At 43.3% G+C, this 144,179-nt stretch overlaps 2 protein-coding genes across 4 annotated transcripts; both read left to right on the top strand.

Moving 5' to 3' along the window:
• Nucleotides 1–25,078: 25,078 nt before the first annotated feature.
• On the top strand, nucleotides 25,079–51,640 carry C2H9orf152 (chromosome 2 C9orf152 homolog). Its single transcript, XM_075587907.1, has 2 exons — nucleotides 25,079–25,565; nucleotides 49,518–51,640. The coding sequence occupies exons 1-2, from the start codon at nucleotides 25,343–25,345 to the stop codon at nucleotides 50,012–50,014; spliced, it is 720 nt and encodes a 239-aa protein (XP_075444022.1). The 5' UTR covers nucleotides 25,079–25,342; the 3' UTR covers nucleotides 50,015–51,640.
• A 20,417-nt stretch (nucleotides 51,641–72,057) lies between these two features.
• Nucleotides 72,058–136,647, top strand: NUB1 (negative regulator of ubiquitin like proteins 1). Of its 3 annotated transcripts, none has more exons than XM_075587906.1 (15): nucleotides 72,058–72,204; nucleotides 73,893–74,010; nucleotides 82,283–82,450; nucleotides 83,015–83,073; nucleotides 84,725–84,795; nucleotides 93,955–94,149; nucleotides 95,666–95,754; nucleotides 101,303–101,409; nucleotides 105,123–105,309; nucleotides 121,570–121,677; nucleotides 122,478–122,630; nucleotides 124,455–124,601; nucleotides 125,740–125,829; nucleotides 134,003–134,186; nucleotides 134,826–136,647. In XM_075587906.1, the coding sequence occupies exons 2-15, from the start codon at nucleotides 73,894–73,896 to the stop codon at nucleotides 134,978–134,980; spliced, it is 1,830 nt and encodes a 609-aa protein (XP_075444021.1). In that variant the 5' UTR covers nucleotides 72,058–72,204; nucleotide 73,893; the 3' UTR covers nucleotides 134,981–136,647. The 3 variants fall into 3 exon arrangements, with proteins under 3 accessions (XP_075444021.1, XP_075444019.1, XP_075444020.1); XM_075587904.1 differs by lacking the exon at nucleotides 72,058–72,204 and adding an exon at nucleotides 72,253–72,450; XM_075587905.1 differs by lacking the exon at nucleotides 72,058–72,204 and adding an exon at nucleotides 73,588–73,735.
• The last annotated feature ends 7,532 nt before the right edge of the window (nucleotides 136,648–144,179 follow it).

Raw genomic sequence — 144,179 nt, 5'->3', positions numbered from 1 at the left:
CTTGCAAACTATATATCTTCCAATATTGGGGTGATTTTCAAGCACCCGAGGCAGCTGATCTAATCCAGTGAGTGCACCTATACTTTTCTACTAAAAGCCAATAGCGAACATCACAAGCATAAACACAATTAAAAACACAAAACCGTTTTAAAACACTTAAAATAGCCAGTTTATTCACTAATGGGAGTAACAGGGGTCTTATAACTCTCTGGGTGCTGGGCTCTACATAAGCCAGCTTACCCAGGTCGTCTCACGCAAATCAAGCCTCGTCCATGGCTACAAAGTTCCAGAATAACCACTGGCTTGTATTTCCAGGCAGTCTCCGATTACCGAGACTACCCATAAGCAACTGTGGAACTCTGTGATGGCCAAGCATTTGTAATTTCCCACCTCCATTTCGAATGCATGGATGAACACAACCCAGTCAATCAGAGAGCGACGGGAAGGACAAATGGGCCACCCACAAGTGATGGTGTGTGGCTGCAAGTCTGGTCGTTTGCTCATCGTGACATCAGATCAAGCGAGAGATAAGGATCGGCCAATGAGAAGAGCGCCTATGGCCACCATTACCAGCCGAGGTCATCTGACTCAGAGTTCCCCGAGGGTGAATGAGATGGTGCTGACTTGGCAGTCCTGAAATCAGCTCTGCTTTCGGTCCGTGTGCAAAATCAGCGGGGGCTCTGTGAGCTCAAACGTCTCTGGACACTGGCCCAGTGTTCTGGAAAATATTCTGGAAATGTGAGCCTACGTGCCCACACATGGGCATTCTTCCCCACCCCCAAAGCTTAGGAAAATGGATATCCAGTAGGGGAGTGACTCTGAGGTTGAAAGGGATCTGGCCCCCCTATGTCCAGCAAGGTGGTACACCAGCCCCAGGTGTGTTAAAGCACTACATACACGGGACCACTACTTTCAAATACAATAATAGCAGTAATAACTTGAAGTAATTGTTTTCTGTATGACTTTATCAGTCTCTCACATCGTTGTGGAGGAATTTTGGCCCACTCTTCTTTACAACGTTGCTTCAGTTCATTGAGGTTTGTGGGCATTTGTTTATGCACAGCTCTCTAAAGGTCCCGCCACAGCATTTCAATCGGGTTGAGGTCTGGACTTTGACTGGGTGGAAGAGACGTGTTCAGAGGTATGCAATGGACATTTATATATACATAAAGACATAGATAACAGTCTTATAAGAAAAGTCTTATCTGTTTTCTTGTAGAGGAAGGCTTCTTTGTTCTCCTGGTGTCCACACCTTTGTGCGATAAGGCAATGTCAGGATCCAGGTTTAGAAGAACTTTCCCCTGTGTTTTGCTGGCAGCGTGCAGTCTCTTCTTACAGGCTCAAGACGTCTGTCTCCTTGTTCAGCTCACATGTGTGCTCAGGAGTCTCCCTTCCTATCTCAGAGGCAGGCTTTTTCTAACACCTGTAATCAGCCAGGTGGTGTTAGTTAATTGCCTACCAGCAGTTAACCACCACACTGCTGGATTAGAGGCACATTTGTGAACAGGGATAAGTCCCCTGTTACATACCTCCCCTGTTTGTGGGAAGCTCGGGCTTGCCACGCCCGAAGCCCATCCTTCCACTCTCATTCGAGATATCTCTGTGACTTGAATGAGAGTGGATGGAGGAAGAGAACCCTCAGTCCCACTGGGATTGGAGCCCTTTCTCCAGTTTATTCGTGTCTCCTCCCGAAAGTGCTTGAGATCAGCACTCCTCAGTCGCTCGAGGAGGACTTTTTGCAAGAAGAGTCTTTTTACTGCATGCGCAGTCATGAGATTTCTCTTGCCTCGGGTGCTCCTCTTATTGTAGGCAGACTGTATGGCAACAGTTGCAGAGCGTTTAAGAATAGCCCTTTGAGTTTTCCGCTCTTGAAGCTGTCTCCCTGCACGTGTTCCACTCAAGGAGTAGCTAGTTCAGCTTCTTTGGGATTGAGTTGCAATTCCACATCCTCTTCCAGAGAATGTCCCATCTTTTCAGCTTCATCAGCTAAGGATTCTTCTGGTTTTGATTCTGCACGTATACCTTTTTTTGTTGCCTGTTCGGTGGCTGAAGGTTTAGCTAGTGCTTGTTTAGGTGGTTCAGACTTTGCAACCTTATTTTTAGGCGAGTGATGCTCCCAGCTCTCACTGTACCCTTTTTCCTTTGGGTTTTTGTGGCTGTGGGATACTGATGCTTGGTCAGAGTCAATACTTGTCCTGGTAGTACTGTAATCTCATCCGCGAGAGATCCCTGTTTTTTGAGTGCGTCTTGCAAGTCTATTTTCAGGGAATTTATCTGCGCATTTTGCTTTCTCTAAGCTTGCTTCCGCATTTTCATTGTATTGTGAAGCACTGTGTATTTCTTTGCTCGGGCCACAGTTACTTGTCTCAGTTTCTGGACCTTCTTCTGCTCCCTCTTGTGCCGAGTCACCTGGGCTCTAAGCTTGGCCTCTAGCGATGCTTTGGTGATGCTCAGGGTAGCCTTAAGTTTCTCATGCTGCTTTGCGGAGACATACTGGGTAATAAGACGTTCCTGCAGCACTTTTATTTCTTTTTCAGCCTGCAGATTGTCTTCCTGCAGAGTTTGCTGCTTCTCCTCGGCATTCTGTAGGTGCGTACGCAGACCTTGCAGTTGGTTCTGCAGTCGGTGCTCTGCTTCAAACTTTTCCTCTTCCAAAAGTTTATTTATTTCTTTAAGCTCGTGCAGCTTTTCATTTTTTTCCATGACGTCGTCTGTCAAATGAGAATTCTCTTCTTTCAGTCTTAATTTTTCTCTTTTTGCAGTCTCTGTAATTTTCAGGGCTTCTTTGCAGTCCTCCTTCCATTTACACACATCTGCTTTGAGAATGACAGTCTCCTGGCGTGAGATTTCCTTCTCTAGGTTGAGGGTCTGAAGCTCCTTCTGAGAGACTTTGAGATCTGTATTAAGATTGACAATAGTTTCTTTAGAATTGTCCAGCTCCTCAGCGAGACTGTGTAGTTCCTTTCTGGAGACTTCCAGTTTTGTGTGGCCGCTGTTGATCTCATGCTGTGAGGCATCCAGTGCTGCGCGAAGATTGTGAACATCTTGCTGAAAGACTGTAATCTCCTTCAATGTCTCCTCATACTTCCGCTTCAGTTTAGCCATCATTTTATCCGATTGGCTAAGTTTTTCAACCATGGCGGTAATAGTAGCGTTTGCAGTATCTAGCTCGGTCTTGAGATCGTCCAATTCTGTCTTGGCCAAAGAGTACATTGTGAGCACATTCTTCTGTAGCTCCACATAATTTTTCAGTAGCTCTGCATAAACATCTTTCTTCAGTTTCAATTGTTCCCGAAGCAGATCACAGTCACACCTGGCAATTTTCAGGGCATCTTCAGGGCTGGTCAAGGGATCGTCACTCACCGGTTCCGTCTCCGCTTCCCTGGAATGGTTGATTGAGGGTTCTTCACTGTTGGCACCAGACAGACACTTCTTTGGGTCACCCGACTTCTGCCTTGGGCCCTCTGGATATTTGGTCATTCGCAAGACGAATCCTCCATTTTCTCTAGGCTGCAGGGCATCTCGGTCCCCCTTTTTCTCCGCGGGATCTGCGGACATGTCTGTTCCTTCCACGGTACGTGAAGAACCGCTTTTCTTTTTTCGCCTTTTTGTTTTGGATGACTCCGTCCCCTCAGGGATACTGGGGTCTCCATCTTCATTTGAAATTTTAGCAGCTTCACTGGATCCACCTGGCTTTTCTTGCAACTGTATTAGCTGACGGAAATATTCGGAGATCCGCTGCTCCCGCTCTTTCTCATTAGGTACACTGGATGTGCAGTTGCTAAGTAAAAACTTCTATTTGCTTTACACCAGGGCTGCACAACATACGGCCCGCGGGCCGCATGCGGCCCGACGGGGCACCCCGTGCGGCCCGCGACGGCCCCCTTCAATCCCCCTTCCCCCCTTGCCCCCTTGCCCCCTTCCCTGATAAATGCTCGCGGCCGCATGCTGTCTGTGCCCTCTAGGAGCGCGCACCAGCAAACCAGCAAACGCGCGCTCCCCCTAACCCCCCTTCCCGGCTCCAGCAGGGGGACGCGCTCCAGCAGTAGCACGACCCGGAACTTACGGGTCTGTTACTAGAGCGTGCTTCCCCCTGCTTCACCTCGCCACCAATTTTAAATTGGTTTTAGTTGCCGCCACCGCCGCCATCCACCACCACCTCCTCCTGTTACAGCCGCTGCCGACAACGACTCTGTTGCCGCCGACGCCACCTCTGCTACCGCCGCCAACATCCTCAGGTAGGCATGGGGTGGGGGGGGCGGTCATTCATTCATGCGGGGGGGCTGCTGAAATGACTTGGGGGAGGATGCTGGATGCTGACTTGGGGGGTGGGGATGCTGACTTGTGGGGGGGGGGGTGCTGACTTGGGGGGTGGGGATGCTGACTTGTGGGGGGGGGATGCTGGATGCTGATTTGGGGGGGGGTGCTGACCTGGGGGGTGGGGATGCTGACTTGGGGGGGATGCTGACTTTAGGGGGGGGGTTGCTGGATGCTGACTTGGGGGGGTGGGGATGCTGACTTGGGGGGTGGGGATGCTGACTTGGGGGGTGGGGATGCTGACTTGTGGGGGGGGTGCAGGATGCTGATTGGGGGGGGGATGCTGGATGCTGACTTGGGGGGTGGGGATGCTGACTTGTGGGGGGGATGCTGGATGCTGATTTGGGGGGGATGCTGGATGCTGACCTGGGGGGTGGGGATGCTGACTTAGTGGAGGGATGCTGACTTGGGGGTGGGGATGCTGACTTGTGGGGGGATGCTGGATGCTGATTTGGGGGGGGGGGTGCTGGATGCTGACCTGGGTGGTGGGGATGCTGACTTGGGGGGTGGTATGCTGACTTGTGGGAGGGATGCTGGATGCTGATTGGGTGGGGATGCTGGATGCTGACCTGGGGGGTGGGGATGCTGATTTGGGGGGAGGGGATGCTGACTTGGGGGGTGGGGATGCTGACTTGTGGGGGGGGGATGCTGGATGCTGATATGGGGGGGGGGATGCTGGATGCTGACCTGGGGGGTGGGGATGCTGACTTAGTGGGGGGATGCTGACTTGGGGGTGGGGATGCTGACTTGTGGGGGGGGTGCTGGATGCTGATTTGGGGGGGGGGTGCTGGATGCTGACCTGGGGGGTGGGGATGCTGATTTGGGGGGAGGGGATGCTGACTTGGGGGGTGGGGATGCTGACTTGTGGGGGGGGGATGCTGGATGCTGATATGGGGGGGGGATGCTGGATGCTCACCTGGGGGGTGGGGATGCTGTTTCACCCGTGCGGCCGACTCTGTTTTCCTTGTGAAGTGCAAGGGGGAGACTGATGAGAGGTGCAGGGGAGGGAGATTGATGGGAGGTGCAGGGGGGGGGGAGAGTGATGGGAGGTGCGGGGGGGGAGAGTTATGGGAGGTGCAGGGGGGGAGAGTGATGGGAGGTGCAGAGGTGGAGAGTGATGGGGGAGAGTGATGGGAGGTGCAGGATGATGATGAGAGGTGCTGGAGGAGAGATGATGACGATGACGATGATGATTTTACCCGTGCGGCCCAATTTTTTTTCCTTGGAGCAGTTCGGCCCTTTGCACTTTACGAGTTGTGCAGGCCTGCTTTAAACCATTTACTTGCTAGGTGCAATCCCTCCGTTTCAGCAAAATAATGTGGTTTTCTGCTTGAGTTCAGTTATTTTCAGTCTAATCTTTGGGTATTATGGCATTCACTCTTCACACTTTGTGTGCCTGTTTTACTCCCAAGATACATAGACAGGCTTTACTTGCAGAAAAAAAAATATATTCTTTGCAGTGGAATATTTCTTTCACTCCCGGCAGGGTGACTCAACACTCAGCAATTGGCTTTGGGTTACCTTTTACACAGTTCAGCAATCCCTTTTTTACCCGGTAGGGCAATTTTACACCAAGCACTTGTTTGCTGAAAATTCCCCTGCTTCAGCACAGTTCTGCATCACTTTTCACACTTTTCTGCATATACTCCATTCACAGCTGGTAGACCTATGCAGTGTGGCAGCCTTCACTTGCAGAATCAGTACGGCTCGTGGGTCACCATCTGTATTCACTGCTTCAGCACAAATTTTTTTTTTTAGAGAAAACAATAAACAAAGCTTAGCTCCTTTCATTGGAGCGCTAACTCACTTCTTGAACCCTGACTATGGCTGGAAGGCAAAACCCCTATTTCAACAACCATATTACATGTTATTGTGATACTGTAGGCAAGTAAGGTTTACCTGCTTCAGCACCGTCTCTCCTCTTGGGATCGGGGAAAAGAGCCCATCTGTGGTTTTGTGGCTTTCTTCAGTGCAGTGTAGATTTCCAGCCTGGATGTGTATACCTTTAATTCTGATCTCTGCTGCAGGTGAATCTTTGTTTTTGTTGCTCAGGTTTGTTTGCAAGACTGTATGCAGGCAAAAAGCACAAAAAAATTCACAGGCAATCTCCGGGGCCCCTTTTAACTTCAAGGGCCTCCTCTCATCCCACTTCTGCCACCATATGTAAGAGACGTGTTCAGAGGTATGCAATGGAGACTGTTTTAAGGTGAAATTAAAATAAGGCTTTATTGCGCCTGTCACTTTAAACACAGCAAACATGTAAATCAGCAAACAAAATCCGCTACACTTTGGAGTATATATACTGTACACTTGTAGTCCAGCTCTCTTTAACTGTGTGGTTACGATTCACCGGCCCAAGTCATAGGGACATTTATATATACTGTGACAGAGTCACTGACTCAGTAGGCTGTAACAGTGAATGGAGAGATGCTGCAGCCAGATCACTGAGTGTTAATCTCCTCAGACAGAAAGAAGCACACCTGCAGCCTAATTCAGCAGGAGGCCTGAGAGACTGCAGGTTTAAAAGCAGGAAGTGACACACACACAGGGAGCTTGTTTTTCCACAGGAAGGTGGAGAGAACTCTCCCGGCTTGGAAGCCGTAGCAGCTGCTGCTGCTCTGGTCCCCAGTCCTGCGAGGAGCTTTGCTGCTGGGACCAGCTGGGACCCCAACCCAGGATAAAGATAAACATTGCTGCGAGGCTGGACACAGCCTGCTCCCCGGAACCGTGTTCCTGTTTGCTGTTTGGAGCTGAAACAGATAAGACTTTATTCTTATTATGCTTATTGGTTATCGTTTGTCTAGCATGTTTTGGGCATGACCAGATTAGCTGGCTGTCCTGTTAGTAAGGGCTCAAGAAGTGAGTTAGTGTCCCTAACGGGACTAGGCTTTAATTTGCAAGAAAGTAGTTTCTTAAACGGACAGTGCACCCGTATTTATTTTGGTTGTGGCTAATAAACCACTATAGTTGAACGTTTCCCACCGTGTCTAGCGTCTTACTGACCCCGCCGCAAGGCCGTCCTGCCACAATACATAAAGACATAGATAACAGTCTTATAAGAAAAGTCTTATCTGTTTCCTGTAGGGAAAGGCTTCTTTGTTCTCCAGGTGTCCAAACTTTTGTGCGATAAGGCAATGTCAGGATCCAGGTTTAGAAGTACTTTCCCCTGTGTCTTGCTGGGAGCGTGCAGTCTCTTCTGGCAGGCTCAAGACGCCTGTCTCCTTGTTCAGCTCACATGTGTGCTCAGGAGTCACCCTTCCTGTCTCAGAAGCAGGCTTTTTCTAACACCTGTAATCAGCCAGGTGGTGTTAGTTAATTGCCTACCAGCAGTTAACCACCACACTGCTGGATTAGAGGCACATTTGTGAACAAGGATAAGTCCCCTGTTAAACTGGGCCATTGCAACACCTTGATTCTTTTCTTTTTCAGCCATTCTGTTGTAGATTTGCTGGTGTGCTTGGGATCATTGTCCTGTTGCATGACCCAATTTCGGCCAAGCTTTAGCTGTCGGACAGATGGCCTCACATTTGACTCTAGAATACTTTGGTATACAGAGGAGTTCATGGTCGACTCAATGACTGCAAGGTTCCCAGGTCCTATGGCTGCAAAAACAAGCCCAAATCATCACCCCTCCACCACCGTGTTTGACAGTTGGTATGAGGTGTTTGTGCTGATATGCTGTGTTTGTGTAAGGAATCGGGGGCCACGTCCCCTGCGACGTGACCCCTCCTTACCCACTACCAGTACTGCAGCTGCTGCTGCCTCTGCCCCTCATCGCTACCCCTGCCGGCGCGCGGCACTTCCTGCTACTCACGCAGCGGCCGCAATCTTGGATTCTCGCGCCACGTTACAGAGCGCGCATCTATCACTGGCACTTGTAACACGCGCGCCATGCCTGCCTCCGCCCCCCGCTCAGCCCGGGAGTTCTTGCCACGCCTCCTGCACTCTCAGCTGAGCCCTGTTACTCCCAGCTTCTCAGGAGCTGCTCCTCGTCACACCCCCGTCCGGATTGGTGGATACCGCTTTAAATACCCTGCTCTGTCACTTCCTCCTTGCTCTGCATAGCTCCTTGCTTCCTGTGTAGCTTGGAAACTGTCGTGCTCCTGTTTGTCTTTACCCCTGCAGATTTGAACCAGCTTGTCTGACTTGCCTCTCTGGCTCCCGACTTCGGCTTACCCATCACGATTCTTACCTCTCAGACCCTTGGACACGGAAACGGATTTGACTACGGAACTCTCTATACTCCTGAACTCGGCAAGTACAACGACTATTCTAAATCTTAATCCAGGCCTGGCCACGCTACAACCACATCCCGGACCCGCTCCCTTTGCTGTCGGGGTGTATATTCAACATCCCACCTCAGTACAGGGGACTGGCCTGGTCTGCGGGCTGCACAGCGTGACAGTTTTGTTTTCGCCAAACGTGGCGCTGTGCATTATGGCCAAACATCTCCACTTTGGTCTCATCTGTCCAAAGGACATTGTTCCAGAAGTCTTGTGGTTTCTTCAGATGCAACTTTGCAAACTTAAGCCATGCTGCCATGTTCTTTTTAGAAAGAAGAGGCTTTCTCCTGGCAACGCTTCCAAACAAACCATACTTGTTCAGTATTTTTCTAATTGTACTGTCGTGAACTTTAACATTTAACATGCTAACTGACGCCTGTAGAGTCTGAGCTGTAACTCTTGGGTTTTTTGCAATTTCTCTGAGCATTGCACGGTCTGACCTTGGGGTGAATTTGCTTCGATGTCCACTCCTGGGAAGATTGGCAACTGTCTTGAATGTTTTCCACTTTTGAATAATCTTTCTCACTGTAGAATGATGGACTTTAAATTGTTTGGAAATGGCCTTATAACCCTTCCCAGATTGATGGGCAGCAACAATTGCTTCTCTAAGATCATTGCTGATGTTTTTCCTCCTTGGCATTGTGTTAACACAACCTGAATGCTCCAGACCAGCAAACTGCTAAAACTTCCGCTTTAATAGAGGTGGTCACACTTGTTGATGATCAATTAATCAAGGGCATTTGATTAGCAGCACCTGTCTGCTACTTAGCATCTTAATTCCTACGGAAGCAGTAAGGGTGTACTTAATTTTTCACACATGGCTTCTCCATTTTGGCTTTATTTTTGTTAAATAAATCATGACACAGTGTAATATGTCATGTGTTGTTGTTCATCTGAGGTTGTATTTACCTAATTTTAAGACCTGCTAAGGAAAAGATGATTGTTATTATGTCCTGATATATAAAACCATAGAATTCAAAGAGGGTGTACTTTCTGTTCTGATCCCAAAACCCTCCTCTTGTTCTGATTTTCATATTACCTTGGTGAGAATTATGTGCTATCTTTCTCCATTGAAACAACATAAGCCCACCCCTGTCGTAAATCAGCTCTGGCTGACAGTTTTATGACTTAAGAAAAAAAAACAATACTAATTTTGACTGGATTACCCTTAAATTTGAGCAATACATGGATATCTGTCCCTTGCCACCTCTGAAACATCGTGTTTGGCGTTATTGCATCCATCTCCTTGCAACAATAATGAATATGTACGTTAGGCTTCGTCCATGGTTCTTGCTGGCGTGCGGAGGCGCGCTGAGGCTTAGGGAAGTGGGTGCTTTCCCTGGCCTTAGACAGCGCACCGTCCGTGGGCGTGTCGGCAGGCGGGCCAGTGACGTCACGGAGCTGGTTCGCCCTCATTGGGCGAACCGCTCACGTGACCGGCCCTGCGCTCCGGCAAGCGTGAAGATTTAAAATTTTCCTAAGACCTACGCTTTCGCGGAAGCGTAGGCGAGCCCCTACTAAAGCCGCTCTCATTGCGGCTGCAGGGGCTCAGTGCCGAGCGGAAGTGCGCCTCAGCGCGCCTCCACCCGCAAGCACTAAACATGGACGCGGCCTTATTCTTCAGAATAGATGTCATCCCATGATATCCTATATCTAATGTATGTAAAGATCCGTGAGGCGCCGCGCGGTCGGCGCAAGCAAAACTTACCCTCCATACGTCCAGCTACCAGCACCGCTCCCAAACCTCACCCTGAGGCCTGTCGTCATCTTAGGAGCGCACGCGCAGCCTGCGCGGACCTAAATGTCAACTCCGCTGGCTCCGCCTGTATCCTCTTAGTAATTCAACAGGAAGACTCTTGCAGCTGAGCTTCCTATCAGAATCCAGCTCAGTGACACGCCTCCTGCTCTGATTGGTCACAACTCCCTGTAAATACTCTGCAGTGCGGGAGGGTCATCGGCTGAGCATAATCTCTGTTTGTGCATGTGCTTCTCCACAGTCTGTTCTGTTCAAGCTTTGTTTGCCTTGTCTTGTTGCCTGACTCTGCCTATATTCGAACTCCCCTCTTCTCCTTTCCTGACCCGGCTTACGTTTGACCATCAGCATCTCTCCATCCCTAACCTCGGCTTACTCTCGACAATCCGCACCTCTCCAATCCTGACCTCGGCTAAAGCACCCTCAACAATCCGTACCTCTTCACTACTGACCCCGGCAAGTATTAAGACTACTCTCACTTCTGTTACCCTTGGCTTGGTCTGCACTCCAGACGTGCCCACGCGGCTGTGGGTGGGCGTTATATACATTACCCCACCTCAGCAGCGTGGTCACATCTTGTTTGTGGTGAGCACATCGTCACAATATAGCCCTCAGACTGAGTGCTGACCTGTTTGTCACCGCTCTCTGTGATGCACACGCAGGACCGCTGACAGAATTCCCAGAGGTCCAGGACTAGAGTTGCGTCCGGCTCCCCCCCCCCGCCTGTGTCATCGGTATTGCAAGCCCCCCACCCCCATTTCACACCTCACGAGCCCCCTCTATTTCTCCCCTTTTGCCATGTCTTTCTCTCCCCTCTGTCTCACTCCTTCTTCCTCACTCGCTCTCCTCCCACCTCTCATGTATTTATCTCCCCTGTGTCTCACTCTTATTCCATCTTTTCCTCACTCCCTCCCCCACCCCTTTCTCCTCTCACTTGCCCCCACCTTCCGTTAATTACCCCACTCTCACTCAATCCCCCACCACAAAGTACATACCAAACCCCCCCATTCCATATTAAAAAGACCCCCACTCCCTCCCCATTCCAAATTAAAAAGACCCTACTCCCCCTCCATTCCATACTAAAAAGACCCCCACTCCCACCATTCTATATTAAAAAGAGCCCCACTCCCCCGCATTCCATATTAAAAAGACCCCCACTCCCACCCAATACATATAAAAAGGACCCCCACTCCCACCAATACATATTAAAAAGACCCCCAATACATATAAAAATCCCACACTCCCCCCAATTCAAATAAAAAGACCCCCACTCCCAAATACATATAAAAAGACCCCCACTCCCAAATACATATAAAAGACCCCCACACCCCCAATACATATAAAAGACCCTCACTCCCCCAATACATATAAAATGACCCACACTCCCCCTAATACATATAAAAAGACCCACACTCCCCCAATAAATATTAAAAGACCCCCACTCCCCCAATACATATTAAAAAAAAAACACTCCCCAATATATATAAAAAGACCCCCAATCCCCACCAATACATATAAAAAGACTACATAAAGAGACAAAACAGAACAAAACTCCTCCCACACGTTACACGCACACTGTGGCGCTTTCTCAAGGAGTACACCTTGAGAAATCGTCACAGTGGGCATGAAACGCATGGGAGGAGGTGTTTTGTACCATTTTGTCTCTCTTTTTATGTAGTTTAAAGCTGCAGTTCAGGCTCCCGTTTTTTTTTTTTTTAGTTTTTGTTTTTACTTCAATAGTTTCATGTGTGCAATCTCTACTTACCTAAAAAAAACTGCATAACTGCCGGTCAATTCGTTCTCCGTCTATTGATTGGCAAAGTTTGGTGACATCTTTAAATATGGGGAATGTAAATCGTTGCTATAGGAACAAGCATGCTTGTTAAAATAGAATACAAGAAAATTGGTCTTTCAAAGTTGTTGTTTTTTTTAAACAGAAAATGCTAAAAGTATTTTTTCTTACTACAGGACTGATTTATAAAAAAAAAACCACATGCAGGATATTGCCTCAACTGCAGCTTTAATAAATTGATTTTATTTTTCAAACGCTGTTGAGTTTCCACAATTTTTTCATCTTTGAGCGGCAGTCCCATCGATCCATCCATCTCTTGCAGTTTTTTTTGATCGACGGACGCCATCGGGGGACACAGAGGTGAGTCTTCTTGTGAATAATCACCCAGACTCACTGCAGTAGGAGGAGAAAGATGGTGCTTCATAGTGAGTAACGTTACTCCACACCGGAATCTTTGGAGACACGGGGTGAGGATTACGAACACTTACGGAGGTACACGATACAGTGGGGCACTAATCACAATAATGTAAGTACTTTCATTGTGCTTATTTACTCTAAATTACACCCCCACAGCGTCTCCTCATATCTCCTACTGCACCGACACACTTTATTCGAGCAAATACCCAGTATGTACCTGGCAGATACCTGGAATGCGCCGCTCCTCACCTCTGACAAGCCCCGTTGCGTTTGCCTTCCCAGCCTGGGTTCATGCCTGGCTGACGGGCGGCTGATCTGTTAAATGATAATGATTAGGATTTAATAGGCTGCAATGCTTCGCGTGTCTACCAGATGGCATAAATTCATGAATTGTAATGCAGTATATATATATATACTGTGCAGTATTGCAGCCAGCGGGAATAAAATGCTTCAATCCCTGCCTGGAAAATACCTCAATGCACTCAGGCAGAAAACAGTCACAAACCTCAATACACTCGGGTATACCCGAATTCGTGGGACTAGCCGAGCTCGAATAAAGTGTGTCGCCAGTGTACATGGCCTGACTCTATATTTCCTTAACCCGTCGGGAGCTCCGCTACTCATAGAGCAATAATATACCTTATACTTCCTTACTGCTTTCCTTGAGCTGATATTCGTTTTTTTTCTTCTACCATATAAAAAGACCCCACTCTCCTCCCCCCCAATAATAGAAAAAGACCCCCAACGCCCCAATACATATTAAAAAAAAGTAGACACCTTGGTAATGGTCAGGCCGGGGCCCGGTGGCTACGGGGGTCCAACAGCCGGCGCTGCAATTTGGGGCCGACCTCTGGTCAGGCCAGGCTCGGTTGCCGGTCGCGGCCGTCCCCCGGCTCTCCATCAGCTTCAGACCTCCTCACTCTCTGTCCCACGCAGAGCTTCCAAAGTCAGCGCGCACCGGAAGCTAAGGCCCAGCTTACTTCCGGCGCGCTGATGTCAGAGGTTGGAAGCTCGGCGTGGGACACATAGTGAGGAAGATGCCTACATCTGATGGAGAGCAGGGGCCCAGCTGCGACCGGCAGCCAGGCCTGGCCAGAGGTCGGGGCCAAATTGCAGCGCCGGCCGCCGAGCCACCCGCAGTCACCGGGCCCGGGACACGTGTCCCTTCTGTCCCCCCCTGTCGGCGGCCCTGTGCACAAGGGATATTTCAAGAATGTAAGGATTTCTTTGAGGCTGCTGCCCATGATCTGGCTATCATCGATAGCCTTTCAAACAATACATTTTTCAGTTTTAGTGATAGCCCCCTTCCCCAATTAAGCCCTCTCTGTAGATCAGCACAGACACAGGAAGGGTATTGACCGGTCATAAAAACATTATTGCATTTTTAACACAATTTCTAACCAAGGTAAACCTCTTAAGTACTAGATTGATTAAAATACTTAATATCCTTCGCCATTTGTATTACACCCTTGCTTCTGTTTCTAATGCAATAAATGAAGGGGTTATTCATTAAACTGCAAAAGTGCGTCTTGGGGCATTAGGTACACTGGATGTGCAGTTGCTAAGTAAAAACTTCTATTTGCTTTACACCAGGGCTGCACAACATACGGCCCGCGGGCCGCATGCGGGCCGCATGCGGCCCGACGGGGCACCCCGTGCGGCCCGCGACGGCCCCCTTCAATCCCCCTTCCCCCGTTTGCCCCCTTCCCTCCTTCCCTGATAAATGCTCGCGGCCGCATGCTGTCTGTGCCCTCTAGGAGCGCGCACCAGCAAACCAGCAAACGCGCGCTCCCCCTAACCCCCCTTCCCGGCTCCAGCAGGGGGACGCGCTCCAGCAGTAGCACGACCCGGAACTTACGGGTCTGTTACTAGAGCGTGCTTCCCCCTGCTTCACCTCGCCACCAATTTTAAATTGGTTTTAGTTGCCGCCACCGCCGCCATCCACCACCACCTCCTCCTGTTACAGCCGCTGCCGACAACGACTCTGTTGCCGCCGACGCCACCTCTGCTATCGCCGCCAACATCCTCAGGTAGGCATGGGGTGGGGGGGCGGTCATTCATTCATGCGGGGGGGCTGCTGAAATGACTTGGGGGAGGATGCTGGATGCTGACTTGGGGGGTGGGGATGCTGACTTGTGGGGGGGGGTGCTGACTTGGGGGGTGGGGATGCTGACTTGTGGGGGGGGGGATGCTGGATGCTGATTTGGGGGGGGGATGCTGACCTGGGGGGTGGGGATGCTGACTTGGGGGGGATGCTGACTTTAGGGGGGGGTGCTGGATGCTGACTTGGGGGGGTGGGGATGCTGACTTGGGGGGTGGGGATGCTGACTTGGGGGGTGGGGATGCTGACTTGTGGGGGGGGTGCAGGATGCTGATTGGGGGGGGGATGCTGGATGCTGACTTGGGGGGTGGGGATGCTGACTTGTGGGGGGGATGCTGGATGCTGATTTGGGGGGATGCTGGATGCTGACCTGGGGGGTGGGGATGCTGACTTAGTGGGGGGATGCTGACTTGGGGGTGGGGATGCTGACTTGTGGGGGGGATGCTGGATGCTGATTTGGGGGGGGGTGCTGGATGCTGACCTGGGTGGTGGGGATGCTGACTTGGGGGGTGGTATGCTGACTTGTGGGGGGGATGCTGGATGCTGATTGGGTGGGGATGCTGGATGCTGACCTGGGGGGTGGGGATGCTGATTTGGGGGGAGGGGATGCTGACTTGGGGGGTGGGGATGCTGACTTGTGGGGGGGGATGCTGGATGCTGATATGGGGGGGGGGGATGCTGGATGCTGACCTGGGGGGTGGGGATGCTGACTTAGTGGGGGGATGCTGACTTGGGGGTGGGGATGCTGACTTGTGGGGGGGATGCTGGATGCTGATTTGGGGGGGGGTGCTGGATGCTGACCTGGGTGGTGGGGATGCTGACTTGGGGGGTGGTATGCTGACTTGTGGGGGGGATGCTGGATGCTGATTGGGTGGGGATGCTGGATGCTGACCTGGGGGGTGGGGATGCTGATTTGGGGGGAGGGGATGCTGACTTGGGGGGTGGGGATGCTGACTTGAGGGGGGGGGATGCTGGATGCTGATATGGGGGGGGGGATGCTGGATGCTCACCTGGGGGGTGGGGATGCTGTTTCACCCGTGCGGCCGACTCTGTTTTCCTTGTGAAGTGCAAGGGGGAGACTGATGAGAGGTGCAGGGGAGGGAGATTGATGGGAGGTGCAGGGGGGGGGGAGAGTGATGGGAGGTGCGGGGGGGGAGAGTTATGGGAGGTGCAGGGGGGGAGAGTGATGGGAGGTGCAGAGGTGGAGAGTGATGGGGGAGAGTGATGGGAGGTGCAGGATGATGATGAGAGGTGCTGGAGGAGAGATGATGACGATGACGATGATGATTTTACCCGTGCGGCCCAATTTTTTTTCCTTGGAGCAGTTCGGCCCTTTGCACTTTACGAGTTGTGCAGGCCTGCTTTAAACCATTTACTTGCTAGGTGCAATCCCTCCGTTTCAGCAAAATAATGTGCTTTTCTGCTTGAGTTCAGTTATTTTCAGTCTAATCTTTGGGTATTATGGCATTCACTCTTCACACTTTGTGTGCCTGTTTTACTCCCAAGATACATAGACAGGCTTTACTTGCAGAAAAAAATATATATTCTTTGCAGTGGAATATTTCTTTCACTCCCGGCAGGGTGACTCAACACTCAGCAATTGGCTTTGGGTTACCTTTTACACAGTTCAGCAATCCCTTTTTTTACCCGGTAGGGCAATTTTACACCCAGCACTTGTTTGCTGAAAATTCCCCTGCTTCAGCACAGTTCTGCATCACTTTTCACACTTTTCTGCATATACTCCATTCACAGCTGGTAGACCTATGCAGTGTGGCAGCCTTCACTTGCAGAATCAGTACGGCTCGTGGGTCACCATCTGTATTCACTGCTTCAGCACAAATTTTTTTTTTTAGAGAAAACAATAAACAAAGCTTAGCTCCTTTCATTGGAGCGCTAACTCACTTCTTGAACCCTGACTATGGCTGGAAGGCAAAACCCCTATTTCAACAACCATATTACATGTTATTGTGATACTGTAGGCAAGTAAGGTTTACCTGCTTCAGCACCGTCTCTCCTCTTGGGATCGGGGAAAAGAGCCCATCTGTGGTTTTGTGGCTTTCTTCAGTGCAGTGTAGATTTCCAGCCTGGATGTGTATACCTTTAATTCTGATCTCTGCTGCAGGTGAATCTTTGTTTTTGTTGCTCAGGTTTGTTTGCAAGACTGTATGCAGGCAAAAAGCACAAAAAAATTCACAGGCAATCTCCGGGGCCCCTTTTAACTTCAAGGGCCTCCTCTCATCCCACTTCTGCCACCATATGTAAGAGACGTGTTCAGAGGTATGCAATGGAGACTGTTTTAAGGTGAAATTAAAATAAGGCTTTATTGCGCCTGTCACTTTAAACACAGCAAACATGTAAATCAGCAAACAAAATCCGCTACACTTTGGAGTATATATACTGTACACTTGTAGTCCAGCTCTCTTTAACTGTGTGGTTACGATTCACCGGCCCAAGTCATAGGGACATTTATATATACTGTGACAGAGTCACTGACTCAGTAGGCTGTAACAGTGAATGGAGAGATGCTGCAGCCAGATCACTGAGTGTTAATCTCCTCAGACAGAAAGAAGCACACCTGCAGCCTAATTAAGCAGGAGGCCTGAGAGACTGCAGGTTTAAAAGCAGGAAGTGACACACACACAGGGAGCTTTTTTTTCCACAGGAAGGTGGAGAGAACTCTCCCGGCTTGGAAGCCGTAGCAGCTGCTGCTGCTCTGGTCCCCAGTCCTGCGAGGAGCTTTGCTGCTGGGACCAGCTGGGACCCCAACCCAGGATAAAGATAAACATTGCTGCGAGGCTGGACACAGCCTGCTCCCCGGAACCGTGTTCCTGTTTGCTGTTTGGAGCTGAAACAGATAAGACTTTATTCTTATTATGCTTATTGGTTATCGTTTGTCTAGCATGTTTTGGGCATGACCAGATTAGCTGGCTGTCCTGTTAGTAAGGGCTCAAGAAGTGAGTTAGTGTCCCTAACGGGACTAGGCTTTAATTTGCAAGAAAGTAGTTTCTTAAACGGACAGTGCACCCGTATTTATTTTGGTTGTGGCTAATAAACCACTATAGTTGAACGTTTCCCACCGTGTCTAGCGTCTTACTGACCCCGCCGCAAGGCCGTCCTGCCACAATACATAAAGACATAGATAACAGTCTTATAAGAAAAGTCTTATCTGTTTCCTGTAGGGAAAGGCTTCTTTGTTCTCCAGGTGTCCAAACTTTTGTGCGATAAGGCAATGTCAGGATCCAGGTTTAGAAGTACTTTCCCCTGTGTCTTGCTGGGAGCGTGCAGTCTCTTCTGGCAGGCTCAAGACGCCTGTCTCCTTGTTCAGCTCACATGTGTGCTCAGGAGTCACCCTTCCTGTCTCAGAAGCAGGCTTTTTCTAACACCTGTAATCAGCCAGGTGGTGTTAGTTAATTGCCTACCAGCAGTTAACCACCACACTGCTGGATTAGAGGCACATTTGTGAACAAGGATAAGTCCCCTGTTAAACTGGGCCATTGCAACACCTTGATTCTTTTCTTTTTCAGCCATTCTGTTGTAGATTTGCTGGTGTGCTTGGGATCATTGTCCTGTTGCATGACCCAATTTCGGCCAAGCTTTAGCTGTCGGACAGATGGCCTCACATTTGACTCTAGAATACTTTGGTATACAGAGGAGTTCATGGTCGACTCAATGACTGCAAGGTTCCCAGGTCCTATGGCTGCAAAAACAAGCCCAAATCATCACCCCTCCACCACCGTGTTTGACAGTTGGTATGAGGTGTTTGTGCTGATATGCTGTGTTTGTGTAAGGAATCGGGGGCCACGTCCCCTGCGACGTGACCCCTCCTTACCCACTACCAGTACTGCAGCTGCTGCTGCCTCTGCCCCTCATCGCTACCCCTGCCGGCACGCGGCACTTCCTGCTACTCACGCAGCGGCCACAATCTTGGATTCTCGCGCCACGTTACAGAGCGCGCATCTATCACTGGCACTTGTAACACGCGCGCCATGCCTGCCTCCGCCCCCCGCTCAGCCCGGGAGTTCTTGCCACGCCTCCTGCACTCTCAGCTGAGCCCTGTTACTCCCAGCTTCTCAGGAGCTGCTTCTCGTCACACCCCCGTCCGGATTGGTGGATACCGCTTTAAATACCCTGCTGTGTCACTTCCTCCTTGCTCTGCATAGCTCCTTGCTTCCTGTGTAGCCTGGAAACTGTCGTGCTCCTGTTTGTCTTTACCCCTGCAGATTTGAACCAGCTTGTCTGACTTGCCTCTCTGGCTCCCGACTTCGGCTTACCCATCACGATTCTTACCTCTCAGACCCTTGGACACGGAAACGGATTTGACTACGGAACTCTCTATACTCCTGAACTCGGCAAGTACAACGACTATTCTAAATCTTAATCCAGGCCTGGCCACGCTACAACCACATCCCGGACCCGCTCCCTTTGCTGTCGGGGTGTATATTCAACATCCCACCTCAGTACAGGGGACTGGCCTGGTCTGCGGGCTGCACAGCGTGACAGTTTTGTTTTCGCCAAACGTGGCGCTGTGCATTATGGCCAAACATCTCCACTTTGGTCTCATCTGTCCAAAGGACATTGTTCCAGAAGTCTTGTGGTTTGTTCAGATGCAACTTTGCAAACTTAAGCCATGCTGCCATGTTCTTTTTAGAAAGAAGAGGCTTTCTCCTGGCAACGCTTCCAAACAAACCATACTTGTTCAGTATTTTTCTAATTGTACTGTCGTGAACTTTAACATTTAACATGCTAACTGACGCCTGTAGAGTCTGAGCTGTAACTCTTGGTTTTTTTGCAATTTCTCTGAGCATTGCACGGTCTGACCTTGGGGTGAATTTGCTTCGATGTCCACTCCTGGGAAGATTGGCAACTGTCTTGAATGTTTTCCACTTTTGAATAATCTTTCTCACTGTAGAATGATGGACTTTAAATTGTTTGGAAATGGCCTTATAACCCTTCCCAGATTGATGGGCAGCAACAATTGCTTCTCTAAGATCATTGCTGATGTTTTTCCTCCTTGGCATTGTGTTAACACAACCTGAATGCTCCAGACCAGCAAACTGCTAAAACTTCCGCTTTAATAGAGGTGGTCACACTTGCTGATGATCAATTAATCAAGGGCATTTGATTAGCAGCACCTGTCTGCTACTTAGCATCTTAATTCCTACGGAAGCAGTAAGGGTGTACTTAATTTTTCACACATGGCTTCTCCATTTTGGCTTTATTTTTGTTAAATAAATCATGACACAGTGTAATATGTCATGTGTTGTTGTTCATCTGAGGTTGTATTTACCTAATTTTAAGACCTGCTAAGGAAAAGATGATTGTTATTATGTCCTGATATGTAAAACCAAAGAATTCAAAGAGGGTGTACTTTCTGTTCTGATCCCAAAACCCTCCTCTTGTTCTGATTTTCATATTACCTTGGTGAGAATTATGTGCTATCTTTCTCCATTGAAACAACATAAGCCCACCCCTGTCGTAAATCAGCTCTGGCTGACAGTTTTATGACTTAAGAAAAAAAAACAATACTAATTTTGACTGGATTACCCTTAAATTTGAGCAATACATGGATATCTGTCCCTTGCCACCTCTGAAACATCGTGTTTGGCGTTATTGCATCCATCTCCTTGCAACAATAATGAATATGTACGTTAGGCTTCGTCCATGGTTCTTGCTGGCGTGCGGAGGCGCGCTGAGGCTTAGGGAAGTGGGTGCTTTCCCTGGCCTTAGACAGCGCACCGTCCGTGGGCGTGTCGGCAGGCGGGCCAGTGACGTCACGGAGCTGGTTCGCCCTCATTGGGCGAACCGCTCACGTGACCGGCCCTGCGCTCCGGCAAGCGTGAAGATTTAAAATTTTCCTAAGACCTACGCTTTCGCAGAAGCGTAGGCGAGCCCCTACTAAAGCCGCTCTCATTGCGGCTGCAGGGGCTCAGTGCCGAGCGGAAGTGCGCCTCAGCGCGCCTCCACCCGCAAGCACTAAACATGGACGCGGCCTTATTCTTCAGAATAGATGTCATCCCATGATATCCTATATCTAATATATGTAAAGATCCGTGAGGCGCCGCGCGGTCGGCGCAAGCAAAACTTACCCTCCATACGTCCAGCTACCAGCACCGCTCCCAAACCTCACCCTGAGGCCTGTCGTCATCTTAGGAGCGCACGCGCAGCCTGCGCGGACCTAAATGTCAACTCCGCTGGCTCCGCCTGTATCCTCTTAGTAATTCAACAGGAAGACTCTTGCAGCTGAGCTTCCTATCAGAATCCAGCTCAGTGACACGCCTCCTGCTCTGATTGGTCACAACTCCCTGTAAATACTCTGCAGTGCGGGAGGGTCATCGGCTGAGCATAATCTCTGTTTGTGCATGTGCTTCTCCACAGTCTGTTCTGTTCAAGCTTTGTTTGCCTTGTCTTGTTGCCTGACTCTGCCTATATTCGAACTCCCCTCTTCTCCTTTCCTGACCCGGCTTACGTTTGACCATCAGCATCTCTCCATCCCTAACCTCGGCTTACTCTCGACAATCCGCACCTCTCCAATCCTGACCTCGGCTAAAGCACCCTCAACAATCCGTACCTCTTCACTACTGACCCCGGCAAGTATTAAGACTACTCTCACTTCTGTTACCCTTGGCTTGGTCTGCACTCCAGACGTGCCCACGCGGCTGTGGGTGGGCGTTATATACATTACCCCACCTCAGCAGCGTGGTCACATCTTGTTTGTGGTGAGCACATCGTCACAATATAGCCCTCAGACTGAGTGCTGACCTGTTTGTCACCGCTCTCTGTGATGCACACGCAGGACCGCTGACAGAATTCCCAGAGGTCCAGGACTAGAGTTGCGTCCGGCTCCCCCCCCCCGCCTGTGTCATCGGTATTGCAAGCCCCCCACCCCCATTTCACACCTCACGAGCCCCCTCTATTTCCCCCCTTTTGCCATGTCTTTCTCTCCCCTCTGTCTCACTCCTTCTTCCTCACTCGCTCTCCTCCCACCTCTCATGTATTTATCTCCCCTGTGTCTCACTCTTATTCCATCTTTTCCTCACTCCCTCCCCCACCCCTTTCTCCTCTCACTTGCCCCCACCTTCCGTTAATTACCCCACTCTCACTCAATCCCCCACCACAAAGTACATACCAAACCCCCCCATTCCATATTAAAAAGACCCCCACTCCCTCCCCATTCCAAATTAAAAAGACCCTACTCCCCCTCCATTCCATACTAAAAAGACCCCCACTCCCCCCATTCTATATTAAAAAGAGCCCCACTCCCCCGCATTCCATATTAAAAAGACCCCCACTCCCACCCAATACATATAAAAAGGACCCCCACTCCCACCAATACATATTAAAAAGACCCCCAATACATATAAAAATCCCACACTCCCCCCAATTCAAATAAAAAGACCCCCACTCCCAAATACATATAAAAAGACCCCCACTCCCAAATACATATAAAAGACCCCCACACCCCCAATACATATAAAAGACCCTCACTCCCCCAATACATATAAAATGACCCACACTCCCCCTAATACATATAAAAAGACCCACACTCCCCCAATAAATATTAAAAGACCCCCACTCCCCCAATACATATTAAAAAAAAAACACTCCCCAATACATATAAAAAGACCCCCAATCCCCACCAATACATATAAAAAGACTACATAAAGAGACAAAACAGAACAAAACTCCTCCCACACGTTACACGCACACTGTGGCGCTTTCTCAAGGAGTACACCTTGAGAAATCGTCACAGTGGGCATGAAACGCATGGGAGGAGGTGTTTTGTACCATTTTGTCTCTCTTTTTATGTAGTTTAAAGCTGCAGTTCAGGCTCCCGTTTTTTTTTTTTTTAGTTTTTGTTTTTACTTCAATAGTTTCATGTGTGCAATCTCTACTTACCTAAAAAAAACTGCATAACTGCCGGTCAATTCGTTCTCCGTCTATTGATTGGCAAAGTTTGGTGACATCTTTAAATATGGGGAATGTAAATCGTTGCTATAGGAACAAGCATGCTTGTTAAAATAGAATACAAGAAAATTGGTCTTTCAAAGTTGTTGTTTTTTTTAAACAGAAAATGCTAAAAGTATTTTTTCTTACTACAGGACTGATTTATAAAAAAAAAACCACATGCAGGATATTGCCTCAACTGCAGCTTTAATAAATTGATTTTATTTTTCAAACGCTGTTGAGTTTCCACAATTTTTTCATCTTTGAGCGGCAGTCCCATCGATCCATCCATCTCTTGCAGTTTTTTTTGATCGATGGACGCCATCGGGGGACACAGAGGTGAGTCTTCTTGTGAATAATCACCCAGACTCACTGCAGTAGGAGGAGAAAGATGGTGCTTCATAGTGAGTAACGTTACTCCACACCGGAATCTTTGGAGACACGGGGTGAGGATTACGAACACTTACGGAGGCACACGATACAGTGGGGCACTAATCACAATAATGTAAGTACTTTCATTGTGCTTATTTACTCTAAATTACACCCCCACAGCGTCTCCTCATATCTCCTACTGCACCGACACACTTTATTCGAGCAAATACCCAGTATGTACCTGGCAGATACCTGGAATGCGCCGCTCCTCACCTCTGACAAGCCCCGTTGCGTTTGCCTTCCCAGCCTGGGTTCATGCCTGGCTGACGGGCGGCTGATCTGTTAAATGATAATGATTAGGATTTAATAGGCTGCAATGCTTCGCGTGTCTACCAGATGGCATAAATTCATGAATTGTAATGCAGTATATATATATATACTGTGCAGTATTGCAGCCAGCGGGAATAAAATGCTTCAATCCCTGCCTGGAAAATACCTCAATGCACTCAGGCAGAAAACAGTCACAAACCTCAATACACTCGGGTATACCCGAATTCGTGGGACTAGCCGAGCTCGAATAAAGTGTGTCGCCAGTGTACATGGCCTGACTCTATATTTCCTTAACCCGTCGGGAGCTCCGCTACTCATAGAGCAATAATATACCTTATACTTCCTTACTGCTTTCCTTGAGCTGATATTCGTTTTTTTTCTTCTACCATATAAAAAGACCCCACTCTCCTCCCCCCCAATAATAGAAAAAGACCCCCAACGCCCCAATACATATTAAAAAAAAAGTAGACACCTTGGTAATGGTCAGGCCGGGGCCCGGTGGCTACAGGGGTCCAACAGCCGGCGCTGCAATTTGGGGCCGACCTCTGGTCAGGCCAGGCTCGGTTGCCGGTCGCGGCCGTCCCCCGGCTCTCCATCAGCTTCAGACCTCCTCACTCTCTGTCCCACGCAGAGCTTCCAAAGTCAGCGCGCACCGGAAGCTAAGGCCCAGCTTACTTCCGGCGCGCTGATGTCAGAGGTTGGAAGCTCGGCGTGGGACACATAGTGAGGAAGATGCCTACATCTGATGGAGAGCAGGGGCCCAGCTGCGACCGGCAGCCAGGCCTGGCCAGAGGTCGGGGCCAAATTGCAGCGCCGGCCGCCGAGCCACCCGCAGTCACCGGGCCCGGGACACGTGTCCCTTCTGTCCCCCCCTGTCGGCGGCCCTGTGCACAAGGGATATTTCAAGAATGTAAGGATTTCTTTGAGGCTGCTGCCCATGATCTGGCTATCATCGATAGCCTTTCAAACAATACATTTTTCAGTTTTAGTGATAGCCCCCTTCCCCAATTAAGCCCTCTCTGTAGATCTGCACAGACACAGGAAGGGTATTGACCGGTCATAAAAACATTATTGCATTTTTAACACAATTTCTAACCAAGGTAAACCTCTTAAGTACTAGATTGATTAAAATACTTAATATCCCTCGCCTTTTGTATTACACCCTTGCTTCTGTTTCTAATGCAATAAATGAAGGGGTTATTCATTAAACTGCAAAAGTGCGTCTTGGGGCACTATCGCACCGAAACTCCCTGGTGATTATCGCATAGAAACTTCAATGTACATCCATTGGGGTTTCCATACCATAGTGCCCCGATCGACACTTTTGCAGTGTAATGAATAACACCCGTAATCCTCCTATATTAATGTGAAAATTTAAACCATGCTATAGTGCAGGAGCGCTCAACTCCAGTCCTCAAGCCCCCCTCCACAGGTCAGGTTTTCAGGATATCCCTGCTTCAGCACAGGTGGCTCAATCAGTCACAGCTTCAGCACAGGTGGCTCAATTAGTCCCTGCTTCAGCATAGGTGTCTCAATCACTCCCTGCTTCAGCACAGGTGACTCAACCAGTCTCTGCTTCAGCACAGGTGGCTCAATCACAAGCGCAGTTTTCGTATGAGCCTCTGAATGAGCCACCTGTGCTGAAGCTGGGATATATATCCTGAAAATCTGTCCTGTTGGGGGAGGGAGGGGGGGGCTGGGGGTGGGTTCAAGTACTGGAGTTGGACACTCCTGCTACAGTGTCTCTCCCTCCCTGCTGTTTTGTATTTAATGTCTTTTACTTGGCTATGATTTGTGTTCTTTCCTTATGTCAATAATAATCTCTGTGTATTGTACTTATCATTTACTTTGAACCAAGACATCTAGGACAACCTGAAATACTCGTAACAAATGACCAGATAGGGAAGAGACTGCTTTAAAGTGCCAGGGAGTGAAGAAACTGTGTCACTTGGCTTAGTGCTTAAACTAATGCTGCGTTAGCCGGCAGGTTTGGAACATTCATCGCGCAGTGCTTTGCCCACAGGTGAGAGGAGATGGCATGGTGCTGGAGCTGCTGGGAGACCTGCTCGCTGTGGGGACAAGTGGTAAAGGCATATAAATATATGTGTGAGATATTATCTGTGACTCACACTTGCAAGAATCCTGCTGACGGCACCAGGAAGCCAAGCAAAATGGATATCAGCCGGCTGGAGGAGCAGTATTACTGCATAACACAGAGGCAAAAGCAACAGACACACATCGTTGTGTTTAAAGCAGGTATGTGGAACTGTAAACTATTGCTTTAATGTTTCCCTGTCTACAAATACGTGTTGTATGCAAAATATAGGACATTTAATTAAGATGGTAAGAAGTGTTCAGTGTTGACTAGGATGGAAGTAACACAGAAGAACAGGAAGGAAACAACTTAAGAAAAACTATATACAGTACACACACACACACACATATATATATATATATATATACTGTATACACACACGCACACACACACACACACTCATACGTGTGTGTGTGTGTGTGTGTGTGTGTGTGTATATATATATGTACACATACATATATACATACAGTACACACACACACACGCACACACACACATATACATACAGTACACACACACACACATATATATACATACATACACACACGTATATGTATATATTAATGTATATGTGTGTATATATATATATATATATATGATAGCGATATCTTCAAAATACAGTTAACTAATGCACTACTTGTGTATTCATATTAAAGATTTAAATAGTACTGTAGAATAATGTTAGCAAGGAGTAGCATATTGTTCCTAATACCTGCACATTACATTATTCAAGGCTAAAAGCATGTTTTCAGAGAAGTCTGACAGTTTGCATGGTGAAAGGCACTTGTGTCCTGTTCTTACAAAAAAATAATTCTAAATCATGTTTAAAATTAGGGGCCTAATACATTGCAAATCAAATCTACAAGTGTTTCACAATGTCAGACTGCGTGGAGTCTTGCCACTGGCACTGATACAGTTAATAAGGGTGTTCATCGAAATAAGAAGAGCAGGATCAGACATGCAGCTTAGAGCCCAGTCTGCTCCCGGTATGAATATTAACGTATGGATATGTCGATTTTCAATCCAGTGTATGTGAATGTGGTCTTACTACTGTACTGTATACAACTTTGTGAGTAAAACAATGTATTCAGCCCCTGGCAAACTTTTTTTCCCCTGAAGATTTGCAATTTGCTGGCACTTCTACAGCTTCAGCCTGTTTTCGGATTGTTATTAATCATCACCATTTCAAAACCTGTAATGAATTGACATACCTAGATGCCATGTAGCACTTCTGCTGCTGGCTACGCAAGAGTTGTTCATCTTGTTGCTCATGTTCCTTGTGTGCCCACATCGTATGATACTGTAAGTACAAATCAGAAGCTCCAGGCACACTGCTAGCAGCACAGTGTGACTCTTCAGTCCTTGGATGTGGGACATTTGTAGCAACTGAGAAAATACCCCACATGCTTTGTTATTTAAATTCAACTTTAATAGACCTTCAGATTGTACAAATCTACTTAAAGCAGCAGTCCAAGCTGCGTTTTTTTAAATTTATTATTATTATTTCCCTTTAATATGCGCATCAATACAATCCACACAATGATAAGTAATTAGCTATGTTGCCAATCCATCCGTTCTCCTGCGATCGATCGGTGAAGATTCAGTTGGGGTTTCACTAAATGACTGTCAGTGCAGCAGAAGGGGACCAAAGATGCAAAGTTCTGTGGGGAAGATCGTGTGACCAGGCAGTTACTAGATACAATTGTTGCACTGCTAGAGAGAGGCTAGGGCTCAAAAAGGGGTGTGTCAGAGCTTGTTTCAGAAGAGGAAGGGATGTGACTTTGTAAATGGTTGCTATAGAAACAAAAAATGTTTGTTACATTCTAATACAGTACATTAAAAATGTAATTCATAGTTGTTTAAACAAAATGCTACAAGTATTTTCTCATAGCACAGAACTGATTTGTTTAAAAAAAAACACATGTAGGACATTGCTTGGTCTGCAGCTTTAAAGCAGCAATCCGTGTTGCTCAATTTTGCTTTACCATTTATGTGAACCGCGGGGGGCTATGGAGATTACACTTTTTAATTGTGCCAAGATAGTAGTGGCTTTCTATTGCCACCAGGCTGAGCCTGACCCCAGTGGGGTTATAAAAGTGTCATATTTTGGGAACTACAGTATGGAGTCCCCGTTAGTCAGGGGAATGTAATTCAGGTCAGAAAGATCCCCTGGTTCATATCAAGGTAAGAGGAGGAAACTTGCCTATGGGCGATTGCTGCTTTAAATTGGTGGCAGAAAAATATGCTAATGTAACAACTATTACAATTACTACACCTTGTAAATAAACTATCCACACGACTCATAAGCAGGGAAGGTTTTCATTTTTTCTTTGTGTTCTTGACTCCTATAAATTATACTATAAATGTAACTAGAGGTGGGTCAATTATTTGCCAACATTTTATTTCGCCACAAATTTGGCATTTATTCTCAAGTGCGAATATTCGGGGATTGATTAAAAAAAAAAGTTTGATTCATCTAACTTGAAAAAGCCTTAAAGCAGCAGTTCAGCTGCCATTTAAAAAAAAATAATAATAATCCATTCAATATGTGCATCAATACAATCTGCACACAGACAAGTGATTAGCTAAGTTGGCGATCGATCTGTCTTCCTGTGATCGATCGTCAAAGATTCGGCTCGGGGGTTCACTAAATCACGGAGTGCTGCAGAAGAGTACACAAGATGCAAAGTTCTGTGTTGAAGATCATGTGACTTGGCAGGCACTCAATACAATTGGCACTGCTAGAGAGAGGGCCAAAGGGGTGTGCCAGAGCCTGTCTCAGAAGAGGAAGGGGATGTTACTTTGTAAATGGTTGCTATAGAAACAAAAATGCTTGTTACATTAGAATACATTTTAAACATTTTTTTTAAAAGAAATGCTACAAGTATTTTCTCATAGTACAGAACTGATTTATTGTGAGAGAGAGAGAGAGAGAGAGAGAGAGAGAAAGAAGGATTCCCCAGCACTCGCCTAAAGATATTCATAAATGTGATTTATTTGTACCATCTGGCAAATAACATGGAAAACAATGGGCGACATTTCGGACCAAAAGAGTCCTTTGTCGAGCTCCTATATACTGTGTATATATATATATATATATATATATATATATATATATATATATATATATATATATATATATAAAAATATATATATGCAGCGCTAGCAGAGCTTACAGAATAACCCCCCCCCCCCCCCCAAAAAAAAATATATATATATATATATATATATATATTTTGGGGGGGGGGTTATTCTGTAAGCTCTGCTAGCGCTGCATATGCATATATATATATATATATATATATATATATATATATATATATATATATATATATATATATATATATATATATATATATATATATATATATATATATATATATATATATATATATATATATGCAAATATAGCTGTATGCTCATCTGCATGTTTTAGGCAGGTCTGCAACCCCGCCTTTCCCCATTATCACCCAGCATACAGCACTTCCACTGCAGCAAGGGATTCTGGGAAATGACATGCAAATGAGCACACAGTGTCACTTTTTGCCTCAATAACCATTTTTAACATGGTTCCCTATAGGCTTAAGCTTGCTGCATGGTCACAGCTTTGAGCACAGCCAGGGTTAAGGTGCATACCCAGAAAACCACCCACAGACAGCTGTTTCGACCTTGATGGGTCTCATCAGTGTGGGGTTGATTTTACTGGGATGCAAGAGAGGCTTATGGGATAGGCCAAACCATAATACTGAGTTAAGTTATGGTGAGTAAAAAAAGTGACAAAAACCCTCCACAGGAAAGCAAATATGCAAATATAGCTGTATGCTCATCTGCATGTCTTAGGCAGGTCTGCAACCCCGCCTTTCCCCATTATCACCCAGCATACAGCACTTCCACTGCAGCAAGGGATTCTGGGAAATGACATGCAAATGAGCACACAGTGTCACTTTTTGCCTCAATAACCATTTTTAACATGGTTCCCTATAGGCTTAAGCTTGCTGCATGGTCACAGCTTTGAGCACAGCCAGGGTTAAGGTGCATACCCAGAAAACCACCCACAGACAGCTGTTTCGACCTTGATGGGTCTCATCAGTGTGGGGTTGATTTTACTGGGATGCAAGAGAGGCTTATGGGATAGGCCAAACCATAATACTGAGTTAAGTTATGGTGAGAAAAAAAGTGACAAAAACCCTCCACAGGAAAGCAAATATGCAAATATAGCTGTATGCTCATCTGCATGTCTTAGGCAGGTCTGCAACCCCGCCTTTCCCCATTATCACCCAGCATACAGCACTTCCACTGCAGCAAGGGATTCTGGGAAATGACATGCAAATGAGCACACAGTGTCACTTTTTGCCTCAATAACCATTTTTAACATGGTTCCCTATAGGCTTAAGCTTGCTGCATGGTCACAGCTTTGAGCACAGCCAGGGTTAAGGTGCATACCCAGAAAACCACCCACAGACAGCTGTTTCGACCTTGATGGGTCTCATCAGTGTGGGGTTGATTTTACTGGGATGCAAGAGAGGCTTATGGGATAGGCCAAACCATAATACTGAGTTAAGTTATGGTGAGTAAAAAAAGTGACAAAAACCCTCCACAGGAAAGCAAATATGCAAATATAGCTGTATGCTCATCTGCATGTCTTAGGCAGGTCTGCAACCCCGCCTTTCCCCATTATCACCCAGCATACAGCACTTCCACTGCAGCAAGGGATTCTGGGAAATGACATGCAAATGAGCACACAGTGTCACTTTTTGCCTCAATAACCATTTTTAACATGGTTCCCTATAGGCTTAAGCTTGCTGCATGGTCACAGCTTTGAGCACAGCCAGGGTTAAGGTGCATACCCAGAAAACCACCCACAGACAGCTGTTTCATATATATATATAATTGGGACTCCTCTCAGTCTCATTTTCGCAGCCTGAATTTTGATATATTCACTCATCTCTAGTTACAGTAGAACTCTAGTTACAGTAGAACATAGTGATACAAAACCTAATAACATAAAGCAATGTAAGGAACGACATAGGCAGCCTAGGTGAACGCTAAAACAGAATCTCACAGCAGGTTTTTCAGAGCCCTAGCGCTGTTGCAGAAACAGCAGAAGAGCTGGAATGCACATGGGCAGCGGCGGTCAGTGGCCCTAGGCCCTCACATGCGTCCCGCTGCCTCCTCGGTGCCGCCCTCCATCTCATTTGAAATCCCAGCGTCAAATGACGCCGTGGACGTCATCAACGTGATGGTGCGTGGCGTCGCTATGGTAAAGCAACATCATGACGTCACGACGTCATGTTGCCATGGCAACGAGATGCCATGTGACGTCACGTTGGGGCGTCCGCGACGTCATTTAACGCTGGGATTCCAAAGGAGATGGAGGGCAGCACCAAGGAGGCGGTAGGACACATGTATGTGCATTCTCATTAGGCCCTATAGGTCCGAGAGCGCAGCAAATGTATATGGGGACGGAAATTTTTGCCGCCCCAAATGTTGCCGCCATAGGGCCGGGCCTAATGGGAAATCCGCTACTGCACATGGTTCTTGTGCCGTTCTTCATGCTGTATGCTAACTTCTGCCACTGCTCCATGTAATCACTCACACCGCAGGAGTGATCTGAGCAGAACACAAATACATATTTTGTTCAGAGGAGCGTGTTACTAGATATCCACCATGCGCATATATAATTAATAAAAAGGGATGTAAATCAGTGAATATTAAAAAGTGAGGAAGGGATAAAGACAAACTGATATGATTATTTATAAATAGTGAAATCACAAAACGGATACAGAAATATAACCCTGCAGGACCAGTGCAGCTCCTACAAGGAGATTTTCCAAATTCAATCTAACGTATGACAAAAAACATTAGAGCACAATATAGTCCCAGGGTATACATAAAAATAAAAACAGAGACAAATACGGTGCAATACAGTTTCCTACTGTGCACAAAATGAAGATGGATGGATACATTCCACTCACGTGACGGGATGGAAGTTGGGTGCTAGGTCATTAGAGCAGTATGTAAATCTTTTGGTAGCTGACATTCAGAGATCTCAGGTGTCTAGGAAGACTCCAGATCTCGCAAATGGACAGAGGACATAAAGAATGTAGTATAATACTATTTTATATAAGGAAAAAATGAACAAATGGTCAAATACACTCACAATTTTGCCAAGGGCAAAACGCAGCTAGACCACAACACTGGGTATCGGTCGGAACACTACCATTGTCTTCTGCAAATCCCGAGCACTCGTCTTCCCTGCCGGTCCGCGTGATGTCACTCCCGGAACGTGATGACATTCTAGGTGGGTATTCTCCTCCGGTGCTTGTATGGATGCGGGCAGTCGGCGCCAATCAAATAGCCTTATGCGTTTCACTCTATGAGCTTTGTCAGGGGCTATGATCATTGTAATAGCCATTACTTTACCCTGGAGCCAAGTTGTTTGACAGTTTTAAATTAAAACTGCATTGCAAGTTTATACTATCAAAAATGAAGAAAAATCACTTTTAATAATATGGTAAATCATTTTAGGATTTAGACTCTTTACATTATTAAAATTATATATTTTAATTTTACTTTAGTCTGAAATAATTAGGCGCTGTCCTCTACGGTTTCATACTGACCACCCATAATGCTTTTCGGTGGCCCAGTATTACTGTAACTCAATTTGTACAAATCCTTCAGTGCTGCTTACAATCTTTACTTAATCTGGACGTGAGAATACCTTGCCTAGGTAATAACCTCAAAGCTGACTAGATATATACAGAGAATTAAAGCACATAGTGAAAACTAAGCTATTCTGTCTCAAAGCATTAGACACGTGGTAAGGTAACTAACTGCCTTACAGATTAAAGTCTTAGCATTGAAGTAAAGATGATCACTTGCTTAAAACCCACCCATTTATTAAAAACTGGTTGTTATTTATCCTGCATGATAATAATGCTTAGGTTTCTAATCTACCTGTACACACCAGCCCATCCTGGGAAGGGTTTCTGAGCTCCTCCCAATGAGTAATTGATTATCTGGACACATTTCTATCAAGTGAATTAAGTAGTTGGCTTGGGATATTAGCATTTCCCATAAATATTAATATAAAGAGTGTGAAGTATCAAATGTAGCACATTTTTGGGCATGTGGCTATTAGAAACAAAAATATATTTTTCTTGGGTGCAGCAACTAATATATTCCAGTTTTTGACTGTATTCATAAATAAGAAAATTGGGAGCTACGCTTGCATCGCGTTATAAGCAGATTCGCGTTGTAACAGATCGCGTTCTAACAGGGTGGAGCTGTAATGTCTTTGGAAAGCCATCTCTACCATTCAAAGAGCTGGTCTATATTTGTTTGGCTAAATGCAGACCCCTAAAATTCCAGCATGTTTATGGAACTTTGTGGATGGGAGTTTTTAGTCTTGATTGAACATTTGTCGGAGGTGGGATAATAGGGTGTTTCCTTGTTTGATCTGGCAAAAACATTGCCTAGTTATAGCTGCCTTCAGACAGTTGTATTTACCTCTCGTACTGAGCCTAATCTAATTTACATCTATGTTTAACCATATCTGTGTCTCTTTTAGGTGTGGCCATGATTACCTTGAATAAATAGCTGAAAGAACCACAAACGTAAACTTAGTATAGGTGTCATTTTCCCTGAGGAGCATTAATATGTTCAAACACAAAATTCCAGCAGTGCAGCTTACTAGTAGTCAGTGACTTGCAGTGAATTAGGGATTGATGGGCTTTTGCATACTGTGTTTGATGTATTCACCAACTACTCACTCAAGCTCATTATAATTGTTTCCCATGTTCATAAAATGATAAGGTTCTGACTCATCAACTCATTTACCAATAGGAGGCTTACTTTCCCATGTAATGAATTGTGCTGTAGTTTGTTGGGGCTCCAGAATTCTGTTGATTTGGGCCTGAATGAACCATTTCTATTACTCATGTTACTGGCATGGGTGTTGTACATATTATATGTTTGGAGGTACACTTCCAGTACAGTATATGTAATTTGCCTTTGACTTGTCTCAAAACAGATGTATACCTTAGTTCCTTGCTGATGAACAGATTAATACTGGAGTGTCATGATGACAAACGGCCTTATTACCTCCTCTCACTGACATCTAGAAGACTTCTCCCATGCTGCCCCCTCTCTCTGGAATTCCCTACCACTGTCCCATCAGACTCACCCCCAGCTTTTAGGTTTTTTTTTTTCTTAAAAAAATACAGTGCTATTGCTTTACACCAGTATTGCAAAAATGTAGCAGGCAAGAAACTTTGAGGGACTACTGCTCCCTTTAACACCATGGGAGTCCAATCCAGTCCCTGTTTTCTAAGTCCAGTGCCAGTACCTTTTGGTTGATAAATGGACTGCATTATTATGAAGCTTGGAGAGTCACAAAGCTCTGTTAAGTCATTTAACATGGCTTTAATCTTACTTAACGTCATGTTAACACTAACGATGTATCTTCCATGGACAATAACGGCAAGCCATGTTTTCTCCTGTAAAGAGCATAGCGTCAACTATAATGAATGTAGTGATAATGACATTCAAATGATATGCAATGAGCAGTAGAATTGAATGAAAACAGAGCACCATCCAGGGTAAAAAAACAGATCCAGAGGGGGCTCACTCATAAAAAAGTAATCCCATTTTAATGGATCATGCAGTAATAACCTCTAGAGAGGCGGCATCACACGACGCGTTTCGCGCAAAGCACTTCACCATGGTGTAACATTGTGATTTAAAATCAGCACATTGAAATGATTTGGCACGCGAGTGATGTCAGACGCCAAGACCCACCTCCTTTTCCATAGCCCATAGACCACAATGGGTCTCTATCCTCAATGGTCTAATAGGGATTCAAAACACATATAACTTTCATAACTGGTAACAACGGAGTGAAGGTTTATGGGGACTCAGACGTCACGCGCTACTACGTAAAGGGTTCACGCCCCCTCTATGTGAGTGCGTGACCCTGATCAGTTAATGCAAAAAAAAAAAAAAGACTTTATTGATCAAAATAGAAGAGAAAAAGACACATTAACCTGATACCGCCCAAATCAGCCGAGAATCCGAACAAAACAATAATAAAAACAATCGTAAGTAAATAAAAACAAAAAAGAATAAACATTTGTATATCACAACATAATTGCTGATGACATGTCCTAGCAAATAAAGAGACAAAAAGAAAAAGGGAATAATTTTTCTTTCTGTCTCTTTATTTTCTAGGACATGTCATCAGCAATTATATATATATATATATAAATATATATATATATATATATATATATATATATATATATATATATATATATGTAGCCCTGGTAAGAAATGGGGCTATAGTTCTATCCTCCTCCTGGTATAATCCCTGCTAAGGGCAGGTTGCCAGGAGTTATCATGGGTTTCCCCCACTTCAAGCACTGGCTCTGAGTGGTGGAGGTAGGTCACCTGACCCTGTGTCAAAGCAAGAAACACAGGGGCGGTGCCTGCTGAGATCGTAAAAGAGCAGTGCATTTTCCTATTTAGGTGTGTTCTGTCAGTCTGACAGTAATGATAGTGAGTTAGTGAGGAGAGGAGTGATCAGCTCATGAGTAGAGCTGATATAGCTGTAGTCAGTGAGGTGGACCAAATACCTCTCACCCTGCTTAGGGGGTGAGGGAAGAGCTAGCCCCACTCTGGATGCCCTTTGGTCCAGAGTGGCGGCAGGATCATCACAAGGGAGAACAGTAGTGGACTGTGCATCACTGTACCTGTCGGCTGCTCCTGCTGCCCAAGAGAATAAAGAGACTGCTGCATTTAAAGATAATCCTTGTGTGAGATTGGAATCTCTCAATCCCTGGGAAGGGGATTTCCGTGGTAGGGATTCCACCCCGCATCCCTGGGGCTTACTACAGATGGAGGCGCTGCACCATTGAACAAAGACGAAGGCATCCAACCCAGTAACCTGTTCCTGTTGTCCCCCATGTCACTGCGGGAGACTCAGGCCCTCCTGTTGCCAGCAGGTATGCACCACACAGGGACATCTAGCCAGACCCCAGAACACCTTAGGGGACCTGATCTGCGATTAGGGGGGGGGGGGAATAGGGGCTATATATATATATATTTGACAAAAAGAAAACTAAATTGGAGTAGCACCTGTTGTACAATAGTGCCAATAACAAAGCCAAAGTCATTCGTGACAAAACGCGTAGGGCATTTCCTGGAGCGGCGAGTGTAGTAGCTGATTTTATCACAAGCCAAACAGTGAGCTAATTTCCAGGCTGCAGAGAGCGGGTTACCATTTCAGTTTCTTGCTGGGGACCTTCATGTGGACTGGAGCCAACCTAAGGAGGTGCAGACGGAGGAAGTGTTTCTTTGAGACACAGAGTGTTTACATCAACCGGCGTACAGATTACCAACACTCTACTGCTGGACTACCACATGCAGCAAAGAAGGCACCTTACCATCTAATGAGATTCTGGCGTGGACACATGCAGTTTTCTGGTGATTGAGTATTACTCATACATGCTTATATCTTAGTTCTGTTTTTTATATTTTACAGTCCTATAAATTATTTTTGTACTTTAATAATGAGCCATAGGAGCTCATTATACAGCAAATTTGAGATTTTATATATATCTGGTATTGTAGGACTCGCAATCCGGCTGGTGCTGGTGTTTGGTGCCTCTCTCGGGGCACAGAGATATTAAGTACAGGGCTGGGTCAGAACATAAATGAGAAGAGCCATTAGGAGCTACTGTACAGTAGTTAAATAAATTGCTACATTGTTCTGAATAACTAGTAGTTCCAGTATGGAACAATTTGTCTGGTGATCGGTAATAGAGGCTCTCTAGTCATTAGGAGCTTGATATACATCTACAGTATATGGGCTTGAATTAAGTACAGGTTATCCTGGAGGATTGGGTGATCTGCTAATAACAGACTGCTATTTTGCCAATCTGGGAACTCTGGATTCAAAGCATTCTCAGCAACTAGCATATATACAGGGAACTATATATATATATATATATATATATATATATATATATATATATATATATATATATATATATATAGCACTCAGATGGCACCACAGTATGCCAATCTGTTTTGCGTAAAACTGGAAAGTGATTTTCTTTCCACCTGTCACTTGAAACCCCTTACATACCTTTGGTACACGATGACATCCTCCTGATTTGGACCTCTTGTGAACAGGACCTCATACAGTTCCATGAGAACTTCAATACGTTCCACCCGACCTTCAACCCATTCCCCGGACGAAATATATTTCCTAGACACCACCATTACTATAAAGAGCAACCAACTACAGACCTCTATAAACCGCAAACCTACAAACAGAGCCAGCTATTTGAGGGACAACAGCTTCCACCCCACACACACTAAGCATGCAACCATCTACAGTCAAGCCATACGATACAACGAGATATATTCCGACAAAGCAGAATTAGCGAATTAGAGCCTTGAAATCGGATTTCATAAACCGTGGATACTGCACCGACACACTTTATTCGAGCAAATACCCAGTATGTACCTGGCAGATACCTGGAATGCGCCGCTCCTCACCTCTGACAAGCCCCGTTGCGTTTGCCTTCCCAGCCTGGGTTCATGCCTGGCTGACGGGCGGCTGATCTGTTAAATGATAATGATTAGGATTTAATAGGCTGCAATGCTTCGCGTGTCTACCAGATGGCATAAATTCATGAATTGTAATGCAGTATATATATATATATATACTGTGCAGTATTGCAGCCAGCGGGAATAAAATGCTTCAATCCCTGCCTGGAAAATACCTCAATGCACTCGGGCAGAAAACAGTCACAAACCTCAATACACCCGGGTATACCCGAATTCGTGGGACTAGCCGAGCTCGAATAAAGTGTGTCGCCAGTGTACAACCACAGAATTGTAGACCAGCAAATCCACAAAGCCACCAAAATACCAAGAAGTGATCTCCTTCAATACAGAAAGAAAGAGACAAGTGACAGGGTACCTTTTGGTGGTCACATATAACCCACACCTAGAAGCACTACGCAAGATCGCCAGGAAACTACAACCCATTCTCCAGGAAGATACAAGACTGCAACAGGTCTTCCATGAAACACCCTTATTATCATACAGACAACCTCATAATCTCAAGGAAATGATGGTGAGGAGTAAAGTATTCAACAATACAACTGAATGCGGGACAAGACCATGCCAGGACACAAGATGCAAAACCTGCGCTCCACACAGCAGGCACAATACAAATACCACACAGCAATCTGGAGTACAAAATCCCCTAGGTTCATCTGTTCCTCCAGCAATGTTGTGTACCTTATCATGTGCATGAAATTCCCAGGGGGTTGCTACTACATAGGTGAGATGGGCAGGGGCTAAACAAGAGAATTAAACTGCATTGCCACAGCATCACACATGGAACAAGAGACAGTCCTGTCGGCGAACATTTCTCTGACTCTGGCCATAAGATGAACGATCTGAAGGTGGCCATACTCAAAGGTAATCTTAGAACACCGAAAGATAAATGGTTGCATGAATACAAATGTAGCGGGTTTACCCCCGGGGTACTATAACTACTGATGCTGCTGTCACCTGTGAGGCTACCAAGAGGCCTGAACCTCCGCCAGTGGGGGCCTGGGGTATACTTACACTCGGTGCAGCGCCTCCACTGAAGAGGGATCCCAGTGTGGTGGGAGTGTGCCCTCACCAGACCAATCATACAGTAAATACACACAGTGGAACGAAACAGTATTTACTGAGCATGTAGTGTAACTTAGGCAAACTTATCATTGCATAACATCATTACATCAAAAGCGTCAGAATATGTCAATCATGGCATTACATCACATATCAGTCCTTGCATCACCCTTTGTGTTTGGTGTACCAATGTGCCAGGGCACTTAACCTCTGAGTGTCCACCAGCTATAAAGTTAATGTGAATGTGGGGGATAGCGCTTCCCTGTGTTGGGGACCGTTGGTGCACTTATACTACTGTACCTCCCTAGTTACTGTCCTAACCAGGATGATCCTTGGATGATAAGCAGCTCCGCAACGTGATCCCACGGCGCGATGCGCAGCTCCCTGCTGGAATGGATACACAATCTGACTCCCCAGGGGAGGGATCCTAAGCCGGATGATCCTTTGCAAACAGTCTCTGCTATGGAGTCAGATTCTCTTTCAGCTACACACTCGCTAACAGTCAGGCACTGTGCTGCAGCCTCTCTCTCTCTATGAGTATGGTGAAGGAGTCCCTGTCTTAAGGCAGTTCCTTATACCATACAACAATGCTCTACAGTGTCTCAAGGGACTAACTGGGCCCTGGGGGTATACATCTGGCGTAGTCCCTGGAGCACTGCTCCGTGGACGCTACCTGCACCTCTAGTGTCCAGGTCTTGACTCCTCACTTCCTGTCCCAGCAGGCAGTAGTCTTTCCTTCCTTCAGAAGCAATCCAGTCATCCCATTGGCTATCGTGTGTCACCAGGCAACTTCCTCCCTAAGCATCATGGGAGTTGCAGTCTCTCTGCTGCACAATTAACATTGGGACTGCGTGCACATAGAACACTGCGCATGTGCAACTCTAATGGCCGCCGCGACCTTGCCCCACTTGTGCGCAACCTTCCATGGCTCTTCCAGGCCCTCGCCGCTTCTGTGCATGCGCTACTTGACATGGCGGTGCCCTAGGGCGAGGACCACTGGCAACTCCTTTGCCCTGGATAAACATACTTAGGGTAAGGAGGGGGGAAACGGGAGCGCGGGGAGACCGGAGGGTACCTGGCTACACAAATTTATGAAACTGTTCGAGACACTGACCGGTGGCCTAAACTGAGACCGCAGTTTCATGAGCCACTACACAAAAGAACTCTCTTCCCATGAGTGCTAAATCTCATGTCCATAAATACTGAGCTATATGAATGCACACACACCTGTCTCTTACACATACAAATGTACAATGTAATTCTATCCCTATATACCAATAGGGACTACATAGTAATCACACACATATATAGTAATGCAACACCCTCTTACATTTCAACACCCACCAACACCATTGGTATACACTACCCCACCACACACACCTTTTATAGAGCGCTATATCCACTGTGGGCGCTTTATACATTTATATTTACACACATATACACACTTACATCAAAAACATTCAGGTACCATTTAACACCTAAAGTCATAAATCGCATACCGCACAGGGTGGATGAATAGGGTTCATCCACAGATAACATTCCTGGCGTTTTTAATGTAAAACTTTTCTTGCTTAATCCATTGTAACATCGCCCGAAGAAGAGATCAGTGTATCTTGAAAGCTCGCACAAATGTAAGCATTTCATTAGCCACAGAATGGTATCGAGTATTTGTTTTTGATTATTAAGCTTGGCTAACACAGTACAGATATATATATGTATACATACACACTATCTATTAGAGATAGGCTGATATTTAACCAGTTGTGTGAGCTCATTAGCGACTCAATATATATACAGGGAGCAATACAATTATCCCTATGCTGAGTATTTATTACCCAATAGGATTCAGCTTCCTATTTACCACACTGCATCTGGGTACACAGTTCATTCCTGCATATTGTAGTCAGGAGAGCAAATCACACCGATATTCCTCTGTGCTGCTTCCTCTTTTAACTTCTATTTTAAATTATTTGTTAGTGATATATGCCTTCATTTTAGGATTAAATGTTACGTTTTATTATATGTATGGTGTGCTTCCAAGAGATCTCCTATCCTCCAGTGGAATTTCTTTTTCACGTTTTGTTTGGTACATTTAACATTAAGTTCTCAGTGCTGCACCCTGCCAATAATCCCTGTTATACATTCCTCACGCTAATATAGGGTATCATTTATTAGGACATATGAGTTGATCATTTTCACATTGTCTGGCATTATTTCCCCCTCTTCTTTCTCTCCACGTCAGCAAAAGCTCTATGCCGAGGTCTGGATAGGAGTAATGCACAACTGGCATAACATCACATTATTGGAAGATAATACAACGTTATTCTACAATAATGTCACATTAAACCTACTGTATGTGAATGAGATACTGATGGCACATAACATCCAATGCTGTTTTAGGTAACATCACAACCTGAGCCCTGATTTAACGAAGGTTTGTGGATCTAGACCATAGAGACTAGACCAGAATCACGTGAAAAAATTAAGCTCATTCGGCAATACTGTTATTATTACAGATTCTCAACCTTCATTAATTTGGCTACCACACAAATCAATTACCAACGATATCACCTTGTTACAAGGTTTATTTTTATCATTACTTTCTGTTCAATTATTATGACTAGCACATTTAAAATGGACTCGGTTTGTCTGTTTGTAGGTTCTAGTTTTCATGACTTTTACCTTCCAGTGAACAGAGGGGACATTAATGTGAGTTTCCGGACAATCTGAAGGTTATAAATCTCTTTATAATTTGAAGATAAACGTTAAAAGCATTGATGGCTTCAATATTTACTTAGCAAATGTGAGGGCCCTTTGTTAGATGATTTCATATCTTGTTTGCCATCTTGGCTAAACTACAGCCAGTTGGAACACACCCATTTTAACAGGTGAATTAGACACGTATGGCGTGTTTTATAATTCAAGCATTTTCTGCAATTGCTTTTTTTCCCTCCATGTCAGAAAAATATTTTTTTACTTTAGAGCATGGTTTTATTAAAATTCATAGTGTAGTTTAAATTATATTTGAATTGACATATGTGTAATGAGATAAGATATCTATAATCAGTTTATTCATGTGCATTTGACATCTTTCTCAGTACATTAAAGGTTATTATGTGCCTGAGTAAGCATCCTGTTTGTTCAGTATGCTGCGTGTTTTTTCTAATACTTAAGTACAGTATAGAGGACATCTCACCTCATATTCTACACGTAGAAGGAGCTTTAGCTGGTTTTGCCGTCCTGTACAACATTCATACATTTTCCTTGTTAGAGGCAGTTCCTGAAGAAGCTATGCACCCTTAAAGCCTAACATCTCTTTATTCAATCCAAAGACATTGACAATCATCAAACAGTTTAATATGTTCAAATTATGAGAAGCTTTTTATTCCCTGGTTGCCGTTTTTAAATCACATTTCCGCTTTATTAGCCAATCTGTCCTTGCTAACACTGAGGCAGAATGTTGATTCTTTTTGTACAACCTGCATTCCAGTTTTTTTTTTATTATTGTACAACCTAAATAAACTTTTGACTGCATGGTTTATTAATAGTTATTAAGGGGCCTATTCTATAAGCCTTCATAAAAAAATCGCTGGGCCGTTTACGCCACCAGTTTTTGGAGCGTTGCTATCACGGTATTCAGAAAGCCTCGATTACCTCTGATAGTGAAAGATCTTGCATGGCATTGACAATCTTGGAGTGGAGTTTAATTAGTAGGCCCCAATGTCTAATTATATCCACTCACTTGAATGGCTGTCACCATGTTATAATGGACATTGCACAGAATTGACCGAATGAGACACAGGGAGAATGCTCTACATCACAAGGAGGTGGAACTGGGATTCCAAGTGGGAACTTTCATACAAAACCAGTGCCACTACCCCAAGGCCACTGTTTCTCTATGTACTTGTGCTGAAAACATCTTAATTAACACCACAAGCACAGTTTTTGAACTTGCTGCATAACCACATTGCAGGCCCTTCTGGCAGGAAAGGGATTAGAGCCCAATCATGCTACAGTAATAGAGGCATTTTAATCACGTGCCTTATTGTGTCAGAAAGCTGCGTTAGCTCGGCTTTAACCTAGCATTAAATTGAGATTTTTGGATAATGTTTGTAGAGTAAGAGGAGGAGTAAGGGAGCAGTTACAAGGCAGGGGCATCATTTTTCTCTAAAACACAACAATTTATGCCAGTTCTGAGGTAGCATAAACATTTGTGTTACATGTATGAAAATATATTCAATTTAGAGTGAAATTTAGAAAAACCCTCCTTCCTCCACCTCTTCATCTCACACCCCAACCCTCCTCCACCTCATCTCACACCGCCACCCTCCTCATCATCTCACACCACCACCATCCTCCACGTATTTATCTCACACCCCCAACCTCCTCCACCTCCTCTTCTCACACCCCCATCCTCCTCCATCTCCTCGTCTCACACTACTACCCACCTCCACCTCATCGCACACCACCACCCTCCTCATCATCACACCACACCTTCCTCCACCTCCTCATGTCCCACCATCACCCTCATCCACACCCTCCTCTCACACCACCACTACTACTCCTATTCCCTTCACACTACCACCATCCACCTCCTCATCTCACACTCCCACTCATCCACCTCCTCATCTCACACTCCCACTCTCATCTCACACTCCCACTCTCATCCACCTCCTCATCTCACACTCCCACTCTCATCCACCTCCTCATCTCACACTCCCACACTCATCCACCTCCTCATCTCACACTCCCACTCTCATCCACCTCCTCATATCACACTCCCACTCTCATCCACCTCCTCATCTCACACTCCCACTCTCATCCACCTCCTCATCTCACACTACTACCCACCTCATCACACACCACCACACTCCTTCACTTCCTCATTTCACACCACCACCCTCCTCCACCTCCTCATTTATCACCATCACCCTCCTCTCACACCACCACTACTACTCCTACTCCTCACCTTCACACCCCCACCATCCACCTCATCTCACACTCCCACTCTCCTCCACCTCATCATCTCACACCAGCACCCTCCTCCACCTCCTCATCTCATACTTCCACCTTCCTCCACCTATTAACCTCACACCACCACCCTCCTCCTCATCTCATACCACCGCAATCCTTCTCATCATTTCACACCACTACCCTCCTCAACCTCCTCATTTCACCCCACCACCCTCCTCCACCTCATCTCACACCACCACTATTAAGTGCAGGCTTATAGTGCATGTGACTGCGACATGACCACATGATGTCAGTCATCACCATTGTATTAGCGATTTCTGCACTATGGTGCAGGAGATGAGAGGGCGACCGGAGGCGTGGTGGAGGCATGGCCTTGAGACGTTCGCCCTCATTGACTGAACCGCTCACGTGCCGCTGACATCATGCGGAGATTACTGAAAAAGTAAAAATCCTTTGACTACTGGTGATCGTGACCGCTTCGTCGCTTTGCAGCACCGTCGCGGTTGCGCCCACTATGGGCACCCGTGACGGACTGCATGTACTTGCTCTGGCGCTGCACGCTGTCGCAGTCACTGTAGCCAGTACTATAAGCGCTGCCTTAGTCTACTACTACTACTACAACTCCTCGTCATTTCACACCACCACCAGACCCCCCGCAGCGATCATCCTCATCCACCGAGTTAGACACAGTTGTGTTCCTGCAGCTTGCCCCAGTGAACAGTAAGTCTTTAAAATGTTACTTTAACTAAGAAGGTGTGCCACAGCTACCTGCTGGAATTCTAGTGCCAGACTTCTACCTTGTACTAAGGAATGAAATGCCATATGGATATGAATAAAACGTGGATATGAATAAAAACAATATAAAACTGTATACGTGTGTAGGGGTGTTCTGGTTTCCCCTCTGTACCTCCGCTGCAGGGCGCAATCACGGGAGGTGCTGTGAGGGAGCGTCCGGAGGTTCCGCGGCGGCCCGATAGCACAGGGCGCCGCCATGTTGTTTGGGCATTGCGCAATACTCATGCGGGTCTGGAGGCACGGAGAGAGTTCTCGCATGCGCAGTGTAAGCGCGCGAACGGCTGGCCAATAACCAGGAGGCTCTGAAGTAAAACTACAATTCCCATGAGCCTCAGCAGAGCCACATGACACCAGGGAACGAATAGGAGTGCAGGGATTGCTGGCAGGCAGGAAAGGGAAGCGTGGGGGAGAGACCACGCTAGCAGAGGGTGCCGGAGGAGCAAGGGGAGAGGTTGTGTGTGTGCAGTGACCCACCTGCGTAGGCCAGATTTCCTCTCAGGCCCCAGTGCAGACCCTGAGTCACCATTAGCTTGTGGTGCTGCAGGGAAAGCCCTAGCGAGAGAGACGTTCTATTCCCTTACTGGATAGCAGACAGGGACACAGTGTTCTTCCTGAGCTGCGGTGTGCGAACAGTGGTTTGGGCTCAAGCTACTGGACATTCCCAACTCGTGAGTGACTACGCTGGATCGGCGGATCCTTTTTGAAGTCTGTTACCGGCTGCTGGAGTAGCCGGAAGGTATTTAATAAGTGCACCAACACCGGTACCTTCAGGCGCTGATCTCGCCTTGGGGGAGGGTTCTTTGGGGACACTGGGTTGAGTGACCAAGGGACTGAGTCTATACATTGGACACGGTGTGGGGTGCACGCGGTGGTGGGAAGTGACATTACTCAATGAGGAGAGTGGCAAGGCCACTGGTGTATATTTACTGAATATCAGCTATTCATGTACTGTACTATATGTGTTTTATCCCTAATAGGTGTACGCTAAGGTTTTGCGATTACTTATTAGTAAAAGGTTACAACGTTGAGGCTTGTTATCATTATTCTTACCTAGGGGAATCTTACTTATTGGGGATCCTGGGTAAGTGGAGGCGCTGCCAAGTACACATATTGTTACCCCAGGCTCCCAGTTAGCGGAGGCCCAGATCTCGCTGAGCCAGCAGGTACATACAGCACTAGTAGTCTCTCTATAGCAGCAGGAAAGAGGGCTACACGTGTAACAATATAAGTGTGAACGTGTTCTGCCTTATGTAAAAGATACAGAATTATACAGTGTGTGCCATAAGTGACAGCACATTCATGTGCATACTGTAACTAAATCAATTGTATTTTTCCTCCCATCATTCTGTAATATTTGCTGTGCAACTCACCATTACAGAAGCACAGCATACTGCACAGTATGTCAATACAGAATATATTTCAATACATTTAGTAGCAGTGATTGCACAGCTTAAAAAAAATATATCTAGTCAGCACTAGCAATGGCACATTGGGTTTGGTCATCATTTTAACCGTCAGCTCTCGTGTTTTACATTTTTCACTGAACTGAGCACAAACCCTTCTCTTTATTTTACTTTCTATGTTATTAATAATAACAACAACTTTATTTCATTTAGCGCTTTTCTTCCAGTGGGACTCAAAACACTTAACAATTACAGTATAGCGCGTGGCAAGTAGCATATGTTAGCACATGTTACAGACACAGTCCCTGCCCAGGTGCGCTTTCAATCTATGATTTTGGCACAGGGAGATGAAGTGACTTGCCCAAGGTCACAAGGATCTGACACTGGTAATTGAACAAGGCTCCCCTGATTCAAACTCAGTGCCATTGTTTACGTACGTCTTTACTTGCTGAGCCATCCCATTCTCTAATAGTTAACATGACTTGGATTAACATATTGAAGAAATATTGCAAATATAATGTTGCGGTATAATGGTTAAATGGTAAGCTATGTGGGTCCCAAGAACATAGTACGTTAGGGCACTCAGTGGCTCACACAGAAACTGTCAAATAAGTGGCGCTGCAGCATAACTTGGACTTGTTTAATGCAGGTACTGGATTAACTCCAAAACGCAGAATTCTCTGCCACGTGTACAATGTTACTTCATAGAGCTCTGAAAGTGCCAAGAAGGCTTGGTAACTAAGATAACATTAACCCTAAAGTATGTCTGTATTTATATTATTAGATATATCACCCGCATGCAGTACTTTCCAAAACAAATATATAAGAATAAAGGAAAATAAAATACAATAAATGCAACAAACATACAAGCACTCGATAAAAAAGGGTATCGCTGCCCCAGAGAGCTTACAATCTACAGTATGTGCTATGTAGGGAGACTGCCAGAGACAATGTGGCAGTGCCTGACCACAATGGTTGGTAAGTGCTTTTGTGCGTGGGGGTTGTAGTCATTAATTCATGCTATTGAAGTGCTTCATTCAGAAGGTAGATTTTCAGATTTGACTTGAAGGTGGGAAGAGAAGGTACTTGGCATATGGTATACTGAGTGAGTGTAAGAGATGTCTACAGGCAGTGGGGCACTGGGGTACAAAGGTACTAGGTGATAAGGAGTCCATTGTCCGAGTCCATTGTTCGGGGTCTGGATGGAAGTAAGGCTAAGAGATAGAGTACTTCATGTCGTTATTGGAAGTTTGCACTACAATAACATGATATCAAGTCAATGAGATATAGAACAGCTGTGGTTTTTATCAGTAGCTTTGAGGAGACGCATTAACTTCAGGGACAATAAAGTATGTTACTGTGTTAAATAACGTCACTTTATAAACTCTCATGTATCGGAGCTCTGTGAACCAAGCCCTTATATGTTTGTCTGACCAAATTAAGAAATCTCTCCACATTTGTAAATCTGTTATTGTGCCTAGTTCTATATATTTTCATGACAACATGTCTATGTAAATGTCAATGTAATATCTCCTGAAATTAGCCACAATTACGGTGTTGAGTGGCACATGATAGATGGGTACTCTTGAAGTGCAACAAATTCTTCTTAACACACTGTTTAAACTCAAAAAGCAACTATGATGTATTGTTCCGTGCTAAGCTTTTAGGGGTCCGCTCATACGCTGAGCGTGTAATACTGTACCTAATCTAACATTATTCTTTCATTAAAAAACATTCACTAAATACTTTGGCTTAATGCCTTTTATTTATTATAGATCCTTTTGAATTGCACCGAAAGCATAAAACTTTTTTTCTTACGTTTATTTCAGATGGATTTATTAAAACTATGCACACTCCTAGAACGTACTTTGTATCCACTTTTAGACAGTGCTCTCTGATGTATGGCAATTAGCTGTGAACACGTAATTGTGCGAACTCAGAGAAATAAATGGGACACACACTTAAATCTTTATTTTGGTACTTTTTTTTTTCTTCAGCCCCTGACACTATCAAACCACCAATCCCTTTCCTTTCCAATCCCTTTCCTTCAATACTGATTTACTTTCTTTAGAAAATCTGAACCGAGGGATTCCCTGAAGCATTACAGCCTGGAGTCCCCAGTACTAGGCATACAGTGTTTTCTGTGTAACCAGTACCTCTTCTGAACATGGCCAATGACATCATTCTGGCCAGCAACACAATCATTATAGGCAATATTAATAGATGCTTCCTTGCCATGAACATTTGTCTTTCCCGAGATCACTAATGATTAAGATCATGGTTAATCCCGATGCACGATTTGGGGACGGATCAGAATTTACACACAAAAAAATAAATAATTTCAATGGAAAAATACCAGACTAAATTCCTGCATATTCATAACAAAATAGGAAAACGGTTGTTTTGGGATCTACTGTATGTATCCAGGCAAGTTTGGGGTTAGATGGATGCAAATAATAAGAAACCAACAAATATTCAGAAAGTCTCCATCCAGAGACCTGCTTTTCCTTTTGTCACTTTTTAACTCACAGTAAGTATTATTGTACCTGTCCTGTGGTATCATTTTGAATGCTTATTTCAGTGTTCAAGATGCGTTTGTGGTTACGTTTACTACAGTACATCTTGTGCAGACTGATACATGCCAAGACTTATACCACCTTAGGCTTGGTGCAAAGAAACAATGAGACAAAAAAAAAACATACAGTATGCAATGTACTGTACTGTAGATGCAGAATATATCTATATCTATATACAGTTGGCATACCAGCAGTAAGCATTGACATGTACTGGCAAGTGCATGCATCATAATAATTATATACAGGTATACAGTACATTACCCAAACCGAGGTTTTGAATAAATGAAGAGGCAGCACATCGCAGGTAAGCTTATTATGAACCTTGGTTTGGGTAGTATATATATATATATATATATATATATATATATATATATATATATATATATATATATATATATGTATGTATGTATGTATGTATGTATGTATGTATGTATGTATGTATGTATTCCTCTTGTTGACTCAAATCACAAGCACTTTGGGCAAAATTGGAGCGATGTTCTTAGATAAATTGACACACCGAGTGCAAAAATGCCTCTCTTTAGCCCAGTTTTGCGCCAAAATGACACAGATACATAAATCCAGCTTTATTTGTTAGAGACTAGTTAATAAATTACACCTAACTGATTAATCCTGCATTGATTACAGATGTTATGTTGGGGTTTTTTTTTGGTTTGATTTATAAAGGATAGTCATAGCCAAGCGCCAAAGCATACGTTATTTAATCAGAATTTCTCTGAAATGAAACACTTCTACATGATGCATATACTGTACCTTAATGCATTTATTAAAGAACAGAGACAACAGTGTAAGTGGAATTGGAGCCTTAGAACTACTCTGATCCTTCTCTAATCTATCCCGACCCTACTCTTTCCTCTCACAGCACTTATTCATTTCTTTGTGTGATGTGTGCGTGGATGAGGAAACGTTTTGAGAGAGACTGCAGTAGATGAAGAGGGGAGGGGGGGGGGGGAGTTTAATGGTGTAGACCTAATTTAGAACATAATTATATGTGACATTTTTTTCACAGTGTCAGCTCCTGCACCCGACCCCCGTCCGCCACATGTCTGACCCGACAAGCCAGGTCTGCATGTCTCGACCCCCCGCTCAGCCCCTGTGCCCGACAGCTCGCTGCGTGTCTTCAGTGCCTGCTCTGTCAACTGCATGTTTAAATGTCCCGCGCTGGACCGCTACACTGCCTAGAAAGGGCGCTCTGACACGCCATCTTTAAATGTCCCTCATGGGACATTTAAACATGCAGTTGTCGGAGCGGGCAGTCGGGACATGCAGCGGGCAGTCGGGGGCAGGAGCAGCTTCGTGGCGAGGTGTCCCGCAGCAAGCTGCGCTGCAACAGCCTTTTGGTCCCATTCCGCCAAAAAATGCCCGGTAATATTCTCATGCAGATAAAGTTGCTGGAAGATCTAGACAGACTGAAGTCCACCTCCTGTCTAACTCTTGTATAACGCTGGACTCCCTGTTGTGCTTTTACCCTTCGAGTTGCAGAGTACCTCTGGAACTGAAGGGGTTAATACGTGCACTCTTTACAGCGCACGTGCAGTCAATACAATAAAATAAGAATAATACGTTGATTGCCAACAGAAACTAACAAGATTGTAAAAATACCAAATAAACGTATTTTAGTTTGTTTCTGATCACGTTTGCTTTTCCTTCACAGGCGAAAATGAATTTATTTTAGGAGAGCCCATTGTGAATACAGTCCCAGTCAATGAGAAAGCCAAGAAACAAAAAGCGTTCAAAGATCAGATCCCGGTGAAAGATGTTACCCTGGAAGGGATGGATAACAATTATCTTCAGGACCATAACAGTCCATGGCATGCCCATCTAAATATTCACCATATGGTGCAACAGGATTGTTCTTTTGCTCTACAAAATTGCAAAGCAGAAAATGAGAAGCTGCCAACAAATGACGTGGGACAGGACATAAAAGCCAGCAAACTAAGCAGCTCTACCGGAGACACCAATCCAATCTCCAGCCTGCACAGGAAATCCTCACTAAGACACACAATTCCAGCATCGTGGACACACCATCAATATCCTTCCTTGAAGCTTACCTCACCCGCTGACAAAATATGCTACTACCCTTTCCCTCAAAAGAAAAGCCCTAGGATCTCAGAAACTGCCAGGAAACTTGGTTTATATGTAACACATTAAAACAAATATTAGCAGCTCTGGCAAAAAGCAAGGTGACCTTTATGTCCTATTTTGTGCTCGCAACTTGTTCCCCCCCGCCCCTTTGTTAATATTCATCATCCACCAGCGGTTGCTAACTCCAGTCCTCAAGGGCTACCAATAGGTCAGGTTTTCCGGATATCCCTGCTTCAGCACCGTGGGTTTGAACCACCTGTGCTGAAGCAGGGATATCCTGAAAACCTGACCTGTTGGTGGCCCTTGAGGACTGGAGTTGGCCAGCCCTGATCTAACTTGTCTGATATGAAGGATGGCAGCTTTTGTCTAACTCTATCCACCTACTTTGTCACTTTGAAATGAATGGTAAAAGAAAGTAATACTTGGGAGACAATCGATGATGTTTTGGAGCATATTGAATAACCCCCAAAGCCTAAAAATTAAAGGCCCATGATACGCCTCCTTAATGGTGACACTCTGGAAACCTCGTGTTGGTGGCCTGCTGGAGGCAGTATTGCCTCCCTCCAAACACCACCAAGTACTTAACTTTGGATTCCAGTAGTGGGGATATTAAAAAGGGGGTTATGCCTTACTCAACCATAGGTAGCAGGTGGCACTGCAGATAGATGCTCGTGTTGTCCAGGTGGACAACAAAGTGTAATAGAAAGGGGAGGAATTACCTAACAATTGGTATGCATTGACCTAATAATTTATGGTGTGTTTCTTTAACATGCGCACACAGGATGGAAAAGAAGAGGTGTAGAGGTCATGTTGGTTCTTTTAAAACTGTTTGCATGCTAATGTTATCTCCTTATGAACCTGGGTAAAACACTTTGTCCCACATTTATTTATTAAAGGCCATATTTACTAAGCTGTGTTCTGCCACAGGCATCTTACAGTCCATTCAAGGCAGAAGGTGCCTTATGGCAGAAGACTGTATAGTATATATGGGCCTTTATCAACATTATTTTAAAACCCTACACTTTGGATTGCCATTCTAACCCCCATTTCCATAGACATTTGCTGTGCTGGGAAAATATCACCACTCCTACTTTTATTTCAGCTATTTTACCAAAGTGATGTAAGGAATCTGCACTCCCTCATCCTATACTTTCAGGAGAAACAATGGCATTCATAAAAATACTTATAGGTGATGTGTTATAGACCGTAAGAGGCATTCAACTGTGCAGTGCATTATGGGACTCTCCAACAGTAAATTAGGAGAAATAGAACGAATTAGTAGAATCAGTCCTAGAAAGGATAGAAATAGTGTATTGTCACTTTTACAAATAAGCTTATTTTGTTCTGTTGCAATCACCAAGATTGTACATTGTACATGTATGTATAGAATTATTTGTATGTATATAAATGAAGTACTGTAGCACAAAAATATGAAACAAATTTCAGCAATTTCCACAAAAAGCTGTCAGTGGAATATGCATAAACTGAATACTCCAACACAAAGCATCTTTAGACAGGCATCTATACACCATATTCTGTAAATGTTACATTATATCATTGTTATAGAATATATTGATGAAAATATGTCCGCTTTAACCATTTCCGTTTTTAACAGCAGAAAATAATCTAATGTGATCAATACACAATAGAAAAGTGTTTTATATGAGTTTTAATAAATGCGATAATAATTAACGTGATTTTTTTTTATAGATTAGAGGGCAATGAACTGTGTACCTGTGAAACATGTGGCGTCTGTTCATCAAGCTACCAAACGTTTTTATCAGAAAGGTGACACCAATACACATGTATACGCCCCTGCCTCACCTATATATTGTACATCATGCGCATGGATGCACACATCTCAGGCATACGCATATTACATGTACAATCATTTCGTTGGACATGGCTTGATTATACACTAGCCAACTTGTAGTTGCAGAAGCACGTGCTTCTCTTACTGACGTTTGTCCACCTCTCACACAATGGACCAAGATGCTCAAAATATTTGCTTTACTGTAGTTAGGAAGTTATGGAACTGTGCTATATATGAGATAGTTTGTTTTCTGATAAAATTACTAAATTACAAATAAGGTTTCTAAAGAGTTTAAAGTGGTTTGAATGAAAGTTAAGTGGACTGTTAGTCGCAATAAGCAAACCACATACTGTAGTTTGAAATCTTATATGATGAAGACCTCATTTTACTACATGTATTCAAGCACGATTTACTAGAAAGTGGCCTAGCTAATTGGTTTATGGAAAAGTGGTATATGTAACTCTGGCCCACAATAAGCAGTGTGTACTTCTAAGAACCTTTTAAAAGTGGAGCCCCACTTACTGCAACAGCTGAGTGAACAGGTATATTTAATGTGTGAAGTCCCAGGGACAAGGTAGGTCTATTGTGTGAAGAATACAACTATATGTATTTATAAATTAATTTCATGAGAAGTTTTATATAAATATATATATATATATATATTTATTTTTTTAATTTTGGGGGGGTGGGGGGGAAGGGGTTGTATTTTAAAACCCAGCAGAAATTAATTGCCTTTTCTATTCGTATTAGTAAATAAAATATATAATTTATAGATTTATATCATATAAAACATGTAAGTTGGTTTGTCACAGGCAAAATGAAGTGGTAATGATCTCCAAATGAGCTGGAATAGCTATTGTGCGTTATTTACTAAAGTTTCCCGGCTGCAAAACTGGGGCAAAGTCTGCGCACAAAATTGCAAGAAACTCCTGCAGCTTTCAATAGGATTCCTTTTGTTTGATGAATATGGCTCCGGTTTTGTCCCATTTTTGCAGCTGGGAAATTAAATAGACCCCATTGTATGCTAATGACTAATTATTTAAAAAAATAAGTGGTTTGTTTGCTTATAGTAACTTTAGTAACACTTACTATCTGACACATTACAAACAGCACCATTTGTGGTCATTTTTGCCACCATTTTGTAACATTACATATTTTAATGCAAGAATAATTATCAAATTGCTTGAACTTGTTGATAACATTTGTTAGAACTTTGGAGACAAATGAGGAAGAGACAAATTGCAAGTAGACAAAACACATTTTCTTTAGCCTGCAGTTGGTGCCAGTATTATTCTTAAACAGTGTGATTTAAAAATATTAGTGAGCAATGTAAAACTAGGCACAGTGACGGTGAGGGGGTACCCAGGCCATTAATAAAGGTATTTGGCCTGGCTGGGTGCCCCTTAGCCATATTGGAAGAATGATTTATAATAAATCTGTCAAAATTAGTTGCATAGTTCTAAGTCTGATTTAAGCTTTTATTAACCTGTACATTACCAGGAAAAGCACGCTGTATTAGATTTGTCACAATCATACTGCAAGCAAGCAAGTTCCCCTGAGAGTGGGAGATGCTATGGAGTGAGCTTTTAACCATTTAAATGTGGGAGGGGGTGAGCTTCAATTAGGTAGGAGGTTACCACCCTCCAATCAGCTAAGACCAGCTGAACAAGAATTGTAAAACATACTGGACACCTACAAGCTCATATTGAGCTTGTAGGTGTCCTGTATGTTTTATAATGCACAGGTTATTAATAATTTATATTAGTGTTAGGTACCCTTGAGATGTGGTCTGTCGTGTAGTGGCTCAAGGGCTTACAACACTTTGGCCAAAATGTTAAAAACTAAAAGACCATTTTATTTAATAGATATCTATACATATATATTTAGGCACTGTACCGTGTTTAAGTTTCACTGGATGTGCACTGAGCTCTGTCTGTGTTTCATGTTCTGTCTCTGGAGAAGGGGTAGGATGGCCTTAAACAAGGTCAAATTGTGTACCTTGCACTACACCAATAATAAATCACAAAGGAGGGGAGAAAAATGTGTTGTGTCCTGTATAATGACAGAACAGAAACTGCAATAAAGGGTGTGGAGGTGGTGCTGGCAGGGAATGGGGTTAATAATGAACACAGGAAAGAAAGAAAGCTCCCTAATGGCCGCACTTGAGAAAACACCTATGCCTATATTAAAAATGACTATTTATTAATGAATTGATTAAAATATATTTATTGCAGCAATTCTAACGTGAACCAAAGTGAATTATGTACTGTCAGTTTGAATTAGAGCATACAGATACCTCCTCCGTTTTTAATTTATTTTAATTCACTTTGGTTCACGTTAGAATTGCTGCAATAAATATATTTTAATCAATTCATTAATAAATAGTAATTTTTAATATAGGCATAGGTGTTTTCTCAAGTGCGGCCATTACGGAGCTTTCTTTCTTTCCTGTGTTCATTATGTTCTGTCTCTGGTTTTAAATCGAAAAGGTATATCAGATAACCTAGTGCTTATGAGTGGATAATAAAACAACTTAATAGTGATTAAGTGAAGGTAAATAAATTTAAATACAAACAACTTTATAAGATGCTGCTCAATCCTGGGTGAGGATTGCTTTCCCAATCCACGTGATTCTTAGATGTCCAGATAGATCGGGGAGTGCAAAAACATGTAACAGAAGAACGTACAAACAAATTGTGCAATATGTCTTGAAATATGATAGTGAAGAAATTCTCATTCATCCAATGAAATGTGTACTCACAGAATTCTCTGTGTTGTGGTATATGTAAAGGTTTCTTTGTACTGCGATTTTTGTGGGGTTGTCACATATGGTGTCTGAATCATATGTGCAATTAGATCAAATGACCAACGCTAACAGTAGAGGTTGCAGAGCGGTCTCTCTGCTCGATATATGCAGATAGGAAAAAGCAGGCACAGGCAACCACACAGGATCAGCAATAAGGATTAGTAAAGAGAGCTAATTCCCATAAAAAGTGAATTTAATGCATTCTACAGAAAAAATACAACATCATTGTGGGGTACCAGACCCCCCACCAACGCGTTTCGAGCGCAAGCTCTTTTTCAAGGTGACTTACAGTACTCACCCTGCCGTTTTTGTAGTCCCCAGAAGCGCGCCAAAATTCATTGCCAAACACTTCCTGAAACTCTCAGGAGCGACGTCGGCGTGAGGACGTCAGCGCGCGACAGGGGGAGTACAGAAATTTTTTTCAAAATTTTACAACTTTATTAAACAAACATTTTTAGCATTAAAAATCGACGAGAGTACCAGGCATCTTTTCTATTGGTGAAAAACACTAAAAAAACTGGTGTTACTACAAACCTATAGAAGAAAATAGTTAGATAAGACATACATATACACATTTCTGTTAAAAACATTCAAAGAAAACATGCCTATAAAACGGATGAATCTGGATTGTAAAGTGTGCATAATCTAAGTCATAGATCGATTTGACTACACTCTATAGTTTCAGATAATCAGATTCAAACCGTTTAGCTAATGAGAAAGTACAATATTATTGCATTGGGAAACATTTTCAATTGACTTGGCCATTATTAAAACTGTATATAATATAAGATGTAATGGTTATATCTTTGAATTAAATGATGATCTTATCAATAACAATGATATACATAATAAATTGTCAATTGACCTTATGGCATGGTGAGTACCTGAAAAACATGATATGCACAGAGTAAAGTATCTTGAAAATCTATTTAACACATTTGTTTAACACATTGGATACAGATGTGGACAATTGAATTGGGGAATCAACTTCCTAAAATCCTCAGTGTAATATGTACATATAGATTAATCCACCTCGATTTGAGACTCAATTTATTGTATGACAGCTCAATGTAAATGAGATGCAACATATCATCTTGCAATTTAATGTAAAAAAGGTGTTAGGTCCCAGTCAGAGTTCAGGCCATACGGAACTCTGGTGTTTAGCGTGAATATCCAGTAAAGCTCTCGCTTATCCAGAAGTTCTACTCTATTGCCCCCCCTGACTGGCATGGGTACATGTTCTATCCCCATATATGTAAGGGCATCAATACTACCCTTAGGGCAATTGGTGAAGTGTGATGATACCGGGTGATTAAAATCACCTTTTTTAATGAGTCCAATATGTTCCCTGATGCGTACCTTCAGGGCACGTGTGGTGCGGCCCACATATTGCTTACCACATCCGCAGTTCAAGATATAAACTACGAATGTGGTATTGCAGTTGATGAAGGACGCCACATGGAATTCACGGTCAGTGACAAATGATTTGAAAATTGAGTCGGAAAACATGTATTTGCATGATATACATTTGAGACATTTAAAGCTTCCTTTCGGTAATGTTTGGGAAACTGTAGTTTTACTTGTAAATAGACTAGGGGAAACAGAGTTAGCGATAGTTTTGGCCCTTTTAAATACAAATTGTGGACCCTCCACAAAAACACGTTTTAACAGGGGATCCCCTGATAAGATACCCCAATGTTTTTTAACAATGTGTTTTATTTGGCTTATTTGGGTATTATATTGTGTGACAAATAAAGGTTTATTGTTGTCTCTGGTCTTTTCGTTGGGCTTCATATTTCTCTGTTTTTGTAGCAATTCTTCCCTGGTGAGTTTGTTAACTTCTTCCCAAGATTTCAACAAATCTACAGATGAGTAGCCTCTGTCCCTAAATCTTATAAGGAGTTCTTTTGCCTGTTTTTTGAAGTCTTAATCATTGCAACAGATCCTTTTTAATCTTATTAATGGTCCCCTCGGTATGTTCCTCAGAAGGGGTTTGGGATGACAGCTGTCAGCTCTAAGTAAAGTGTTACGTGAGTTCGGTTTTCTATACACATCTGAACAAATATCCATGTTGGTATCTATAAATAATAATAAGTCCAGAAAGTGTATATGGTGAAAATTATACATATAAGTGAAGTGTAAGTTATAATTATTGTTGTTCAAATAATCAATAAACAATAATAGTGAATCTACATCCCCGTGCCAAATAAAAATAAGATCATCTATATAGCGTTTGTACACCGTGATGAATTGTCGAAAGGGGTTTCTATCTCCGAACACGTGGATAGCCTCCCACCAACCTAAGAACAGGTTTGCGTAGGAGGGGGCAAAGCTGGTACCCATTGCAGTACCACGTGTTTGGAGATAGAACGCCCCATCAAACATAAAATAATTGTGGGTGAGAAGAAAGTGGATACAACTCATAATAAACGTGCTTTGAACTAGTGATAAAGTGGAGTGCTCAAGAAAATGTCTGACAGCTGCCATCCCCTGTTGGTGGTCAATGACTGTATATAGGGATGAAATGTCCATCGATACCCACATAAAGTCACTCTGCCACACAACAGTGTCAAGTTGTTCCAATAGGTCACTGCTGTCTCTAGTGTACGAGGGAAGCTGTCTTACAAACCTTTGTAGGTAATGATCAACATATCTGGACACACCATCTCCCAAAGATCCAATACTGGAGACAATTGGCCTCCCAGGTGGGGAGACCAATGTCTTGGGGATCTTTGGGATCTTTGGGAGATGGTAGTACTTCATCAACTGCAATACCACATTCGTAGTTTATTCGTAGTTTATATCTTGAACTGCGGATGTGGTAAGCAATATGTGGGCCGCAACACACGTGCCCTGAAGGTACGCATCAGGGAACATATTGGACTCATTAAAAAAGGTGATTTTAATCACCCGGTATCATCACACTTCACCAATTGCCCTAAGGGTAGTATTGATGCCCTTACATATATGGGGATAGAACATGTACCCATGCCAGTCAGGGGGGGCAATAGAGTAGAACTTCTGGATAAGCGAGAGCTTTACTGGATATTCACGCTAAACACCAGAGTTCCCTATGGCCTGAACTCTGACTGGGACCTAACACCTTTTTTACATTAAATTGCAAGATGATATGTTGCATCCCATTTACATTGAGCTGTCATACAATAAATTGAGTCTCAAATCGAGGTGGATTAATCTATATGTACATATTACACTGAGGATTTTAGGAAGTTAATTCCCCAATTCAATTGTCCACATCTGTATCCAATGTGTTAAACAAATGTGTTAAATAGATTTTCAAGATACTTTACTCTGTGCATATCATGTTTTTCAGATACTCACCATGCCATAAGGTCAATTGACAATTTATTATGTATATCATTGTTATTGATAAGATCATCATTTAATTCAAAGATATAACCATTACATCTTATATTATATACAGTTTTAATAATGGCCAAGTCAATTGAAAATGTTTCCCAATGCAATAATATTGTACTTTCTCATTAGCTAAACGGTTTGAATCTGATTATCTGAAACTATAGAGTGTAGTCAAATCGATCTATGACTTAGATTATGCACACTTTACAATCCAGATTCATCCGTTTTATAGGTGTAACGGCTGGACCCCCCTTGTCTGACCCACCCAATCTCACATTGGCCCGTGTGGTCTAACCGGTCCCCATTACAAGGTCGTGTGTGGTGGTGCACCTGCTAGTAACAGGACTCCTGAGTCTCCCGCTTGGTGTTATAGAGGATGGCAGCAGGACAGGTATCTGAGGTAGTGGTTACGAGTCCAACTTACTTCATGTGCAGCGCCTCCACCTCATCAGGATCTATGCTTCCGCAGGGAGATGGTCCTGGTGAGGAACTCCTTCTCGGTGGTGACTGCCACTGCAGAGTAATCTCAGACTCACACAGTGGGGTTTTCTTTGAGCATGGCATCTTTATTGTAGATTGGGATGTAGCAGACTGCCCCATGCAGCTACGGCTCTAGCCGCACATCTCTCTGTGCTGTCCCTTTGCCAGGTACGCCCTCCCGTATTGAAGTGGGATTCCCTTTCTCCTAGGGAGATCACCACTGCGCCAGGTCCCTGGACACAGTGTGGCTTGGACAGACTTAATTGGTCACTCTGCTACCGCTAGTTACATCACTAGGGTCACAAAAGTATTCCTCCAATCCTTTATGCCGTAGCATACACTTTACCAGCTGCTTCACACAACTGCCGGCTAACACTACACTAACTGACAGTGCTGTGCCCTTTATACCTCAGGGGGCAGGCACATCTCTGATGTCACTATCCAGGGACTCAGAGCATACTGCCACTCCCTTCCTTACACAGGGCACCACACCAGGGTGTGAGGGAAAACCTCCATAACTACTGTTGGCAGGCCTCTATTTACCAGGACTTACTGCCAACAGGGAAGATGTACGCAGTCATTATCATGCATGGCTACATACTCCCCCTGGTTAATACCCACCGTCCCGGCTGGGACCTAAATTTGGTGTACCTTGCGCCAGGAAACACTGCAAAAGAACACACAAATAACAGGGCAAACATCATCACATTGACATAATAATGCAAGCCCATCTCACTCACTGACCAGCAGGGAGCGCTAAAGAAAAATCAGACCACTCTAATTTGGCACTCAATAGTAATGTCGAGGATCTGGCTTCTTCACCTCCCGCCCCGCGGCATCATGCACAGTCACGCTGTATTCCCGTGGTATCCCTCGCTCATTGCAATACACCACTTTGTGCATGTACACACTGCGTCCTATCTTCCAGACCCGCATAAGTTGAGCTACCCTCTGCTCGGCCTGCATTCCTTTAATGGCTCCCCCTTTTTCTACGATATAATGCTGGATATCGTTTTTAAGCCATCTCTCCCTATTCTCCTCTATCTCTCTCATTAGAGGTTCCGGGACATACGGGTAATCAAGCCCATGCGACCTTCTGTATTTTGCCGCAATAGCCCGTTCAGCTCGGCAAGCCCTGGTCAACTTACTTTCGCCAGCCGCCCCGGGCAGCACCCATGACAGGGGCTCATCGGTCTCTACCGGGTCACCCAACCCTGCGGACCCCTTTGGGATAATAAGGCCTGCCTGGATGCGATCCCACCTTACCCTTAGGGCCCTAAGGTATGCCTCGTCATCAAAGTCCCCGGCAGCCCACCAGTGATCAACCACCCCATCCCTTTCTAGGATAAATCGGGTGCGGTCGAACCAAGCGACATACCCCTCGTACAACGGGGCCCACCACCTAGTCTCCTTCTGTTCTTCGGAGCTAGGTTCTATAGACTCCTCTATTGACTCCTCATCAGGCCCACCCGAAGATACCCCGGACGTACCCTCAGATCGCCCCACTTGGCTCTTACTCTGTGACCAGTGTCCGCCCTCAATACCCAGCGCGCTATAACTCTCGCTGGCCATCGACCCATGTCGAGAAATCCTCCCTCCACCCTCCGATCCATCATCGGACGTTCCCCAGTCCAGGCTTCCAGTCCGTTCTTGGATAGGACCCCGGGAACCCCCAGACAACCCTAAGCTAGAATTGGACCCGAATGAAATAGTGACGGGGACAGGGGCTTTAGCTAGGGCCTCGGGGCTAACCTTGGGTGTGGACGGGGTTTGGGGACGGGACCGAACCGTAGGTATAGGCAGGGTTACGACCTGCTCCCCAGCAATACCTGTCTCGGCTTCGGTACAAAGTCTCTCTTTCTCACCAGCAGCTGGGTTTCTTGCTCTCCGGCTCGAACGCCCATTCCGTCTGGCAGGAGGTGAACGACTTCCGCTGCTCGACCGTAGAGGCGAGATCAACTCCCACTCGATGCCGCTCTGGTCATCCGGAATCTCCTCCGCGCACGCACGTGCTTCGACGCCATTTTGGGTTGGATCCCCAATCGGTATCTCTTCCTCCACGAGGACATCTGGCAACGCCCGTCTGCTGCGCGATCCAGTCTGGCTCTGGACTCGCTCTTCCTTCTCCTCCACACGCTGGATCTGCGACAGGCACTGTGTCATCTTAGTACCTCGCAGGGTCGGGGTGGATCAACCTCCCTCCGATCCACTAGTCACCACGGCAGTGGGACTCCGGCGATCGGGTGGTCGCGGTACTGGAGACACTCGACTCCGCGTCTCTACACCACGGGGAATGGCATCTCTCCATGGCGTACCAATAGTATGACAGTCTCTTTCTCTGACCATCGTACTCGACAGTCCAGCACACTCCTCGTCCGAGGATCCCAACCCGCAGTTCGGTCGGGGCATCCCAATAGGAGACCGGCAATGGACTCCTCGGTGATCACCTCTCCGATGGTTGGGCTTCTCCGTCGGGAGCACCGAACTTGACTCTGACTCCGCGGGACCTGCACTCGCGTTCCATAGTGCTCCCGGCTGTTCGTCGATCGGCATCGGGACATTTCCTGCTACTCCCACAGCTTGTACCGGTACAAAAGTGGTCATGGGCCACATGTACTGCAGTCCACAGTGGGGGCATCGGGCCTCGCTGCCCACGGCTCCACCCGGCAGTCTGCACTGCAGGCAAAGACACACCACAGTCTCCACACCCTTCACACGGATGACCAGGAAGCCTCCTGGAGCCGAGTAGGGTTGTGTAGAGATCAACGGACTCTGGTCCACTTTATCAGCAACTTCAGCCATATTCACCAGCGGAGGCACTCGTTTCAGAGGTCTGTACTGGTCAATGGCTCTTCGCAACTGAAGGGCAGGGGTGGGTTTGGCAACCCCTCCTCCTTCTTTCTCCATCGATATCCGGTGGAACTGCAAACCACTCCCCCTGGTTGAAACTAGGGGGATGTCTCGTAGACTTGTAGGCTGACCCAGCACAGGTGCAGAGTGAGTCATAGTCCATGAGGGCGCGGCTCCAGCTTTCGCGCCAAACTCCCCATCGGGGTGGAGTTTTCTCGTTGGCGCAAATCCTGGCCAACAATTAGCAAACTGCAAAGTTGCAAGACTTTCTGCAGCTGGCCCACGCGGTATCCCAGGAGCGCGGGAACCGCCATCTTGGTAAGTATTGTCCTTTTTCCCATTTGAGGCAACGTCTGGCTGTTTGTCAATTGGGGTATAACAAAGTCCATCTCGTTCCTCCCATCGGATAATACTGTCAGGCTCATTATTCTCAGGGGTATCATCCCGAGAACAAAAACATGATAAACACGGCGCAGCCACGGCTTTCACGCCATTCCAGAGCAAACACACAAGAGTCTCTCCTGTAGCTTGTTCTTCACCCACGCACAGTTCATATGCGTGTTCTTCCTCTGACCGCAATCCTGGACCTTCTACTCTGTGTAGATCCTCCATTCTTGCGGTTCTCTCTCCCCGCCATCCTGGACCTTCTACTCTGTGCAGATCCTCCATTCTGACGGTTCGCTCACCCTGCCATCCTGGACCTTCTGCTCTGTGCAGATCCTCCATTCCGACAGGTCTCTCTTGATCGTTGAACACTGATTTCCTGTACATGGAGCTCCGCTCTGCGGGGCAGCTACCACAGCCGTACAATAAACATGCCTTGTGCACCACCTTGTGTACCTAACGTAGATCTGACTCGTGTTTGCACTACCTCAGGCTAGGCTCACTCTTTCTGTGTCTACTGTAACACGTTCCTCCAGTCTGTGCTCCTTGGTAAGTGGTCTGGAATGGAGACTAGAGTACTCTGGCTCTTCCATGCAGTACTTTGGGCGTCGACCTACTGTTGGCTAGCCTAGTGCGGACCCTTCCAGAATTCCTGCCCTAAGTTACCAGTTTACCCCTTCAGGCGTCCCCCGCTAGCGCTACCTCAAGGCGACTAGGACAGCAATAGCCCCCGGCTCCAGACTCACTAACCCCTAACGGATCCCAAGGCGTCTTTGCGGCATGCAGCTCCAGCATCTCCCTGACTACCCCTGGCTCCGTCCCACGCAGCACAAAGTGGCAGCAGACACTCTCCCTGTTTCCTAGCGTGTGCCTAGCAAAAGCTTGTCCTGTTAACAGGTCTCTCAGCAGCGCCTCCAAATGTAACGGCTGGACCCCCCTTGTCTGACCCACCCAATCTCACATTGGCCCGTGTGGTCTAACCGGTCCCCATTACAAGGTCGTGTGTGGTGGTGCACCTGCTAGTAACAGGACTCCTGAGTCTCCCGCTTGGTGTTATAGAGGATGGCAGCAGGATAGGTATCTGAGGTAGTGGTTACGAGTCCAACTTACTTCATGTGCAGCGCCTCCACCTCATCAGGATCTATGCTTCCGCAGGGAGATGGTCCTGGTGAGGAACTCCTTCTCTGTGGTGACTGCCACTGCAGAGTAATCTCAGACTCACACAGTGGGGTTTTCTTTGAACACGGCATCTTTATTGTAGATTGGGATGTAGCAGACTGCCCCATGCAGCTACCGGCTCTAGCCGCACATCTCTCCGTGCTGTCCCTTTGCCAGGTACGCCCTCCTGTATTGAAGTGGGATTCCCTTTCTCCTAGGGAGATCACCACTGCGCCAGGTCCCTGGACACAGTGTGGCTTGGACAGACTTAATTGGTCACTCTGCTACCGCTAGTTACAGCACTAGGGTCACAAAAGTATTCCTCCAATCCTTTATGCCGTAGCATACATTTTACCAGCTGCTTCACACAACCGCTGGCTAACTCCTTGCCACCTTGCAACAACACTAACTGACAGTGCTGTGCCCTTTATACCTCAGGGGGCAGGCGCATCTCTGATGTCACTATCCAGGGACTCAGAGCATACAGCCACTCCCTTCCTTACACAGGGCACCACACCAGGGTGTGAGGGAAAACCTCCATAACTACTGTTGGCAGGCCTCTATTTACCAGGACTTACTGCCAACAGGGAAGATGTACGCAGTCATTATTATGCATGGCTACATAGGCATGTTTTCTTTGAATGTTTTTAACAGAAATGTGTATATGTATGTCTTATCTAACTATTTTCTTCTATAGGTTTGTAGTAACACCAGTTTTTTTTAGTGTTTTTCACCAATAGAAAAGATGCCTGGCACTCTCGTCGATTTTTAATGCTAAAAATGTTTGCTTAATAAAGTTGTAAAATTTTGAAAAAAATTTCTGTACTCCCCCTGTCGCGCGCTGACGTCATCACGCCGACGTCGCTCCTGAGAGTTTCAGGAAGTGTTTGGCAATGAATTTTGGCGCGCTTCTGGGGACTACAAAAACGGCAGGGTGAGTACTGTAAGTCACCTTGAAAAAGAGCTTGCGCTCGAAACGCGTTGGTGGGGGGTCTGGTACCCCACAATGTTGTTGTATTTTTTCTGTAGAATCCATTAAATTCACTTTTTATGGGAATTAGCTCTCTTTACTAATCCTTATTGCTGATCCTGTGTGGTTGCCTGTGCCTGCTTTTTCCTATCTGCATACTTCCAGGACCCATGAAAAAACGGATGCACACCCCCCTCAATTGGATGAAGATACACCTACAGTGATGACAGGGAGGACAAGCTGGCTCTGAGTGAGTAATTACTTTATCTCAATATCTGGATATTATCTGGACATTCTCCATTCCGATATTATATGTTGGTTCACATCAGTGTGAGGTCCCTTACTGCATTGCTTGTGGGGACCCTAGTCCACTAGTCGGTTAACAATTGGAGTTTGATTAGCAGCGGTCACCCAATCTGTCTTGGCTTATTCAGTCCTTCAACCACAGGGGGGTTGCACCTCAGGATTCTTCTATCAAGTTATTTTTGTTTTAAAAGGCTCTAGTTTGCAGCACCACACATTTGCTTTTCTATTGTCCTCTCTGCTCGATACACTCGATACACTGATGCACTCGCGTCGTTAGTCTCCCGCACTTCTGGGTTGGATTCCCGGATGGAAACTCTGGAGACGACTTTGGGCAAACAGGTAACGCTGTGTGGAGCCTCCCCCTCGATCTTTGCTGGGTACTGGATACACTCTACTCGTTTCTCCTCCACAGAGGTTTCATCAGGAGCTTCTGAATGAATAAACATAAAACATAGCATGGTACAAGAGATACATTTATTTAAAAAACATCAGACCATAAATTTACACTCACAGTGTTTCTAGTCTTAGCGTGTGATTCAGAGATGCCGTCCGCAGCTTGGGTATCTGGCATCCTGCACCAGCAGCTGGGGTTGGCGTCACACCCCTCGCTCTCTCTCCTCGAGGCCGTACTCGAGTATAGACCCTCCCCCAATGATGTCACTGCTGGCCGATAACTCCTCCTCCCTGCTGACGAACGCAACTGGCTCCACACTACAGAACTTCACTTCCTCAGGGGTTTGCAGCACTACAGATAATGCTACCTATTTATAGCTAAAACTTAACCCTTTAACTCCCTGCATATATCCCGCTGGATAAGTCCTGGGTATAACAGTAATAAAATTACCTCACAGGTTCCCCTGTACATCATAATACACAGAAGGCCACTGGGTAAACATAATAAAACTATTTAAATATAAAACATAACATGTTAAAACATCGTAATGTACTGACCAAGTACTAATGAATCAGCAGGGGGCAGCATTATAATCCATCACCAATGGGAAACATACTACACAGAAATCAACATTCCCCATAGAGACATATTAAGTCAAGTTAAAATGACCATGTTTGCCCCTCCTCAGAGTTCCCTGTTCGGGCTCTCATTGCATACTTGATCATAACAAACACTAATAGAATTACAATATAATATTGCTTCGTGGAAAAATGTTACACGTTGTTCATTTCAGGTGATATTGAGATCAGAAAATTTAGTCAGACTACCAATTCCTTTTAAAAAAAAAAGACGCCAAATCAAATTCGATGTTTAAGCCCTCAGGGGTCAATGTTCTCAAAGTATAGATCCAGAAACTTTCGCGTCTGGATATTACATTGATTCTATCACCACCTCTCTAACAAAGCAGATTTCAACAAACAGTTCAGGGAAGGGGGAGATGAATTCTGTCCAGAGGAGTTAACAGATGATTAAATTCAGCCAAATGGGTTAATAGTAAAATAACTTTAAAACATACTTCACTCTCCATCTTCGGGATCTCTAGGAACCCTCCAAAACCAATTTTAAAAAAGGCGAAAATCTTTTGGCCCAAATCTAGCGCTAAAATTTACATGGTAATAAAAAGGTGAAAAAGAGATTAGGTCACAAATGAGAGCCAATGTTTTAGAAAAAGAAGAGAAATTTAGAGAAGAGAATAAGGATGATCTTGGTAATCATGTTAATAAATAATTTTTGGAAAGGGTGTAATTCCCTCCATAACCAGCAGTTTGTCATGGTGAAGCGTCACAGGTTCCCACATTACACAACTACCAAACGTACCTAATATTCAAGACAATTACATGGATGTCCCATAATATCTGGGAGAAGCAGTTTAAGTGAATAACTTTCTCAACATTGCTAATTATTTTTACACTATTTTGTCTTCATACATTTGTGATACATCTAACTCTGATAAAAAAAACTGAGGGTGTTTCTGTGGGACACTGATTGTACTGTATTTGTGTTGCCCACGATGTTATCTAATTATTTACACTAACTGAGCATTACTTAATTCAATGGGGTGTTACCTACAGTACTAAAGCCACCTTGCTACAAAACTGTGCAAAACATTTGCACATATCAAAGGAAATATTATGATTGCTTTTTTTAATTGATTCCTTTTTGTTTGATAAATATTGTGCTTTTTTTGCACTGGTTTTGCCCATTTTGTAGCTAAGAGAATTTAGTAAATAAACCCTACATTGCCTTAACTATTTCTATGTTCAACGGCAACATATCTTAATGAATAAAATCTGTTTTGTTAAATTGTGTTCTTTGTTTTGTTTTACCCATATTTCACTTTGTGTCCCATTTTCTGCTAAGTTAGCATTTAGAATAGATAGTGGGAACACAAATATGAATTTGGGACTTACTTGGCTCAACATAGCATTCTGTGGCGGAATGGCACATTTAGTGGTTAGGGTGTGGGTTAATTTAAGGGGTGTTACTGGTTAGGGTAGGGGGTTATCTTGAGGGATTTTAGGGTAAGGGGTAAAGGTTTTAGTAGAAACTTTAATCCTGGGCCCCCGGGAAAGCTGTCTGCATCTCTGCTTCCTGATATCCAACGTCAGAAGCCTGGATGCATGTGATTTGCTGGAGGTGGAAATGCCCTTTTACTGCAGTAAATCATTCAAGGAAATTATTATAATCTGTCGTCTGTGAAACTGAGCACAGATCTAGTTTTTTGCTGCTTACTTTATGTAAGGATGATACAAAGTGATTATTAATTCTGCCATTACATGAATTAAAGTTTACTATTTCGATTCTCATTCACAATATCATCAAACCTGCACCACAGAAGGCTCTAGGACATTTTGCCGCGACCAGATCTCTGACGGCGTTTCTCTGCAAGTGACCTCGTCGCCCTTATCCTAAAACCCCCTAATCTTAAACTCTAATACTAACGCTACTGTCTACTCTAAAAACCTTAACCCCTTACCCATAAACCTATAACGTTAACCCCCTTCCCTAACAGCTAAAACCCCTACAGTTAACCCCCACACCCTAAAACTTACCTTATAGTACAGGCGGCCGTCGGCAGAGGCTCCAGCGGTTGAGCGACTACGGCGGAGAGCCCGCTGTGGCGAAACCCCGGTGGGGACTTGTTCACGGCAGGACGGTCACGAACAAATGTCTCATTCCGCCTGGGGGAATGTTACAAACTTAAATAAAGTCATTATTCCTTTCTACTACTTTTGACCTACTCCTTAAAATAATAATGTACTATAATAATAATAATAATATAAAGATAGTGTAATTAAAACAAGCACAATTTTAATTTTTATGTCACAACATTGACTTGTCAATTCCTGATAAACAAAACCTGTAAACGTTATTTTACTCTCCGAAATGCAAAAAGGTCTACAATCATTAAATACATTCCAAATCTCTTGGCTTGGCCACATAACCTCCATTAGAATGAATATTACATCTGGGTTGCTACAGTATATATAATTTCCAAATTTAGCTGATTCCGATTCCTCTTAAACATGTTAAAGATCTACACAATAGATTTTTTTTACATTTAATCTGGAACGGCAAAAGACCCAAATTGGCTAAATCAGTTCTAATTGTCCCGGAATCAGGTGGAGGACTTTCAGTTCCAGATAATAAACATTACTATCGAGCCTCATACCTAAAACTAATTCTATACTTCCATTTTGGCCCACACCTTTATTCTTGGGTAAACATAGAAACCACTCTCGTCAAACCTGTTTCTTCCATTCTCTCCTGCGGCCTGGAGAAAGATAAAAAATATCCCCAACAATTCTCATGCCAAACAATTGACTTCACACTAAACATCTGTAATTCGACCAAATCAAAATATCATCTAATCAATATCCCATCTATACTGGCCCCTCTTTTTGATAACCCACGATTCCCACCTATCTGGAACACAGGCGACTATGATATCTGGAAACATAAAAATATTAAGGATAAAGGTAGCTTACTTTCCAAGAGGAAATGCCTACAATTCCCAGATCTATGTTCCAGATAGTCTCTCCTAAACTCAGAACTGTTTATTTCCAAATTAGACATTTCCTTTTGGAGCGGTCCACAAATCAGGAATTGCCAAGCGCCACCATTTTGGAGAACCTTTATAAGCATAGAAAATATCTAAAAGATCCTGGTAACTTTTTTATATCAATAACTGGTCTATTTAGGTGAACCTCCAAACCACTGCTATATGAGAAAGTGGGAACTTGTTTTGAAGAATGACATATCTAATGATGATTAGGTGGACATTTGGGACCACGCCTCAAAAACGTTTATCTCTACAGTAATAGAGAACATATATAAACTTATTTTTAGGTGATACTTGACCCCAAAATATTTAAGCCTGATGTTTCTAAACCCCTCAGACAGATGTTCGATACAATGTGGTCAGACAGACGATACAGCACATACATGGTGGTTTTGTTCAAACCTGTAACGATTTTCGGGCATGATACGAGCTTGTAGAAACATTGGAGATAGATTCCTCTTGATCCGGGTTTCCATTATCTCGGCCAAATCCATTGAAAACATTAACCCCTCCACTTGAAAAATAATATTTAATATTCTGACTAACGCAAGATGCTCAATCTCAGCTGCTTGGAAGCAACATATAACCCTCTTAAAAAAACACACAGTGATAGACAGGATAAACAAGGTGATGTTTATCGGAAGACATCTTTCTTAAACAAGAACACAAAAAATGTCTACAAAGATTGGGATCCATGTTAGACTGCCCTATATAAAATCCATGTATCCAAACCAATAGACATATGAATGTTGTCGGATAAAAGTGCTCCACAGAGTAAAGATAGATATTCTGCTAGATGTTACAACTTTCTAACTCTACATTTGCTCATGATGCTTCTATGTATTTTGGATTATATAAAAGATGCCCTCTTTGAATTATCTGTAACCGTCGGCTCCCCCACTCTCTTTTTTCTTTTCCTTTGTTCTCCCCCAAAAGAAAATCTTAATAAAATTCATGTAGGGGGGAAAAGAATGAAAAAAACTCAAGCATTTATAAAATGTGCTAAAGACAATGTGCAGGTCACCTCATTCACTCGTCAAATCCTGATAAACTAAAGCCTGCAAACGTTATTAAAATGCTTGGTTATTTTCGCGCTGTGCCTGTATTTTAGTAGAACGCCTTCAACTGCTTTACTGGTAATTTAATACGGAAAATGTATTAATTCTCAACAGTTCTCTGAAATTCAGCAGTCAGAGCACCCAGTTGTAGAGAGGTTCATTTGTTACATACTACCATAGAAGATTAGGTTGAAAAACACACAGTTTGTCCATAAAGTTCAATCTTTGTTATATTTTAATTAGGTAAGATACTCAACCTATATTTATCATTATATTGATCCAATCCAAAGGAAGGCAGGCGTAAAATCCAGTGAAACATTTGCCAATTATGCCTAGTAAGAGGAAAACAATCCTTCCTGAATGATGCCCTCCTATTACTGGCGAGGAGCGGGTTACCTTTATTGCAGCAGGGGGGACAGATATGTAGAAATTGCATTAGGTAAGGGAAATGCAAGTTATTTAAATTCAAGATAGTTTTCCTAATTAGCAATCTATTCTTATACAATACCTTTCAAATACACCTACTGCAAACGTAGGGGGTTATTCTTTAAACATGGGAGTTTCCGTGCGATATTGCCCCGTTTGGTGCTATCGCAGTTTAATGAATGGACTCCATATTATTCAACATCTAAATATAGTAAACTGTATTAACCCTTGCACAAGGCAGGTAGCTAGAATCTGAATTGTATGTTGGAGTCAGTGATCTCAATGGTGCCACCATGCTATCTCCTCTTACCAGGCCCCCTAACACCAGCACCTTCTCTTCTTCCTATTTTGCCATAATCATGAGAACAGAGTAACCCGTCTTCTTTAATCATCACACCAGGAGTGCCGCTCACAATGTAATTCATCCTTTAAATGCTTTGTAGATGTAGCCCTGAGGTTCCGGTTACCCCTTCTTACTTTGTGTGCACCAGGCAGGGCTTTGTGGGCGGCTGAGTCGCTGGGAGCACCCAGTAGCTGCGATGCAGGGTGAAGCCATGTTGGTAGGGTTTGCGCATGCGCAGGGGCCTGAGAGTTGCGGCGGACATGGCAGTGGAAAGCGCTCGAAGCGGGACCAATAGTAAAGAGGCTCTCAGCTGGGACTACGATTCCCATGAGCCTCTGCGTCGTCACCTGTCCTGGGATAGCCAATAGGGGGGCTGAGTTGCTTGCTGACAGGAAAGGGAAGCGTGCAGCGGAGACCATGCTAGTCAGTTGGTTTTTGGGAGAGCAAGGGGAGAGGAGGTGCGTAGTGCACGGGGTCAGTGACCCACTGCATAGGCCAGGACATTCCCCTAGGCCCCAGCACAGGCCCTGAGACACCACTAGCTTGTGGTTCTGCAGAAAACAGCCCCTAGATAGGGACCTTTCCTGATTATTGATAGTAGCAGTCAGGGACACAGTACCTTCCTGTATTTATTGGGAGTGTTCTCGGTTCTTCCGCTCTTATGTTTGTTTATAAATTGGTTGGGGGTATGGGAGTGTTATTATTTGGGTATGTCTTCATTTCCCGCAGGTGTGACCGCAGTAGAAGTATGGATTTGTGGGCCTCCTATGTGCATTGGTCGGGGAAGCGTGCATAGCATCGGCCCTATGGCAAGCAATTCGGATTCCCTTTGCACCTGGCACATGTGCAGAGGATGGTCCACCACGTTCTGAAATGGTCCCAGGTTTTCTCAGAAGTATTGCCTGGGGTCAGCCTTGTAAACTGCTGGACATCTTCCTGGTGCATGCAGGGGTGAACGACCTAGGCTACCAGACATGCTATTCAGACATGTGAATTTGAAGGAGGCCTGTGAGTGGCTATATAGGGAAGATAGAGTTCATCTGTCTGATATAGGTTTGCACATTTTTAATTTGCAGCTACAAGATTGCTTGGAATGGGCGTTGGAGTGATGGGGTCGACTAGCCAATTTGAGGTTTAAAATGGCCTCTTCTGTGGTGGGGTAGAAGTGGGTTGCCGGGCTTGCTTGATTAACCTGGGGATAATATGGATAGATTTCAGGAGCTGAAGGTGGCTTTGCCTGCCCCTGGTTGGGTCTCCTTTTGATGTAGTCTATTTTCATTGGTTTAATGCTATTATAAATGCTGTTGTGTTTTATGTAATAAAATATTTTATTTTTTGCACACCTCCGAATGCCTCGTATTTTCTGGGAGAGTTCTATACCTACTGTACCTTGTTAGGCTTTGGTTTGTTCCAGATGTTGTGTTTCTCTCCTGGTGTGCACCCCATTGTCATTATTTTTTGCAGGGCTTGTGTGTATTATTCGGTTGTAGTTCAGACTTTTATTTTTTTTCACAAAAGTATGTGTATCAAAGTTAATGCATTTGTGCGGTGGGATTAAAGTGCATCACACGTTAGACAGAGTATGGTTTTACTCCATTCCCTGACAGAAGGGTCAGCAACGCTTTGTGCGTGCACACAACATACTTTCCGTCTGGCTCTGTGGCTGATGCTGTACAGGCCAACTCTCCTTACTTGTGTGGAAGAATCCCACATGAAATGCATCATGTTTTCATTTTCTCTCTGACAAAAAAATCTTCCCAATACCCAAGCCAGTCAGTGGAAGGTTTCCTGCATAGCAAAACTCCCTCAAAAAGACTTTGCACATGTTGTTCAGTGAAGAAGTCCCCTGATTCACATAGGGCCCAAATTAAAATATAATGTGTATACAGGTTGCTCCTTTAAGGGGACACCCACTATTACACGTCTATGATCCATGAACTCCCAACTGAATGCTGAGTAATTTCTACCTGCATTTAAGTGATAAGCCGGAAATGATATCATAAACCCTTTAGAAATGTGGGTATGGAGAGTCCTTAAACTGCACTCCTCCAACCCCTCTGCCCTGCAACCCTCTCCGCTGTCATAACACTGCACGTGTCAACGCGTTTCAAGGTTGTTTGAATCCCGGCGGCCTCCGTAGACATCTGTCAGGTGGGCGGAAGAGATTGTCAACAACCAGCACTGCGACGTCGTCGCGCATGCGCGCGCTACTTCCGGGTTTCAGCTGTTGGGGTTTTCTGCACCCGTAGCAGACACGCACATCAGGTGAGGAGACGTCACCCCCGCATGTCACCGTGAGAGTGAGAGACATCCCTGCCCGAGGAGGAGCGCCAGGCAGCTGCATACATGAAGCCCGTGGCCCCGCCTTGTAGCGCAGTATTTGCCCCCCATGCTGGTCACACTGGGTTATGAGGGAGGCTCGCCTTGTTTTGTTAAATTGAAAATAATAAACTTGTCTGTTCCCAGTGAACTCATTCCCATTCCACTCTCCCTAATGCCAGCAACGGGCAGGTGAATAGCTCTCCTGTTATACAGTATGGGTTTCCCCCCCCCCTGTCAGGTAAAGGGTATCGGAGCAATTCTGGGACAGAAAACATGGCTCCAGATTTAGGGAAGAAAAAAAAATCCTGATTTCAATGGGATTTGTTTTTCTTTGATACATCTGGTGCGGATTTGCCCCAGAATTGTGGTACTTTTGCCCTTTACTGTACATATGGGCCCATGTCTGGCTCTTTGGTTGCCCAGTGGCACGTGTTGTAAGCCCCTGTGGCACCATGTTGTATGCCCCTGTGGCACCGTGTTGCATGCCCCTGTGGCACCGTGTTGTATGCCCCTGTGGCACTGTGTTGTATGCCCATGTGGCACCGTGTTGCATGCCCCTGTGGCACCGTGTTGTATGCCCCTGTGGCACTGTTGTATGCCCCTGTGGCACTGTGTTGTATGCCCCTTTGGCACTGTGTTGTATGCCCCTGTGGCTCAGTGTGTTCCCTTAAAGCAGCAAACAGACTAAACAGAATTTGTGTTCTGATCTTACCTGAACTGGCGGATTCCCTTGGAGCTCAGCGCTGGTCTCCCGTTGTCCAGGGATACCATGGTTAAGTAGCAAGCCCACCACCACCCTATATATTGTAAAATTGCGCTCTCTCTCCAGAGCCAAGTGCAGTATAATAATTATAGTACCATAAACAAAATCATGATTTTTTGTTTTAACAATTTAAAAAAAAAAAAAAAAATAGCGGGACATGCTCAGAGAGAGATACTAACATATTAGTTATACTTCTAAAGGATTCTTGGATGAGGGGGAATTGCTGCTTTAAATCAGTTATGTACTGTTTATGGAGTATATCCCAATGGACCGTTTCAAGCTCTTGTGTTTTCTTTATTTACGTATAAGCAGTGTGAATATTTGTACATTTGTGTGAGTGCGTCTGTATGTCCTTTGTTTTACCTTGGATGTGTTTGCACCTCCGTGTGCATGCATGACTGTGTTCTTACAGTATGTGTATGTCGGTGTATATGCAGGTTTAGGTCAAGTAAGGTGGATTCCTCTCATCTACATTACTAATAAGTATCCCAGGAAACTCGTCCACTGCCAATTGTGGGTGTCTCCGGGTGTGCCAGTCCCTCCGCCCTAAGATATATTACACCTACAGTAGACTATATTACAGAACGAGGTAGAGGAGGAGCATGTTATCTGCTGGTAGAAACTGAAACCTCAATAGGCAACATTCTTGTCTTTTCACTGGAGCACAGTGGATCATTTCATTATGGCAAATGATTGCAGTGCAGCAGAAGGGTATGGTTTGTTAATTGCTACAATATACCAGTTCTGCTTGAGTAAAACATAAACTTTTTGCGATAGCAGCTACTGTGAAAGAAAATGCTCTTCTGTATATGTTATGTGGCAAGCTGACAAGGATATGATTATATTTACGTGTATACTTATTTGACAGGATGGCAGAGAAGAAGTTCTTGTTAGCCCAGCTGACAAATTATTTAAGAGCGGATCGGATTCAACTGTGGAAACCCCCATACACCAGCGAAGATCAAGCGTCTGGTGCTGAGCTAAAAGTAAGTACCCAATACAACTGTCCTTATTACTACCATCTCAATAATTACTCAGAAATTGTTATTTCTGTGCAATCCTTTGTTTTTACGTGAGCAAGCAAGCACCGTGTTTCCTGTGCACAATAAGTAGCTCAGAGATGGAGTAGTTACATAGTAGATGAGGTTGAAAAAAAAGGCATACGTCCAAGTTCAAAATATGCTAAATTTAGACGATAGATACTTTATCCTATCTTTGCATCTACAGTATATTGAACCAGAGGAAGGCAAATAAAAAAATTCCAGTGAAATATCATCTAATGTCTCATAAGGGGAAAAATAAATTCCTTCCTGACTCCAATATTGGCAATCAGATTACTCCCTGGATCAACATCCTTCCCATGTTTACTTATTTGGTATATCTCTGCATACCTTTCTAATGTAAACAAATCTGATTTGGCTAGCCTCTCCTCATAAATTGGATTATCCAGCCCCTTTATTCATTTGGTGGCTCTGCAGTTTCTCCAGTTCCATAATGTCTTTTTTTATGAAGTGGTGCTCCAAATTGTACTCCATATTCAATGTGTGGTCTTACTAATGCTTTATAAAGGGGCATAACTATGTTTACTTCCCTTCCATCTATTGCCCGTTTAATGCAAAATAAGATCTTGTTTGCCAATGCAGCTACTGCATGACTATTGCTAAGCCTGCTGTCTGCAAGCACTCCTAAATCCTTCTCCATCAAGGATTCTCCTAATTTATCCCCATTTAATTTGTAAATTGCCTGTTTATTCTGTGCCCCCAAATGCATAACCTATATGTATCTGTATTAAACCTCATCTGCCATTTACCTGTCCAAGTTCCCTGTCTCCAAGTCCTTCTGGAGAGAAAATACATCCTGCTCTGATTTTACTACCTTATACAATTTAATGTCATCAACAAAGATGGAGACTTTGCTCTCTATGTCAACCTCGAGGTCATTAATAATAAACAAGTTAAAAAGCAGGGGTCCCAGTACCGATCCCCGATGTACAGAACTCACAACTTCAGCCAAACTTGAAAAAGTTCTATTTATTTCAACTCTCTGTTGTCTATCCTTCAACCAGTTTTTTCAATCCATGCGCAAATATTTTCACCAAGTCTAATTTGCTTTATTTTGTACACTAATCTCTTGTGTGGAACCGTATCAAAAGCCTTTGCAAAATCTAAGTAGACCTTTCTCAAAGAGACTAATAAGATTACTTTTTTTTTTTATTTCTTTGTCTTCAGAAAAGTTCAACATATACTTCACTGTAATGGCTTGCAATGTCATCTTGGGGCCTCGTGTTTGTTTATGTGTTGGAAATACCCTGCTTTAGTGCAAAGTAGAAAGTGAAAGCACTGTTGCCAGCGGCCATGCCTTAGAAAATGATTTGTCAGGCAATGCAAGATTTTTTTGCTTGACATTCTTTGCAGGCAGACTGCACCCTTTCCAAGCAATGCCTAAATAGGCAAAAATAAGGAGTACAAAATGATTGTACTCCACTTAATTGCACACCACTAATTAAAATATAACCTTTAATGAATTACTTAAAACATATATTGCCGAGTGTGTATATAAAACGATATTAAAAAGAAATTAAATCAAAGTACAATCGCACCAGAGTCACCATATAATTAAAGATGTAAATCCTCCTACTAGATATTAATAGTAGGGTAAGAAGGGACTGGTGGTGCAATCAGCCAGGGTGAGAGCCCCACTGGATCAGCTTGTAGCACAAATGGTAGATAAATAGTGTTGGCAGTGAGGATATGAGTAGAAAAAAAAAAAATTATGATTTCATTTTCTACTCATATCCTCACTGCCAACACTATTTATCTACCATTTGTGCTACAAGCTGATCCAGTGGGGCTTTCACCCTGGCTGATTGCACCACCAGTCCCTTCTTACCCTACTATTAATATCTAGTCGGAGGATTTCCATCTTTAATTATATGTGACTCTGGTGATATTGTACTTTGATTTAATTTCTTTTTAATATAGTTATATACACACTCGGTAATATGACTTAAGTAATTCATTAAAGGTTATATTTTAATTAGTGGTGTGCAATTAAGTGAATTTTCTTCGGAGTACAATCATTTTGTACTCCTTATTTTTGCTGATTCACTTCTCAGTTCACAGTCTGCACCCACTTTATGATTATCGATTTGCATTTGCCATTCTATTTAATTATTATCTCAATTAGTATGATTTTGTGATCACTCCTTATGTCCCCCCACACCCCCTTTTTCTGGCCAGTGCCTAAATAGGCTGAGTTTATACTGGGGTCTATGGTGACGCGACCGCGTGACGTCAGCCGCCCTACAGCGATTCCGGCACTCTGGTACAGGAGACCAGAGATCGCGACCGGGGGTCGTGGCCGTGAGCGGTTCACCCTCATTGGCTGAACCGCTCACGTGCCTGTGACGTCACCCCTCCATCGCTGTAAATATCAACATTTTCTGGCTTCCAGCGATGACGACGGCCGACGTCACACGATGGGCACCCGCGACGAACATGTACTTGCTACGGCGCTGCGCAACATCGCAGTCGCCGTAGCAAGTACTATAAATTCGGCCTAAGATGTATCTGTATAATATAGGAGCAGTATGAAATAAAATGTAAATATGAAATGATTGAGACACGTCTCGCTTTTTGCACAGCAGGTTCCTGGGATTTCTGATTTTATTACATTATTATTATTATTATTACTACATATGCTGCAGATACGATTAGACCAATGCATCTTTTCATACTTGGTATACCGGTGTGTCTATTCCAATCAGTTTTCCTTTACTATGTCAGCCTCCACCATCTCTTTTGGGAGACTGGTCCATGAATCTCACACATTCCCCTTCAGCCACAGTAGATTGAGAGTATATCCCCTAGTGTTAGCATTTCTTTTGAGATGATTTGAAGTGTGTCACAATCTCCAATTAATCTATTTTACACCTTTAATTTACAATTTGTTGATTATTTCCCAAATAGAAGATGTTTTTAGATGGTGGCGTGTTCAGCATTGTTGTGTAATGCAGTATGGAGCTGCTGCTTTAACACTAACCGCGCAACATCTATATTTCCTGTTTGTATAGTAAAATGAGGGTTGAAGATGTGGCTCCATTAATAAAGACACTGAGTCTCAGTAAACAGAGAGTTTCACTGAGTTTCAATCAGGGGAACCTTGTTCAATTCCCAGTGTCCTTTGGCAAATCACTTTCTCTCTCTCTCTCTGTGCCACAGGCACCAAAAACACTTAGGCTGCGCTTATAGTCCTGGCGACGCGACGCGTGACTTCATCCGTCGCCGTTGTAATAACGATTCCTGCTTATAGTGCAGGAGATGAGAGTGACCAGGGGGCATGGCCATGAGCGGTTCGCCTTTATTGGCCGAACTGCTCATGTCGTCACCCTGCGGTTGCCGAAAAAATCGAATTCTATTGACTTCCAGCGATTTTGGTCGCTCCGTCGCACCCACTGTAGGTGCACACGACTGATTACATTGACTTGATTTCAGGCTACGCACCGTCGCCAGGACTATAAGCACAGCCTTAGGCCGCGCTTATAGTCCCGGCTACGCCGACCGCGTGACATCATCCGTCGCCGTTGTCATAGTTATTTATGCCTAAAGTGTAGGAGACGAGACGGAGACCAGGGGGGCGTGAGTGGTTAGACCTCATTGGCTGAACCACTCACGTGCCTTCTGATGTCAAGTGGCAGTCGCCGAAAAAATCGATTTCAATTGACTAAAGCGATTTGTGTCACGCGGTTGCGCACACAATGGATTAAACTTGATTTGACGCGACACGCCGTCACTATAAGTGCGGCCTTAGAAGCAGGCAGGGACTGTGTCTGTCAAAATACTATGTACAGTGCTGCATACCATGCGCTAAATTGTAATTGGGAAGCGCTTTGAGTCCTACTGGGAGAAGAGCGCTATTTGAAAAATGTATTTATAAAATAACCTTTTTAGTAGTCAAGTGGTAAAAATGGGCTACCATCATGTGACTGAAATTTTCAACGAGAGCACAGATGACTGTTTGTAGCCATGCAGACAAATGCCATAGTAATTAGAGATGTGAGAACCAGCAGAGATTCACTTTGAAAATGTTTAGTTTCAACACTTAAAAACGGTGAAAAGTTCCCTGAGTCTTTTTGGCCCATAAGTTCTGGAAATGGTCTGATTTATAACGAAATTGGCCCATCTTTACCAGCGACTATATTCAAACATCATTCGGACACGAAATAAGGCTTTCTAACTCGTCAAAAAAACATTTTCGGCTTTAGAACGATGTTTTTTTGTTTTTAATTGTATTTATTTTTTTACACTAAACACTGCTTGCGAACGGCTAAAACTTTGCACTTTTTCCTTTAACAAAAAAGGGCAGGTTTCAAATGATTTGAGAACTTGGGTGAAAAGTTTGGACATCTCCAATACCGATGTCATGTTTGTTTCGGTGTAGTAAAGGCCCTGTTTATGCATACACACAAAATGCAAATGTGAAAACCCTATTGCTTGTTCTGTAGGAAAGTCCCTGGCAGGCAGAGCAAAAATTCCGCCCCCCATACCCCCTTAAGAAACCTATATGAGTTTAACAAATAATGTTGGTATCTTGCCCTGAATATGTCCTGCTCTTTAAAAATGCTTACGCTCTAGCTTCTGAGGTTACCATGTTAACCTTTAGATTGCACTGGGCTGCGTGCCAAGCTTCATTTTAACCTCCCGGACATATCAATATCATAGCAATATATTGCCTGAAGAAGTTTACTTTGTTAAACGAAACGCGTCGCGACTGTTGTGGCTGGCGGTTTTACTACCCACCACCAGTACACACTCAAGTGTACCGTTCCTGCTTATTTCCGATCGTTTCTATGCTATCAAAAACGGACAGGCATCCTAAGGACACCTATTGAAGGCCCCGGTTCCTGCGCATGCGCGCTACACTCCGCGCCACGCTACCACACGTGGAGGACAGGAGAGTGAACAGAGACAGCCCCAGCGCGCGGGTCTGATCTCTCAGAACTGAGATTACCCTTCATACTTCCTATGTGATGCCCTACTCCTGTGCTAGACACCAGAATCGGGGATTATTAAAGAAATTTTATATGTAAGTTACTAATTTTATTATTTGTTGCTATTACAATATCTATCTCTCATCTTGGTGCGCTTTTGTGTTTTTTCTTGTTTTGCTAACCTTTAGATTTCACTGGGCTGCGTGCCAAGCTTCATTTTAACCTCCCGGACACTAAATTCAAACACGTATCCCCTAAACTATCAGATTAAAAAAATAAATAAAATGTGATGGGAAGGATAAGGTGAGATCTGTTAAAAGTAAAACATAAAAAGAAAAATAAATTGGACTGCTGCTTTAAGATTAGTTAAAGGCAGCCCACACCCTTTACAAACCATGGCCTCATAGCAGTAAAAAAAAAAAAAAGGTGTGTGCATTAGAGCAGCAAGACAATCTGAAATGTAATGATTAATATGTTTGTCGGCTTTACAATTCAGGAGACGGATATCTGTAAATAGTCATGTCAGTCTGTGTAAATAGTCATGTCAGTCTGTCTGTAAATAGTCATGTCAGTCTGTCTGTAAATAGTCATGTCAGTCTGTCTGTAAATAGTCATGTCAGTCTGTCTGTAAATAGTCATGTCAGTCTGTGTAAATAGTCATGTCAGTCTGTCTGTAAATAGTCATGTCAGTCTGTCTGTAAATAGTCATGTCAGTCTGTCTGTAAATAGTCATGTCAGTCTGTCTGTAAATAGTCATGTCAGTCTGTCTGTAAATAGTCATGTCAGTCTGTCTGTAAATAGTCATGTCAGTCTGTCTGTAAATAGTCATGTCAGTCTGTCTGTAAGTGACATCACCGCTTCTGCATTGTAGCAATGACAACCACTGTCCAATATAAGAGGCAGAGTGCAACACCACTACTGGCTTGTGTATGTTATTACAGCGCCCCCCCCCCCCCCCCCCCGTTTGCACACACCTGTGTTATTACATGCAGAAAACTAAGCTAGGCTATTGTAACATAAATGGCTATGCGCCAAGTAATTTATATTAATAAGCAATAGCAATTCAGTCATTGCATTAACACTTCAGCGGCCAGAGGGCCCACCAATTCATTGCTTTGTAGCTCAAGGGTGACACATTTGTCAAATTCAGTGAATTCTTCCAAAGACCGGAGTTAACAATTGACATTGTTAATAGTTGCTAGTAGATATTGCCGTTTAGGGAATGGGTCCTCTTACTACGCTGACAAACTCCAAAATAACAAGGAGCCAAGGTGGTTCCCAGCTCAGCCCAAAGAAAGTAAATGGCCGTCAATTAACATAATCATGATTTGTAACTTCCATTTAGAAAAGTAATAACTCCCTTTGCAGTATAACAGAGGAGAACTACATTATTAAAAAGGTCAATATAATTATCTACATGTTGGGGACTGGAGGAACAACAACAAAATGACAGCTGTGCAATAGTACACACGCTGGCACTGTGCCATTAGTCTTCCGCGGGTGAAATTAAATCTAACCATTATTTCATATACAGTAGTTCAATGGGGACGTCCCCCTGAGGAAGTGGAAATGCAGCGTAGTGGGTTATGGATTTATTGGTGAAGATTTTAACTGTAGGAAATAAAGGTTACACTTGCTCTTCTTTTTGAGGGAGCTTGGTTGCTATCATAGTTTGGTTGATTTATCTTTTTATATATTGAGAGTACTCAGAAGTTTGTCGATTTGCTGTACTATGCGGTATATCTTTACACATCCTTGAGTAAAATGAGTTGTCAATATGTAAGAATAGTTCAGGGCTTTGGACCAGATATTGGGATCTCTTTGGAGTCAGAGCCTAATAGGTAATATACGTGAACATTGTTGTGTTTGGGTGGGCATATTTCCCATACTACATTACATGTATTTGTAACAGGTGGCACAGGAGTAAACCTCCTAGGCCCTCTCTCTTAGGCTTCCAAAAATGTGGTGGGAAAAAATGACTTTTTCTATTTGAGGCAAATTCTTAGCCACAGATATTCCAGCCACCTGGCAGATTTAATGAACGAAAAAGGAAACCACATTATTGAGACAAACTTTCATATCACATTATTGTTTTGCACCAAGTATCTCATCTCTAATACAAATACTCCCCAAATCCCGGAGCTGAAATGAATGGGGTTCAGTTCTGGAGACACCCCCCCCCCCCCCTGCTTCAATTCTATATTAAAAAAAAAAAATTGCTGTCTCGGATTGCTCCTTTATCTACCAATTTTATTTTGTAACAGGATTAGAACTGGGGAGTACCCCAGAGTAGACCCGTGCTATTTGCATCTCCGGGGACCTCCTGGTGATACTAGTAGTACTTCCTGGTTTTTAAATTAGATTTAAATAGCTGTCCAATAGTTAGCCGCAGCTGATGTGGCGGCTTTCTATTGGCTCAAGGTTTGTTTCCCCTGGAGCGAGATTTAAACCCTGTAACTTCACAGCTAAGTATCTTGTGAAGTAGGGGTCCCCAGAGCTGAAAATTGAGCATTTCAGCTCTGGGGGACCCTCCAGTTAGCATCCTGTAAAGAAAAAGGGTGGTGAGTGCTTTAAATGAAAGTAAGTTGCAGTAGAAAGAAAATGTGTATAATTCACTTTCCGATTTATACTGTAAGTGCAAGATTGAAATTTACAGTAATACGGAAATGTGCAACTGTACATAAGGTAATACATGAAACAGAAGGGGAAACCAGTTTAGCGTTACAATATAGACTGTGATGTATACAGTATATTAACTTTATTGTAATAGTACGTTTGGTAAAATACTTCTTTAGCTGATCGAATAGTTATTGTTGTCCAGATTGGACGAGCTCAACCCAGGAAGGGAGGCATATGGCAATAACATTTTCTCAAGATCCAAAGCATTTTTGAGCCTCTCCTAGTAATGTTATCAAGGTCATTCAGCAGTTTTACCGTTAGAGATTGAGTGACCAGGATAAACTACCAAGAGTCACTCGGTGCACTTGTGATGACTTCACAGGCAGCTTTTTGATGGGCAATTAATTGGTGCAAACTTGGAGTCTAATTTAGTACACTTCGAAGTCAATGGATGTTTTAAAGTGATTGCGGTGTTTTTGGCAGATTCAAAATACATTGTATTATCCTTTTTAAAATGTGCTTATTCCAACACCATGTTTAATCAGGCACAACATGTTAACATATCACGCTTAACAGTAATCTGCAACTTAGTTGAAACTGACTAATCCTTATACAGTGTCAAATCTGATTGAGTGTCTTGTTTTACTTAGGATCTTACTCGGAAATATTCTGACAAGTTGAAATACAGTGTTGATGATATTGCAAGTGCATTGGAAGAAATCCGCTGTTCGGCAATCCAACGTGGCACAGGAAACCAAGCTTTTAAAACAAAGGGAGTGGCCACACTTCAGGTCTTCCTGCCACGGAAGCTGAATAAAGTAAGCAGTCTTATCTACTGTATAAATGGTCATACTGGGATCTTTGCTGGCAGTGCTAGAGCACTCAAGTCCAAGTATAATGTCATGCTTTCAAGTCTAAAACTAACATATACGGCAGGTAAACTTCACTGGCTGTCCTCAATGGTTCCTAAACTTGCCTATAGAGAAACCATTAGAGAAGAATGAATCTCGGTGTGGTTAGGATGCAAATAGAATCAGTATGGCAGATCTGCTGTGTGATTTGAGTCCACATATTCAATAGTATTTTTCTGTTTTTGAGAAGGTAGAAATATGTTGGTGTCTCTCACCCCTATCCATTGGGACATCCCAGCAGCCCCGAATTGACCAGCTAATCACCATTCACATATAAGATAAGTGTGCATGGTTAATTATTGATTATTACTAAATCAGATCTGTTCAAGGAAGAGGGTTAAAAAACACAATTGGGGAAATATATTGTGTAGTGCAGAGAGTTCATTTAGTGTTGATTATTCCTTTCTTTTGTTTAACATGAAGTGTGTGTGTGTAAATGTAATGTTGGGTTTCTTGTATCCTCTTTAATAGGGATCCAAGAACTTTATGGAGACGCCACTAAATGTCACTGGCAAGGAGTTGAAGTATCAGTAAGTGTGTGTGTGTGTGTATATAAATCTTTAACTCTTTAAAACCTTTTAAAAATACTCAGCACTTTATTTGTGTAAAAGGCTTTTAAAGTAAGAAGACTGTGTATACTATGCTGCAGTCAGAATGTCTCTTGTAATAATGGGTGCCCCACCGGATGAGTTGCAGAACACCATAGACACCTATAAGATATATTACGAGCGTTATATTTATTCATGCACTTTATATTATCAATTGGAAAAGGTGCTGCATTTATTGTCCCGTGATCAGACAACCAGCCTTCGAGCACATTTAGACCAGAACATTGGTTGTCTGTTGGCACATTTTCTTGTTGGCAAATTGGAATTAATGAACTTATTGGACAATAGTAAATGTGTGGGACTCTATTTAAGTGCTTTATGTCAGGGGTGGCCAAGTGAAGTCCTCAAGGGCCACCACCAATCACTGATTGAGCCACCTGTGCTGAAGCAGGGATATTCTTAAAACCTGACATGTCGGGGAGCCTTGAGGACTGGACTTGCCCACCCATGCTTTATATAATAATATAATTGTATGTTGCATGCGTGTTAATTTCTGGTGACACACAATACCATTTAAATCTGGGGCTTTCCCATTGTATGGTGCAATCTACCTGGATATCCCAGTGAGATATTAAAATTAAATCTTCCTGAGTAGTTCAATTGCAAAAAGAGATCCAGCTGTCAACTGGAATACCGATCAGAAACGTCTTTCCTCGTATCATCGCTTGTCCTGAATTGAGCATGGTTATCTCATGTCTGTAGGAAGTGTACCAAGCTGGCCCAAAAATCATTTGGAGACTGCTCGCATTCTTTTGCTTAGAGTTTAGCAATGGTGGCCTGGAGAGGAGGCATAGAGAAAGGGGTGATTGGAAAGAGACAGGCAAATCTCCACTGAAGCTCCCTTTAAGGGATATATAGAAATGTGACTGCATCCAAACTCTGTCACACTCCTAAACCCCTACTTTTTCAACCCCAGTAAAATTTTTCACAGTACAAGTCCTTAGTAATTAGATGTATCCCAGCTTATTTTTTTAAACGTTTTTGACCCTGTACTTTCCAACAACTCATTCCAGCAACATCAAAATTTAGTGTATAAACCAGCAACGAAGTGGCCTTTGGCCGTTTTTTCCCCACAAAATGGAGTCTCACCGGCTTGCAAAACGTTTGATATCGGCTAATATCTCTTGGACTTGGAGTAACTGGAGATACAGTATTAAGGATACAGTAATGTTTGGAGATCTCACTTTTTTCAAAAGTACTATTCATTCCCAAGAAACTGCGGTTGTTGGTCGCATTTTGAACTCCGTTTTGTAGGCAACACCTGCAGTGACTGCAGGACATCACTCAGCTCTTCTAAGAAATGTGCTGCCAGGGGATTAAACACTGTCTGCATCCTATTTTTATTTTATTTTTTTTCAAAAACATCATAAGGAATCACTTAATATATATTTTAATACAGTATAGCAAAATTGTTATTTTAATTGTTACTTCAGAGCGATGATCTCTGTGATAATTGCAGACCCTGTAATATTCTAATTATACTGCCCTCTGTATTAATAACGTGTAACTCTGAGAAGTTTGTTCACCTGGCCATGGACCATTTTGTGATCCCTTTTCTTTACTTCTCACACAGGATATCACAAACGTATGGACTTCAAGAAAACTACATTAAAATCTTTATAAACAAGAAAAAACTTGAAATTGGTATGTTTATCTACGTTCCTTCCTCTTTGTCTGTGGCTATTGGTTCATGGCTATAGTAATGAGACCATATCTTTAGAAGGACATAGTCAGCCCAAGAAGGGCTACTAAAATGGTGCATGATCAACAGCATAAGACATCAGGAAATACTTAATATCTAAAGCTTACATACTGTAGTAGAAGGGAGAGGGGGGATATGATGGAAACTTTCCAATACATAGAGCGTTTCAACAAAGTACAGGAGGGAAGCATATTCCAAAGACAGAGGAGTGCTAGAACAAGAGGCCGTTCTCTAAAGCTGGGGGGTGGCAGTCTCAGGGGAAATGTGAGGAAGTACTTCTTTACAGAAAGGGTAGTGAATATGTGGAATAGCCTTCCAGCAGAGGTAGTAGGAGGTTATACAGTAAGCCAGTGGCGCGCAAACTGGGGGGCGAGCACCCCATGGGGGGGGGGGCGGGAGAATTTGTAGGGGGGCGTGGGCGGTTACAGAGGCCCCGCGCTCTTCCCCATGGCATTTAAATGAAATTCCGTGGGAGGCGTGAGGCCTCTGTAAATCACTTACCTGCTGCCAGCCGGGTCTGTGGTGACGTGTCGCCATGGCAATGTGGCGTCATTCGGCGCCACGGGTCATGTGACGTCACACGTCGCCATGGCCATACGCGTCAAATGACGCAACGGGGTCATGTGACGTCACATGACCCGCGACGTCATTTGACGCAGTCATTGGGAGAGAGGGGGGGCGCAAACGCTGCGGCTCCTGAGCAGGGGCGCGCAGCTCAAGAAGTTTGCGCACCCCTGCAGTAAGGGAATTAAAAACTACTTGGGGTTAGACAAGACTATCCTAAATATGAAAGAATGCCAAGGATCGAATGGTTCTGAGGTTTTACAGCACACAGGAAATGGGAGGACTTGATGGACAAGTGGTTCTTATCGGCTGTCAAATTCTAGGTTTGTTGGTTACAAATGTGAGGTTTTGAAAGGTGTGTTTAGTAAACTGTATGAAAGATGCCCCCTATGTAGAATGCCTCTGGAACACAGAGAACTTTTACCCTCCATGCTTCTGGAACACAGTGTCCTTTATCCTGAATGCTTCTGGAACACAGTGTCCTTGACCTTCTGTGCCTCAGCCCCAGAGGAAGACATAAGCCTGTATTTGTTATGTGGGGAAATAAGAATCCAGGTCAGATGTTCCTTTTGCAGAAAAGCTAACTACTTCCACCTACTTCCCTGTTCCCCCATTACTCTTCCATGTTTCTCAGCTGTAACCCCCATCTTCTAAGTCTTCTTCTTCAGAACTCTACTGTTGTTCATCTGTGCCGCCCTAAGTACTGTATATTATGTTGGGTGAGCGAAAGGTCAGCGCTTTATCACATTTCTCTAGCTATTCTCCATACAGTATGTACCCACACAATCAACAAGTAATTATTTGAGTTAATTAAAAAAGGGTTACTTTGGTGGCTTTTTAATGTTGATCTGAGCAGCCAAAATAAAGCTTAGTTTATGGCACGCATTTCAGGACTTGTTAACATACAATGAGCCATGGAAGATATTGCTATACTGTACTTTACATTTTTAAATGGGAAAGCTGCTTTACTTCATTTGCCCACAAGATGGAACCCTAACATACACAAGCTGGACTCCAAACATTTGCTTTTAAAAAGTTATGGTGAGTAAAAAAAAAGTGACAAAAACCCTCCACTGTGCAGTGTACAGTGAGAGTGACATGGGGGGGGGGGTCTCAATTAAACAGCAATAAGATCTAAGCAGCCATTTTGTCTGTCATCCATTTTGGTGTTTGCCTGCTTGGAAGCATGAAATGGAAGCTCGGGTCTGAAAGAAAGTTTTCGCTCTCAGCAAATTTGTTGATATGCCATCGCCAGCTACAAGACAACCTTGAGATAGAGAGCGGCCGCTGTGTAGCGGGAATTAGAGATAGCAGTCACTTTTCACATTTAAAGTGGTAGGAAAAAGAGACACAAGGTTGGGTTTCACGGTCAATGTACCCCGTAAGGAATGCATAAACACAGGAGACCCTGAAGGCTGCGTATATGGGGGAAAGGTTACAAGCTTGCATAATGATTTTAGCTGACTCTGATATTCATTTTGTTTTCCTTATACATTTATGTTATTAAACTGATGTTCTCATATTCATTTTGTTTATCTTGTACGTATATGTTATGACGTACAAACCACCCCATAAAGGGGGCGTGAGCTTTACTATTGGGGTATAAATATATTGTGTAGGCCGTATACCTGTGAGAGAGCTTTGTTTATAAGCTGTCTCCTGTGTGCACCTGAATGCTTAATAAACTCATTTGGTAACTGAATCTTTGTTGTAATATTTTTACAGCTTTCACAACAGTAAATAAAAATACCCCTTGTGGTGCATTTGCATGTCTCAGACAGGTCTGCAAACCTGTCTTTCCCCATTGCCGCTTAGCACACAGTGCTTCCACTGCAGCCAGGGATTCTGGGTAATGACATGCAAATGAGCAGTGTTTTGCTCTTTACTTCTCATCCGTTTTGACATGGACCCCTATAAATTCATGCCTGCCGTATTACACATTTGCATATCTGTAGACAAGAGAAAATGTATGCAGCCCACTAAAAGAATCGAGAACATTTTAGGCTATAAAAATGCATTTACTTGGAGCTTATTGCAGGACAAAAACCAGAATTGATACCGTTTCAGGAGAGCAGCCCATTAGTGTGATCACCCCCAGTGATCTGGCGTAAGGGCCGCTCTCCTGAAACGTTACCAGTTCTGTTTTTTGTCCTGCAATAAGCTCCAAGTTAATGCATTTTTAGAACATAAATTGTGCTTGATTCTTTCAGAATGCTGCATACATTTTTTTTTTTCTTGCCTACATATATCCATGGGTAGTGTGGACAGGACTACCCTGAATGTTCCAGTACCTTTTTTGACGACTTATCTATCTTTTTATAAACATTGTGTGCAGGCTATACCCATTTCTTTTGCTAATTTGCATGTAATTTCCCAGAATCCCTGACTGCAGTGGAAGCACTGTTTGCTAGGCGATAATGGGGAAAGACAGTGTTACAGACCTGTCTGAGACATGCAAATGCACCACAAGTGGTATTTTTATTTACTGGACACTTTTTTAAATTACAATGTGTTTGTGTACACACACCCACCAACAAAAAAAAAACCTCCCAGTTGTAGCAATAAGCATGTGACAAATGGATTTCACAGGCCCTGATGAATAAGCACTTAGCTATTCATAATTGATAACTCATTTGAAAGTGTGTGTTATACAGTACTTTTCATGCTACAGAAATGTCTTCATGGGGTACATCAAGAATTAAGTGTGTATTTGATACCATTTGGTACCCGAGAGGCCTGTAATTGATTGTATTGTTTAATGCCTAATTGGGCATGGCAGGAACCTCTGATCCAAATTAAAAAGAGGGCAACAACTGGGCAGATTTATTAAGCTTTTTCCCGGTTTAACTTGCCCGATCCGGCGTTGAATTGGAATTAACACCGGATCTGTTAAGTTAACGCAGGAGGGCTCCTCAAGCCCCCACACACCCCTCCCCCCCAACAGGTCAGGTTTTCAGGATATCCCAGCTTCAGCACAGGTGGCTCAAAGACTGAGCCTCTGCTTGAGCCACCTGTGCTGAAGCAGGGACTGATGGCACCACCTGTGCTGAATCAGGGATAGCCTGAAAGCCTGATCTGTTTGCGGGGCTTGAGGATTGGAGTTACGCACCACTGAGTTAACCCATGACTGAGCATAATGAACTTGGAGGCATGTATTTTATTAGTTGAAAAAAGATGATCATTCACTTGTTTGAAAAAGTCCTCGGGTATACATGTATATGTATATAATGTATAGCTAATAAATGGTCTTGGGACCTTTTTCGAGCAAGTGTCCGATAATCTTTTATAAACTGAAAGTTTGCTATTGTGACGGTTTTAAGGGGATCCTGCCACCAATATCCTCGTCATCACCGAAAATCAAGTTTATAAAAAAAACTACCCATCAACACGTTGTGATGCACGTTGTGATGCACGTTGTGATGCACGTTGTGATGCACGTTGTGATGCACGTTGTGATGCACGTTGTGATGCACGTTGTGATGCACGTTGTGATGCACGTTGTGATGCACGTTGTGATGCACGTTGTGATGCACGTTGTGATGCACGTTGTGATGCACGTTGTGATGCACGTTGTGATGCACGTTGTGATGCACGTTGTGATGCATGTTACACCTATATGATTAGTAGAACTTGTAAACTTTAATCACCATGAAAGCTTTCATTAATCCAGCTGCAAAGAATAATAATGTAAAGAATATGCCGTATTGTATTTTACAAATCCAGCAAAATGTAAGTCCTGCATGTATTTGTCTTTCTGAGACATACTGTAACTTTAGATTGCAGGCAACGGAGATAATTGATTCAGTATAATATATCATATGTAATGGGTATCACATGATTTTTAGTTGTGCAGCATTGATTGCAAATTATGCAAGTCGTGTGGTAGTGTCTGCCCGCCACGTCCCACAGGAAAATGGTGAGTACATGTGAGAAGGGTAGAGGTGTGCGGATGTCTTCAAATGCGCTTGTTTTTTCCCCTCAAAGTACGTTTTGTATTTTCGCTTACATTTTCTGCAAAAGTTTACATTGCTCTGAAAATTCCCCAAAAGAGGCATAGAAGCAACATAGTCACCGGATTACCATGACATTTCACCAGAACTTTGTCACTTGCTGACAGAATTCCCAGAAATGGGCATAAATAAAGGGCTAGGTGACCATAAACTGTTGACTTTCAATCTTGACAAAACAAATTTGCACAGCTACAGTAGCTGTTTTTGCAACACGATTTTTTTTTTTTTTTAGATGAAACTTGCAACCTGATTCGCGATCCTCGGTGATGAATTTGCACATCTCTAGAGAAGGAGCAGGGGGAAAGGCAGCCGCTCCTCATGTGCTTGTAACCGCACTGGAGGATAAGAGAGATACAGTACAGATGTAGGAGCCAGTATTGTATCTCCTGCAGCATTAAACCAGCAGGAGTAATGACCTCTACTGCATCTGTATGGCAGGGTTGACCAATTACATCTCTGTAAAATCCAGTTTAGATTAATCAGTTACATGTTGGCACTTGGAAAGGTGCAAACTTTCATTTAAGCTAAATTTGAGCATAGGTTGAACTTGATGAACATGTCTTTTTCACATGTCTAAGGCTGCGTTCACACTGGGGACTTCGCGACGCAGCGTCCGTGCGCCTCTGTCTGCTGAGCGATGTGTGATCGTCCCCAGCAGACGGAATGATGCAACACAAGGTGTACGGGTGTCTCTGTATAGAAGGAGAATGGGGGAAGTTAGAGGCAGTGGGGAAGAGGAACTGAGATGAGCAGCATGAATAAGGAAATGGAGAGATGGATGGGTGTTCTCAGCGGGAGAGGGAAGCAAAACTGATGATAGAGCAAGTAGGGCTAAGGGCTGAAATTGACGTCACGCTGCTGCAGCCAGAGATCACAGATTGAAAAGACTCACGTGACTGCAGCAGTGTCGACGCCGCACTTTGTAGCCAATGGCAGTTTCAATACTGAACACTACCATTGGCCGCCAGGAATCTGTGACGAGCGCGTGCGCACGTCGTGTAACGCGCTGTGTGAGCGGGGCCTAAGGAGAGAGACAGGAAGAGAGGTTATTTAAACCCCTCCTGCCCCAACGTAGTCAATTCCAAAATCACACAGAGCTGACACATGCTTCAGGGTGTTTCACAGAAGCTTGATGGCTGTGATTGCTCGTTAAGTCACTGAAGTGAATCTCTCTGAGTGCAGTACCGTGATACAATGTCAATCCATGCGGGTGATTTCAAATAAATAAATACATGTTTAACATAGGATTGAAGCAGGGGTCTCAGGAGCTGGACCCCATTAATTTCCGCTCCGGGGACCCCCCTGCTTCCGGCGATATTCCGTATGGGGGTGCCGGAAGACGCTCGGCTAGCAGAGTTTGGGCAGTGGCTGCTTTTTAAAGCTCCCGCGCCCTGCGGGGCCAATAGGAAGCCGTGACTTCATCAGGGTCAGCTTCCTACTGTGAAATGTAGAAAAGATTGGTAGACAGCAAAAATCCAAAGAAAGTAAGCACCAATCAACTCGCCAGATAGAAAAAATAAAATAAAAAAGATTTATTAATTACATATCTAAAAAACAAAGAACATGAAATGCACGACAAAAAAACTTCTCCTACACGTTTCGGGCTCTGCAGCCCTTTCTCAAGGAGTGTAATGGGGGTATGGTTGTGTAGAATATAAATAGCCCCTCCTCTGAACTCCGATACAGCTGTAATTGATGTAGATATTTAAAAATACATTGGCATTGAATACAAGGTCTATGTTTATATACTCTAACTGTTAAGCAATTTTCAAAATCAATTACATCTAATGAATGCCAATGTATTTTTAATTATCTACATCAATTACAGCTGTTTCAGAGTTCAGAGGAGGGGCTATTTATATTCTCTACTACCATACCCGCATTACACTCCTTGAGAAAGGGCTGCAGAGTCCGAAACGCGTAGGAGAAGTTTTTTTGTCTTGTATTTCATGTTCTTTGTTTTTTAGATATGTAATTAATCTTTTTTTTAATTTTATTTTTTCTATCTGGTGAGTTGATTGGTGCTTACTTTCTTTGGATTTTGACTGTCTACCAATCTTTTCTACATTTCATGGTTTGTCGATTGGAAGTGACGCACATCCGCAGCGCAGCTATTGTGGACACACGTGATGCATCACGGGAGAACGTCGACGGAAGCCGGGTAACCCCACGTGTAACAGGAGATCAACAGGAGCCTCTTCCCGGACGGTCTGTAGCCCTATCTTCAATTTGGCGCCAGCACTCGGGAGCTCCAGGATTTACATAGAGGAATCCAGGTATTGATTTTAGTACCGCCGGATCAAGGGGATGCAGAAGTGAGGGCTGGGAACCACGCAACGGAAAAGCAAAGTAGAGGTTTTGTTTATTACAGCTTCTCTTATCCCACCTAGTTCCCCAACATATGTCCATCTTTCCCCTCCGGTTTCCTCTTATATTCGTCATTTCGTGACATACTTCACCACTTGCCTGTTTGATGCTGCAGATGTTAATCCACACATTACTCCGATTTATATTTTTCTGGACATTATTCTGGGTATATTCAGACTTGTTCTGATTTACTTTTTATTGAAGCTGTTTTTTGGAGCTGTTAGTAGTTCTCACCTCTACTCGGCTTCCTACTGGCCCGCTGCAGCAGCTTTAAACTTTGCAAAGATTACTTCACCCCCTTTAGAGGTACGTATCTCGGGAAGCAGGGAGTCCCAGAGCTGAAATGAATGGGGCTCAGCTCCGGAGACCCCCTCCTTCAATCCTGTGTAAAAAAAAAAAAAAAGTGCCTGAATTGCTCCTTTAATGCCATCTACTGAACATTCACTTGTACTGTACCCCCTGATTTTATCCCAAAACCTACAGCATGTTACCTTGAACAGTGGCCATTAGGGAGGAATAAAAAGACATCTTCAAGTTTGGGGAATCCAACAATTTTCTTTACAATACAACAGAGGAGCTGAACTCTCGTAGTTTACCTGTATACTTAAGAGATTACAGTCTTCTCACACGAGAGATCATAAAGACACTTCAACACATTTGGCTACTTTGGAGACCATTACATTAAAAAAAATTACTTACAAATGATTACGGTTGTCTAATTTGTCAGTCACCTATTTCCAACCTATTAATCTTATCACCTTTATTAGTTCACTTTGGTCTCTGGAGGGACTGCCCCTTTAGTCGTGTAATGGAATCTAAATACTGGATTCTGTTCTCAGGTTATCCGAAACATAAAGACTCCACAGTGTTCAAAAGTGGCCATCTTCACATCAGCCAGTTGCTTTGCATTGTTCTTCATGCCTTGGGCTTTTCAACCACACCAATATGTTCCAGATGAGCTCCATTTGATTATCTCACACACATACACACATACGCACATTACTCATTAGGCCTGTCAAACAACGGACAGCCGGCTTCTTGCTGGAAACTCTGGAGCTGATATCTGAGCCACAAAGTTTCTCTTCTGGAGAATGTAATGTTTTGCAGATGTGGAGCGGCCTCCTCTTTGTGGCCACTCTGTGGGATGTCTTGTAACATTTTTCCAATGGCAGTGCAACCGTTTGTTTTGTTTTTATTTTATGTTTTTATTTAATAGGATGATTGTGGGCGAAATGATAGCAACTCGCCTCAGGCAGAAATTACCATAGGAAATATAAACCGGGTAGGGTGGATTGAAAAAAAGGGTGAGGGTGTGGGGGTCTTTGTTTGCTATCATTCTTAGGTTTTCTCTACACAAGAGATGTGGGCCCATATTTACTAAGCAGTGCTATTACATAAGACACCTTTATCAAGCCAGATTTCTTACAGCTTGAATGGGTTATTACGTAATGGACTATAAAGTGTCTTATGGCATAGCACCACTTAGTAAATATGGTCTTTTATCCTTTTTGTGCACATCAAGAAAAATATTGATACAGGTAACAAGCAAGGTCCATGGTCAAAATTATACAAAAACACAATGGGAAATATGTATCAAAATCTCCGAAATGGGACATTAAAATGCTAGGTTAATGGCAATAGTCAATTTCATGTTCCATTCTTAGTGATTTATGATTTGCGGCAACTTTATCTATTTGCATGAGTGAGCAACTTGGTAAAAGGGCGTAGGAGCATATAGGTCCTATAGTATAGGAGATTGGCTGCTTCAAAAAAACAAAAACAACACACCTTGGTTCTCTAAAATGTATTTGGTCTTGGATAATAAAAGTATCAGCTGTAAAAAATATACGTGTGTGTTCTCAAATGAAAACCGCAGTTAATGTGTTGTCAAGGTCTGTAAGCCTCACTGCCCTCTGCCACCATCCTCCTCATCCGTTGTTGCCCACCCCAAATTTTGCCGCACTAGGCGTCTGCCTAGTTGGACAAAGTCTTACATCGGCCCTGCTGCAGTGCATTGTGCGAGTAATTCTAAGCAAAAGAAAAGTAATGTTCCTATATTGTAATTTTCAGTTAAGCTTGGTCATGCATTTAAAAAGGAAAACGGGGGGGGGGGGAGGGGGAAAGTCCGTCCTAAACAGCATGTCTGTCTTCTACCATTAGGCAAAACTCTTGAAGATCAAGGCATCAGCCATAATGTCAAAGTGCTAGTGCTCGAGATGAACTACACAGAGGAGGAAGCAAGAAAAAGAACCCATGAGGAGGAGAGAGAAAAAGAGGAGACGGTGAAGAGAGATGAGAGCGTTAAAAAGAAGATGATGCGGACTAAGAAGGGGCTGGAAATTCTTGCACAGAGAGGTATGCGATGTTAAAAATGTCATGTCATGTGCAATTTGTACATTAATAACTGTATTTCATGTACCTGTAGTTCTTTTCATAACATCCTTTCCCTTGCATTGTAGTTGAGCTACTCTGTCACAATGCATTAATATAACACACGTGTCTTATAAACCAATTTTCTGCTTCACAAGTTTGCTAAACAGTCGATTACATACTTACACCCATCAATAGCGCAAATGGGCTTCCTAGCATGTTAAGGAAAAGAATTGGAATCACATGCGTGAAAAGGCTTCTTATAAAAACATTTATTTTTAAGTTAATAGTTGAATTAAGGATTGACCAAGATTTGCATTGTAGCCACAGCAAGTAAGATTCACAAAATCATATTTATTAGACACATTGTGTGTCCAAAGAGCTTTATAGTTCATCCAGAGAGGCATTAATGGCCAATTCTGTTTTAGGATCAGCAGATAAAAAAATACCATATGTGAGCACATTCATGTCTCAGACCAGTCCACAGACCTGGCTTTCCCCATTTTCTCTTAGCATACAATGCTTCCACTGCCGCCAGGGATTCTGGGTAGTGCCATTCAAATGAACAATTTTTGCTTCTTATCCATTTTTAACATGGACCCCTAAGCCGCGTTAGACAGCAAGTGGTAGGATCAAGAATTGTGTATGAGGCTCCCCACAGCACTGAAAAGTTTAAAGATCCATGTACATCAGAACTGTGTTTGTTTGTTTTTTGGGTTTTTTTCACAACAATCTTGCATTCTTTTTTAACCCATGTAGGGTAGGGCAATAGTGATATTAAGTGAATTATCAGGATCAATGCCCAATAGAAAACAAAAAAATGTAAAGTCATCAGAAACTGTTCCAAGTCGTTTATTGTGAAATATAATTCTTATAAAAATGCATGTCATTCATAACGAATGTAAAAAAAGTGAATGTTTTAGTATATTTTTATTTTACAATAAATACAACTAAAACCCCTCTGAAGCCCCCTTTTTAATCTCCATTCCTCCCTTTCCTGCACTCATTTAAGAGACATGGGAGAGGTGGCGGGGTTCAATGGCGAGGGCAGGAGGGGATTAAAGGGCATTGGCAGGAAGGGGTTAAAAGGCATGTGGGCAAAGGGGGTTTAAGAAGCATGGGGGGAGGAACAGCGGAGATTAGCAGGCGGATGGTTCCTTGAAGCTGCTGTACGTGAAAGCCACGGAGCTTCTTGACCTGCCCCCACTCCTCTCTCTGATTGTCTGCCGGCTTCCATACTGCAGCGGCTGGAAGGGAGGGGTGAGGAAGCCTTTCACACAGCATCTTCAGACATGCGACCACAGCAGTCAGCAGATAGGAATACCACGGTAATAAACAATGGTAATTGTCGAGTTACCATCCATTTTTATTACCACGGTATTACTATTCTACTGGTATATTGCCCAACTCTAAATCCATGTGGTTGTAGAGGGGTTAAACGAACCCCACTGTTCTACAGATACTGTTTCTTCATAAATGCCCTGCTCTGGTTTTATGACAGGGGAATCATACGATCCAGATACCGCGCCTTACTTGGAGATCGCAAATCAAACGGGACAATCGCTGAAAATTCCCCATGTGGAAAAAAAGGTGAGTGCATGATAGTGTGATGAGACTATGTTGATATATTGATGATATTTTGTCACTTTTGTATATTTTCAAACTGCTAGTTTCACAATCATGGGGCTTTTTTCCATTCCTAAAACACAAATCTCCTAAAACAAAACCGGGATGGATGAAAATGACCTCTAGGAATTAGGTGGAGCCGAGCTGTTTTGTTAGAGCTTATATTGAGCGTAAGCAATATTAGCAACCATTACAAAATGAATTAAGGAAAATATATTCAACTTGCTGGTGTAATTTAGTAATCGCAGAAAGTTAAGTGGTTGCCTTCCATGGAAAGCTGTATTTTCAAGCTCTTAAATAAAAACAAACATTTCATTCAACAGTGCTCTGATTTCCCCATTAAAGGTGCAGCCCCCCATGGCCCAAAATGAACCGATGCCACTGGCATTTGTAAGACTTGAATTTAGGTAATTGGCTAATGCATGGGGCGCTCCACTCCAGTCCTCAAGAACCCCCAGCAGGTCAGGTTTAAGGATATCCCAGCTTCAACACAGGTGGCTCAATCAGTGTCTCAGTTGAAGATTGAGCCACCTGTGCTGGAACTGGGAGATCCTTAAAACCTGACCTGTGTGGGGGGTCTGGAGGACTGTGGTTGAGTGCTACTGGACTAGCGAACATGGTATGCTGAGATATTGGAGAAGTTTGATTTCCCGTAGCTACTCCTCGTTGTGCAATACAAGTGTGTGCTAAAGTGGAGTTTTCCAAAGCAAAGAACTGTTGTTTTCCACCTCCTGTAAATGAATAGGCCCTCCAATAGTGCCAAGGTGGGCTAGAGGTTATGTAAACACTCGATTGACAAGTGAAAAGAAATCCCGCGCACCAAATGTAGAAATTGAAACAAATGTTTGTTGTTTAAAGCTGCAGTTCAGTTTTTTTTTTTTTTTTTTTTAACTTCAATAGTTTTATGTGTGCAATCTCTAATTACGTAAAGAACTGTATAGCTGCAGGTCAATTCGTTCTCCATGTATTGATAGGTCGAAATTTGGTGACATAATTAGTGAAGGGATCTGTTTATATTCTGCTTGTCAGTCAGTGGAAGCTCATGAATATTCATGAGCAGTCCTGCACTGACAAGTGCTAGAGGGAGGGCAGGGCTGGCAAAGGGGTGTGCCAGGGCTTGTGACAGGACATGAAGGGGCAGTGCCTTAGCAAATGGCTGTTAAAATAGAATTCAAGAAAATTGGTCTTTCAAAGTTGTTTTTTTAAAAACAAAATACTTTTAGTATTTTCTTTCTTACTACAGAACTGATTTATTAAAAAAACCACACATGCAGGATATTGACTGAACTGCAGCTTTAAGGGTGTGTAAAAACACTAACCCCAAAACCACATGGTGACATACATCAACTGGTAATAAATACCAATATAAATTCAAAAGTGAAACAGTTGTTACAAATGTAACGTGATGAAATTGGACACAGTTTTAGGTAAAGTATTAGGAACGTGTGCTGCTCCTAGTCCATATGGAGATGGATTGTCATCTCAGGTACTAGTGAAAATGAAGACAAAAAAGGTCGCACACAACTCTCATAGTGTAGTATTAAAAATAATTTCAATCGTGAATACAGCAGGTAAGTATCACACGTACATCAAAAAAATCCTTTAGCCACATGACATGCTTTTTTGATGTACGTGCGATACTTACCTGCTGTATTCACGATTGAAATTATTTTTTAATACTACACTGAGTTGTGTGCGGCCTTTTTTGTCTTCATTTTCACTTAATTGACAAGCTCTCTCAAATGTAAGGCACAGATTACAAAATAAACATTATTTTCCAAAGAAACCCACATAAACAAATGTTTACTTGGAATATGATTGCATTACATTAAGTTTTTCAATATGTTGTGGGTTTTTTTTGCTAACTAACTGAGATTGCATCTTGATGCATTGAAAATTGTGTCCTGAATGTTCTTGAAAGTTTCCATTTTGATACAAAATGTAATCATTAAAATGACGGTTTAGGACATTTGTTAGCTTTATTTTTTGTGTTCAATAGTTTCTCCATCAAGAATAGAATATTCTAGAAACAATTTTTCAGTGCCTGCATTTAGCCGTTAATCGGAGTTGATATTACAGATGATGAAAGGAAGAATCTGGTTTGGTTTTCAATGTGTGTTCCTGTGGTCTTGTCTGGCTTCGGTACACATGGTTAAGATGATCAGACACACTCTAGATCTGTCCTCTGAATCTGCCACTTGCATCACACTGCACTGATCTCAATCACATTCCAATTGCTTCTACAAAAGAAAACGCTGTCATTCCTTCTCTGTCCGAAAAACACATGCAAGCGGAGATTTCTGAACGTGAAAATAATAAGAGCTTACGTAGAGTTGATAGGCAGAAAGTTTAGTGAAAAGCTTGCATCACCGAAAATGTGTTAACGTTTCATTTAAGGTGGTATACTACCTTTTGTATTTATTTTTTTATAAAACCTCCATGGCAAACTAACGGTCATCGCTTGTGATTGACTGACTGGATGAACTTGCACCAAAGTTGTAAATTTGCACACAAACTGACATCCAGTACATGGAAGAAAAGCAAATGTGTGGTGCTCAGAAAAAAAAGCCTATGATATGGTACCAAAGGAGACCACAATAATGATTAAAATATACTTGATTGAAGAATCCTGTAATATGTACTTCCCAGTGGAAGAATAAGGGATATGACCCAAGATATTCAGAACAATCACAGCTCCATAATGATCCGACTAGTGGACTAGGGTCCCCACAAACACTGTAGTAAGGGACCTCACAATAAAGTGACCCAGCATAATGTATCGGAATGGAGAATGTCCAAGTGAAAGAAATAACTCACTCTGAGTAGAATATGTTACATAGTTACATAGTAGATGAGGTTGAAAAAAGACGTACGTCCATCAAGTTCAACCTATGCTAAATTTAGACAACAGATACTTTATTCTATATCTATACTTACTTATTGATCCAGAGGAAGGCAAACAAAAACCCCATTAAGGGGAAAAATTAATTCCTTCCTGACTCCAAGAATTGGCAATCGGATTAATCCCTGGATCAACATCCTTCCCATGTATACTTATTTGGTATATCCCTGTATACTTTTCCCATCTAAAAAGATGTCCAACCTTTTTTTTGAACAAATCTATTGTATCTGCCATCACAGTCTCCATGGGTAATGAATTCCACATTTTAACTGCCCTTACTGTAAAGAACCCTTTCCTTTGTTGCTGGTGAAATTACCTTTCCTCCAACCTTAAGGGATGAAATGTCATCCAGATTGTTCAATCTTCATCCACAGTAGGGAGTGTGCTTCTGTTTTTTCAATGTGCTGACAAGAGAAACAGTAGGAAAAAGCAGGCACCAATAACACAGGAACAAAATGTGGAAGGAAATCCAAGGGAGCGTGTGCCCATTAAAAAGTATATATTTAATGGATTCTCTCGCCGATGTCGCTTCGGAAAGTTTCAGGAAGTGGACGGCTGATGAATTATGGCGCGCTTCTGGGGACTACAAAAACGGCTAGGTGAGTACCTTTAAGTCACCTTGAAAAAGAGCTTGCGCTCGAAACGCATTGGTGGGGGGCTCTGTACCCCGTAATGCTGCTGTTATTTTTGTGAGAATCCATTAAATATTTACTTTTTAATGGGCACACGCTCCCTTGGATTTCCTTCCACTTTTTGTTCCTGTGTTATTAGTGCCTGCTTTTTCCTACTGTTTCGCCTTTCAGTACATGACTGCCGGTAAGTGCAGGAAAAAAAATGTGTAGAAACACACATACAACACATACATACATAAACACATCCCACACACATACATCTCACACACATACATCACACACATACATCACACACACACATACATCACACACACACATACATCACACACACACACACGCATACATCACACGCATACATCACACACGCATACATCACACACACGCATACATCACACACACACACGCATACATCACACACACACACACACACGCATACATCACACACACATACATCACACACACATACATCACACACACATACATCACACACACACACACACACACACACATACACACTCACACACTCACACACTCACACACTCACACACTCACACACATCACACACTCACACACATCACACATACATACATCACACACATACATACATCACACACACACATACATACATCACACACATACATACATACATACATCACACACATACATACATACATACATCACACACATACATACATACATACATCACACACATACATACATACATCATCACACACACTATACACACACACACTATACACACACACTACATATATATATTTCAAAAACGAATAGCCGATACTGTTCTGTGGCTAACAAAATGCTTTTATTTGTGCGAGATTTCGAGATACACTGATCTCCTCTTCCGGCGATGTTGCAATAAATAAAGCAAGAAAGGGTTTTACTTAAACAGTGCATCCTGGAATGTATATGTGACTGAAGCCTCTCCCTCCCCCTGTGCAGTGCATAGATACATTCCAGGATGCACTGTTTTTTAAGTAAAAACCTCTCTGGCTTTATTCATTGTAGATCACCGAAAGAAGAGATCAGTGTATCTCTAAAGCTCGCACAAATAAAAGCATTTAGTTAGCCACAGAACAGCATTGGCTATTCATTTTTTATTATTAAGCTCGGCTAACATGGTACAGATACATATAGATATACAGTAGATATATAGACACATACAAATACATACTATCCCACTAATCATTGTTTTTGTTCATGTACTGTATGTGAAGTAGTATTTCTAATAATAATTTTACTTGATATAGTGCTTTTCTCCCAATGGGATTCAAAGTGCTTCACAATTAAAATACAATTCCCGACACAGTCCCTGTCCAGATGAGCCTACAAATCTAAGTGTTTTTGGTGCCTGAGGCACAGGGAGATAAAGTGGCAAGCTCACAAGGAGCTGACATCGGGAGTTGAAACAGGTTCCCCTGCTTCAAACTCAATATCATTGTTTATAGTCAGTGTCTTTAATCACTGAGCCACGTCGCTCTTCTAAGAGCTGTTCTAAACTGGCTGTCCACATATATTCAGAACTGGTTCCATTTCAGTCTTCAGCTAGACACTAATGAAAGTAAACTTAATTTCCAACATTGGGTTATGCATTGCAGTGTGGTTCTGTGGAACACACTGTGCTTTTATGAAGCGTTAATGTACTATTTAATGCCATTTTGTATCGTGATTTCATTGTTCAGCGTTCTGAATTGCACATTGGAGGGAGTGTGAGTAGTTAATTACTCACAAGTAACAAAGCCACAAATGTGTCATCAGGTTGGCAGGTTATTCTACTACCGCTACTTGCGTGATGGAGAGAAATCCCCCTCCAGAGATGTAATATCTGTTTAGATCTCAGTGCTTCTCGTCCTGTTATTTTTTTTTTCCCTCTGCATCTTGCACAATTTTCTTACCACATAACCCCTTGTGTAAGCATGAATATTTCTGATTGTTCCATTGCCTTTGATTTTGTCCCTAGTCTCTGATGCTTGCCATGGGCTATCATGAAAGGGGAAGAGCATTCCTGAAGAGAACAGAATATGCTCTAGCATTGCCCTTTCTGTTGGATGCTGACAAACACTTCTGGTAAGAGCTGATTCAGTCTTATCTGTTGGTAAGTGAGGCCTGTTAACCCCTTTTTTAGTGTTGTAGGGTCTGGAAAACATTGTAAAAAGGAAACGTATGACGTGTCTCCCCTGGGCTGAGGGAGATGGCTCCATGTGATCTCTTGCGTGTCTTCTGATCAGGGTTATTCTATTCACCGTGCCCAGCGGCTTATTCTATCGGTTGACATTTGCATCCGATGTGAGAAACTGCTGTTTGTATTTATTTATTTATTTGTTTATTTAATCAAAATGTATACTGTAGTTGCTTCAAGTTTCTTATAGAGGGGTTTGTCCAGTTTGTGCTTACAGATTTAGTTTAAACACACAAACATTACGTAAAATTATGACAAAAGATGTCAACGTTGATGCATCCTGATAGTAGTAGTAGTAGTAGTAGTAGTAGTAGTAGTAATAGTAATAATGTGTACCCACTCTTCAAGCAGTTCAAGCACATTCAAAACAGTGTATGAATAAGTTGTCACTAATAATAGCCCGTTCTTGTATAGCTCTGCTAGTTTTACGTAGCGCTTTACAGAGACATTTTGCAGGCACAGGTCACTGCCCCGTGGAGCTTACAATCTGTTTTTTGGTGCTTGAGGCACAGGGAGATAAAGTGACTTGCTCAAGGGCACAAGGAGCCGACAATGGGAATTGAACCAGGTTCCCCTGCTTCAAGCTCAGTGCCAGTCAGTGTCTTTACTCACTGAGCCGCTCCTTCTCCCTAAGAAACATATTTGCAGAATGATCCCTGCGGCCTTATTATTCCCCTGGACACTTATTGTCCATAAGATTTTCTTTTCAACCTACAGTAACTTAAAATACCTCTGGGATCAAATCATTTTATTAAATACTAGGATTGCATGGAGTAGTGCTACAGGCTTGTGCCGTGGCATAGCCAGGGAATAGTCTAATCCGTTAGAGCCTTTTAAGAAAAAGTATTTGGCCGCCCCCTGCTACAGCCACTGTTCTGCGGGCGTTCACATGGTCACCGTCGTGAAATACATTTTCAGTAAAGTGTCGTCCTCTTATCTTTGGTTCACAGCCTCTATTAGTCAGCGTGACTGCGACTCCAGATACTGTACCACATGCACCAACAACGCAAGCACCTTTCAGGTGGTGGTAGATACAGACCTACCCAGCATTTGGGCTCCAGCATATACTCCACTAGCTTAACTATGTGCCCAGCTACTGTGCAAGGTCCTGGCTATGCTCCTGGGCCCATCTAATTCAGAGAGGTCAGACATACCATGTTGATCAACTCAAAAAGAAGCCATAATTGAAATCACTCATTGCTAGTGGCACACACATGATTCAATGTTTCGATGCTACATGCGCCTTCATCGGGGAACAAATAATGTGTAAAAAACTAAGAATAGACCTTGATAACAACTCCCCACCCTCCTTTGTGGGAGACTTAGAAAAGGTCATTAAAAGAAAAAGTTGTCATCATATATCATACTCAAATTATACCAGAGGTGCCCTACAGAAAGCAAGACTAGTTAAGGTCATCTTTAAACCCTTTAGGTTTCAGCCTTATGTGTGAACACTCAATCTGCCTGCCGTTGCAGAAGTAATTAGTCAGTGTCACCCCTCCCAACCTAATGTGGAGATGTGTTCTCCTTCCATTATGCATATGAAGAAAGTTTTTTGTTTCTAAAACCCTTGCAATGTTTAAGAAGTGTAGTGGTTTCTTCACCATTTTTAATGTTCGTGTACAGTACTATGAATTTAATTTTGAGCTGTCTTGTAGTTGGCTGTCATGGTAGTTTTACCAACATGGGTCAATCCACAAGGACATTTTTAGGTTTTTCGCAAATATCGAATTGCTGCAGCCATCTACGGGATGGTAACATATATCAGCAGTTATCACTGAGCTGCAAACTGAACATCCCCTACAAGTAAAACAAGATACAAAAAACCCCAAAGGTCTCAGGAAATTAACAGGGGGGGGGGGGGGGGGAAAGGGTGTGTGAGAAACTGAGCTGTAAATCCCTGATATGATGGACAATATAGAACTCGAGGTTGGTGACACAAGGTACAATGTCACACCATAGGAGGCCACAAAATAACCTAATCCCAAAATAGGGTAACCGCCAAAGATCACATTCTCCCTTGCACCAGGCTGTTCATTTTTTCATGTACGTGTGTCTGGGGTAGCGACGTGTCCTCTGTGTATATGATGGACAATGGCAGGAGCACATGGTTTCAGGGAAATATTACAAGAACAATAAAACTGTATTTACAGTAAAGAGAAAACAAAATGCTAAAAAATGTAGCATGCTGGGGTACAATCCAGCAACTGTACCTAAAAAAAACAACCAAAGGTAACCCAGCATAGAAGAGAGCATTCAAAGGAATATACAGTATAGTGATAACGAAAGTTAGGCAGACAAGATCACCCTGGCGATAGTGATACATTTTATATTGAATCCCTTAAAGCAGCAAAACATTGAATATCCTACGTGGGCTTTTTTTTTTTTTTTTTTAAATCTGTTCACTAATATTAGATAATACTTTCTGCATTTAAAAAAAATAATAAACTGAAAGCCATTTTTGAATGAGTTTTAATTATACTGAGCATCCTTTGGTTGCTATGGCAGGCCTGGCACACCTCCCCAACAGTGCAAGATCTTTGGCAACAAATGATCACACACAGGAAAGTGTTGCAGTGTTCCCAGCAGGAGACTGGCTGAGCTGTAACAATAGATAATGTTACCATCATAATACAAGGTTACATTGTAGCTGCTGAGTAACACTGACTGAAAGATTGAAACTGAAAGGCGACCATTATGTGAACCCGGGAAGCAGGATTTTTGCTGCTCGTTCGTCAGCTTAGGTAATACGTTTTCATTAAAGGTATTCAAAAGCAGTATATATTAAAACAAAAACTGTTTTTTTTTTTGTTTTGTTTTTTGTACCGCAAGGAATGCAGCATTAAAATGCTATTTCATCTACAGTATGCTGGATTTTTTTTCTTTTGACCCATTCATTCCATTCTAAATGCCACTCAAACCCTTTAAAACATTTCTTAGGCGCCAAAATTGATAAATTGATGTTTCACTGTCACAGTTAACATCATAAATCCAACATGGCTCCCTCCTCATTATTGTAAAGACTATTCAAGCCCAGCATTACAGAAGTGATCAATGATTGTCTACTGTAATTCTTCCCTTTTTTGCTTTATATTTGAAGGTGACGCGGTGCTCATTTGCGTGTCATTTCCCAGAATCCCTGGCTGCAGTAGAAGCACTGTGTGCTAAGATGTAATGGTGCAAAGCAGGGTTGGAGACCTGTCAGAGACATGTGAATGTGCTCCCAAGTGGATTTTTATTTACTGTTTTATATTGTAACGCTCAAGACACATTTTGTTTGATATATTTTTTTTTTCTTTAGTGTGTCTTTTCATATATGGTACAAATTTAAAAAAAAAAAAAAAAGATGTTGCAACCTTCCCCAAACCAAAAAAAAAGTGGCCACCTTTGGGTACAGTACCTTGTTTTCCCTCTATTTCTCAAACATTTTCTTGGGGTGGATTGCAACATTACAACTGTTTGCTGTAGAGTTATTGTAACATTAATCTGGTCATTGTGTAGCACTCTTCACATTACATTTTATTTCTTAAATCTGCTCCTAAGAGACTTGCATGGAATAGCTTACGGGTGGTGTAATAATAGCTGTTCTGCTTATTTCCAGTGAGTGTGGCACAGAGCTGCTGAACTCGGTTGATAACTACGCCGTTCTGCAGCTAGATGTGGTGTGGTGCTACTTTCGCCTGGAGCAGTTAGATTGCTTGGATGACGCAGAGTCCAAGTTAAACATGGCCCAGAAGTGCTTCAATAAATGCTACGGAGAAAATCACGAGCGACTGGTCCATATAAAAGTATGTTTAAATGTCTCTCTTGTTACCGGCAGCTGTCATTTCACCAGCACCTTCTGCATTTCCGCAGCTGTCTCGCGATGGGTAGAATAACTGGCGAAAAGGAAATATTAATATTTATAAATATATTTATTAAACAATAATAGTTCTTGGACGCTAAATGGACCATTCCCAAGATGAGATGTCCATTTAGGGACAGAAATGTTGGTGCATGTTTAATACTAAATATATTCTTTAATTGAACCAAGACCGCTGGAGTGCGGTTCTTTTCCTCCAGTTACAATTCTCTTGAGGAAAGCGTGCACCTTTGGCAGTGTCCAGGAACGTGAATTATGAGGACCCCTTCAAATATCCGCTATGGGTAGCACAGCTAGAGAAGCTGCCTTCTTCTCATCTAAAAGAGCTGGCAACATATTGAAGTTTGAGTGAAAGGTTTCTACTTGGTCTTGATGATAATAATTTATATTACTACTTTACAAAGGAGACCACACGTGTAGGTAGTGCCACCACACAAAGAATGGCTGGTTGGGACTGACTAGCACAGATGTAGCCAACATATATTGCAACCTGCGGCGCTGCGCAGCAGGAGAAGCCATTGTTTTGAATCAGCCACACGCTCCCTGTCCTCTTCCCCTATTAAATACTGAACCTCTTAAAGCCTGAGTTAAAAAGAGCTTCTCCCACCAAACCCTTTTATTGGCCCTATGAGAATCTGAGTGTTTTATTATCCCGACAGTGCTTTGATCCCTTAGAGTTTGAATATAGATAAGCAGACTGCTATGTTTCAGATGGGTTGCGTGCCTGTCTGGTGCTCCTTTTACTATTGTGTAATGCTAATACCTTTCCATAATGCATTACTATATCAATAGTGGGCTCGTGGGACTCTTAGGCTGCGGCCAGGCAGGGAGCTGGCGCTCGTGCGCTGCGCCCTGCTCGGCCGGGCGATTCGTGGCCGGCTAGGTGCGCTCGTCTGGGGGCGCGGCCACGACGTCACGGAGCTGGTTCGCCCTCATTGGGCGAACCGCTCACGTGACGCGCTTGAGAGCGGCAAAATCAAATTTGCTTGCTCTAAAAGCATCTAAGCGCCGACAGGTGCGCCCGCCCGCTCACGCTGGCCACACACATTGCCTCAGTGTGTTTGAGCGGCCAGCGTGAGCCCGCCAGCTCAGCGCCGCCGGGGCCTTAGGCCCTTATTCTTGACTTTAGTGAGGCTTTTCATGCAATAGCACGTTATCTGCGTTATGACACCTTACAGAATAAGGGCCTTAATGTGGACCTGCTTGTTGTCATTCAGCACGTTATATTCTTCGCATTGAATCTTGTATGACATATTTTTCGCCATTTCTAAAACATGCCAATAGTATGTCTTTTTTGTTGGAGTTTTATCTTTATAATGCATGTGTAATGTCACAATGGATGAATAGACGCAATATTAAAAAGTGAATAGATTAACAAGTGCATGTACTGTAGAGACACACACGCTTGCTCACCAATGCGCATATATATATATATATATATATATATATATATATTTGTCAAGTCCGTGTAAGGCACAATGTGCCCCTCACCATCTGGGCCGGCCGGTCTGAGAATACCTGAATAGAGATACTTAATAAACCTAATAAATCCTGGTCGTACAATATAGGTTGTCACAAAGATATATATTTATACACACACACACACACACACACACACACGATACCAGTTGCAACACGACATCAAGGGACAGCATGCAGGTAAGTAAATCATAAATTTTCTATATTTGATAGAAGACACAAAAACCGACGTTTCGATCCCCCAGTGGCACCTCCTTGAGAAAGGTCCCACTGGGGGACCGAAACGTCGGTTTTTGTGTCTTCTATCAAATATAGAAAATGTATGATTTACTTACCTGCATGCTGTCCCTTGATGTCGTGTTGCAACTCGTATCGTATGGTGTGTGTATATATATATGTGTATACAATATATATATATATATCTTTGTGACAACCTATATTGTATGACCAGGATTTATTAGGTTTATTAAGTATCTCTATTCAGGTATTCTCAGACCAGCCGGCCCAGTTGGTGAGGGGCACATTGTGCCTTACACGGACTTGACAAATTAGACTTTGTTCCTACAGGGACTCCGTCATAATTTGAGCCCTGTAATCAGGGGGTTACGATATTTTGTGTTTGCCATCCTCAGTGTTTGATATTGTGCAGGGAGATAGTTTTAATTGTGTGTTTTTAATGATGTTATAAATAAATGTATTATTCTTTTTGTACATGTTTGAGTGCTCATTACGGGATTTCTGTCTGTGTTTATCTATCTGTCTAATCTGTCTATCTCAAAAGGAAGATGCGGTCGCTCCATAGTGCAATAAATGTAATACAATTAAAACAGAAAAGGTGACAATTGCTCCCTCACGAGATGTCAGATGATGTTGTGCAGTCTCCGCAATCAAGTTGCTGTTAGGGAGATCCAAATGGGGGTTGTGGAAATCTCCAGTCCCGAGCATAAGATGAATTCAGGAATGTCCACTTGAGCGACTAGTGCAGCAGTTAAATCCACAGCCGATTACGGAGGTATCAGGGGATACGATGACACGGACCCCGCTCACACCCTCCTAGCACACGCTTCCTCTGCTTGTCTGGAATGTGTTTAGACCAGTGCACTCTGAGTTTGCACAGTCTACGATGTGCACTGTAGTCATAAAGTGTAACCAAAAGACAACATCCTCGGCATTGTAGCGTGATGACGTAGTCAAGAGCCCTACGCGTTTCGTAACACCAAGAACGTGACTAGCTATTGCACAGTGTGTACAACTGCGTTTAATGGGTCACTAATGTGCCACTCTGTGTGTAAGACTAAAGGTACCCTTGTCAATAAGCAAATATACTGCCACTGTTCGTGCGCAAAGAAAATCAAATCAACACACACAGAACAGCAGAGTCAGGCTGGATAAAACCGGACTGTCTCTAAGCCACCTCAATGTCAGAGTCCATATAGAAATACAGGTTATATGCTGCACACCAAAAATAAAATTGTTAACAATACCTACAGTTACCAGTGCTCCTGGCTCAGGGAATACCTGTCTAAATAATTCAGAATTAGTATATAGAGGGTGATCCAGGGCACTGCGGGTTTTCCAAAGTTACATTTCTTGTCAGTGCAACACTTTGCTCTGACAATAAATTTAACTTTTGAAAATCCAGAGTCCATATAGAGCCACTATCAGTGTGTAGGACTGTAGTAGCCATATACATAGGTATGTTTGCAGTCACTTATATCACATATATAACATTTGGCTAGTGAATCCATATGGAGTCAATGTGCTGGACAAAGAAGTAGGAGAGGTGAAAAGAACCAGGATTGTAAGAGCCAATGGGTGACAAAACACCCATTGTCTCCATACGCTAGTCGTGCGTCAAGGGGATAGATGTATAAATCTAGACTCAATCGATGATTGGAATCCAAGTACAGTAAGGCTGCAGTAGCAAGTCTGGTGGCCGGCTTGGGACTGCCATGGACTATCCAGGCCCTTCTGTTCAGGGCATAAGGTCACGGGAACTTCGTACGTTGTAGACACAGGCGTACAGTCTTACTGCAATACTTTACTGAATGTCTGTAAATAAAGACACATTTACTTGGCGTTAAGAAAACATGAGTGCTAGGCTCCTGTTCAATCCCCTGGGGTAGAGTGTATTTAGTTCGTAAATCCAAAAGCGCTCTCACTGTAAAAGCATCTGATCCATATTGCTCCCACATGCAGGTCTAATAACCTGGTTAAAGGACATACAGCACATGGATGCGACAGTAATTGGTGCCCCCAAGTGAGAAAATGTTTAGCAACTGACTGGTCCGTCTTGCCTGCCCACAGAGGCATTCTAATGCTAGACCCATGAACCGCTATTCTTTCATTGAATTGTCTCTCGGTGTCACCTATATAGTATAGTCCACAGGGGCAAACAATTAAGGAAACAACCTACATGGATGTACAGGTGAGTTGATTGCGTATGTTATATTGTTGCGTATGTTATATTGTTTACCCGTATGCGGGTGTTTTAGAGTATGTGCCAGATGTCGTACTGCTGCATGTGACACAGCCCAGGCATCTTAGGGCTGGAGCACACACCGCGCTACATGACGTGCGCGCACGTTCATCACCGACCCCTGGCGGCCAATGGTAGTGTTCATTGTTGAAACTACCATTGGCTGCAAACCACGGCGTCGCCGCTGCTGCAGTCGCTGGTGTCTTTCCAAACTGTGATTCCAGGCTGCAGGAGCGTGACGTCAGTTTCAGCAGCCAATCAATGTCCAGATATTTACATTGATTGATTGGCCACTGAAATTGAGAAGGCTGGGGACAGGGGAGGCTGGGACGGGTGACACAGGAGGGGAGGGGGGGAGGCTGGGACACAGGTTGACAGGGGGACACTGGTTCCCAATATAACGTTTACAGCGAATTAACTGGTAGAAGTGTTTGTTTCTGTGGATATTTGGCGGTGGTTCAGCACAATGATAACCGCAGCCAGTGATACGGTTGATAGAAACAGACGTGTCTGAATGTACAGGAGCTGAGCGGCAGGGTGGCACAGCTCTGCTAATCTGTCACAGAGAAATACGGCAGCTCCCCCGCTCCCCCCTACCGTGGATCATTCCGTCTGCTGGGGATGTTCACACATCGCCCAGCAGACGGAGGCGCGCGGAGCCGCAAAGCACCATGTGTGCTTTTGCCCTTACACAGCCTAAAAAAAGGGAAAAAACACATATATGGCGCATACACACTTGAAACATGTAAATGGTGACAAATTTGTAGATGGTAAAATGACAATCACTTACACCGTTCTGAACAAGCACAGATCATAATACTTAGTTTAGACTGCTTGATATTCTTTACACTTTGATATGCTTCTTGAATGCTGATTTTGATGTTGATTCTTAATGAGATAAAAAGGTACATAGTGTAATACAGTTTTATTAATATTAAAAAAAAAAGGAATGTGTAGATACTCAAACGCTGGTGTTTAACGAGCAGTTTGAATAAAATGCTTTCCTGCAAATGTTCCTTGTTTGTCACAGTCTCCAGGACATCAACAGTTTTGATGGCGGTGGGGTGTTGGGCCGGAATCTCTGACTTCTCATGGCTCCCCATGGTTGTCTAGCGTGTCCTCCGGTGAGTGTTCCGAGGGTGTTACTGTACACTGGGGCGATCGTGGCATGCGAGGCAGTCTCACGCCCTCCGTTCCTGCTGGTGCAGGTGCCTGGTTCCGACTTCTCCCAATGCAAGTCCTGTATTGCACAGCGCCGATACCCTCGGATCACTCACCGGAGGACACGCTCACCGGAGGACACGCCGTGGGGTGCCGTGAGAGGTCAGGGATTTCGACCCAACACCCCACTTTATTTGACGCGCATTGCCATGGTTGACCCCGTGGCATCATTTGCCACCATGTTGCACGGCGACCCGTCACCGAAGACCCGGCAGAGAGCAGGTAAGGGAGTTACAGAGGCCTCATGTCTCCCCGGGCATTTAATTAAAATGCTGTGGGGAAGAGCACCGTGCCTCTGTAACCGCCGCGCCCCCCAGTTTGCGCACCACTGAGCTGAACAAAGTTGATTTCAGCCTCAGAGGCCCCCTACTTTCCGAGTTACAGGCTCTGGTCTGGGGTGCCGGTATCCCCGCAATGTTAAAATCCAAGTGGGATCTAAACAAAGCAGAGGGAATAACGAGTGAATGCCGCGTGGAATACAGCACCTGTATGATACCTTACGGGAATGCACTGACAGGCCAGTCTGTGCAAGACAGTTTTAAAATAAAATAAATAAATAAAGCGCTGTATAGAACCAAATTGGATTAAATTGTAATAAAACAATATAAAATACAAATCAGATTAAAATGGATGATTCAAAATGTGTTGTAAAACCTAATGTCAGTGAAGCAGCCTTTGTGCTTAAAGGAGAGATTTCCACATCTCACCAGAAACAGTGGAAAAAACTGAAAAAACACATACCGGTATGGCAGGCCTGCACAACTCCAGTCCTCGAGGGCCGCAAACAGGCCAGATTTTCAGGATTTCCCTACTTCAGAAATCTATAAAGGGAATGAGACCGCTCATCCTACAATACAATGAATAGATAATATTGGCAGGTGCATAAGGGACAAATTGACATATACAGCTAAACCCCGTTATAACGCGCCTCGTTATACCGCGATTCGGTTATAACGCGGTTTTCCCGTGGCTCCCGTTTTTAAAAAAATAAATAAATTTAAAAAAAATAATTTTTTTTTCATTTTTTTTTGCACACTGCACACACTACACACACTCACTGCACACACACTGCTCATTGCTCACACTGCCACACTGCACACACACTGCACACTGCACACACACTGCTCATTGCTCACACTGACACACTGCACACACACTGCACACTGCATGCACACTGCACACACACTGCACACACACTGCACACACTGACACTGCACACTGCTCATTGCTCACACTGCACACACTGCACACACACTGCACACACACTGCACACTGCACACACACTGCTCATTGCTCACACTGCACACACTCTGCTCATTGCTCACACTGCACACACACTGCACACTGCACACACACTGCACACACTGACACTGCACACACTGACACTGCACACTGCACACTGCACACTGCACACTGCACACACACTGCTCATTGCTCACACTGCACACACTGACACACTGCACACACACTGCTCATTGCTCACACTGCACACACTGACACACTGCACACACACTGCACACTGCACACACACTGCTCATTGCTCACACTGCACACACTGACACACTGCACACACACTGACACACTGCACACACACTGCTCATTGCTCACACTGCACACACTGACACACTGCACACACACTGCACACACACTGCACACTGCACACACACTGCTCATTGCTCACACTGCACACACACTGACACACTGCACACACACTGCACACACACTGCACACTGCACACACACTGCTCATTGCTCACACTGCACACACTGACACACTGCACACACACTGCACACACACTTACAGACACTCACAGACACTCGCACACACTCACGCACACTCACACACACCCACGCACACTCACGCACACTCACAGACACTCACACACACTTACACACACTTACACACACACTCAGACACTTACACACACTCACAGACACTTACACACACTCACAGACACTTACACACACTCACACCCACATACACACACCCATATACACACATACACTTTCTCTCCCATATATACATACACACACACACTCTCTCACTCTACACAGACGGGGGGTGGGGTCGGAGCAGAGGAAAGGCCGCGACCAGCACCACCACCCGCTCCCCCCCCTCCTCCCGCGCAGGCAGCGGGAGCGCCAGGGACAGCGGTGGGGAGAAGAAACCACCCGCTACCACCTCCATGCAGGCAGCGGGATCTGAGGTAAGCGGCGACCTGAGGGACATCCCCGCTCCCATCTCCTGCCCCGCGGCCTGTCCCGCGGCCTGTCCCGCGGTGACAGGGGGAAGCGGGGACAGGAGGGACATCCCCGCTCCCATCTCCTGCCCCGCGGCCTGTCCCGCGGTGACAGGGGGAAGCGGGGACAGGAGGGACATCCCCGCTCCCATCTCCTGCCCCGCGGCCTGTCCCGCGGTGACAGGGGGAAGCGGGGACAGGAGGGACATCCCCGCTCCCATCTCCTGCCCCGCGGCCTGTCCCGCGGTGACAGGGGGAAGCGGGGAGCGGAGGGACATGCCCGCTCCCATCTCCTGTCCCGCGGGATGAATATGCGCTAAAGCGCGGCGGCCATTTTTTTTCTCGCGACCCCGTTAGTAACGCGGTGGTCTCGGGGTGGACCCCGAGACCCGCGTTATAACGGGGTTTAGCTGTATTATCAGATAAGATCCAAGAGGGATCAAAAAAGAATCCCCAAACAAGCACTCAATGCCAAAAATGTGTTTCACTGGATAACAATGATCCAACAGGGCAAAATTACCTGTATGTACAGGGATTAGGTAACCCTTATTAATGTCCCACCAAGTCCAAAGAAAAAATAATACATTTTTATTAGTAAATACTTGTTAAAAACACAAACATATCATTCACACTTGTTAAAAATACCCCATCCAGAGGTGGCTGGTGTGGTCAATAATTATTATGAATTCATCTATATTAGTAAAATCCTAATAACTCACATACAGTACATCCTTATCGGTATAGCAATTGAAAACCGAAGCAGTACTGTGAACCTATGGAGGGTCTCCAATATCTAGAGCATAGTTATCAGACTATATATATACACCAGGGCTTAATGTACTGACATCTTGTACAATAGTCCCTCAAATATTTCGATCTGTGTAGCGGTAATATTAGGTTCCTGTCTATATATAGATAATAGTGGTCTGTATCGCACAATCAGTAAACAAACTGCATTAGAATCATACCTGTGTAATTACTAGATACACCATACCAAATCGCTCGCAGTATAGGGCAAAGTCAGTGATACCAGCAGTTTGTACCATAGGTCTGTATCACAACCCGGCAACCGATTGCACTGTATACCCCAACATACATACCCCTGATGAAGCGTAGCCTTACGTGAAACGGCCGTCGGGAATAGACGTCACTTGCTGACGTCATCAGAGGTGGCGACATCCTAGTGAACCTGTAGATCGAGGGAAGACAAGCTTGTATATACGGCGGGGTCTCGACATACCTACTATCCATGATCCGCCGCGATCACGGAGTACAATTCCACTTATATAGAGCCTATCCATGTATGTTGGGGTATACAGTGCAATCGGTTGCCGGGTTGTGATACAGACCTATGGTACAAACTGCTGGTATCACTGACTTTGCCCTATACTGCGAGCGATTTGGTATGGTGTATCTAGTAATTACACAGGTATGATTCTAATGCAGTTTGTTTACTGATTGTGCGATACAGACCACTATTATCTATATATAGACAGGAACCTAATATTACCGCTACACAGATCGAAATATTTGAGGGACTATTGTACAAGATGTCAGTACATTAAGCCCTGGTGTATATATATAGTCTGATAACTATGCTCTAGATATTGGAGACCCTCCATAGGTTCACAGTACTGCTTCGGTTTTCAATTGCTATACCGATAAGGATGTACTGTATGTGAGTTATTAGGATTTTACTAATATAGATGAATTCATAATAATTATTGACCACACCAGCCACCTCTGGATGGGGTATTTTTAACAAGTGTGAATGATATGTTTGTGTTTTTAACAAGTATTTACTAATAAAAATGTATTATTTTTTCTTTGGACTTGGTGGGACATTAAGGGTTACCTAATCCCTGTACATACAGGTAATTTTGCCCTGTTGGATCATTGTTATCCAGTGAAACACATTTTTGGCATTGAGTGCTTGTTTGGGGATTCTTTTTTGATCCCTCTTGGATCTTATCTGGTAATATATGTCAATTTGTCCCTTATGCACCTGCCAATATTATCTATTCATTGAATTGTAGGATGAGCGGTCTCATTCCCTTTATAGATTTCTGAAGTAGGGAAATCCTGAAAATCTGGCCTGTTTGCGGCCCTCGAGGACTGGAGTTGTGCAGGCCTGCCATACCGGTATGTGTTTTTTCTGTTTTTTCCACTGTTTCTGGTGAGATGTGGAAATCTCTCCTTTAAGCACAAAGGCTGCTTCACTGACATTAGGTTTTTCAACACATTTTGAATCATCCATTTTAATCTGATTGGATTAAATGGTAATAAAACAATATAAAATACAAATTTGGTTCTATAAAGCGCTTTATTTATTTATTTTCTTTTAAAACTGTCTTGCACAGACTGGCCTGCCAGTGCATTCCCGTAAGGTATCATACAGGTGCAGCGGCCGTTAACCGAACATTTCACGGAGCCGTTTTCGTGAACTCTGCCGTATTCCACGCGGCATTCACTCGTTATTCTAATGTGAACGCTGCCGTGAATGCCGCCAGTCACACCTATCCCAACCCAGCAATGTGCCAGCGCCAGCACTAGTAAAAACACTAGTAAACACGCGTCTTAACGCGGGAAAGTTTGAGGAAAGCATGCGGCACGACCTGGGTATGCCCAGCAATACAAATCGTGAAATGTTCCGATAATGGCGCTGCGTCTGTACTTGGATATCGGATCTGTGGTCACAAGAAACTCTCTAAGATTTTTACCCCTGCTATGTCCGAATAAGGGTTGTTTCAGTGATGCAACTAGGGCAGGGGTCGGCAACCGCGGCTCTTTCCGCTGCTACTTGCGGCTCTCCACAGGTTGCCGACCCCCAGCTGCTGCCTCTCTCGCTCACTATCCTGCCGGCAAACTTAATCTGGCTTTATCTGCAGATGCGGTGCCTGTCCAGGAAGCTTACTGTAGACAGATAGAAGGGAGGTTCCCCTGACAGGCACCTCTGTAGGAACCTTTCAGCAGGCAGCTTGGCAGGCCCCCTTACTCCTCTAGGGCAGCCAGTAATCAGTGGCACACTCTCCTCTCTTCCAATATCCCTGTCCCCCCTCTTTCACTCTCCTCTCTTCGCATCTCTCACTCTCCTTTCTTCCCATCTCTCACTTCTCTCTCTTCCCATCACTCACTCCTCTCTCTGCTCCTCTCGCTCGCTCCTCTCTCGCTCGCTCCTCTCGCTCGCTCCTCTCTCGCTCGCTCCTCTCTCGCTCGCTCCTCTCTCGCTCGCTCCTCTCTCGCTCGCTCCTCTCTCGCTCCTCTCTCTCTCGCTCCTCTCTCTCTCGCTCCTCTCTCTCTCGCTCCTCTCTCTCTCATCCCATCGCTCTTTCTCTCTCGCTCCTCTCTCTTCCCATCTCTCTCTCTCTCTCCTCTCTCTTCCCATCTCTCTCTCCTCTCTCTTCCCATCTCTCTCTCTCCTCTCTCTCTCTCTCTCTCTCTCTCTCTCTCTCTCTCTCCCCATCTCTCTCTCTCTCTCTCCCCATCTCTCTCTCTCTCTCTCTCCCCATCTCTCTCTCTCTCCCCATCTCTCTCTCTCTATCAATCTATATTTGTATTTATTTTTTGGGGGGTAATGTGTGTGTCCTTTTGGGGGGTGGTCGTATATGTATTGTGTATTTGTAAATAACATTTTTTTGCACAGAAAAACAATGGAAAAAAAACTAAATAAAGGGACTTATTATTGTGAGATGCATTTTATTACCCCACACATGTTGTCGTTTGTTAATGCTTATACAGTATATACCCATTAGTGTGGGGGTGTAATATTCATGCATGTGTTGCGGCTCTTGGAATATTTTTTTTCTATAAAATGGCTCTTCTTCCTTGAGAGTTTGCAGACCTCTGATCTAGGGCATCGTCCCTTGAATGGATGTGCCAGTTGTGTCGAATAGACATGCGAACGTCTTTTGAGGTCGAGCTATATCTTTTAACGATATTGGTTCATTTTGAACTTTTAGGAGTGGCCTTATCTGTCCATGTGAGTAGATTAGTTCTATCACACTGCATGGCTCGTACGTGGCTGGACCTGACGTTTTATATTGTATCCCATCTGGTCCCAGTTCTGGGTTTGACACAGGGTGAAGGGTAGGGTATATCTAGGTCTGCTTGCCACCGTTTTATTTGCTTTTGGGAGCGGCTCCAGTAGGGACCAAAATGTTGAGCTGATTTCCATTTTTGTATCCACCCTACCTTTACGTTTATACCATTTTTTGTTTTCCGAATGTCCTGTTGCTGAATAATAAATATATATATATATATATATATATATGTGTGTATATATATATATATATATATATATATGTGTATATATATGTATATATATGTATATATATATATGTGTGTGTGTGTGTGTGTGTGTATATATGTATGTATGTATGTATATGTATATATAGATTTATATGTATATATAGATTTATATGTATATATAGATTTATATGTATATATATATTTATATATATTTATATGTATTGTGACAAACGGCTTACTCCGGGGCTCCGTCGTTTGTCCGGGACTGTTTAGAACACGGTCTTTTAGGGTAGGTTAAATGATGAGGCGTCACGTACTGTTCCTTTAAACAGGCTATGCCTGGTTTATTCAGTCCCAGGCACTGAGACTGCCACAGTGCATACAACAGAAAACAGATCAAAACAAAAGCTGCTCACCTGAGCGATAACTTAACTTAGATATCCCTGACTCAGGGTTGGAAGTGGCTTTTCCACTTCCAACATCAAAACACGGTACTTTTGCAGTCTTACACAAATGAACAGAAAGATTGAACCTGTTTGGGGAAGAGGCTTCTCCCCTCTGTAGTTCAGCAGCCTTCCAGCCTCCTGGCTCTTGTGGGGAGACCAGAGCAAACAGGAAATCAGTCTTTCATACCTGATTCCTAATTAGCATGACAGGTGACAGAAATCAGGCAGCAGACAAACTCTGGTCTGGATCTCTCATCCCTCAGTTCCAGCGCTTGCCAAACTGTGGGATGGAGTGTATGTATTATAAGGCTGCACTCCCAGGCCAAACAGGATAGAAACTGTCTAGTATCCTGGGAGCCCTATATACGGAATTTATTACCATCCCCTGGTTTCTGTCACAGTATATATAGATATATATGTATATATGTGTGTGTATATATATGTATGTGTGTATATATATATATAGATTTATATGTATATATAGATTTATATAGATTTATATGTATATATAGATTTATATGTATATATAGATTTATATGTATATATAGATTTATGTAGAATTATATGTATATATAGATTTATATATGTGTATATAGATTTATTTATTTAGTACAAAAAGGCAGGCACTCCATAATGAAAATCAAAATATATATATATATTTCACAGATGTCTGCTGCTTTTGCTTTTTTATTATGGTCATGTGGGGAAATGTTCTGTCATCTGCTGTTTACATTTATTTCATACTATTTGTGTTTGTTTAAAATGTACACCATTGGAAATTTTGGAACGGTTATTTTTGCAACTTTTGACTTGCTGCATGCAGCCTTTTCTCCTCCATTATATAGGAAATCCTAAATACTGTAGCTCATAATAACATCCATATGTATTATATGTTCTGTGAAATGTGTTCACAGTTATGTTTACATTTTAAACCAAAATAGTAAAGCTTTTTAGCATGTCTTCTAAAATGAAACCAATGTCAGCCAAGAAGTCACTATAGAAGGGTGAAAAGTGTGTCGCCAAATAGCTACATGTTTTTTACAGCTGACATTTGAATGGTTTGCATCCATTATGAATACAGTAAGTGGATGTGCTAGCAGCTATCACGGGAGATTCTAAATGACCATAAGTATCTTATACCGTTGAACTGCATTTTATGTTTAGAGCAGTAACACAGAGAAAACACTTGCTGGGAACTGTACGAAGTACATGTTAGGCTGAGGCCCCTGCCAGGCTGACGGCGCGTGCAGCTGAACCGCCAGAGGCGTGGCCAGCGCTCCATCACAAGTCCTGAACACCGTTTTCCTGTCTTCAGACAAATCTGCTCACGTAACGCGGCCGCTATGGCACCCCATTGAGGGGTGGTTCTTGTCCCTGCAGCGCACGCCATAGCGAACGCTGCAGCAGGCACCGGGGACCTAGCCTAACTTAGACACCACTCTTGCAAAAATGTGCTGTTCCTTTTTAGCTGTTCGTTTTGCTCTGTATATTCCTTTATGTTGATCTCTGAACAATTTGACACTATTAGTTTCTAAGTAATGTTAATAATTCAGAGGAGGCTTTAGAAGTTGAATTGTAATGCAGTACAGACGTAAAAAGCACAGAATAAGTGGAAGATCCCGCTGCATCACTATTTAGAAAACTCATTTCAGATTGTATTTATTTAAGCAAATACTTTCTTGAAAATAATGCTCCAACAAAGGCACATTTTTAAAATTAGGTTATATGTCACAATACGCACGTAGTAAAAATGTGGTAATGCTGGAAACATTGGCAATGTTTACTTGCTACATGATTTAGTTGTAATAATCCTCCAAGATTGAATTAAATGAAGGCTGCAATCTGTCTTAAATCAATCATTACAATTGCCATGGTATCAAGCAGTTGATAGAGCCATGCATTAGGCTTTGTATTAGTTGGTTGGTGGGATACATTCTATAATCAAAGCTCAACGTATGTTTTATTCTTTACAAATGTGCATGGTTCCTTTGAACAAGTACAGTATATTCATTAACTGCCTGAAGGTTGAAAAGATCCACAACATATTACGGGTTCCACAGAGCCATACGGATTGCGGTAAAGCGTACATAAGATATATTTGAGATGTATTAGGTCAGGGGTGGCCAACTCCAGTCCTCAAGGGCCACCACCAGGTCAGGTTATTTTTTTTTTTTTCGGGGATATCCCTGCTCCAGCGCAGGTGGCTCAATCAGTGCTGCAGCAGAGATAACCTTAAAGCCTGGCCAGGTGATGGCCTTTGAGGACTGGAGTTGGCCTGTATTAGGTATTTGTTGTAGCGGTTAATGACTTGATCAGGCTGGGTTTCAAAATGGAAACCAAGAAGTGCTGCAGGCAGAAAAACAGAAAACTAGGTCCAGATTCAGTTCCTTTTTTGGGACATATTGGGGAATTGTTAAATCTAGTTATGTTAAATTTTAAATGTGATGATTCACTTTATCCCTTTCATAGCCCAAGGCAGCGTGTGCTTTGTGACTATCCCCAAATGCTTGTAGAAGCCGCAGAAAATATTCTTCCATTTACTGGAAAATTATCATTCTTGTAACATCCAGGTACCAAACTGTGATATTTGGTGGTAGGGTTATGTTTTCTATTCATTATCTTCTAAACTGCATTATTCAATTACTGATAAAGCACCAATCAAGAAGGAAGCAGACAAAATATATGTTGCCCAGTTAATTAGCAGAGCCGTTCTCTGATAAACAGGTATATTTTCCAGTGTGAATAGGATGCCTTCCTTTCCTCCATTTTAGCCCATTTCAGCAGTCTTATTCATTACTCGGACATCTTTGTGAAAGTCCCCTCATAGCTGCTCTAGTCAAGATCCCCCCCACCCCTTTAAATCAGAAATGTTGTCACTGTTCAATTTGAAGTTGTGGCTCATAGGAGCCAGAAACTTTAGTCTGTACAGCAGGTGTAAGGTCGGGTTGAAAAGTAAATTTGTGTGTCATCAGCCTAGAGGTTATATTTGAACCCAAGAGATGTGATTAGGTGACCTAGAGAGAAAGTGAAAAGAGAAGAGGTCCCAGGATAGAGCCCTAGGGTACCCCCACAGAGAGATGGAGGAGGTGTTGGCAAAAGAGACACTGAAAGTACGATGGGGGATGTAAGAGGAGATCCGGGATAAAGCTTTCTTACGAATACCAAGAGTATGGAGAATGTGAAGAAGAGGGTGGTCCACAGTATCAAACGCTGCAGAGAGGTTGAGTAATATGAACAGAGAGTAATGACCTCTGTCTTTGGCAGCATGGAGGTCATTCGTTATTTTAGTGAGGGCTGTTTCAGTGGAATGAGCAGTGCGGAAGCCAAGCACTGCTCACTCCACTCCACACTCTGCTCATATTACTCGACCTCTCTGCAGCGTTTGATACTGTGGACCACTCTCTTCTCCTTCACATTCTCCATACTCTTGGTACACACCTCCTTAACGAAGCATGAGTAGCTCCGTGGCTGATACTATACATCTCTTACATAAACCTTGGCCCCTTGAACCGCTGTGTGTGTATATATAAGGATATCCTAAATACAAAAGAAAGTCAATTATCAAATGGGGTTTTACAGTAGATAGGAGACTAGACAGAGAAGGTGGGCCAAGTGGTTCTTATGTGCCGGTGAATTCTAGGTTTCTATGTGTCTCAAAACTAGTACAGTAGTTAGTTGTTGCTTTTGTTTTGTTCATTGTTCTTCTAGTAATTATGAAGTCATAATTAGTCATATACACACAGATAGCTGATCTGCTTGAATTCAACAGACCCAGAGAAAAGGAAAATGTTTATATTACACAGGACGCGAATAGGTCAAATTTGTTACATTAATGGTGATGGATCATTTCTGGGGATGTCGATTTGTTGCTGTCCCTTTTAAACGTCAGTGGTAAATAAGATTGTGGCAGCTGGACATATTTTGATCATTTGAGCGTGTACTTGCTATTTTAATTTATTTATTTGGATGCAAATGTTTCTGATGAAGTGCTGTACTGGTGAGTGAATATGCTTACAAACAAAAGTTTGCCAAAATGCTACAGTTTGATGTAACATTTCCTTGTTTCGTCTATAGGGAAGTTCGGGACGAGAAAAGGTGTTGTTTCTGAGACTTTATCTGCTGCAAGGGATAGTAAATTATCACAGTGGCAAAGCAAACGAGACGGCAGAAAAGCTTGTTAAGGTACTGTAATATGCCACCGCTAACACGAACTTCCAGTGTAATCTACTGTACCTGTCACAGGTGCATCTATTCCATGGCCTACTGGAGGGCTGGCCAACTCCGGTCCTCAAGGGCCACCAACAGGTCAGGTTTTAAGGATATCCCTGCTTCAGCACAGGTGGCACAGATTGAGCCACATGTGCTGAAGCAGGGGATATCCTTAAAACCTGACCTGTTGGTGGCCCTTGAGGACTGGAGTTGACCACCCCTAGCCAACTGTAATATAGAGCTTATTTATCAGCCATTCTGCTATTTGTGACACCAATGCACGAACGTTAAAATATAAATGCTATTACGCTTTCTAACAGCAAGCTCTTCCATATGAATCTCATTATGGGCACATTAATTTACTAATCATCGCACAATATTGATTTACTTATTTGTATATTTTGGCAAAAGAAGGGACCTTTGTGGTCCTGAAACCTTGCACTCTTTTTAAACACCAGTTAGCTATAAAGATATTACGTCTACCTTACTTTTCTTTCTTTTCCACGGGCTAACACTGTACCATCCTCTATTTGTGTTTTTCACTGTTCTAATATGACCATTTTCCATGTGTTACAAATGGTGCAATGTGACTTGTAACATTTGAATGGGTCAGATTACGAACAAATGATTAATAATCACACTTTGCAGAAACACAGAAATGTGTTGTATTCCCAAATAATGTAACTGGTATCATTGATCAAATGTTCTCTCTGTTGCATTCGCCCCAATAAACAAAGTTGAAACGTTGGCATTGTTTTTTTGTTGGTTTTTAGGCAAACCGCTTGTACAATGACCTTTGCATAGATCCTGTAAAGGTTGATAACTTATTGCAGCTGGGATGTACAGCTCAGGATGCCCGCCTGGCCTTGAGAGCATGCGATGGGAATGTGGAACATGCTGCAAATCATATTGCTTGCAGAAAAGAGGTATCGGGAAGCCATCTTTTAACATTTGGGCCTATGAGTGATCATGTGTTAAACCTACTACCTCTAAATTCCTTTTAGTGTTTTGTGCATTCCTACACAAAACCGAATATATGCAATTCCGATGAATGGAGCATAAGTCTTTCCAGCAAGGAGAAGACTTATTTTTCAGCACATTGAGTAGGGGCCATGGAGTCCAAAGTGAAATCAACTGCTCGCAAGGGAAAAAATAAGGTTTTAATAAGGCAGTGATTCAACCACTCCAATAGTTTTTATGAAGGGGTTTTATGGGGCTAAAATGTTTATTCAGTGTAACCATTTGTATTTTTTAGTGTTGGTGTAAGTGGCGGCCTTCTCTTTTGGTTCTTGTAATTTGATGGATATGTCCTTTGTCTCATTGCACACGTTGAAGCATTTATTTTTGCATTGTGCCCTTCACCTATGACTAGTCCGCACCAAACTTCTGCAATATTTTCTTAGCAGAAGGGGAGTAGAAATGTAGAAGGCCGTGTCTGCATAATTCAAACATTACATATGATCCTTCATTTTGGAATATTACAATACTGATTGGCCTCATTAAAATGGTTATCTGCCCACACAGTATAAGCTACAAAGGAGTAATATAAACTGTATAACATTCTTGCAAATGACTAATATTTTAGTGAAATTAAGTGGGGGATATTCATTAAACTGGGATAGTGCCACTGGGGACAATATTGCACAGAAACATTGACTTTCAATGGAAATGTGCGTGATATAGCGCTGATCAGCACTGGTGAATTTAATGAATAACCCTGTCCGTATTACAGCTGGACGACTTGTGTGGTTTTTTTTTTAATACACAAACTTGTGGTTGCGGTTTCAGCATCAGCCACTTACTATCATCTTAAACAAATCAATTAATCTCTGTGAGACTCGGATCAGCATCATCGGGTCCCCTGACAATAGTTTCCTTTCTTCCCTTTCCTGTGCGGAGGTTGCAGAAAAAAAGCCTCTGAAGTATCATTTCCAAAAATGCTTTGACATTCAAAACCACAATGACAATCAATCATCAGATCTGGCGCCCGTCAATATATTTGTATTTATAGAATATCATCCATGTACCCAGTACTATACGGAGTTATCATATAGGTGTCTTAATACAGGCGTTAATAGCACAACTGTGATTAAGAACATGATTGAGAGCACAACTGATAAAAGTTAACATTGGTGAAATGAATCCGTGCTTCTTTGTCACTTCTGGTAAATGGGCACCTGATGACTTTTGGGAGGCGAAGAAATCATTCTTGTGAACCCCCTATTAGCAGAATAAACTTTGGGGGGGGGGGGAGATTGCACCGGGCTTTAGAACAGGGGCAGCCAACACTAGTCCTCAAGGGCCACCAACAGGTCAGGTTTTAAGGATATCCCTGCGTCAGCACAGGTGGCTCAATCAGTGGTTGTCAAAAACTGTTGGTGGCCCTTGAGGACCGGAGTTGGCCCCCAATGCTTTAGAAGCACGACACTTTCTTCTTGTATGCATAGGATACTCTATTATGCTAGATTGCTACCCACTGTATTAGAGTATTACTGTTCAGTTATAAATGTATAGACAATATTAATGATACATATTGTAAGTTTCCATAGTAACAACTGGATGTAGATTGAAATATAGAAACCGAGGTTCTAGTAATATGGAAATGACCAAAGTATAAATAGATTCCTGCTATATGCTCATGACATGCAGAAAGTTCTGTTATTTTGACGAAAGTATGTAGAGTGTTTGACACGTGTTACGTGTTTAGATATTGTCCTTGTGTGATGCTTTCTCTCTCCACCTGTGACAAGGGAAAAGCAAAAATCAAAAAGGAAGAGCGGGAGAAGAGGAGGAAGAGATTGGACAAGATCAATACTCTGAGGAGCATGGGCTATTCGGAGCGAGCTGCGGCTGAGGCGCTCAGCCAGACGGACGGAAACATGGAACGTGCCGTTCAGGTTAGTTTGCTCTATAGCAGGGATGGCCAATTCCAGCCCTTCCCGGCCATGAACAAGTCAGGTTTAAAGGGTATCCCTGCTTCAGCACAGGTGGCTCAGTCATTGACATGCACACACCCACCACGCTCACACACACTTCTTACACATTCCACATTCACCCTCAGACAGCAGGCACACCCTTTTATTCAACACACACTACGTTTATCCCCCTTTCTCAATTATACACTCAACATTCACCCCCCTTCTCTTATCCCACACAAAGCCACCACGCTCTCCTCCCCGCACAAATCTCCTGCACTACTCCTCCTTTCTTCCCTCACCCACCTTGTTGCACCCACAAAACATGTCAGCATCACGGCACGCGCTCTGTCTAGAGGTTGGCACCAAGAAATGAGCCTGACTGGGACAGGAGAGGCAGATCATGGCCTCTACACCGCCAAGCAGCGTTGGATTGCACACTGAGCAGCCCAGCAGTGCTTTCCCCTTGAGGCCGCGGCACACCAGGTTACCGTGACACACCAGCTTGAGAAACTCTGTTCTAGACTTTGTGTCAAACTCTCTTTTGAGTTAATCAGCAGGAGGTGTTAGGAGTTGTGTGGCTGATGTCAGTGATCATTGACAATGGGGAGTCATTAAAAAAGATATAACCATGTAAACATATTTAATTGACAAAAATGCATGCGTAAAAATCTACAACTGTTTACATTTTTTAAGTGATATTAATAAATAGAAAGTACATTGACCCATTAAACAGAATTGGTTAAATAATATCTAAGAAAAATTATAGTAAATGTATAGGAAAAAAACAAATGACGAGGGCATTGTAAACAGACCTAAAATATGTAAATTTCACACTGTTGTGACCTTCAATTATAATAAATTGTAGTTTATCATTTAATCTCAAATTGGTACAACCATTGTGGTATTTGATATCATTCAGTACTACAGTTTGGTTTAGTGATGAAGCACAAGAGATATAGGTCATGGAATGAAAACGTTTGAAACATTCCTTGCAATGGTATTGTTCTATTAATTGATGGCAATTATTGGACAGCATAAACATGCTTTATTTTAATCATAAACTGCTCTGTTTTAATGTAAAATCATTTATTTAAAATATATCATTTGCCTTTGATAGATTCTTCTTGATAATCCGGAACTCTTAATTTCACACGATAACTCGGACAGCTACGACTCTTACAAAGTTCCACAACACTGCATTGATCAGGTAAGACCTGCATTGTTGTCCCTACAGAAATATGATCATTTGTGTGCACATTTCAGATTGTGTGTGGTAGAAAATGGTCTCTCTTTGCCTTCTCTCCAGAAAGTGTGCAGTACAGTTCAAATAAAAAATAAATGAGATGTTATCGTTCTCGTGATCTTTCACTGGTCTTACACACTGTTCCTGCATTTTACATTTATGCTGGTGCGTTGCTTGTTACTACAGTAACTCTGACCGCAAGATGTACATACCGTACAAACACATTAGGAGCTTACAACCAAAGGTGTTTTTAGAGAAAATCACATCCACTATCCAAGCTTAGAGTAAAACGCAGGCTGCAACATCTTCAAAATAGCTTCCAAACATTAAACCTTTAGTGTACAGACATGAGCTATAAAGGATTCTAAAACAGTCATCAAGATCCCACATTTCTTGGCAAGATCCAAGGTACAGATATATTTGGTTTGTGCTGTCAATTATGATACAAACTATCAGAGAGTCATGGGGATTCATTACTTCTGGCTTCTGCTTCTCATCCATTTTATATCCGTTCTATAATGTACATTTATATTTTTTATTTTCTCAAGGCTATATTTTAAAGACAGTGCAGCTTGGTTTAAGATGGCATAGTGCATCAAACACTGATTTCAATTTACTTACACTGTCCCTGTGTGTTTGGCTTCCATCGTGACCTTCTAATCCCACCTACACAGAAAACAGTTTAGAGTACAACAGATATGTCTCAGATAAGGTAAATATGGCTATGCTAGGCTACAGATTTTCTTTACTTGACACAAAATTAGTCTACTAAATCTAGAACACTTGGTACTCCATGTCCTCCTCATGCACTGTCCCTCGTATACTTACATTCTTTGACGATTTGTGCTATACAACTTTTGCTGGAGAAGCTAGTCTATGTATCTATTACTCTTTCAGTAAAAAATATCATATTTTCCTGTTGCCCATGGCAGCAGACACCCTAGGTTTAACGACACCCTTGGCTGAAAGTACGACAGAAAATTGCTCTGCAGGTAGCAGTATAAAAGCCCCTCCCACTACCTTCAGGCAGTCTTTTTCCTGTATTTTTTAAAGGTACTCATCAAGACTGCATTTAGTACAGTTTAATCTAAGGGGTTCTCAGACGCTCTCCTCTTGAAGCTCCGATTTCTGCGCCGTGGGAGCTTGTCAGAGGGCCTACTGACCAGGGCAGGCCGCATATGTCTACAGTACGCAGCGGTAGTCAGCTCAGCAGGGACTCTGCCTTCACTTTGGCATCCCACGTGATTGGAAGTAGACGCGCGCCGCATGCTCAACTTCCTGTGCCGTGGTTTTGACCTGACTATGTCTGCCACAAGGTTAAAGAGCCACTTGGCAGCATGGTCTGATGCACACTCAGTGAGCCTTTTCAGCTGGAGGAAACGATGCATCTGTGCTGAGGATGGAATCTGCTGTAAACAAAATGTCGCTGCTCAAATCAACAGGTTGAGTCCTTAGTTTAGTGATGTAAGGAGAGGCTTATTTCCAGATTTAAAGTATATTCATGTTGCTGTAGTACCTCTAGGGACAGCCAGAAGAAGGAACTTCCAAAATGGCAATGGATGTTCTGCACCAAAAGAAGAAACCTGCAGACAATCCGACCCGACACATCAGAAAATTATTTTGTGGAATCCACCTTCGCATTTCATCTTAAATCCAGTTCCGGATTCTTACAAGTCTGGAATACATTGGTGAATTCCAAATCCCTGAAATGTGACCTTTGCTGGAGTAGAGTGGAGTTACCTATTTTATTAGTCTCAAGTACTATATATAGTCCCTCAAACTTCCTACCTAATAACATAGGGAGAGACCCCTTTGCTCAAAAAGGAGCACACCTAAGGTACCAGGGAGATATGCTAATGAGATATGTAAATGACTCACATCCCACACTTCCTAAAAGGATTTCCATAAGAACCTCAGAAACAAGGAATTTATTTTAAAAAATTCTGGTAAAACAGTCTTCTGGAGGGTTAAGAGCTCTCCTAGACCTGAGAGACGTCAACACACACAGATGTAGCCAGATGTTGCTGTCATTTTACCTGCGGCCACAAGGTCAGCAAGTCTTGAACACGGAAGGATTAACGCTGTGGGGTTCCATGCTTTTGAATGGGACCCGCAGTGTTACTCCTTCGTTCGATGGGCCATCCTGTAGTGTAAGAGAACCAATACTCCGCTTTTAGAAGAGCTGCGCAGCCATGTCTGGTCCCTTTTCTGTAGCCGCCTCTGCCGTCTGGATACGTGTCCCCACTCGCTTTAAGGTAAGAGATGCAAGCTGGATTTCCCTCCCCCTGATCATGTAGATGCCCTTATATGAGGTTCTATATTATGGGGTGAGGCTATATGGCCATATTTGGTCAGGTACATCGTCAAGGGGGCTGGACAGGATGGGGGGAGGACACTGTGATTGGCTTACCATCACCATGAATGCCAGCAAAGCCTGCGGGGCACAAATAAGAGATCAAGTGGTACAAGAAAGCTGGTCAGTAATAGACCGCAAGTTTAACAGCAAAACTGGTAGAATTAAAGGCAGTTCAGAGTGTGCTAGAACTTCCAAGGTCTTAGACGAGACGAAAACATACAAATTAGGTCAGACAACGGTACAGTAATTACATATATAACAGCGGAACAAGGAGCGAAAGATTGATGAAGTTGACGACATCGATCCTTTCATGGGCAGAAGGTCATGTGGCAAGTATCACAGCAGCCCACATACCAGGACCACAGAATACAACAGCAGACTATCTGCGTTTCAATACTATTCATCGAGGAGAACCGGCGTTAGACAGCAAGGTATTTCACCAGCTAGTACTGTGTTGGAGCCACCCGATGTGGATTTGATGGCCACCTATCATAAACAAAAAGAGGAAGTGTTATTGTTCAAGATAATTTCATCACTGCACAATGCAGGTTGTTGCCCAGCTTGCCATGGCGCTTCAAACTGGCATATCTCTTTCCTCCAGTTCCTCTCATGGAAAAATTCTGAGGAAAATAGACACCGACAAGGCAGAGGGAGTATTAGTCGTGCCATATTGGAAAGAAAGCCATGTTTCGCCCATCTAATAAATATGGCGATAGATACTCAGTGGCATCTCCGATATGTCAAGGAGTATTAACTCCGGGTTCAGTTAAACACCCTGACCTTAGGAAACTAGCCTTGGTGGCCTGGGGTTTGAGTGGCAAGCCTTGAAAAAGACCTGCTCAAATAAGGCTATTTGAATCTTGTTGAAAGCAAAGAAAAGGTCAAATTCCTCAGTCTATTAACACATTTGGCTAGGTTTCATAGATTGGTGTGGAAAGAGAGAACAAGATTTTATTTAATCCAAACCCTGTGGATCTAGTAGATTTCCTACATGAAGGAATCTACAAAAGACTCCGTCTGAGTTCCTTGAAGGTACAAGCATCCGCATTGTCAGCACTGCTGGAGAAGAATTTAGCCATAGAGACCCTCATTATTCATGTTTTATTAGCAGGCAAATGAGTAAGAATGCAAATTTAGATGTAAAGTCCCAAAATGGGACCTCTCTTTGGTACTAAGGGTATTAACAGGGCATCTGTTCGAACCATTACACCAAATTCCTCTGAAGTAGTTAATACCACTTCCTTCCGAATGTGGTCTCAGCATTTCATATCAACAAAGACATTTGAATTACCTCATTGTGCCTAAATCCGGGATACCAGAAAAGTATTACATAATCTTGATGTAGTGAGATGCTTAAAGACCTACTTGAACGGAGTACAGAGCCTGTCTTACTGTTTGTAAAGTCTTGGGCTGTTTGTCCTCCCATAGGCAGCTAGACGTGGGTATGCAGCGTCCAAGGCCGCAATATCTCTCTGGATTACCATATGTATTCAGAAGGCATACGGGCAGAAAGGCAAAAGGGCTCTACTAGGCCCGAAGGCTCATTCAGCAAAAGTGGTTTCCATGTCGTGGGCATTTACGACACTAGCATCTCCTTCACAGATCTGCAAGGCAGCGGTGTGTATCTTCAATACATTTATGAAATATTATAAATTAGACATTCAGACCTCCGCTGACACGCTTTGGTCTGAAGGTCCTTCAATCTGTAGTATCAAAATATGTTTAAGCGGGGCATTTTTTCCCCTCCCTATACTCTTGCTTGGGTATCTCCCTATGGTGCCCACATCCATGGCTAACCGGAAAAGAGAACCTGTATTGCCAACTTAGTCATTTTCTTTTCCTGGGAACCATTATGGTAGTGGACACACACTTGCCCTCACTCACTATGTACTAATCATGTTTCAGTTTGGTTCTCCCACAGCTGAAAAACAACAGACTGCCTGAAGGTTGGGGGGAGGGGTCTTTTATACTACTACCTGCAGAACCATTTCCTGCCCTATTTCCAGCTAAGGATGGCGTTAACCCTACGGTGCCCAATGCCGTAATGGGTCCCAGGAAAAGAAAATTATTGTAAATTGGCAATACATTTTCTCTTTCCCTTGGTTTGAATCATGACACACCTGAGTGAGTATTTGGGCCTTCAATAAATAGCTAAGTGGGGAATTAAAGCCATTACACCTTTTAAAGAGGTAATCCAAGCAGAACTTAATTTTTTTTAAATGGTTTTAACCCTTTGCGGTCCAATAGATTTTCACTAAGTGCGCCAGCTAGTCTAATTTAATTTTCGAGGGGAAAAAAAACCACATACAGATTATTTTTTTTTGCACACACTCGCTGCACACTCACTACCCCCCTACCTCCGGTGTCAGCTGCTGGAGCATCGTGGGGCTGCCTGCGGGGATCGGTGCTGGGGGGGGGGGAAATCAGTGCGGCTGCTGGGAGAAGTGCAAGGGGAATGCCGGGGACGTGTGCTGCTGCCGGCACCTCACTCCACATCTTCCCCCCTGCTCCCTCCCTCCTCCCGATCCGACATTGGACCGCAAGTGGCAAAATATTTTATCGGATATATTCCATCAACGGACCGGAAAGGGTTAATATATGCAGCCTTTATTGAAAATGAATTACCTAAACTGCTGATCTATTCATTCTCCCATGATCGATCAGAAAATTACTGCTTCCCAGGGTTCACTAAATGGCTGCCTTTCACTTTCAAACAATCCTTCAGTCAGTGTAACTCAGCAGCTACTATGTATTCTTACATTACTAAGGTTACATTATCTATTGTTACATTTTACAGCTCAAACTTCTGGGAATATTGGCAACAAATGATCACAAAAAGGAAATGTGTTATATAGATCTTGCACTGCTGGGGACGTGCTAAACCTGCCATAGCAATCAAAGGATGATCAGTATATTAAAACTTATAATGCAGTATCTAATACTACAGAACTGATTTATTATAAAAAAAAATTTTTAAAAAAATTAAACACGCAAGGTATTGCTTGGATTGCCTCTTTAAGACATGTGATACATATTGTATGTTCAGTTACATAAGAACAATAATACATTTTAATGAAATATTAATAGGCTTGCACTCCTTCACTGCTGGAGAGGTCTGCAGGGTAGTGCTAATATTTTGAGTTTGAATTCACCTATTGATCTAATACTACCCTCAATTTATAGTCCTATCCACCCGTTGTACATAATTTTTTTTAAATTTTTTTTAAATAACCCCTTTCACTGAAACAGCTCTTTGAATCTTTACCAAATCCTGTATTTTCTGGCAGTCCATGAATGCAATCTCTCATGATCCAAGGTATCATATGAGACCCAGAATTTAAGGTTGATTGGTAACCGCCTGGGTTTTCGAGAGGGAAAAACCATAAAAAAAATTTTAACCGTGGTTTATCCCTCTGCACATCAAGAAGTAGGTTTTGGTTTGAGCGCTGTACGTAATCTTTATAGAAACGCTGAGGCTGCAAGCTGTCAATGAGAAATAAAGCCCTCATGAATACGACATAGCAAATACACATAAGGAGGCAATAAAGATTGCATGCCTAATACTGGTTTGGTTCCTCCTCATTCTGCAAGTATTATCCAGAGGATTTATTAGCCATGGATCAAAGGTTAATGATTTCCTTCCAATTTCTGTGCAGATGTATATCTCCTATTTCTTTTTGCACTCACCCCCACAACTGTTTTATATACTTCCTGTTATTTGCATTATTGCTGGGAAATATCCCATTGGATGTACGTAATGTTATGGCATCCATTTGCAAGCACTGGAAGGGGGGGGGGGGTGGAACGTTGCTAGCAAAAATTCCTTCTAATGCACTTTTATTCAGAAACCTGAGCTGACCAGTAGAACAGCCATGGTGTTGAAGCAAGATTTCAAGACCACTTTGCTGTTGCAATGCAGTAATTTCAAGTCCCTTGGTGCCACATGGTTAGGTTCTGCAATGCACTGCAAAAAACATGCACTGAGTCCCCTCTGACCTCAATGAGATTCTAAAACCGTCAAATGGAAAGAGCTGGCCCTGTATCATTTGGATTAAAATAGTAATTTACTGTACATGACCGGGGACCTTATAGCAATATACTTTGCTGCGCTTTGGGTTTGCTTGCTTCATGAATTTATAAAATGACAGGTTATATGGAGCAATGGCTCAAGGAAATGAAAGAGTTTTATCATTGGTACATCTATACAAGTTTTGTCATTTTCCTCAGTTTTATGGTGTATGCACGGACGGTTCTATCATTGGCCAATTAGGGGACCGCCTAGGGTGTCAGAATTTGGGGGCGACAGATTTGTAACTGCAGGGAGATTTCCCAGAGTAGGGGGAGAGTTGGGCAGTTTCCTCCATCCTGATTGACTGCTGCTGGGTAATGCAGCCAATCAGGAGTACAGTAGGTGTAAGGAGCTTGGGGGTGGGGCCAAGCATAGGAGGAAACCACATGTACAGTACCAGAGGGGGGTGTGTGTGTGTCAGTCAGGGGGAGAGAATTACAGAGAGACAGAGAGGGGGGAAAGAATGAGGGTGGGAGTGACGGAGAAGGGGGAACGAGTGACAGGGAGAGACATGGGGAGGAAGAGAGAAGGGGATAGAGGATGGCCACCAACAGATCCGGTTTTGAGGATATCCCTGCTTCCGCACAGAGTGCTGAGCCACTGATTGAGCAGGTGGTGCTGAAGCAGGGATATCTTTAAAACCGGACCTGTTGGTGGCCCTTAATGATTGGGGTTGGCTCTCCCTGCTGTAGATTAACAGTGCAGAATGTGCATATCTAACACTAATCTAGATGAGGACTACGTAGTCTGTCCATTTTCAAACAAGATGAGAACACACAGTAAAAGGATCTGTTCTGTCTGAATCCTTCTGACATTCTACGTCATCCTTTAGAAGTGGAGAGGGGTATTAAAGGAGAATAAAGAGAAATGTTATAGGAAGCAGAGCACCCTAAAATGTATGTGGGATATTAGAGTAAGGGGATCCAGTGTTAATGAAAGTATATGTTGTCCATAGATGGAAAGGACTTTGCTTTCCTTTTTCCTGAACTTTTAATATAAGATGGTTATATGGAAAAATGGTATAGGATAGGGAAGGCGTTATTTAAGACTAATATTTCTACAGTCCGTAAAGAGATTACTTTCTCGGACTGCGGGAATACAACACAAATCATTCAGCTTTGCCCAGCAAATAGTACAAGCTCAGAGATACTGAGGCAAAGCTGCTGCTGCACTGTTTGAGGATAATGTCCGATAGGCTATGGTTTTTACTAACAAACAATCTCTGAGGAAATCCCCTCTGGTTGTTTTTACTGAAACCTGCTAATGACATTGTTACATAATTCCTCACACAGCTACATTGATAATGTTAATAAAATTATCTGTGTATTTTTTTGCCCATTCCATGACTAATCTGTTATTTTTCTGTAACATCTATCACTGCACTGAGGGATCATGTGGAGGCACTGGATGCATTCTATTATTTGTGGATCATATGATGGGTAGATCTGATTTGGTTCAAATAACTTTCATAGCAGTTATTTATTTTTACATATTGGCAACTATGCACACACCCTTTTTACAGTATTAATGTGCAGTCAGAGTAAAATATTAAAGACAAAGCACAGAGACAGAGCTAACATAGGGACAAGGAAGTCTCTGCCACAAGAACTCTCTGCACACCATGCATTAAAATGATTGATTATACCATGAATCCAGGGTTGTCACTTTTTCACACCTGTAATTCATACTTTGTTTTCTTCTGCCATGCCTAGTTGGTGTGTATTGGTTTTACTCCGGAAGCAGCAGAAGCCGCGCTCAAACTTTTCCAGGGAAACCTCGAACTAGCTTCCCAGACCTTGGCTGACCATCAAGGAGCTCTCCCTCCTCAGCTATTACAAGAACTAGAGAAAATCCCACCTCCAAAAGAGCATTCTCCATTTTCTTCCGAGTCTGCAGGTACTTGGTTACATTTGCTCTGTTTCCTTTTCTAACTGGTCAATCCCCGGGAATGCATCGGGGACACAACCAATGGTAATGAAGAGTTCTTCCACTGTTTACTTTTCTAATAAAGTATTGAGACATTGCTGATATATTGGTAATATTTTTAGCATTGCTTGGTAAATATGTAGCTTAAATTTACAAATGGTGTGGTGCAGAATTGAGACCTTTTTGTAGACCTACACAAGATTTCTTGGGAAATGCTGTTTGTATAGGTACTCTGAAGACATACGTTTATTCTCCAAATTAATTCAGCTGGTGCACGATTTAAACAAAAAAAAAATCATCAAATATAAGTGAGATGAGAGCAAATGTCAGTCATGTATGTACAGTATATAATAACATAGCTGCTTGCAGAATCAATGCCAGCAAGTCCAGGAAAAGCGGAACATTGTTGTGATGCCCAGTGATCCTCTTATTCATCGGCCAGTGGCCTTATCTCCAGGAGGTGGGATATTGGAGAAGCATATCTCCTGAACTGGGGTGGCCACACTAGTAAGAAACAGTTGTGCTCTATTGGACCCCCCCATTTTCGATAAGACTGCAGCTTCACAACTGTTTCAACGTATTTTTTAGTCCCTGTTTGTTCAATTTCAGGGACAAGTACGTCAAGAGCAGAAGAACCCGAGATAGATCCAGTCAAAGAAATTTTGGATGATATTCCAGAGCATGAAGAGGATTATCTGGATTTAACTCTAGAAGAGGAAGGACTTGTCCTGGCTGAATATCTTTCTTATGTGGAAAGGCTGTAGTGTAACTTTTTAATAGTTGTACTGATCTCAAAGAAAGTTTGATTCTTTGTTGTGATTGAAGCAATATTTGCAGGCATAGCACCTTTGTCCTGGTCATTATAATACTTACAGAGTTGGTGCCACCTCAAATAGGGCATCTCATACAAGAGGAGCTTCGAAGATTTGAAGGGACTTAATCCTATGATAACCACAAACTTAAAAATCATAAGGGCAGATTTAGTAAAGACCGATACAGATATTGCACCCTGATCCGGCAATAACCGCCATTCAAGTCAATGGCAATTAATGCTGGATCAAGTTGCAATACCCCGCATCGGACCACAGTGAATCCTAGCCACAGTCTCCCTTAAAAAAATGCTTATACTTAACACTAAAAATTTGTACCATCCATTGAATTCTAGATTAACGGTACATTCTAACGAGTTGGTTTGACAGGTCATGGTGAAAACACAACCACCATATGTGTGACCGCTGTCTGAACTAATAAGGGCATCCCGTGAATGAAAGCATTTGTGCTGCAACACAACATTTATGCAATGCTGCATGAAGCATTCTGCTGAGCCGTACAAAGACCCTGATTCACATTAACCAGAAAAAAACATTACTTTTAACGTATTCACTATTAAGAGAGTGCTCTGGAAAGGGATGTTGCTGACATAAATGAAGATTTAATACCAATTCAATATTATTTCAATAACAATTGCTATGGAAATGTCATGTCAGACTTTGTGTACAACAGTCTACCTTCTGTCATTAGCTGTGGCTGCTAGGGGATTCTTAGAATTCTGGATACATGTCCCATTGTTCTAAGTCATGCCTCTGGGTGTCTAATACCTTTTATTAGAATGATGCATTCTATTTTACCTGCCAATTACTGTAGCTCCAAGAAAATGTCTCTCAGGCCTGCTTTTTAACTCTTGAGTTATCCTGCTTGAATTTGTGGCCCTGCTTTTCTCTATTTATAAAAATACTTGGCAGTTTGTGAATGTTGCACTTCCTTTTTCAAGGCTACAGAACTTCCACTTTTAATATAAACACCGTAAAGGTTAGCCACTAAAATGGGCTAGTGCTGATCTTGGCACTATCAAACAAGCTCCCATGGAAGTCAATAGGATTTTCCTTGTGATCGTGTCCCAATCAGTACTAATGCAGTTTCATGAATATCCCCCTAGGTCTTATTTAAAGATGATCTGGAAAGCTCATGTACAATATAACCTGTTACTTTGCTCTAATAAAAGTTATTATAACAAAGGATCTGGAAAAGCTGAAGCAAGAAGCCAGCCGTCGGTTACAGCTGTTCACCCTAAAATCCAGATGGTACTAATATGTATACATTGAAACCTTACTAACCCTTTCACTTCTGAATGCAAAGAAATCAGCAAAGTATTAGTTAAAACAAAATCTGTATGCCAAGTATTTTACACTAAGTGCCTTTATAGAATGAAACTGCACACTTTTTAATCTTTTTTGAAGGACATTTTACAGTACATAGACTAATTTGCACTGTTTTGTATTGTTTTATGATCAGTTGTAAATAGTCTAACATTAGTAACAAGTTGTACACATATTTAGGAAATGTTAAAACCTGTTTGGAGGTGTATGCTTGGCACCGAAATGTTGGATTGATGTAGACTAAATATTAAGTCATTAAATTGACTATGACTTGACCTTCCTGACTGACTTTATTTTGGTGTGCTTGTGTCTCTTGCATTGTTGTGCTATTTTGACAAGTACAGTATAGTGTACCTGTAGTCTTTAGCACAAAGTTTTACTTTATTTTGTCTTGATGTAGTTCTAGACCTATATTGTATCCGACTCGAAATTGGTTTACTGGACATTTCTTTCCCAAAAAACCTGTTTAAAATCATGCCATTTTGTAGGTGTTTCATCCAGCAGAAATGTGGCCATCTGATTTGTAATTGTAAGCAAACGTATGTAGTGACTTCACTGCTCTATAAAATCTCATTACCCTGGAAAAAAGGATCTTCGCAGAACCGAGTTACCCTCAAAAGGATTTTTGCCCAACTAGTACAAAGAAGCAGGGTGGCAAGTCTTATTAAAATGTAATGAACATATTTGAATATATTTAATCACAAAGAGGAGATTCCGTGAAATAAATGTCCAGATTGCGATTTGACGGTAAAGTAAAATAATAATATGGGGAGTTCCTAGCTCTGAATGTGCAGTTACCATCCAAACAGCCCAATAGATCTATTTTTCTCTCGAGATGTATTTACTTTTCATCCTCATTACAGATATATGAAATTCACCACAATTTTATGGTTATTAAAATGTTGTTCTTTTCAAGCATTCTATAAGCAGCTGACATGGTACATTCTCAAAAAAGTGTTTAAAAGCAGCTACAGTACTTGGGAATTGCTGAAGCAACTAAGGCTGCAAAAGGGCAATCAGATAAACGTAAATGTAAAAAGCATTGCAATAGAAAGATCAACTCTAAAAAGTTCTTACTGTACATTAATAACGAGAATATAAGACCCTTTCAGTTGAAGCTCTGCAGGCACATTATTGGAGATGAGTCAAAGTATTAAATACATTCTTTGCTAATTGGAAATACAAGTACTACATGTGTGACTGCTAAATATATCAGTCTAGGCACAGACTGGTGCTCCACTAAGGGTATAATAAAGCACGAATATAAAAAAAAGGACAGAAAAAGATGTAGTTTTAAGTGTGTGCACACAGGTATTCAATGTATAAAAACAATATGCCTGTCACACTAAACCTGTGCCCCAGAGGCACAGGGGGGTGGAGTTAGCAGAGGGGAAATTCGAGGTAACTACAGCGCTCCTAGAGAACAAACATTTGATATTGAATCTAACAGCAGCTTAAAAACAGTCTCTTGGACACTCCTAAGTACTAGGGAAATTCTAGTAATAAGAGTGAATGGATGAGAAACAATTAAGGGAAAGGGTAGAGCTATATATCTGCCATAATCACCACTCTATCCTACCCCCAACCTGATTTGAAATAGTTTTTTTTTTTTTAAATATAGGTATCCACCGTTATGGGGACTACCAATTAATGTAAGAGGATAATGGTTTTTATTTTAGATATCACTTATTAAAAGTTATATTTTAATTGAATTCATCTATATTTGATGCACCCCGCTTTAACATATCTTTCATAGAATAGCTGTGTGCACACAGCTGAAAGCGCATCTTTTTATGTCCTTTTTGATATTCACACTTGTAATTGGGTCTTTAACATGGGAATTCTACCTCACCCGTTTCCAAAATATAACACCAATGCTTACAGTTACAGGAGAGATTACACATCCAGCTCCCACGGTACACAGCTCAACCCACAAAAGGGAACTTTACTCCCCAACATTTGTATTTCCCTCCAGTACAGCAATACTTTCATGTTGTACAAACCTGTTATGTGAGACAGAAAAGCTTATGATCTATAGAAGCAGTAACGTCCAGGTCCCTGTTCCTCAAGACAGTGTGTTTATAACCAAGCAGTTAGTATGTATGTATGTGTATGTATGTATATGTGTGTATGTATGTATATGTATGTATGTATATGTATGTATGTATATGTATGTATGTATATGTATGTATGTATATGTATGTATGTCTTTATTTATATGGCGCCATTAATGTACATAGCGCTTCACAGCAGTAATACACGTGACAATCATATAAATTACAAATAACACAATGGGAAGAAGTGCTTCAGATATAAAAGTGACATGTAGGAAGAGGAGTCCCTGGGTGTTTCCCATAGGTGTCTGGGGGGCCCTCGGGTGGTATTTATTGAAATGCAGGCAATGTTTATTTTTTTAAATACGGGATTGGTACCGCAGGCCTTCGGGGACCCACAGGGGCCACCCGAGGATCCCCGGCCGCCCGTGAGAACCATCTGAGTGCCCTCAGACCCCCGTGGGAACCACCCGAGGGCCCCCAGACACCCTCGGGGACCACCCGTGGACCCCATTGGGGACCACCTGGAGGCGACGGAGCCTAGCGGGGACCACCCGGAGGCCCCCAGATACCCGTGGGAACCCCTGGGGTGCACTGTGGGGCCTGCAGACACCCGTCTGGACCACCTGGGGACCCCCGCCAGCCTGGGGTATTAATCCAGTGTCTATAAAAATAAATATTGGTTTTACAGTCTGGGGGGCACTGGGTGGGTTCTGTTTAATTGGTGCTTACTAGATATTTAATTAAAAAAATTACAGTAATGTAGCCGGGGGTCTCCGGAGCAGAACCGCATTGGTTTCAGGTCCGGGATCCCCTGCTTCCCGAGATACAGGCCCCGTTATGGGGTGCCAGTATCTCAATTTCAATTAATAGGAGATACCGGCACCCCATAACGGGGCCTGTATCTCAGGAAGCTGGGGGTCCCGGACCTTAAACCAATGCGGTTCAGCTCCGGAGACCCCCTGCTACATTACTGTAATGTTTAAAATGAAATAAATCCCTCGAGATTGACTGTAAGAGACGCGCAGTTAGAGTGACTGATTCAGCCTCTTACTGTGCATCAATTACAGAAAGGCAGGCCCCATTACGACTCACACAGCCGGGACCCGTGCTGTGTTAATCCAATGGGTCATTATAGTGTGTCTGTGTGTGTCTCGAGCGCATCACACCTTTCACCATTGTGTCTAGTATTTTTGGAGAAGTCACCTCGGAACCCTACCTACACATGTTCTCTCCGATGTGACATATTGAGATATACTGTGTTAACATTGACATTAAATCCTATGGAACCTGAGATATTCTGAGTTGTAATGTGCCATGTTGTGTTATCCGGGGAACAATACTGTAACATGCACTGCATCTGTACTCATATTCCTTGAAAAGCACATCAATTCACAAAATGCTACGCCATGATTCAGGATTGATTTAATGTCAAAACACACTCCAAGTTTAATACTTAGTTTAATGTCAAATAAGCAGAAAGTAAGGCTACTGGAGCAACAACAACAAAAAGTCTCATTTTCCACACAACCCCCTATTTATTGCAGCCAGATAATGTAGTTCATTGACACAGGGGATTTCAAAACATTCAGCAGGAGGGTTAATGTGAGTTCAACCTTCTAGCAGGCAGGCATTGCTGCAGTACACAATAAATAGAATTATTCATAGGAAATAGCATGATATAAGATGAAGAGATGAAGAGCGATTAAAATTGCCATTGATGACTGTACACGTACATGGCTGGGTGGCTAACTAAACTACAGTAGTGCCTCTTGTTTCTGGGCCGACACTCAGATTAGTGGCTTTAATACGACTACCGGGCACTGAACTTCTACAATTCTGCATCTTTGTCACAAGTCAACAAATACAGGTGAAGATCAACATGGAGTTGCCACAGTTGTGGCTGCACGCAGCGGAGGACTCACCTCAAATACCAGCCACAATACCATTAAATAAAGAGAAGCAGAGGCTGGGGAGTTCTTTGGTGCGGCTTTTATATTTTAGCAGCACGGCTATTACATCTGTAGCTCCTTCGTAGCAAATCCAGTGAGGTCTGCTGGAAGCAGACAAAATGTTTAGCTCAGTACAAGGTACAGGTACTTGGATGAGGCTTCCCCCTCTTCTATCTGAATACTGGCACATTATTCATGTGCACAGAAATCCTATGAAAACGACATCATGAAAGGGCAATTCAACTCTTGGACTAAAGTAAACTAATGGTAGTAATAATGTGTTTAACAATCTTGCTCCAGCAACATACTGTGCAGCCCCTCCGGAGGTGATAAAGTTAATGAATGATTGTTATTTTTGAAAATAATGTAGTCAACGTTTAAATGTTTGCATGGTAATACTTTGGAGAGTTTTAATGATCTTTATCTAAGGTCTTTCCTGATAAGACTGTTTGTGCGCCCCCATATGTGCCGGCAAATGTTCAATTTACAATTGTTCTTGTATAAAACAACTGTGCCATATTTGGAAACATAGACACAAAGGGAGAACTGTAAGGCCTGGGACATGGTACAGCAGACCCCGATGAGCAGATGCACTTACCCCCTGCATCTGTAATCAGCACGGCTTTTGGAGCCGCTTCCGCATGCGTGCAGAGGCCCAGAAAATTGCAGGAGATAGGCAGGATTAAAATGTCCGCGCTGAGGGGAGCGGAGGAGCGGTCACGTGACCGCAAACATCCAATGGGAACGAGGGACTAGCCCCGCCTCCACTCTGCCTCCGCCCCCACAGCGCGCTCACTGCCTCGCCTGCCAGGATGCAAAAAAGCACCAGCTTGAGCAGGCGAGGCAGAGCAGGAGCATGGCTCAGCGCGGCCCGAGGCACCGTGCCTGAGGCCTAAGGCTGAATCTCACAGAACCAATGTATCCATTTTAATAGGTACTATTTTAAGACCGACCAGCTTATTTTATGAAGCCAATACAATACAGTAGATCCTTTTTTTAAAAGATATTGTTTTCCTGCTACACAGGACTCCCTCTTTTAATAAAGAATGTCGAAAGGTATGTAAGACTCGGGTGATTGCGACCAAGGCCTAGATGCCCTAAGCTCTGATTAATGGGACATTAGTTGACGACTGTTAATCATAATGCAGTATTCACTTAGGGTAATAATGAGATGTTAACTCTGTTTTACATCCGTAAAAAGAGTACCATTATTTCTTATGGATGCTATTGTTAATCAGATGCAAATGAGATTATAATGACCTACATTTTATTCATCTTGCATTCACTAAGCAGCGATGTGCCTAACACAGGGAGATGTAGTCCCAATATTTAAGTTATACCGAAATGATGCGTTAATTACCACTTTGCTGGGAAGTGCTGTTGCAGCCATGTTTGTAGGCAAGATGGGGGAATTACTTTGGTTATACTGGCAAAAAAAAAAAGCAGAAGAGGCGTGAGAGTGGAGAGGGAAAGAGTCAGGGAGAAAGTGAGGTAGAGAGGAAGTGAGGAAGAGAGAGGGAGAGGGAGAGAGAGAGAGACAGAGACAGAGGACAGAGTGCAGGCTAAGGAAGGGAAGTGGCTGCTAAGGCCTTATTATTATTATTAGACCAAGTTAAAGTACAGTGGCCACAGTCAATGGAATATCTCGGTCCAAACTTTGCTGTTGCTTCTGCCAGTTTCTAAAGCAATGAGAAGACAGGCAGGAGAGTACAGTATATATATATTTGCCCAGTGAGAGGAAATCATAGCAGGAGCTGAAAAGATGTTTCTATGGAATAGTAGGCATCCCCAATGTAATAGATTTGCACACGTAGCTCTAGCACCACGTAGAGAGAGGGAACATGAGTATCGCAACCTGAACTATTTTTATTCCCTCAATGTTCAGGTGACATGACGCTACAATGAAAATCCTGACTCTGGTTGCTGGCTTTCCAGGCTCTGCTACTAACCTCCATTGTTCTTTTATTTTTTGCTGTACATTCGTCATTTCTTAAGCATCTCATATGTAATGTAGTGGTTCTGAACCTCCCGTGGACCCCCAGGGAGTACGTGAAGCCTCGTCAAGGGGTAAGTGAGATACATTTTGAGGAGGGAACGTGTGTATTGGGCGTGTACAGAATATGACATATGCACCATATCCCCCAAGTGACTTACTTTTCTTTGTATCTATCTGATTTTCTTGTTTTTGGTCTGATTTTTAAAAGTCCCTTCGTTCAGCACCTCCCCAATTTGCCACTGATGTACGGCGTTATTTGATTGGTCGTGAGTTTTGATTGGTCATTGGTGCAGGCCCTCCAACAATGGTCTGCAGGAACGTCTGTCGAGATGCCGCCTTGGCAAGTATGTTTTGACAGTAAACCTTTGCATAATTAAATGCATATAATGACACTACTGAAATACTTGCAAGCTTTTGGCAGATTTCAAACGGTTATTGAACACTGGCGAAAAACTGGCTATTTTTTGCATGTACTTGTTACAGTATACAGTACACAGCATTTATTTTTAAGCAAACTGGCAACTCTGATGCAAGTACATAAGATAACTGTCACTCTCACTGGCTCCACAGAAGTATCCGCTGCTTTTCCTTCCATTTTGGTAAGATACTTATGTTGACAGAACAGAGGGGTTACATGACGTCTCACACTGAGACCAAGGGGTACGCCGGCCAAAAAAGCTTCAGAACCACTGACCTGGAGTATTAATGTCAATCAGGATGCTCTCCCATATTTAGTTTTTTCTTTCATGATACAGCTTAAAATATAGTAGTTATCAACTATACCAGTGATTTTCAGCCAAAGTTCCGCGAGAACCCTTCAGGGGTTCTGCGGTCGCCAGTTGGGAGAACTTTGAGGTGTGCTGAGGGGTCACATGACCTCCTCAGCCAATCAGCACCAGTCAGTGTTTTGCCCCCCTCCGCCCCCCTCTTCCTGCTCACACTTACAGGAAAAGTTGCTCATGCTTGTAGAGTTCGTGACTTCACCACTCAAGCATGAGCGCGGTCCGTGGCACGGGGGACGCAGCCTAAGGGGGGAGAGTGTGAGAGGGAGTGTAATAGGGAGAGTGTGAGAGGGGAGAGGGACCATAATGGGGAGTGTGTGGGAAAGGGAGCATAATATGGAGAGAGGGAGATGGAGCGTAAGGGGGAGAGCATGAGAGGGCGTGAAGGGGAGAAAGGGAGCGTAATGGGGAGAGAGGGAGAGCGTAAGGGGGAGAGAGTGAGAGAGCGTAAGGGGTAAAAGTGTGAGAGGAGGGAGGCAAGAGACAGGGGGAGGAAGGGTTGGGATTCCCCAGAATTTCAATCTAATTCTAGTGTTCTTTAACCATAAAGAGCCATAACATCCCCCCCTCCTATTTTTCTTTTGTACCCTATCCCTCCCATCCCCAAAATAACTTGTGTAAAAAAAACCAATAAAATACAAGTTTAAAAAAAAAAAGTTAAAAACCACTGAACTATGCCATCATTGAGGATGCCAATTTCATCATCTCCAGCTTTCCCACTGTGGATGTGTCCTGTTGGGTAGAAGGGACAGTCAACGCTTGTTCAGCTCTCCTGAGCACCAATGCACATGGATGCTCTGAACTTCCAGATGTTATTTACTTGCAAGATTTTCCAGTTGGGCTTAATGCGCAATGGGCGCAGTGTTGCACTGAAGAATTCTGTCACGGGTGATATTTCTGCATAAATTAGTGAATAAGGTGTTAAAGCTGCAGTTCATGCAATATCCTGCACGTGTGTTTTTTTTAATAAATCAGTTCTGTAGTAAGAAAAAATACTTTTAGCATTTTCTGTTTTAAAAAACA

Source organism: Ascaphus truei, chromosome 2 (genome assembly GCF_040206685.1).
Source record: "Ascaphus truei isolate aAscTru1 chromosome 2, aAscTru1.hap1, whole genome shotgun sequence".
Lineage (NCBI taxonomy): Eukaryota > Metazoa > Chordata > Amphibia > Anura > Ascaphidae > Ascaphus > Ascaphus truei.
The sequence above is the reverse complement of the archived record's forward strand: the minus strand, read 5'-3'. Positions and strand labels throughout refer to the sequence as shown.

What these genes read in the sequence shown, in the direction of transcription:
- C2H9orf152 (XM_075587907.1), top strand. Translation starts at nt 25,343, where the DNA reads ATGGCATGGTGCTGGAGCTGCTGGGAGACCTGCTCGCTGTGGGGACAA. An exon ending in CATCGTTGTGTTTAAAGCAG is followed by an intron (nt 25,566 to 49,517) that starts GTATGTGGAACT and finishes TTTCCTTCACAG; the next exon opens with GCGAAAATGAATTTATTTTA.
- NUB1 (XM_075587904.1), top strand. Translation starts at nt 72,329, where the DNA reads ATGCTGGTCACACTGGGTTATGAGGGAGGCTCGCCTTGTTTTGTTAAA. An exon ending in AGCGACTGGTCCATATAAAA is followed by an intron (nt 105,310 to 121,569) that starts GTATGTTTAAAT and finishes TTTCGTCTATAG; the next exon opens with GGAAGTTCGGGACGAGAAAA. An exon ending in CGGCAGAAAAGCTTGTTAAG is followed by an intron (nt 121,678 to 122,477) that starts GTACTGTAATAT and finishes GTTGGTTTTTAG; the next exon opens with GCAAACCGCTTGTACAATGA.